Genomic DNA, 142,687 nt, shown 5'->3' on the forward strand with positions numbered 1-142,687 from the left:
AACTCTTAGGGAAGGGGACGCAGTGACAAGAGCAAAGAGGGATTTTAAGAAACTCAATCAAGCAGCAGGGAGCTGGATGAATTGTATTTCGACAGTTACCTACTTACTGTGGAGAATAATTAACTAAATCACACTGTTATTTTAATAGAGTTGTGTTTTTTTTTAGAAAGAAGAACTGTGACCAGCTAATGCTTAGTGTTCTGGGCTGTCAGCTCCTGGGGCCTAGGGGATGGGGCTGAATAGAGAGACGTGGCTTCCACAGGCCCCAACCTCCTCCTGGCCAGGCTGCGGAAATCTTTGGGGACAGGGCCCAGGGGGTCCTAACTGGCTTCCTTCTGAAGATGAGGCTTGGCTCTTAAGAGGATCCCATACATGAAGGCCCACATTCCTGCCTTGGACTCTGCAACCTCAGCGGGCAGGCAGGGGTCACATCACCCTTGACAGGGGATTCAAGATGCTGCCACCCCAGTAAGGTATATGATAACAATTAACTGTAGTAATAGGCCATCATGCTTATGCAATGATTTACAACCTACCAGCTGCTTTCACTGAAACCATTGCATTTAACCCTACAACAATCCCTGGTGTTAGGCTCTCTTCCCTCTGTGATGGATGTGGCTCAGAGAAGTTTGCCTATTTGCCTGGGGTCACACAGCAAACCAGCAGAGCTAGGACTTGAACCCAGGCCTCCTAGTGGTAGCCCAGAGTTCTGGCCATTGTGCTGTTAGTGATGGAGGAAATGCTGAGTTAGGGGGCTACTGACGAGGGCAGCAGTGCTCGGGGGAGTGGTGGGGAGTTCTGCTTTTCCTGGACACCTGGCCAGGGGGTCTTGCTAGATCCTCTTCATTTCCAAGGATAGTGTTTCCTCAGATAAAAGCAGTTTTGTAAAGCAACCTGGCCCTCCCCCTTCCTCCCTGTGGGATGGCAACTGAGCCTCAAGGGTAAGCATCCAATCAGGGGAGAGAGCCTGCAGCTTGAGGAGATCCCCTCTGCACCAAGCCCCATCACCCTGCTGCTGCTAAGTCACTTCAGTCATGTCTGACTCTTTGCGACGCCATGGACTATGGCCCACCAGGCTCTTCTGTCCATGGGATTCTCCGGGCAAGAATACTAGAGTGGGTTGCCATTTCCTCCTCCAGGGGATCTTCTGACCCAGGGATGGAACCCACATCTCTTATGCCTCCTGCACTGGCAGGCGGGTTCTTCACCACTAGCACCACCTGGGAAGCCCCCAGCCCACCGTCTTGGCGCCTTCGTTTCTTATGAGTGGGAACTCCTTCCTGCCATCTGCCTCCAGGTCTCCTGCTGCTTCAGCACATTCCCAGCAGAAGCAGAAATCTGTGGCTTCTTACATGTTACAATAATCTAGACCTTAGGTCTAGAACCAGAGATCTTTCCTGTCCCAGGGTCTCCAGTTTCTTCCTTGTGCTGTGATGACCAGCCAGCCTGGGAGCTCCTCTCCCTCAGACTGAGGGCTCCCTGAGGACAGGTGCTGTGCCTCCTCCCTCAGACTGGGAGTTGCCTAAGGGGCAGGCGCTGTGCCTCCACCCTCAGACTCAGACTGAGGGCTCATCAACATTCTCTCCTTAGTCCAACTCCAGGGCTGGGTAGACCCTGTGTGCACTTGGAGCGGAAAACTCTCTCAGCCCTCGGGTCAGGATTTTCTTCCTACGTAAGCATTTAGATTGTGCTGGGGCATTTAGTGGGGGGCTTCTCAGGTGGCTCTTTGGGTAAAAAACCCACCTACCAATGCAGGAGACACAGAGACCCAGGTTCGATCCCTGAATCAGGAAGATCCTCTGGAGAAGGAAATGGCAACCCACTTCAGTATTCTTGCCTGGAGAACCCTGTGGACAGAGGGGCCTGGCAGGCTATAGTCCATGGGGTTGAAAAGAGTGAGACACGACTGAAGCAAATTAGCATGCACGCACGGGGCGGCTAGGTCAAGAGTGAATGATGGGAGATGACCCCTCATCAAGAAGGGGGCTACTGAGTGACGTGACTATATGAGCGTGTGTACGTGTGCACAGCAGTGGGCTGACCCTGGGAGAGGACAGGGCTTGCAGGGGCTGAGAGGGCGCCTCTAGGCTCTTTCACTTCCTCTCTGCTTCACACCAGGTGCCCCAGGCATGGTGTTCTGGGTGCAGAAAGATTGCCTCTCCTGTTCTGGAGGTAGAAAGGGCTTCTCAGCCCCAACAGATCTCCCTGTTGGCCTGCCCCACCCCTACCAGCAAGTGCCTGCGTTCCCAGCTTGGCCATACTGGTATTGCAGGCAGGGGGACCCCTTCCAGGACCAGAGAGTGGGCTCTTGTCTAACCCTCAGAAATGAATTGTCTGAGGAGACACACGTGCTGACAGAGCAAGAGACTTTACTGGGAAGGGGGCGCCTGAGCAGAGAGCAGGAGGGTAAGGGACCTAGGAGAACTGCTCTGTTCCTAGTCCAGGGTTTTACGGTGATGGGATTAGTTTCTGGGTCTTCCCTGGCCAATCACTCTAACTCAGGGTCCTTCCTGGTGGCATACACGTTGCTCAGGGAAAATGGATGCCAGCAAGAATTCTGGGAGGGGGAAGGACACGTGACCTCTCCCTTTGACCTTTCCCAAATTCTTCCAGTTGGTGGTGGCTTGTTAGTTCTGCGTTTCTTACTAGGATCTCCTGTCGTAAAATAACTCACACAGATGGTTACTACGGTGCCTGATCAGGGCGGAGGTTGTAGTCAGTGTGTTCCCCCTAACAGTGGGGGCTCAAGGCCTTCTCCCTTGGAGGGGCTGGCTGAAAAGGAGTGTTGTACCTGTCCTGGGCTGTGCAGAGTTGGCGGTACAGTGGGGTGCGTGTTCTAATTCTGTGTGTGGACTTGAGACCATACATTTGCCTTCCTGGGTTCCTAAACTTGAAGCAGTGGCTTAAAGCCTTGCTCCTCAAAGCGAGGCTCACCGAGGGCAGCACCAGCATCGTGCAGGGCTGGTTAGAAACACAGAACCATGCGCCTCACCCTAGGCTAACTAGGTCAGCATCTGCATTTTATGGGGTCCCAAGTGATTCCTGTACACATTCAAACAGGCAAAGCCCTGGATTCTCTAGTCTTGGGGGGGGTGGGGGGAAGTGAAAGTGTTAGTCACTTTCATTTTCACAGCAAGACTCTTTGTAACACCATGGACTGTAGCCCTCCAGGCTCCTATCTCCATGGAATTCTCCAGGCAAGAATACTAGAGTGGGTTGCTGTGCCCTCCTCCAGGAGATCTTCCCAACCCAGGGATCGAACCTGGGTCTCCTGCATTGCAAGTGAATTCTTTATCGTCTGAGCCACCAGGGAAGCCCCCCTCTAATCTCAAGGTCCCTCCCAGCTCTGCTGATAGCAGTCCCTGGGAGCTGGCTTTAGAGATTATAATGAAGAAAACACCCAGACTTCTCCATCTGGCTTCAGAGAACTCTTATTTGGGGTGGGGAAAGGCCCTAAACTGAGAAGTATCAGTGGTCTGAACCCAGGCATGGGGCATGGTTTTGGAGTGGCAGAGAGATTCCTCTGACTCCCAAGATCCTAGAGGCAGGTGGTCCGCCCAGGGTGGCTGTGTTTTGGGGACCCTGCAGCCCCTCCCAGATACTCAAACTCTGCCTTTCCCGGGGGCAGCTTCTCCACCAGCCACTCCTGGCCCAGCTCCCGCTTCAGCAGCTCAGTGCAGACCGAGAGCCCTTTTGCCTGGCCGCCAGGAGACCCAGCATAACCAGAGGCTCTGCCCACCCCCCAGGCCAGCTCAGAGTGCTCCCACCTTCCTGTGACAGCAGGGTGTGTTTGCGAGGAGAGAGTCACTGTCTTTGAGGAGTGAAGACCCCTCAGCAGGTCCACGGGCATTCTTGCCCACAGCTGCAGCCTCTCTCTGTGCCACCAGCCTGGCTCGGCACCACTCAGCCCTCAGCTTGCTCCGGGAGACCAGGCTCCAGAGGAAGTCTGTGGGCTCCCAGGTTTGTTTCTGCTGCCTTGGAGGAACACAGCTCTCTATCACCCCTCCAGGCCACCTTTGTCCCCCTGTGTTATGTTTGCCTGTCCTTCCCACGGACCCGTGGGGGCCCGTGCTAAGTGCAGTGAGAGAGGAGCTCTAGCAGGAGCAGACAGCAGGCTGCAGGAGCAGAGGACTGGGAAGGCAGGTTCCCTTCCAGACCCCCATGAGATCCTCCATTTCCGCTCACCAGCCCCTGTAGTGAGCACACCGAGTCCCTGTGCATGCATCCGACCCGGTACTGGGCCACTTGGGCTGCAGGGACTTCCCCGGTGGTCCAGCGTCCATGACTTTACACTCTTGGACTTTGCGCATCAGACTCCACACTCCCAATGCAGGGGGCTCAGTTTGATCCCTGGTTGGGGAATTAGATCCCACATGCTGCAATGAAGATGGAAGATCCCACGTCCCACAGCTATGACCTGGGACAGTCAAATAAATAAATGAAAATAAATGAATACTAAAAAAAAAAAAAAAAAGAAGAAGAAGGGGCTGCAGCCAACCGGGAGGCAGGACAGACTGAAGAAGAAAGCTGGACATCAATAACAACTTAAATATGCATCTATAGTGTGATGCATATATGAAGTACGATAAACCCATCTTACAGTTATCTGTTGCTGGGTAATTAATCACCCCAAAAGTTAGTGGCTTAAGACAGCAATAATCAGTTATTTCTCCCACATATCTGCTATCTGGGCCGGGCTTAGCCAGGCAGCCGTGTGTTCTATGTGGCACCAGCTGGGACAACTCGGTTAAAGCTGGATAAATCACTTCAAAGTGACTTCTTCACCTGGCTGGCAAGTTGGTCCTGACTGCCAAGCAAGAGTTCAGCTGGGACTGTAGCCCTGGGGCCTCTGCTTCTCTCAGGAACCTCTTCATGGACTTCCTGATAGCACTGTGTCTGGTTCCGAAAGCCAGAATTCCAAGAGCACAAGGTGGAAATGTTTTTGACTAACCTCAGAGTGTTGAAGTGCTCAAGGCAGTCACAAAAGTTGGCCCAGGTTCCAGGGGACAGAACTCAGACTCCATTTATCAAAGTGAGCTTCTGAGATGAGAGATGGTGTTCCAGCCATCTTTGGTAAATACAATCTGCCACAACAGATAATGTGGAATGCCATGTAATCGTTTAGAGATTTTAATGTATATTATCAAATAAAAAAAGATATAAAAATGTATGAAAAAGAGGAAAGCATGTGCATATTTATGAGAAAAATACTGGAAAGATAGATGCTAAACTATAGTTCCCCCTCTGTGCTTTCTTCTTTGTGTTTGCTCTGATGATTTATCAATTTTTATTTATTTTTTTTGCAATTGGGCATGCATTATTTTCCTAATTAAAAAGAAACATAAACCATTTCTATGTTGAAAAACAAATGGCATTGATTTGCATTTCTCTGATAATGAGTGATGTTGAGCATCTTTTCATGTGTTTGTTAGCCATCTGTATGTCTTCTTTGGAGAAATGTCTATTTAGATCTTTGGCCCATTTTTTGATTGGGTCATTTGGGCATACACACTGAGGAAACCAGAAGAGAAAGAGACACGTGTACCCCAATGTTCATCGCAGCACTGTTTATAATAGCCAGGACATGGAAGCAACCTAGATGTCCATCAGCAGATGAATGGATGAGAAAGCTGTGGTACATATACACAATGGAGTATTACTCAGCCATTAAAAAGAATACATTTGAATCAGTTCTAATGAGGTGGATGAAACTGGAGCCTATTATACAGAGTGAAGTAAGCCAGAAGGAAAAACAGAAATACAGTATACTAACGCATATATATGGAATTTAGAAAGATGGTAACGATAACCCTGTATACGAGACAGCAAAAGAGACACTGATGTATAGAACAGTCTTATGGACTCTGTGGGAGAGGGAGAGGGTGGGAAGATTTGGGAGAATGGCATTGAAACATGTGAAATGTCATGTATGAAAAGAGATGCCAGTCCAGGTTCAGTGCACGATGCTGGATGCTTGGGGCTGGTGCGCTGGGACGGCCCAGGGGGATGGTATGGGGAGGGGGGAGGGAGGAGGGTTCAGGATGGGGAGCACGTGTATACCCGAAATTAAAAAAAAATAAATAAAATAAAAAATTAAAAAAAAAAAAAAAAGAAAAACAAATGGCAATATGAAAGTCACAATTAGGAAGTAAATGATAAGAAACAAGTGAAGGCTCCTACACAGGAGAGAGTGGGATTCTCTCACATCCAGCTTTCTGAAGCCCTTGATATTCTGAAGTGCACTGGGAATCTATGGGAGAGGGTTAGGGGATAAAGCATTTTTTGCTATTATTTAACCAAGAGAAAGAGAGTGTGTGTGTGTGTGCGTGCGCGCACATGAGACATTCGTAGGTGTTTTTGTGTGTCACTACATGCATATATGTTTTGCTGTGTACGTGGGGGTATGTATTGTACATGGGTTTTGATACGTATCTGTGTGCATGGTGTGTGTGCTTGTTGTATGTGCATGGTGTGTATGCTTGCTTATCTGGGTGAGTGTATGTTGTGAGTGTGCACGTGTTGTGGCATCTCAGGGGACCCATGATGCTCACATACACTTTGGGCAAAGCTGGTCCAGACAGAAGCTGAGCTCTGTGGAGGAAGAGGGCATTTCCCCTCACCTCCACACCACGTCCCCCTGTTTCTGCCTCTTCTTTTTCTCTCCCACTTGGTGCCCCTTCTTCATTCTGTCTGTCTCACTGGCAGCTCCCAGCCCCTCATCATGGCACAGATTGGGCATGCGGCTCTCTTTCCCTTCCGCACCTGCCCCTAACGCCTGCTCTTGAGCTCTTGACAAAAGTTGCAGGATCAGGATGGGGAAAGTGAGGGATGAAGAAGCTACGCAGGCAAGGCAGGAGTCGAGAGAGAGTCAGAGGTTCTCAGGAAGCTTGGTAAATAACATCTAAATCCTCTTGAAAGAGACATTTTATGCCTCTTTAACTACTTCGAGTGCATGGTTCAGGTACAGAGATGAGGCTCAATGACTTCCAGCCATTGTCACTTATTGTTACAGTGTGACTCTTTGTCCCAGACCCTCACAAACGCGCACACTCATCACACACTGGGATTGTGACCACTTCATTATGAACTCCGGGAGAAGCCTTAACACCAAGGGATTAGACCAAGCTTTCCGCCCCGCCCCCCCGCCAGAGAAATACACACAGAGAGACATATACAAGGAGGTTCCCAACAACACTGGAAAAGGCAAAAAAAAAAGGGGGGGGGGACAAATTAAATGTCCATGAACAGAAGAATAGATAAACTGTGGCATAATCCTGCAGTAGAATACTATAAGTATAAAAGGTGAATGAACAAGATCTACACACAGAACATGGATGGATATCACAGTACAATATTAAGAGAAGAATACTTAACAGAAGAATTGCACACAGTGTGATACCATTTATATATGAAAACATTAAAATATACCATGTATAGTTTGGACATGTATACATTTAAGTAAAAGTACTGATATTTTTAAAAGTCCGAGACAGATAACACACTCAGGTTAGTGGTTCCCTAGAGGTTACGAAAATATTTTCTCTGGGGGAATGAGATGGGTAGGGGAAGAAATAAAGGGGGAATAGATGAGCTGCTAATACTAATATTAACTGTGTTGCTAATATTAATAATCTATTTCTGAGTATAAAATTATCACAAAACTTAGCAGCTTAAAACCACATACATCTATTATCTCAGTTGGAAATGATCATGTGGATTTTCTACTTTGGTCTGTTAATATGATGGATTACATCGAACAATTTTTGAATGTAGAATCAGTCTGTCATTCCTGGAATAAACTCTGCTGGGTCATGGGGTATTCTTCTTAATATATATATTGTTGTATTCAAATTTTTAGTATCTTGTTTAAGATTTTTGCTTCTATGTTCATGAGGGATATTGGTCTGTAGTTTTCTTCTTCATCTGGCTTGTGCACAGGATAATGCTTACCTCGTAAAATGAGTTGGGGAATTTTCCCTTCTCTGTTTTCTGGCAGGGATTGTGTAGAATTGGTGTTATTTTTTCTTTAAATGTCTGTTAGAATTCACTAGAGAAATCATCCAGGCCAGGAGATTTTTTGGAGGTTTTTAAACTGCAAATCCATTTTTTTAATGGGAATGGGATTATTCTGGTTATTTTTTTTGGGTGCATTTTGATAGTTTGTGACTTTTAAGGACTTGATTTCTTTAATCTGCATATGGGGTCATCAAAGTTTTTCTGTAAAGGGGTAGATAGAAAATGTTCTCTGTCACAACCATTCATTTCTGTTGTTATAGTGTAAAAGCAACCATGCTGGCTAAGTCGCTTCAATCGTGTCCAATTCTTTGTGACCCTGTGGACTGTAGCCCACCAAGGCTCCTCTGTCCATGGGATTCTCCAGGCAAGAATACTGAAGTGCGTTGCCATGCCCTCCTCCAGGGGATCTTCCTGACCCAGGGATCGAACCCATGTCTCTTACGTCTCCTGCACTGGGAGGTGAGTTCTTTACCACTAGTGCCACCTGGGAAGCCTATAGACAATATATAAATGAATGAGCACGGCTGTGGTATTGGTTTCCTGAAAGTGAAAGTGTAGTCACTCAGTTGTATCCAAGTCTTTGCGACCCCATGGACTGTAACTCATCAGGCTCCTCTGTCCATGGAATTCTCTAGGCAAGAATACTGGAGTGGGTTGCTATTTCCTTCCCCAAGGGATCTTCCCAACCCAGGGATAGAACCTACCTCTTTTTCATTGCAGACAGAGTTGATGATTAAGTCTATATAATTGTATTTTAGCATTTCCTGGGGATGCTCAAAACAACAGAAGTTTATTCTCTCGCAGTTTGGGAGGTTAGAAGTCCAAAACCAAAGTGTTAGCAGGGCTATGCTCCCTCTAAAGACTCTAGGGAAGAATCCTCCCATGCTTCTGCAGCCCCAGAAGAATCACTGTGGCAGCATAACTCCCCTCTTAAGTTCAGTCTTCACCTGGCCTCCTTCCCTCTGTGTCCTCTGTATCTCTGCATCCAGATTTTCCACTCCTCTTCTGATGAAGACATCAGTCATGCTTGCTTTAGGGCCCATCCTCATCCTCATCCTCATCTTAACTAACTGCGTTTGTAAAACCTCTAGTTCCAAATAAGGTCACAGTCTGAGTTTCTAAGTAGACATGAATGGGGAGAGGGGTAATATTCAGAGCAGTAGAACCATGTTCCAAGAAAACTTTAGTTACAAAAATAGATGGTGAGACAGATTTGATCCATGGGCTTTGATTTGCTGACCTTTCACTAAGGTTGTTAAACTTAAGGACATAGAGATGTTTGCAGTATTTTCTTTTTAATATCTGTGAGGGGGGTAGTGACGTTCCTTATTTCATTTCTGATATTGGCAACTTGTGTCTTTTCTCTTTTTTCTTTGTCAGTCTAGCTACCAGATCAGATCAGATCAGTCGATCAGTCGTGTCCGACTCTGTGCGACCCCATGAATCGCAGCATACCAGGCCTCCCTGTCCATCACCAACTCCCGGAGTTCACCCAGACTCACGTCCATCGAGTCAGTGATGCCATCCAGCCATCTCCTCCTCTGTCGTCCCCTTCTCCTCCTGCCCCCAATCCCTCCCAGCATCAGAGTCTTTTCCAATGAGTCCACTCTTCCCATGAGGTGGCCAAAGTACTGGAGTTTCAGCTTTAGCATCATTCCTTCCAAAGAAATCCCAGGGCTGATCTCCTTCAGAATGGACTGGTTGGATCTCCTTGCAGTCCAAGGGACTCTCAAGAGTCCTCTCCAACACCACAGTTCAAAAGCATCAATTCTTCGGGGCTCAGCCTTCTTCACAGTCCAACTCTCACATCCGTATATGACCACAGGAAAAACCATAGCCTTGACTAGACGAACCTTTGTTGGCAAAGTAATGTCTCTGCTTTTGAATATGCTATCTAGGTTGGTCATAACTTTCCTTCCAAGGAGTAAGCGTCTTTTAATTTCATGGCTGCAGTCACCATCTGCAGTGATTTTGGAGCCCAGAAAAATAAAGTCTGACACTGTTTCCACTGTTTCCCCATCTATTTCCCATGAAGTGGTGGGGCCGGATGCCATGATCTTCGTTTTCTGAATGTTGAGCTTTAAGCCAACTTTTTCACTCTCCACTTTCACTTTCATCAAGAGGCTTTTGAGTTCCTCTTCACTTTCTGCCATAAGGGTGGTGTCATCTGCATATCTGAGGTTATTGATATTTCTCCCGGCAATCTTGATTCCAGCTTGTGTTTCTTCCAGTCCAGCGTTTCTCATGATGTACTCTGCATAGAAGTTAAATAAACAGGGTGACAATATACAGCCTTGATGAACTCCTTTTCCTATTTGGAACCAGTCTGTTGTTCCATGTTCAGTTCTAACTGTTGCTTCCTGACCTGCATACAAATTTCTCAGGAGGAAGATCAGGTGGTCTGGTATTCCCATCTCTTGAAGAATTTTCCGCAGTTTATTGTGATCCACACAGTCAAAGGCTTTGGCATAGTCAATAAAGCAAAATAGATACTGTAAAGAGCAATATTGCATAGGAACCTGGAATGTCAGGTCCATGAATCAAGGCAAATTGGAAGTGGTCAAACAAGAGATGGCAAGAGTGAATGTCGACATTCTAGGAATCAGCGAACTCAAATGGACTGGAATGGGTGAATTTAACTCAGATGACCATTATATCTACTACTGTGGGCAGGAATCCCTCAGAAGAAATGGAGTGGCCATCTTGGTCAACAAAAGAGTCTGAAATGCAGTACTTGGATGCAATCTCAAAAACGACAGAATGATCTCTGTTCGTTTCCAAGGCAAACCATTCAATATCAGGGTAATCCAAGTCTATGCCCCAACCACTAACGCTGAAGATGCTGAAGTTGAACGGTTCTCTGAAGACCTACAAACCTTTTAGAACTAACACCCAGAAAAGATGTCCTTTTCATTATAGGGGACTGGAATGCAAAAGTAGGAAGTCAAGAAACACCTGGAGTAACAGGCAAATTTGGCCTTGGAATACAGAATGAAGCAGGGCAAAGACTAATAGAGTTTTGCAAAGAAAATGCACTGGTCATAACAAACACCCTCTTCGAACAACACAAGAGAAGACTCTATACATGGACATCACCAGATGGTCAACACCGAAATCAGATTGATTATATTCTTTGCAGCCAAAGATGGAGAAGCTCTATACAGTCAGCAAAAACAAGACCAGGAGCTGACTGTGGCTCAGACCATGAACTCCTTATTGCCAAATTCAGTCTAGCTATAGGTTTATAAATTTTAGTGATCTTTTAAAAGTATTGGGTTTTAGTTTAATTGATTCTTTTCTATTTTCTTCCTGGTTTCAATTTCATTGATTTCTGTTCTGATCTTTATTATTTACTCTTTCTGCTTACTTTGAGTTTATTTTGTACTTTCCCACTCCACCCCAGTTTCTTAAGAAAAAAAGCTTAGATGATTGGTTTGAGACCTTTCTTCTTTATTAATATAAGTATTTAATAAATACATAAAAATAAATACATAAAATAATAACTTTTTCTCCAAGCATTTCTTCAACTGATACTACAGATTTTGGTATTTTTCACTTTCATGCAGTTCAAAATATTCTCTCTCTAAGATTTCCTCTCTGATTCATGAGTTACTTAGAAGTATGTTAATTTCAAAGGGTTTGGAGATATTTCAGTTACCTTTCTGTTATTGATTTTTAGTTTAATTCACTATGGTCAAAAAACATAGCTTGAATTCAACTTCTAAAAATTTGTTAACGCAAATGTTCAGCTTTTGTTATTGTCCCACAGATCCCTGAAATTCTGTTCATCTTTTATTCCAAGTCTTTTTTCTGTCTGATGTTCAAATTACATAACTGTCAGTCACCCAAGTTCATTCATTCTTTCCTCTGTCGTTTTCACACTGTATTGGACCCATTCAGTGAATTTTTAATTCAGTTTTTTTTTTTTTAGTTCTAAAATTTCTGTTTGGTTATTCTTTTTTATATCTTCTGTTTCTTTGCTGAGTCTTTCTAATTTTATATTTCAAGAGTGTTCACACTAACTTCTTGGAGCTGCTTTAAAATCTTTTTCTGATAATCCAACATCTGTGTCATCTTGGGATTGGCATTTGTTGCTTTTCTCTTTCTTTGTGAGTTAAGATTTTCTTTGTTCTTAACATGCCAAGCAATTTTGTTTTTTATCCTAGATATTCTGGGTCTTACTTACATCCTAAGAAGTGTGTTGGGGGCTTTTATTGTTAGCAGGTAATCAACCAAGTTAAGTTTAGGCTGCAAGTTCAGTTCTGTTCTGCCTCCTGTATGTTGTGGTTCCAATATCAGTTTAGTCCTTAAAATGTTTGCAGTGTTTTGAGGGACAGTCCCATGTGTGGCCAGTCTGAAGTTTAGGCAGTGACCTACAATGTTAGCTCAGTTCTCAAGGCCTGGATAAACTGTTTAGGATCAGATCCAAACATACACAGCCCAGAAGTGAGGCCTGGAATTCATACATACTGTTATGGGATTCCTCTCTTGAGCTCCCACTTCTCCATGATCCACCTGACACTTTCAAATCCCTGCAGCCTCCCTTCCCAGAGTTACAGACAGAAAAGAAATCTGGGGTGGGGGGGAGCAGGTCTGCCCTATTCTTGGATCACATGCTCTGGTGAGGGATAAGCTCAGAGAGGGACACCTGCTCTGCTGACTAAATCTCCATCACTGGGTAACCGTCACCACGGTCACCACAGTGTTGCCTGGGGGCTGTGGCCAGAAAAAGAAGGGGTGACATAAAAGCATCACAGGATGTCTCCTGCTCTTGGTAACCCATATGGGGTACCCTTTCCCACTCCCTGGCCCAGAAATAGAGGTTTCTCAATGGGATCTCTTTCTGTCCACACCCAATGAGCACTTCTGAGTTTCAGGCTGCTTTAAATCCAGGATGGGCATTATCAGACAGGCAAAACTTCTAATTCTTACTTAATCCACCTCAGTTTAGTTCAGTTCAGTCGCTCAGTCACGTCTGACTCTTTTACCACCATTTATTTTTTCGGATTCTCTGATACCTGCTCCATGACCAAGATTTATAGTTTTAGGCAGTGGGAGACAAGATAGGGGCATGCTTACTCCATCCCCTCAGAATTAGAACCCAAATTCTTATTTTTATAAAAGGGAAAACCCATCTCCTTTGGCTGATGTCTGAAATTCCACCATCAGAGAAGCCCATTACAATAGCAATCATTTTGCCAGTTTACCTCTAAGGACTATGTTACCTATACCCAACCTATATCCCACGACAACCCAAGGCACAATCTGCTGCAAGCACCCAGCTCTCTCCTCGTCCCCACTCAGGCCCTTCCTAACCTTTTCCTGTGTGCTCAAAGTGCGAGTTTGCCTCACATTGAGACAGAAGAGAAGAATTCTCCCCCTGCTAATGACTCACTGATTGACGGCTGGCAGGGCCCACATGGCAGGAGTGGTGGACCCAAGCCAGGACCTTGGAGAGCTCCCGCTACTCTCCTGGGGAGGAGGAAGGCAAAGCTGTAAACCTGGCTGAGCCTGTGAGGCAGGGCTTTCCACTCCATCATGGTTTAATCACCTGTTTACTTGTCTGTCGTTACAGCTGGAGAACTTCTTCAGAAGGGCCAGAGCCTTATTCTCCGTTTATCTCCACAGTCCAGCACTGTGCCTAGCATGTCAATAAAGAGATGATCAGTGGTTGTGTACATGAATGAATGAATGATGTTACAATCTTTCCCCTCGGTCCCCTTTCTTGCCTCTCAAGGGCTAAATTAGTTTACCATTTGTTGGGCATCCTCAATGTGCCATACATTTTACATTTAATATCTCATTTAATTTCACAATGGGGGAGGTGGTATCATTCTTTTTAACTAAAAACTTGGGCTTTCCAGGTGGTGCTTGTTGCTGCTGTTCAGTCACTCAGTCATGTCCAGCTCTTTGCAACCCCATGGACTGCAGCACGCCAGGCTTCCCTGTCCTTCACCATCTCCAGGAGCTTGCTCAAACTCATATCCATTGAGTCAGTGATGCCATCCAACCATCTGGTCCTCTGTCATCCCCTTCTCCTCCTTCCTATACAATCTTTCCCAGCATCAGGATCTTTTCTAATGAGTCGACTCTTCACATCGGGTGGCCAAAGTATTGGAGCTTCAGCATCAGTCCTTCCAATGAATATTCAGGATTGATTTCCTTTAGGATTGACTGGTTTGGTCTCCTTGCAGTCCAAGGGACTCTCAAGAGTCTTCTCCAACACCACATTTCAAAAGCATCAGTTCTTCAGTTCTCAGCCTTCTTTATGGTCCAACTCTCACATCCATACATGACTACTGGTTTTGACTAGACAGACCTTTGTCAGCAAAGTAATATCTCTGCTTTTTAATACACTGTCTAGGTTTGTTATAGCTTTCCTTCCAAGTAGCAAGCATCTTTTAATTTCATGGCTGCAGGTACCATCTGCAGTGATTTTGGAGCCCAAGAAAATAAAGTTTGTCACTGTTTCCATTGTTTCCCCATCTATTTGCCATGAAGTGATGGGATTAGATGCCATGATCTTAGTTTATTGAATGTTGAGTTTTAAGCTGGTCTTTTCACTTTCCTCTTTCACCTTCATCAAGAGGCTCTTTAGTTCCTCTTTGCTTTCTGCCATAAGGGTGGTAGCATTTGCATATCTGAGGTTATTGATATTTCTCCTGGCAATTTTGATTCCAGCATGTGCTTCATCCAGCCTGACATTTCACATGATGTACTTTGCATAGAAGTTAAATAAGCAGGGTGACAATATACAGCCTTGATGTACTCCTTTCCCAGTTTTGAACCAGTCCATTGTTCCACGTCTGGTTTTAACTGTTGCTTCTTGACCTGCACACAGGTTTCTCAGGAGGCAGGAAAGATGATCTGGTATTTCCATCTTTTGAAGAATTTTCCACAGTTTTTTGTGATCCACACAGTCAAAAGCTTTAGCATAATCAATGAAGCAGAAGTAGATGTTTTTCTGGAATTTTCTTGCTTTTTCTTTGATTCAGTGGATGTTGGCAATTTGATTTCTGGCTCCTCTGCCTTTTATAAGTCCAGTTTGAACATCTGTAAGTTCTCAGTTCACATACTATTGAAGCCTAGCTTGGAGAATTTTGAGCATTACCTTGCTAACATGTGAAATGAGTGCAATTGTGTGGTAGTTTGAGCATTCTTTGGCATTGCCTTTCTTTGGGATTGGAATGAAAACTGACCTTTTCCAGTCTTGTGGCCACTGCTGCATTTTCCAAATTTGCTGGTATATGGAGTGCAGCACTTTCACAGCATCATCTTTTAGGATTTGAAATAGCTCAGCTGGAGTTCCATCACCTCCACTAGGTTTTTTAATAGTGATGCTTCCTAAGGTCCACTTGACTTTGCACTCCAAGATGTCTGGCTCAAGGTGAGTAATCACATCATCGTGGTTATCTTGGTCATTAAGATCTTTTTGGTGCTAGTGGTAAAAAAATCTCCCTGCCAGTGCAGAAGATGTAAGAGACATGGGTTAGATCCCTGGGCTGGGAAGATCCCCTGGAGAAGGAAATGGCAACCCACTCCAGTATTCTTGCCTGGAGAATCCCATGGATAGAGGAGACTGGTGGTCTACAGTCCATAGCATCACAAAGAGTCATACAGGACTGAAGTGACTTAGCATGCACAAGTAGGTTAAGAAACATACTTGACTTAATCACTTAACAAGTAAAATGGAGAACCCAGGATTTGAACTGAGGGCTATTTGTTTCTGTTGTTCAGTATTCTTGGTCCTCCCTTTGCTTCCCCAATCTCAGCACCATCCCTGGGGCTTAGGTACCACCACCCCCATGCAAAGACTGTTAATTATCCCTCCAAATCCACTCTGCCCATCTTCCCAATTTTAGCTGGGCACTGGGGTCATGTAGAATAAAGGCCAAATTTTCCAGTCTCGTTGGCAGCTACACACGGTGAATACGTAAATAGAATTGATACATGTAGCTTTATGGAGTGTCCTCAAAGGGAAGGGGCACCCCCTTCCTTGTCCCTTTCTTCTTCCTGTTGACTGGAAAGTGGATATGACTCACTGCTGGTATTCAAGCAGCCATCTCATTCCATGGCACAGAAAGAAAGAAAGAAAGGGAAGTCGCTCAGTCGTGTCCGACTCTTTGTGACCCCATGGACTGTAGCCCACCAGGCTCCTCCGTCCATGGGATTTCCCAGTACTGGAGTGGGTTGCCATTGCCTTCTCTGGGGGATCTTCCCCATCCAGGAATTGAACCTGGGTCTCCCACACCGTAGGCAGACGCTTTACCATCTGAACCACCAGGAAGTCACATGGTGAATACGTAAGTAGAATTAATACATCTGCTAAAGATGACAAAGCAACAAGACAAAAAGGGCCTGGGGGTCAGCCCTGGACTGATACACTCAGACATCTTTTGTCCGAGAGAAATAAATATTCACTTTGACTTAGTCACTAATACTTGGAGTTTACTGTCAATTGGATCTAAATCCTATTGAATCCTCCCCCTTACCTGGATGACCACAAGAACCTTTAAATGCCATTCCCGCTTCTTTCATTGCAACCTAAGCTATTCTAGAAACCACCTCTTCTTTAAATACTACTTTTCTCAAGTCTTTCCCCAACTCATAAACTTTAAATGGCTTCCTATTCTCTATTGAAAAGAATTCCAAATTAATTAGCCTGACATTCAAGGTCCTACTAGTAACTGGATTCATCTTGTCTCATAGTCTTCACACATGCTTATCGTACTTACTGGTTTACTTGAGGTCTCCATCACATAACCGTCTTGCTCAGGGTATGACGGCTGCTGTAATAAATAACCCCCAAATCTCAGTGGGTTATCATAAGCAAGGTTACTTCCCACTCATGTCACAATCTGATGGGAGAGGAGCAGAGTTCTGTCCCACACATTCAGGGAGCCAGGCTCTGTCATCTGGTAACATCACCATCCTCAAGTCACAGTCTGTGTGGTTATCATGCAAGAGGAGGAGAGAGTGTGAAGGACCAAGCAGAAGAATTTATGGGAAGCCTAGAAACAGTGCTCATTGGTTTCATCTGTATTCTGTTATCCAGAGCTCAGTCACATGGGCCAACTGTACTGCAAGGGAGTCTGGGAAATATAGTGTTTCTGAGTACCCAAGAGAGAAATGGCACTGCCTAGTTGAGTACATAACATTGTCTCTGGCACACATGCCTTACTTTCCTTATCTCTGAGGCTTTGCATGTACCTTGGAGTGCTTTCCCTTCAGTCCCTGCCAAATCCTTCCCATTCTTGGAGGCCATACGTAATCTCTTCCTTGAAGCTCTCCCTGATTGCTTTCTTCCCTGAATTAACCATGGAATTGCCCCAAACAGGCAATTTGGCACAGGGGTAGTCTTGGCCCTCGGTTTGCTTTATCACTGATAGTTCAGACCAGCAGTTACAGGATGCCCAGAAGTCCAGAACATGATTTATATACATATGTTCAAAAACCGCTCCTTGGCAGTGAGCGTCATCAGAAATGACACATATTGAAGGCTGTTAGGGTGCAATAAGAAGAGCATGTAATCACTTCTTTGATTTTTTTTTGCAAAAGATATGTAACTTGAAATTGATTATGAGGAAACACATGGAACCTGAGGGACATTGTAGAAAACAACTGGCCTGTAATCTTTAAACATGTTGAAGTCAAGGAAAACTCAAAGAAGTGTTTTGGAGTGAAGGAAAATTCACATGACAGAAACATGACAACTGAACACAGTACATGACTCTTTATAGCAAAAAGACTGCATCTTTTTGCTATAAAACATATTAGAGGGACAGTTGTCAAAACCTGAACAGAGTGTCAGGCTCAGATAGTAGTAATGTATCAATTTTAATTTCCTGATTTTGATGGCTGTGTTGTGGCAATGCAAGAGAACTCTGTTGTATATAGGCCATACTAATGCATTTGGAAGTGGTTGGACAGCAGGTCTGCAACTTATTCTCAAATGATTCAGAAAACAAATAGTTCTTTGTAACATACTTCCAACCCTTCTGTGAGTTTGTGGTTGTGTCAAATTAAAAAATAAAATACTCGTTGGAGGAAAATGTCAATAAATCTCAAAGTATGGGAAAAAGATGTATTTCACAGGCAAGTCATGTCTGTGTCTCCTGGGCCCTGCCCTTGGGATTTCGACAATAATTATCACTGCTGTGGTGTGGGCTGTGAATGACCCACATGCCAACCACTCCCCCTTGTCCTTCTCTCAGAAGACCCCAATTTTCTTGGGGCTCAGCAGTGTGCTCAGGCTTGAGGGTGAGTCACTAGTCTAAGTCAAGTGTGACAGCCCACTCCTCTCTGTGAGACACTGCAGTTCCTGTTCCAGGCAATGACTTGCTAGGTCTTTCAGATCAACCTTCCTTTTAAAAACAACAAAAAGCACTGGGGAAAATATATTTTAAGAACCAAACTTAAATGCTTCCAAAAAGATGAAAAGACAGTGGGAAATACCAAGCTAATTTGGAGATGCAATCTCATAACCAGAGAGGTAGGCACCAATACTGCTTATCCTGAGGTTCTTTGTAGACACTACTCACTGGGCTTTGGTTTAGGGGAGGCTCCAGATGAAGAGCTCAGAAGTCAAGGTCTGCCACGCCCCAGGTAGGAGGAGCTTCCAGGAGGCTGGGGCTCCACCCCAAAGGGTGTACCCTTTACCCTGGGGAAAGATGCTAGGGACTGACTTTCCCATAATCCCTCACAGTTTGAGACAACTGTATGTGTGACTCAGTTCTCTAACCAATAAGACGCAGAGGAAATGTGTAGGACAACTTCTGGGAATGACTTTTCTTACCGATGAAAGAGAGGTTAAAGAGGGGAGTCTCCTTCTTCTCCCTCCTTTCCTGCAGCTCAGGATGCTGTCTTGGAAAGCTGTGATGTGGTGCTCTAGCAGCCGTCTTGTGACCGTCAGGTGGATATTATGAACACATTGAAGGTGGTAGAGCAGAGGGATCTGTGAAGAGCCCAGTTATTGACCATCCCTGGAACCACACACTTCCAGAGTTTTTGCTCTTTGAGAAAAACCATTTAAGGTCACTTTCAGTCTAATATTCTATTCCTTCTAATGGAAGTCATCTCTCTTACCTGAGAAAGCCAAGTACAAGCAATTGAATGGCAGCGGGGCTTGCCTGCTCTCAGCTCCATTTCTTACCCACCCTCAGGGCTTCAGGGACAGCCCCTTTGTGAATTCACTGGGTTCTCAGGAAGAACAGGAAGGTGGGAGAGTAAAAAACCAAATTCCTCACCATCCTAGGCTCAGGAAGTTAACAGTTGTTTATACTCAAATTTCATCTCAATTGCCACAGGGTTGCTAAAGTCAAAATTAAGAGGGGGATCCCAGTCCCAGTCTCTGCTCCACCTCCTTCAGGATTTGAATGCATTTCTAGGGCTCATTTGTTTGCTCTGTGAAGCGGGGAGGTTGATCCGTGCTCTACCTGTGGCTCAGGATTGACAGTAAGGTTGCCTGAGAAAACTCCTTATCCTTCTTAAGCCTTTTACTCCACGCATTTCATCTCTTTTACTTTAACCCACCTACACCCTGTGTTATTAATACTTAGTTTATAGACATGGAAACAGACACAACTTAGTGACTGTTGTTGTTCAGTCACTCAGTCGTGTCCAACTCTTTGCCACCCCATGGACTGCAGCATGCCAGGCTTCCTTGTCCTTCACTATCTCCCGGAGTTTGCTCAAACTCAGGTCCTTTGGGTTGGTGGTGCCATCCAATCATCTCTTACTCTCTTGCCCCTTCTCCTCTTGCCCTCTGTCTTTCCCAGCATCAAAGTCTTTCCCAATGGAGTTGGCTCTTTGCATCAGATGGCCAAAGTATTGGAGCGTCAGCTTCAACATCGACTGATGCTGAATGAATGTTCCAATGAATGTTCCAATGAATATTCAGAGTTGATTTCCTGTAGGAGTGACTGAGTTAACTTAGTGACTGAACAACAACAAAAACTTAAACACCCTTGAGGGAACTGAGTTAGAGCGAGCCTCAGAGCTTGGGCAGGAGGGAGGGTCAGGGAGACGGGGCAGGAGCTGAGAGGGAGTCAGTGGGTACAGCCACAAGGGAGAAGTAGAGCCTGAGGCTAAGCACCGAAACTCAGGGGCAAAGGGCTGGGCTGCCTTCCATCGCTGCTACTTATCAGGTAAGTGAATCAGGGCATTTTTAAATGTCCCTGTGCCTTAATTTTCTCACCTATAAAATGGGTTTGATAGTAGTAGTTATCTTATTGGTTTTAGCTGCAAAAATGTCCAGTACTTGATAATTGTTACTATCACAGCTCTCCCTTTCTCCTCCTGCAGCACTTGGGGTACCCCATAGAGCTCCTGGATGTGTCCCACCCCTCAAGGCCTTGGTCCTTCAGCTAAAGATGCCCACTGCCTCCCGGAACACTGCCACTTGGGCTTCCTCTAACCCCAGCTGTCCCCCTTCCTCCCCCTCTTCTATGTGGGAGAATGAGAGAGATAAGAACCAGCAGCTTCAATTAAAACCGAGTCGCTTGAACAATAATGGAAAAGTAATTGAGCTAAATTGAAATGTAATTGGAAAAGAAAAAAACAACACAATCATGGCTTAACATGGATTTAGAAACCAGGCTGGGGGCAGGGGCCTCTCTACTTTCTAGTCCCCAAATCTCCTTCTCTCTTCCCCATCTCTCAGGGGACCCTGTCACCTCTCAGCCCTGAGTCCGCACGAGCTCCTTTCTATCTTCCTGCAGCTTCTCTCTCTCCCCACCCTCAGCCCCAGACATCCTAGACAGTGCTTCTCAGTCGGGGCAATTTTGCACGCATACACTCCCCAAGGGACATTTGCCAATGTCTGGAGACATTTTTGACTGTCACAGTGGGTGGTGGGGCAGGGCCACTGGCACCTGGAGGTGGAGACCAAGGACACAGTGCTTAGGACCATCCCCTCCCCACCCCATCCCCCGTCCCAGCAAGGGATTATTCAGCCCCAGAAGCTAATGGTGCTGATGGTGAGAAACTCTGCCCTACTCTAGCTCTCCACCCTGCCTCAGCTCAGCCTTCAGCTAAGGGGCCTCTAGTTTCCTCTCCCATATTCAGCGTCAGGGAGGCCCCCTCCTTTTTATGTGTCAGAATTTTATGTAAATTCTAAGACCTTCACCCTCAACAGAGAGAAGGGCAGATGTCTTTACTTTGTGGGCACCACTTATCTCCCCACTAGGGGAATTCACCCTGACTTTCTTCCTCTCTTCCCACAGCTTTTCCCTCTGTCCCCTTCCTCTTCTTCGATCCCTTGCTCCAAACTCCCAAGCCCAGGGCCCATCAGGAGGCTGAGGAGTGGACAAGATGACCTCCCAAAGCTCTCTGCCATTCCCATCTCTCAAAAGAGCCCTCCAAGGCCAGTCCTTGGAGAGATCCATCATCACCTGTTAGGATGTGGGAGCCAGAAGTGCCCTTAAAGGTCATCCTGACAGGTAGAAAGAGAGGGCATGTTCCTGGCTGGGGCCAGCTGCCTCTGGACCCCCTGCCCCTCCCTGCTCCAGCCACTGTGCTACAGGAGTGAGGGGCACCCGTCCTCGGGACCCCTTCCCCTCTGTCCACATCTAATAGTGGATCTGCCACACGAAGAAGTAGGGCCTCCCGTACAACCCACCCTCACCCCCACCTCTCTGTCTCCTCCCAACTCTCTGTCTCCTCCCACCTCTCCATCCCCTCCATCACTCCATCTCCTCCATCTCTCCATCACCTCCCATCGCTCCATCCCCTCCCATCGCTCCATCCCCTCCCATCGCTCCATCTCCTCCATCCCCTCCCATCACTCCATCCCCTCCCATCTCTCCATCTCCTCCCAACTCTCCCCCTTCCCCGGCTATCTTCGGAGCTGGAGCTGGAGCCTGAATGTGTGACTCCAGTGGGAGGCGGTGGGTGGGGGCAGGAGGTGAGCTGGAGGTGCCAGTTTGGGCTCCCGATAAACTCAGAAGTCAGCCGGCGTGAAATGAAGAAATATGGCTCCCGGTAAATATTTATTTTCTATCAGAAATTAGCAAACCAAATGTAATTAAAAACAACTGCGTGTGTGCCTTCTCCACTCCCACCCCCAACCCCAAGCCTAGAAAATGACATCTTGGAGTAGTGAGTCATAAAAACCATGGCCTAATTAGCAGGCGGCACTGCTGCTAAGGCCGCCTCCCCCAGACTCCCCAGGCAGCAGCTGGTACACCCCCAGGCGCCAGACCATTCAAGCCTCTGCCAGTCCCCTCTCTCCTCTGCCGCTCATCCAGGTCTAAAGAGCTTAAACTCTGAGCAGGGCCCAGCAAGGGCAGAGGGAGAGCGAAACACACCTCTTATCAGTGAGTCTGATGGGGAAGGCAGGACCCCAACCCCACCTTCTCTACCTGGAAACCACCTCTTCCCAAGGAGGCGCTGGGGTTGCTCACTGAAAAAAAATAGCTTTGCAAAATTAACAGAACCCGTTTCCTTCATTTTCTAGCCACGTGACCTTGGACAAGTTCCCTTTAATTCTCTGAGCCTCAGTTTCTCCATTTGTAAAATGAGGGTTACGAGGCCTACCTTGCAGATTCATCAGATATACAGTGAGCCCCTACTATGTGCAGGACACATACAAAATGCATACAGAACAAACATGCAAAATCCCTGCTCTCAGGATTTACCTTCTGCAGAATGTGGTAAAGTGCGTAGCGCACAGTAGGTGCTCAGTAGTTGAGAATGTTCTCTCTCACAGCCTCCATCGATCATCAGGCTGACAGAGGAATCCTGGCAGTGTGGTCAGCACCTAAGCTGGGTAAGTTACCACCCCTTGTTGAGCACCTACTGTGTGCCTGTCACTGTGCTCGGCGCTGCGCCTCCAGTGTGGCTCAGCTAGTTAAAGGGCTCGCTCCCAAGTCTAATGCCTGCGCTGCCGCAGGATGGGCACCACTCGACTCCCAGCTGCCAGCACCTGCGGCTCTTTGCCTGTTCCCTCTCTCTGGAACAGCCCAAACCATCCCACTAAGCTCGCAAATGACACCTCCTCTGGGAAGCCTGGGTGGGGCAGGTTCCATCCCTGGGCCAGAAGGTCCCCCGAAGGAGGAAAATCCCAACGCACCCCAGGACTCTTGCCTGGAAAATCCCATGAACAGAGGAGCCTGAAGGGCTACAGTCCATGGGGTTGCAAGAGAGTCAATGAAGGAGACAGATAAACTATTTCACAGGTTGCCACACTGTGAGGGAAGGAGATAGCTGTGTCCCCATCATGACTGAGTGACTGAGCACAGGACAGCATTGGGAAGCATGTCCTGATTGCTGGAGCCTGCTCAACTCTGCCCCCTGGCATCGCTTCCTTCAGCTCTATGTAAACCCTGCTGACACGTGGCACAATCTGCCTGATATTAGGAGTTCTATCTCACATGTCCAACTTCAGCTCATCATACAGACTGAATTCGCCTTCCTCCCAGATCTGTGCCACCCAGAGTTTGAGGTTCAAGTTATGGCTGTCTCACTTAGCAGCCGTGTGTGAGCTGGGACAAGTTATTTAGCTTTACTGAGCTGAGCGCTGAAGAATTCATGCTTTTGAACTGTGGTGTTGGAGAAGACTCTTGAGAGTCCCTTGGACTGCAAGGAGATCCAACCAGTCCATTCTAAAGGAGATCAGCCCTGGGTGTTCTTTGGAAGGAATGATGCTAAAGCTGAAACTCCAGTACTTTGGCCACCTCATGCAAAGAGTTGACTCATTGGAAAAGACTCTGATGCTGGGAGGGATTGGGGGCAAGAGGAGAAGGGGACGACAGAGGATGAGATGGCTGGATGGCATCACCGACTCGATGGACGTGAGTTTGAGTGAACTCCGGGAGTTGGTGATGGACAGGGAGGCCTGGCGTGCTGCGATTCATGGGGTCACAAAGAGTCTGACATGACTGAGCAACTGAACTGAACTGAACTGAGCCTGGGTTTCCTCATCTGCATACCATGAGTGATAATAATAGGAACTTATTTTATGCTGGTTTCAATGAAGGAGACAGATAAACTATTTCACAGGTTGCCACACTGTGAGGGAAGGAGATAGCTGTGTCCCCAAAATTGAGTACTCTTTTATGGTCTTCCCAGCCTGCTCCCCTCTCCTGGGATTGGCATTCCTTCCCCATCTTCTAGGGGATACACTTCACTTGTCCAGCTCTGGGATCCAAGTACAGGGAGTGTATTATGCATCATCCTCCACCATTGGCCATAGATGACCAGGTGAGGAGTGAGCCAAAGCTGGGCCAATCAGAATTCTCCCCAGAAATTCTTCAAATTGAAGCCGGGAGAGGTTCCCTTCCTCCCTGATGGAGATGCTATGAGACAAAAGAGAGAAAGCCATAGTGCCTACCATGTAGAGGATCTAAGAGAATTCAGGCAGAGGGGTAGAAACCAGAGAGGAAATGAGAGAATGTGGTGTTAGCATTTGAGTCCTGGCATCCAGTTGTTTCCAAGGCTCTCCTGCCTGCTCGTCCCTCCCTTCCTTTGGTTATGAAAGGTATTCTGAATCCTTCCCCTAAGTCCCCCAGCCCCTCCTTTTTCCCCCCCTTAGTTCGGTCATTTAAGCTGGGTTTCTGTAGTTTGTTCCGCATGCGGTCCCAGCCAACACAGAACTCCCGGGAAACCATTGCTCCCGAATCTGCCGGAGAACAAAAGAGACAGGACTTTGTGAATGAAGACGGGGAGGGCCTCCGAGCCTCTCCTGAGAATGCTTCCTGTTTTCCTTCCTCACAAAGGATATAACAGAAAGAAACTGCAGCCCCAAAGAAGGCTGATTAGGGATCAATAAAAATTTCCCAATGCCATGAGCGTGAAGCTCAGAAGCTGGGGGTGTTTATTTATTCCCATGAGATGTTAAATTGGTGGAGGGCAGCCTGGGGGAGGAGCTGGACATGTAGAATTCTGGAACCTTGACCTCAAGTGGGGCTTCACTGTCCCTCTCTACCCACTGGCCACATCCAAGTGGCTGGGGGGCTCCTTGGAGGAGAGGGGGTGGGCAGGGGCCTCCATGGAGTCAGCCTAGGTGAGCCTGCTGTTTTCCTGTCTGGTATCGTTTCACTCCATTCTCCAGACTGCTTAAGGAAAATTGCCTTCCTAATTGGCTCTTCTCTCAAACAAGCTGTAATGAGGCTAAGCTTCATTCCAAGGGTGCTTAACCACCCTCTGCCATCATTGGATGCCATCTGTAGCCCCTGCTACAGTCACTGCCCAAATTAGAGGAGGCTGGGAGCAGGGGAGGAACACCAAATATTCCTGCCTGTGTTCGTACCAGAAGCCAGGCGCTGCTCTGGCCCTGAGAAAATCAAGGGACCAGGAGACTTGCCCTCAGGGGATTCCAGATTTATGGAGCTGAGCAGAAGGAGGAGACAGACTTGACTCAGAAAAGACCCAGTCTAGAGATGGGGGGATACAGCTCAACCCTCAGAAAGCCCCAGTATGAAGGGGAGATGAAACCCTGCCCTCAGGGAGTTTCAGACAGGGTTGGGGACACAGCCCTGACTCAGGTAGCCCCAGTTTGAGGGGAAACACAGCCTTGCTTTCAGGGAGACCCAATCTGACAGGAGATCCAGGTCTGCAGCAAGGAGTCCAGTCAGACGGAGAAAAGCATCCCTGCCCAACAAGTCCCTGTGAGCCCTCAGGGACCCATAGTCTGACAAGCGGACATAGACCAGCTCTCAAGAGCCCCAGTTAGAACAGACACACACATTCAGGTCCTTGGGGAGCCCCAGTCTGAGGGCAGACACAGCCCTGCCTTGGGGAGCCCCAGTATCAGTGAAGACACAGCCAGCTAGTGAGCACCGGTTTGAAGAGGGACCTAGCCCCGCTTTCAAGAAGACTCAGTGTGAGTGGGGACACAGCCCTGGTGACTCAGAGGATAAAGAATCTGCCTGCAATGTAGGAGGCCCGTGTTCAACCCCTGGGTCAGGAAGATCCCCGGAGGAGGGCATGGCAACCCACTCCAGTACTCTTCCCTGGAGAACCTCATGGACAGAGGAGTCTGGCAGGCTATAGTCCTTGGGGTCGCAAAGCGTCAGACACAACTGAGAGACTAACACTTTCACTTTCTTTCAGTCTGAGGGGAGACACGGACCTGTCCTTGAGGAGCCCCCATCTAGGGGGAGACACAGTCCTGCCCTCAGGGAGCCCCAGTCTGAAGGCAGAAGCAGAACTGTCCTTGGCAAGCCCCGGTCTGAGGGGAAGTCACATTCATGCCCTCCAGGAGCCCCCATCTGAAGAGGAGACAAGCATCGTCCTTGGACCTGGAAATGCTATTTTTTCCAGGATTACTAACCTGTTCAACAAATACTTATTGAGCATCTACCTTTGAGTCACGCTCCTTTTCCAGCACTGGATTGGAGAAATAAGTCTGAACCAAAAGAATAAAGGCCCTGCCCTCACAGAGCTTACATTCTATTAAGAATAAACACTGCCCATTTTCTCCCAACGTCCAGTTCCAAGTCTTTAGACCTGGGCCACTGCAGGCCACCTTGCAGGAGAGGCTGGTTGAATAAAAGAGGTTAAAACTGAACTCCTGTAAGAGAGAACCCAAAATGCAAATAGGAGAATCGTAGCTTCCTTGGCGGAGTTTGAGTGTCAGAGTGGTAAGAAGCTCTTCTCCAAAAGGGATGTGGAGACCCCGGCTCCTTCGAACCCCTCAGGGTGAAAAGCAGCCCAACTGTCCTATAGGCTTTTTAGTCTGGTGACCTCAGTCACTTCCTCCCGTGTCCCATGGAGAGCTTAGTCCCATGGTTCATGGATGCAAGGGAGGTTGAGAGCAATTGGCAGCTAAGCAGCCCATGTGCTGCTGGGCTACCATCCCCTCACCATGACTGGGGCAGAATGGTTTGAGTTGTCAGCTAGCAATCTAACTCCAGTGAGACTTCATCTTCCCTGCAATTCCACCAGGCAATCAGTTCCTGGGGCCAACAATCTCACCTACTTCACCTCCATACCTGGTACAGCACTGGGCTCTCAAAATACCTCTCAGTTCATAGGTTGATTCAGAAACAGGAAAGTGATATTATCAGGTATCTTCAGGGGTGTAGATATCAGACCACCTGACCTGCCTCTTGAGAAACCTGTATGCAGGTCAGGAAGAAACAGTTAGAACTGAACATGGAACAACAGACCGGTTCCAAATAGGAAAAGGAGTACGACAAGGCTGTATATTGTCACCCTGCTTATTTAACTTCTATGCAGAGTACATCATGAGAAACTGGGCTGGATGAAGCACAAGCTGGAATCAAGTTTGCTGGGAGAAATATCAATAACCTCAGATATGCAGATGACAGACACCACCCTTATGGCAGAAAATGAAGAGGAACTAAAAAGCCTCTTGATGAAAGTGAAAGAGGAGAGTGAAAAAGTTGGCTTAAAGCTCAGCATTCAGAAAACGAAGATCATGGCATCCTGTCCCATCACTTCATGGCAAATAGGTGGGGAAACAGTGGAAACAGTGTCTGACTGTGTTTTGGGGGGGCCCCAAAATCACTGCAGATGGTGATTGCAGCCATGGAATTAAAAGACGCTTACTCCTTGGAAGGAAAGTTATGACCAACCTAGACAGCATATTAAAAAGCAAAGACATTACTTTGCCAACAAAGGTCCATCTAGTCAAGGCTATGGTTTTTCCAGTAGTCATGTATGGATGTGAGAGTTGGAATATAAAGAAAGCTGAGCACCGAAGAATTGATGCTTTGAACTGTGGTGTTGGAGAAGACTCTTGAGAGTCCCTTGGACTGCAAGGAGATCCAACCAGTCCATCCTAAAGGAGATCAGTCCTGGGTGTTCATTGGAAGGACTGATGTTGAAGCTGAAACTCCAATACATTGGCCACTTGATGCGAAGAGCTGACTCATTTGAGAAGACCCTGACACTGGGAAAGATTGAGGGCAGGAGGAGAGGGGATGACAGAGGATGAGAGGGTTGGATGGCATCACCGACTCAATGGACTTGGGTTTGGGTGGACTCTGGGAGTTGGTGATGGACAGGGAGGCCTGGCGTGCTGTGTGGTTCATGGGGTCACAAAGAGTTGGACACGACTGAGCAACTGAACTGAACTGAACTGAACGGGTATGTAACACAATCAAGGGCTTAAAACAAGAAAATTTACTCTCAATCTGGGGGTGAGCAGTCTGGGCTGGGTTCTTGCCAGGGATCGCTCACATGGCTGCAGTCAGCTGTCTGAATGGGACAGAAGGCTTTCAGGTGAACTCACTTCCACGTGTCTTGAAGTTGGTGCTGCCCATCAGCTGGGCCTTGTCTCCAACATCTAGCAGGTTAGCTCAGCTACTTCTCGTGGCATTTTAGTGCAGCAAAAAGAGAAGAGAATGTGTGCAAGGTCCTTGAGGCCTAGGGTTGGTCATTGCCCATGACTTCTGCTGTGTTCTACTGGGTAAAGCCAGCCCAGAATCAAAGGCAGGGGAAGTAGTCTCCAACTCTTGATCAGAGGAGGTGCTAAGAATTTGTGGGTGGCTCATCAGTAAAGAATCCACCTGCATAGCAGGAGATGCGGGTTCAATCCCTGGGTTGGGATGATCCCCTGGAGAAGGAAATGGCAAACTATTCCAGTATTCTTACTCGGGAAATCCCACAATCAGAAGAGTCTGGAGGGCTACAGTCCATGGGGTCACAAAAGAGTTGGACAAAACTTAGTGACAAAACAACAGCAACAACAAAATACGGTTATCTGTTGCTGCATAACAAACCTCTCCAAAACTTTGTGGCCTAAAACAATGATGCTTATGAATCTTTGATTTGGGCAGGGTTTGGAAGAAACACAAGCTGGAATCAAGATTGCCAGGAGAAATATCAATAACCTCAGATATGCAGATGACACCACCCTTATGGCAGAAAGTGAAGAGGAACTCAAAAGCCTCTTGATGAAAGTGAAAGTGGAGAGTGAAAAAGTTGGCTTAAAGCTCAGAATTCAGAAAACGAAGATCATGGCATCCTGTCCCATCACTTCATGGCAAATAGTTGGGGAAATAGTAGAAACAGTGTCAAACTTTATTTTTTTGGGCTCTAAAATCACTGCAGATGGTGACTGCAGCCATGAAATTAAAAGATGCTTACTCCTTGGAAGAAAAGTTATGACCAACCTAGATAGCATATTCAAAAGCAGAGACATTACTTTGCCAACAAAGGTCCGTCTAGTCAAGGCTATGGTTTTTCCTGTGGTCATGTATGGATGTGAGAGTTGGACTGTGAAGAAGGCTGAGCGCTGAAGAATTGATGCTTTGAACTGTGGTGTTGGAGAAGACTCTTGAGAGTCCCTTGGACTGCAAGGAGATCCAAACAGTCCATTCTGAAGGAGATCAGCCCTGGGATTTCTTTGAAAGAAATGATGCTAAAGCTGAAACTCCAGTACTTTGGCCACCTCATGGGAAGAGTGGACTCATTGGAAAAGACTCTGATGCTGGGAGGGATTAGGGGCAGGAGGAGAAGGGGACGACAGAGGATGAGATGGCTGGATGGCATCACTGACTCGATGGACATGAGTCTGAGCGAACTCCGGGAGTTGGTGATGGACAGGGAGGCCTGGCGTGCTGCAATTCATGGGGTTGCAAAGAGTCAGACACGACTGAGCAACTGAACTGAACTGTGAGGACAGATCACCTCACTGCACCCAGCACTTCAGGCAGGGTGGCTTGAAGGATGGTGGTGAAGCGATCTGAAACCTACTCACTCACTCAGGGTGACTGAGTAGCTCTCAGCTGGGACCTCACCTGAGGCTGCTGTCCAGGACACTGATATGGGGTTTCTGCTGGCACTGTGCTTTCTCCCAGCGTGGAGATGAGTTCCCAGGGAGAGTATTAAGAGACAGACAGAATGAGAGTGGCAGACAGACAGACCCAGGCAGAGCTGTGTCGCATTCTCTTGGCAGAGGCAGTCATAGTCTGCCCAATTTGAAGACAAGAGACAATAGATTCACTTTTAATGAGGTGTGGTCAGGTTCTGGAAGAAGTATCGCTGAAGTCAATTTTGGAAAATACAATCTAGCACACATCCCTGACTCTTCATCCATTTACCAAAGTCCTGTGGCACCCAGGAGGGCCAAGCAAGAGTGTGGACCATGCACACAGTCTCTGCTTTCCAAAGGAAGTGAGTCACCTCGCTGCCCCAAGGGTGGGAGACTGACAGTCTGTCTTCAGAGGCATCAGGAGAGGACCCCAGGGAGATGCCAGTACTGATGCCTCTCACACCCAAGAACAAAGAGAGAGCACAAGTTTCAGCAGGCAGGATTCTCGTTAGAATCTCAGGAGGATTTTTCTAAGCACAGATTTGTTCTAAGGGACATGCTCTCACTTGCCATCGTCACTGTCCTCCCTTCCTTCGTTCCATATTCCTGGGCTCAGAAGGGGTAGCACACACGAGGGCAGGTGGACCAACACGTGGCCCCCAAATGTAATGTCATTGGTGCTCTTTGCCTTTTGGTTCAGACGCATGTCTGGGCAGGGCAGGTGCACACAGAAGTCTGTTGGATGTTGAATGTCTAGACTTGCCTAATTCTCCTACTAGATCCTGAGATCTGGGGCCTTGGCACATGGCACAGTGCTTTCTACAAAGTATGTGTTTATACATGTTTGATGAATGAATGAGCGAATGAATGAATGAGTGGAAAAATCAATAGGACTGCCAGTTGCCCACTAACATCTGTTCTCACTTTCTTTCACAGTAAAACAAAAATTATAATTTATTGCTAGACACACAGCAACCTAGAATACAGCATGCATTTCCCAGTCTCCTTTGCGGTTAGGAATGGCCAGAACTTTGAAGCTTGTTGCTGATGTTCAGTTGCCCAGTCACGTGACTCTTTGCGACCCCATGGACGGCAGCATGCCAGGGCTCCCTGTCCCTCACCATCTTCCAGAGTTTGCCCAAGTTCATGTTCATTGCACTGGGGATGCTATCCAGCCATCTCATTCTGTGACCCCCTATTCTTCTGCCCTCAATCTTTCTCAGCTTCAGGGACTTTTCCAGTGAGTCATCTGTTCACATCAGATGGATGTGAATACTGGAATTTCAGCTTCGGCATCAGTCCTTCCAGTGAATATTCAGGGCTGATCTCCCTGAAGATTGACTGGTTTGATCTCCTTGCTGTCCAAGGGACTTTCAGGAGTTTTCTCCAGCACCACAGTTTGAAAGCATCAATTCTTTGGCATTCTGTCTTCTTTACAGTCCAACTCTCACAACTGTATGTGACCACTGGGAAGACCCTAGCCTTGACTATATGGACCTTTGTCAGCAGAGTAATGTCTCTGCCTTTCGACACACTGTTTAAGTTTGCCATCACTTTCCTGCCAAGAAGCAATCATCTTCTGATTTCATGGCTGCAGTCACTTTCCGCAGTGATTTTGGAGCCCAGGAAGAGGAAATCTGTCACTATTTCCACCTTTTCCCCTTCTATTTGTCATGTAGTAATGGGGCCAGATGCCACGATCTTAGTTTTTTTTAATATTTACTCTTATGGTGGCTCTTTCACTCTCCTCCTTCACCCTCATCAAGAGGCTCTTTAGTTCCTCTTTGCTTTCTGCCATTACAGTGGTACCATCCGCATATCTGAGGTTGCTGATGTTTCTCCCATCTATCTTGATTCCAGCTTGTAACTCATCCAGCCCAGCATTTCTCATGATGTGCTCAGCGTATAGGTTACACAAACAGAGTGACAGCAGACAGCCCTGTTGTACTCCTTTTTTGACCTTGAACAAATCAGTTGTTCCATATAGGGTTCTAACTGTTGCTTCCTGATCAGCATGCATTTCCCAGTCTCCTTTCTGGTTAGGAATGGCCAGAACTTTGTAGCTAGTTCTGGCCAAAGAGATGTGAACAAAAATGTGAGGTATGTTAACTTCCAGAGAGAACTTTAAAAAAAAGAACCAGAGACTCTTGCCTTTCTCCTTTCCCTCAAGCTGAGATGTGATGTGGTGGGGACATCTTGGAGCATGTGGACAAGAGAACACCCCATGGCTGGTGAAGCAACAAGCTAGAAGGAACCTGGGTCCATGAATTCTCAGAGCTGCCACCCCAGCCCTTGACTACTTACACTCAGATTATTATGTGTGAGAGAAATAAATTCCTATTTAATGTAGCCATTGTAATGCGGGGTCTCTGTTAGAACATCTGAACCACTATCCTAATTAATTCAGCAAGAAGGTGAATACATGCATGAGTGAATTCATGAGTAAGTAAATGACCAACTGAATGAATGTCTAAATTGTTGTTGTTAGGCTTCCCTCATAGCTCAGTTGGTAAAGAATCCACCTGCGATGCAGGAGACCTGGTTCAATTCCTGGGTCGGGAAGATCTGATGGAGAAGGGATAGGCTACCCACTCCAGTATTCCAGGCTGGATAATTCCATGGATTATGCAGTCCGTGGGGTCACAAAGAGTCAGACACGACTGAGCGACTTTCACTTCACTTCATGGTGATAGCAAAATAATAATAATACTGGTATCTTATTGATAAAGCTTTAACCGTTATAACACTTGTTTATTTAACAAGTATGAAGGGGGAGTTTCATGAACAATTCCACAGCTCAAACAATAATTAAAGACCCCAGGCTCATTCTACCTTTCCACTCCACCGTCTTCAAAGAGTTGGGTTTTACCCTTCTACCTGTTGCCTTGTGGTCACCATATGGCTGCCACTGTTCTGGGCATCATGACCACACACAATCATGCCCATGAGCAGGAAGCAGGGCAAGGCCAGGGTGGTAAGCTGGGATGATTCTCCCAAATTTCCTTCTTTCAATAGGGAGGAAACCCTTTCCCAACAGCCCCCAGTGGACTTCCTCTTTTATCTTATTGGTCATATTTGTGTCAATAGGCCAGCTAGCTGAGAGGGAGGCTGAGAAATGAGTGCCTTGGTTTTTCAAACTCTATGATGGGAGGTTGGCAAAAGAATAAAGAGAGAGACTGTGGCATCTCTGGGGCTTCCCAGATGGTGCGGTGGTAAAGAATCCGCCTGTCAATGCAAGAGACACAGGAGACACGGGTTCAATCCCTGGGTCAAGAAGATCCCCTGGAGGAAGGCATGGCAACCCACTCCATATTCTTGCCTGGAGAATCCCCATGGACAGAGGAGCCTGGTGGGCTACAGTCCATAGAGTCGTAAAGAGTTGGACACGACTGAAGCGACTTAACATGCACGCAGCATCAATAACCAGCAAGGTCTGCCCCTCCCATCTGCCAGTGACTGAGAAGGTGAATGAACGAATAAATGAAAAAATACTGTATAGTAAAAAATGCTACTATGTCCTCCAGGTTCAGAATCTAAGCAGGGAGAAGCAGACAATGGAGAGAAAGGAATGGAAATTCTCCTGGGGCTTAGAGGCAAGAAGGAGGTCAGAGTTTCTGGAGGCAGAGCAGGTGGAGAGAAAAGTAGGCTCAGAATTGACTGGATGAGCCCAGAGTGGACAGGAAACCTGGTAGCTGGGCAGATGACCCACGGGACAACAGGGCAGAAAGAGCAATACACCCTGGCCTGGAGATGACTCAGTTCCTGGAAAAGGGAGCACGGCTCAGTCAAACCTAAGAACCCGGACAGAGCCTGGGGGATAGATAACAGTACTGGGTCTGGGATGTGGGCAGTGGGCCTCAGATTAAATGTGAGGAATCCATCCTCTGCCAACCCAGACATACAAAGAATCACTGATTTTGGCTATTAGTGATGACTTCGCACATCCAATTCTTTGCTGTTGTTTAGTCACTAAGTTGTGTCCAACTCTTTGTGACCCCATGGACTGTAGTCTACCGGGCTCCTCCATCTATGGGATTTTCCAGGCAAGAGTACTAGAGTTGGTTGCCATTTCTTTCTCCAAAGTATCTTCCCCACCCAGGGACTGAACCTGCATTTCCTGCATTACAGGCAGATTCTTCACTGCTGAACCACCAGGAAAGCCCAATTCTTTACCCTGCTGCTGCTGCTAAGTCACTTCAGTCATGTCCAACTCTGTGCAACCCCATAGACGGCAGCCCACCAGGCTCCCCCATCCCTGGGATCCTCCAGGCAAGAACACTGGAGTGGGTTGCCATTTCCTTCTCCAATGCATGAAAGTGAAAAGTGAAAGTGAAGTCGCTCAGTCATGTCCGATTCTTAGCAACCCCATGGACTGCAGCCTACCAGGCTCCTCTGCCCAAGGGATTTTCCAGGCAAGAGAAGTGGGTTGCCTTTGCCTTCTCCAATTCTTTACCCTAATAGCAAATGAACACTGGAAGTCAGAGATCTAGGAGAATAAGGAAATCACTCATCCAAATTCCTTCCATTTTACAGGTGGGAAGGTTGAGGCTCAGAGATAGGAACTAAAGAAAGTGCAAGGCAGAGCCCAGAAGAGAACCCAGACGCCAGGACCCCAGGCTCAGCCCCTCCCAGTGCATTACACCATTTTTCAAGGCAGAGCCACAGCCTCCAATCAGCGACTCAAGACAGACAGCCTGGGCTTCCCCAGCCCACTCTGAAATGTTGGCGCAGAGAAGCAAGCCCTCACCTCCATCCTGCCATGGCCTCCCCTCATCATCGCACAAGATGCCGAGGGCTGGTAGGGGACAATAGCTGGCCAAGAGGGAGTGCCCTGCCTGCAAAGTGCTGAGCTCCTGGTCACTAGAACAGCTCGAGCAGGGCTGAAGGGATATTGGAGGGATGACCCTGGCCAGCCATGGTGGGGGTGACCTGAGATTCTCTGCAGTGCTGAAATCCCCACACTGACTCGGTTCTCACAGCCAAGAGTGGCCAGGCCCTGCTCAGGTCTGGAGGCAGCAGACACCTCTGCCTGCCCTGGAGGCTGTTCCCATGGTGACTGGCAGGTAAGAGTGAGGCGAGAGGAGCAATGCAGGGAGGCCTCTAGAGGTGTGGCCCTGTGCCGAGCAGGCCCTGAAGGCAGGGTGCGCTTCAGGCCCACAGAGGAGGGGGCTCCACTTCCTCAGAGACTGGGGATCTGGACACAGGGACAGAGACCAGGACTCCTGCCCCAACCCCACCATCACTACTTCTCAGGCCAGAAGTCACCAGGATGCTGCGCCTACCTCCTGCCAGAGTCTCCAGCAGCCTCTGCGTGTGTGTGTGTGTGTGTGTGTGTGTGCGCGCGCGCACGTGCTCGTGCATATGTGTGGAGGGGGAGATGGGGGACTGACTCATCCGGAACCTTCTCTGTTTTTCAAGTTTTAGACAAATGCTGCGTGCGCACTAAGTCGCTTCAGTTGTGTCCGACTCTGTATGACCCTGTGGACTGTAGTCCGCCAGGCTCCTCTGTCCACGGGATTCTCCAGGCAAAGAATACTGGAGTGGGTGGCCATGCCCTCCTCCAGGGGATCTTCCTGACCCAGGGATCGAACCCGAGTCTCCTGCAGCTCCTGCACTGCAGGCAGATTCTTGACCACTGAGCCACTGAGGGAAGCCCTGTAGACAAAGGAAAGGGCCTCAGATTCCCATCTTAGGGGGATAGGAAATTGGTGATTTTCACTCCACCCTGCTCCTCCTCCATCTTGTCCCCATCTCTGGACCCAGGGTGAAGAGGTGAAGGAACATCTCTGAGACCCAGTTAGGCCCTACCTCCCACCCACTTGCACCCTCATTCCAGGATAGGATGTCCAGGGCTGGCCAATGACCTCCTGGAGAACTTCTGCATTCACTAGGCTGCCTCTACCACTACAGCAGAGAGGTTGGGCTGAAGAGGGCTTTTCTGATATCTCTGGGGAGCCACAGAAGGAGGATTTCCTTCCCCCATCTTAGTCCTGCCACCCTAGAAACCCTCCAGGGTCCACCTGCAGCCCCCTCCTGCTCTGGAGCCGTCCTCCCTGAGGGGCGTTCCTCTTTCCTCTTCTGTCTCTGGCTCAGTGCTACAGCGATCCTGACATCCACCACCCTGAGAAGACCCCCTGCTTCAGGGCCCACTCGGCCAGACCTGGTGGGTCCTGCTCACCTTCAGCCATGCCACTGGCACTCAGTAGGTGGCCCAGCCCTGAGCACGGAGCCCACCACCTGCCTGCTCAGTGCCCGCAAGGACTCCTGCCCGCCTCTTGGGGAGATGGGGCCCAGTTCAGAGACTGAGGGTGGGCCTGGCTAAGGGGGTCCCCAGTGTTGGGGAGGGGGACAGTGACAGACAGATGCTCAGTCCCAGCCCAAAGAGGACTCTGTGGTTCCCAATAACCACTATGGGGGAGACTCCTTTCCCTGCATTGCTCAGGAATACCACAACCCCCTCATTTCCTTCAATCCCAGAGCTGGAAGACTGTTCAAACTCAAACCTCCCCATTCTGTCCCCCAATTTACAGGGAAATGGAGGCCCAGATGGGGCTACCTTATTGCAGGTCACAACCCAGAACTGGGGCCCAGCATCCCTGTCCCTCCTCCTGGGGCTCTTTCCATTCCCTGGGCTCCGTCTCTCTCCACCTCTCCTCCGACCCTCTCTCTCCCTCCCCCGTGGAATCAGGACCCCTTCTCCCACCCTAGTCTTGACGCAGATGTCAGCAGAGGCCTGGATGATTCCAGTCAAGGGTCTGAGAGTTTCCAAGGAGCTTTATGCTGCTTGGGTCAGAAAGGAGTCTGCAAAGGAACCAAAGGCAGTTCTTGCCTGTTGCCTACAGGCTGGCCCTCCCACTTCCCTCCCAGTGGGGTGTGTTTGCCCACACACTCACCTTGGCTAGAGTGAGGGCTCAGCACATGGCCCTGCATTCATGAGAGAGAGGGGGATGCCAGCGCTGAACAGGGGCTGCCAATGCCGCAGCGTCCGAAACAGGACACGCACATGCACTCATCCATGTGCCAGCCCTATGCACACATGCACGGGGCTTGGGCACACCTCAAATGTTAGTGTTTGTTGCTGAAAGGAGTGTTATCCTTTCTCCTTGGGATTTCTCTTAGTCAAAACTCAGCTTAACATCCCACCTCTTCACTCCAAATCAACTCAGACCAATTCTTCTCCCTTTCCTCCCAACTGTGTGAGTGTTTTCATTTGAATAAACCAGCAGGAAAAAGATTTTTAAGGCCTAGGTTCAAAGCCCTTTCCCCATCTTTGTGATGTATAGTTATAAAAATAATGCTAATAATAGAAAGTGACCTTTATTTCTAATCTATAGTCCTTGATGACTTCTGGCTTTTCTTTTCTCGAGAAAATAGATTTTTTTTCTTGGCTATTAAAAATAATACATGTTCATGTAAAAGTATTCAGACAATAACAGAAAAGTCTAAAGATAAGAGTCAGAAGCATCTGAAATTTCACCACTGAGATAACAATAGATAACCCAGTGAATATTCTTCAGGAGTTGAAAAAAATGCACACACACACACAAGTACACATATATTTTTAAATAAAAAATGCCAGAGCAATAGGCGTGCTCTTTTCTGGTCTGCCTTTCTCTCTCAACAATATATTATAGACTTCTCTAAATGCCAGCAGCAACTCCCGCTGTGGGAACATTTGGCACTTTCAGCCTCTCTGACTCATCGTTTACTCTACTGCTCACCGTCTCAAAGTTGAGAGTGAATTGGTGGGTGTCCTGGGTGGGGGCAGTTGCTGGGAGTGGGTCTCTACTTAGCACAGCATGTGTAGACAGAACAGGGCTCTGCAAAGTGCTGAATCCATTCGGCTGAACTTGGGCCTCATGAGGCCTGAGAGAAATGGGAAACTCAAAACATGTTTAAAGAAGGACTTCCCTGGCAGTCCATTGTTCAAGACTCCACACTTCCAATGCAGGAAGAGTGGGTTCCATCCCTGGCTGGGGCACTAGCATCCCATATGCCATACAGAGTAGCCAAAAGCAAAAAAAAAATTTTTAAAGACCAAAAATACTAGAGAGACAGGGTAATGGATCCAGTTGTAGGATTTTTCACTGGGGGAGGAGGGTCCTGCCAAACTGAGCTCAGAGCAGGGACCCCTTCTGGGTCTGATGGGGCTATGTACTCAGGGAAGATGGATTTGGGAGCAGGCAGTTCAAGAAGCAGTCTGGAGGCATGGGTTGCGGTGAATTCAAGGAGAAGGGTTTCGAATTTTTTCTTGGACTTATTTATACACAACCTCTTTCTAAAAAGGTGTTATAGTAGCTTTCCACAAAGGACATATGCAAAAGGTCAGGCAGCTAGAAATAGAAAATCAGGCCCAGGGACAATTTCCATCTGAAGTGGAGGGCCACACAGGAAAAGGGCCATGCTTCTCCCAGCTCCTGGGGATGAGCTGAGAGAAAGCAGAGTGATCCCAAAGGGGAGGAAGACAAGGAGAGGATCTGGCTGACATGAACAAACACTGCTGCTGCTAAGTCACTTCAGTCGTGTCCGACTCTGAGCGACCCCATAGACGGCAGCCCACCAGGCTCCCCCATCCCTGGGATTCTCCAGGCAAGAACACTGGAGTGGGTTGCCATTTCCTTCTCCAATGCATGAAAGTGAAAAGTGAAAGTGAAGTCGCTCAGTTGTGCCTGACTCTTAGCGACCCCATGGACTGCAGCCCACCAGGCTCCTCCGTCCATGGGATTTTCCAGGCAAGAGTACTGGAGTGGGTTGCCATTGGCACCCAAGTAAAAAGTCTAGATTCTTCTCCAGGTTCTTCCCCTTTGTAACTATATGAGTTTGGGTAACCACAGCACCTTTATGAGCCTCAGTTTTCTCATCTGTAAACAGGAAAATGAAAATATCTGAGGGACTTCCCTGGTGGTCCAGTGACTTTTGCTTCCATGCAGGGGGTCCGGGTTTGATCCCTGGTCGGGAAACTAAGATCCCTCATGCTGCAGCTAAGACCTGGTGGGTGCAGCCAAGTAAATAAACACGTAAGAAGATAAATATCTGAGTCACTGGAAGTGCGTAACATAAGACTCTGTTCCTGGGTTATCTGTTGTTATCTCAGTTACCTGACTGGCTTGTATAATTTGCATTGAGATCTGCACTTGGATGGGATCAACTGCATGCTGCACATGCTTCATAACTGTGTTCTTGCTTCATAAGTGTGCCTCTGGGAACAGGCTGTCCTTAGAGGAGAAGTGAAGGAGGGAAGAACCATGAAAGTATGCTCATGGTGCCTGCCAGCTCCCTGCCCTCTGAAGTGGGTCCACCACAGCCCCCAAGCGGCCACGTTTTTTAATATTCATGGCCCCTTCCTCTAATCCAGCTGATTAGATCAGGGGTGTACTTCACCCAAGGGCAACCAATTAGCAGGTTGTCCAGTGAGATGAGTACAAATGGGCACAAAATAAGGAGCCAGTCCAGTGGGCTCTTTCTGTAGAGAAGCTGAGTCCATGAAGGCTGGGAGCTGTCCCTGGAAGGTGGTGAAGGAGACTTAGAGCTGGAGAGGTTGCGATACCTGCAAAGCGGTAGTCATGAAGGAGTCGACACTGTAAGTCAGGACAGAGGCATGTGGGTAAAAAGATGCAGATGCTGGGAAGTGGCAGAGTCATGCCAGGGTGGTTTTCGATTTCTGTTCTAACAAACCACCCCTAACCTCAGAGTTTTAAAACAACAGTTGTTTTATTTTATTCTACCCCATGACTCCGTGGGTCAGGAACTTGGGCAAGCTGGGGCTGGGCCACGTTCTTCTGTTCCCTGTGGCATCGACAGAGGTATTCAGTTCGTGGATGGGCTGGTCTGGAGGGTCCAAGGCAACTTCACTCTCATGTCGAGTGCTTTGCGGGAGATGGCTGGATGCCTCGACTGGTCTGAGATGGTCGACTGGTGCCCCTCACTCAGTCCCTCCGGGGTGTCAGTCTCGGGGGAGTTGGGTGTCCTACAAGGCAGTCCAGGGCTCCCAGAGAGAACATTCCAGGAGGCCTGAGCTGATGCTGCAAGGCATCTTCAACTCAGGGTGGCACATTCTACGGGCGACTCAAGTCACTAAGGCCAACCCAGATTTGAGGGGAAGGGAGCTGGGGTCCCCTTCCCAGTGGGTAGGGTAACAAAGGATTTGCAGCCATTCCCTGGTGGCTCTGATGGTAAAGAATCTGCCTGCAATGCAGGAGACCCAGGTTTGATCCCTGGGTTGGGAAGATCCCCTAGAGAAGGGAATGGTGATCCACTCCAGTATTCTTACCTGGAGGATCTCATGGCAGAGGAGTCTGGTAGGCTACAGTCCATGGGGTCACAAAGGGTCAGGCACACTGAGTGTCTAACAATGTCGCTTTCAATTTCACTTACCGTGCCAGGTGAGGAGTATATAATTTCCCAAAACTACCATGAATCCCGAATACCCATCTGGTTGAAGAAATCCACCCCACTAACAGCTCTTGTGTTCAGCTTTCTGAGTGTGTCTGTCCTCTCGGCTACACAGAGCCTCACAGTAACGCTCCTGAATGTGATTGGGCTTCAGCAAGTCTCTCTTCTTTGCACCCAATGAGCCAACCCCAAGCAGTGCTAGCCTCCAAGCTCTGGAAGAGAAATCCCAGGTGTGAGCTGATAAGGCTGGGGCATGGAGCCCACCATCTTGTCACTTTTCTGAGCCTCAGTTTCCCCATCTGAAACATGGAAATGAATCTCTCTGCTCTGTCTGCCTGTTACTACTGAGTAGCATGATCACCTCTCTTCCTGTCATTTGCTTTATTTCCTAGTATGTCATCTCATGACACATGTGCCCTTGATTTGGGGTCACTTCACAAACCTTCTCAGAAGAGTGAATTCTCCTTGTCCCTACCTGCCCCCGTGATCTTGGCAAGCCTGTTTCTCTCAAGGAAAGCATAGGATTTTTAGAATTCTGAGAGGTCTGGAAAAAAGGAAGTGAAGTGAAAGTCGCTTGGTCAGGTCCGACTCTCTGCAACCCTATGTACTATACCATCCTTGGAATTCTCCAGGCCAGAATACTGGAGTGGGTAGCCTTTCCCTTCTCCAGGGGATCTTCCCAACACAGGAATCGGACCCAGGTCTCCCACATTGCAGGCGGATTTTTTACCAGCTGAGCCACAAGGGAAGCCCGAAAAAAAGGAAAGGTTGGCACAAAATTATTTGAGGGACGAGGCAGTTAACTGGAGGTGAATAAGGGAGGCAGTCCCAGATAGAGTGCAGAGTGGGGCGTTGGGGCAGGACAGGAACACAGAGATTGGGGGTGGGGGAGGAGTGCCAGGCAGGGAAAGGGCAGCATTGGTACAGGTAGTGTGGCAACTTTATTTCTCTTTCTTTGGCTTCTTTCCCTTTCCTTGACCCTTCTAAGTTTTGGGTTTTGTTTTTTTTTTTTTTTTTTTGGCTGTGCTGGGTCTTTGTTGCTGCTGCTGCTGCTAAGTTGCTTCAGTCATGTCCAACTCTGTGTGACCCCATAGACGTCATCCCACCAGGCTCCCCCGTCCCTGGGATTCTCCAGGCAAGAATACTGGAGTGGGTTGCCATTTCCTTCTCCAATACATGAAAGTGAAAAGTGAAAGTGAAGTCGTCAGTCGTGTCCGACTCCTAGCGACCCCATGGACTGCTGTTGCTGAGCGCAGGCTTTCTCTGGTTGCAGCGAGCGGAGGCCACTCTTCCTCGCGATGCTCGGGCTTCTCACTGTGGTGTCTCCTCTTGTTACAGAGCACACAGGCTCCAGTAATTGTGGCTCGCAGGCTTAGTTGCCCTGCAGCATGTGGGATCTTAGTTTCCAGACCAGGGATCAAATCTGTGTCCCCTGAACTGGCAGGAGGACTCCCAACCCTGGACCACCAGGCAAGTTCTGAGTCTTCTAAGTTTTCTCACCCCTCCTGGTCTGTGCATATTCTGTTTCCTGCTTGGAAGATTCCCTCTGTCCCCAGATGCAAACTCCTATCCTTCTTTAGGTGTCTTCTAAGTGTCTCTTCTCCAGAGGAGTCTTCTCTGAAGCTCTAACCCAAATAACACCCGCCTCTTACCTTTTTTTCACAACACCAGTTCCCCGTCACAGCACTAATTGTGTTCATAAGGATACATTTTCCAGTATATTTAATGAGCTTATTGTCCATCTCCCCCACTAAACAGGAGCTCCCATAAAGGTAGCATTTGCCTAGCATTTGTGGAAGGAATTAATAAACAAGGGCACCCAAGTTAACTGGTTAACTAGAGACCAAGGAGCAGGCCCCCACTGTCCAGACCACAGAGCAGGATCCATGAAATCAGGTGCCAAAGGGAAGAAGGGGCCTAAGCAGGATCCCTGGCCTCCCACCCACACCTGCTCCAGGCCTGGCTCACCTGCCGCCAAACACACACAGCCTGACCCCAGAGGCTAGAACACTGCAGCTTTATTGATTGAAACAACCGCGTCCGCAACTAGAGGTTACATTTGGGGGTGGGGCTGGGGCATGGGGTGAACAGGGAACAAAATGGGGGCAGAGGCTGGGGTGGAGACAGAGAGCAAGGCAAAGGGGTGAGGACGGGGTCGTGTGACTGAAACAACCCCGCTCCGTTCCACCCGTGAATGAGGGTCTCCAGTTGTGCTTTTACCGTGGTGGTGGGGGTGGGCCTGGGCATGGAGGGGCTGGCTTTCTCCCGAGTCCTTGAGGCCTCAGGGCTGGGGCAGTCCCCTCCTTCTCCTGGGCTTTCTCTTGGGTTGGGGATAAAGGCCTTGGTGAGCTGCCTGCCCTGGGGCAGGAAGGGTGCTCAGAGGCCACCAGGGCAGACGGGCCAGCAGAGTTGGACTGAGATGATGATTACGTGGGTGGCTGGGGGTAGGGGGCGTGCCAGGAGGCACAGCATTCCCAGGGGGGCCCCTTGGAAATGAAGGCAGGAAACAGGAGGAGAGGGGGTGGTGGGGGGCAAGGTCCATCTTTCTGGACCTCAGCTTTCTCACCTGTTCAGTGGGGGCACTGGATTAAGTGGCTCCTAAGGTCCCTTCCAGCTCTAAGGGTCAAGGGATCCCCAGGAAAAGTGGGATCCTTCTGCCCCAACACACACCCTCACACATACACTCTTACATCCCCTCTCTCTCTCACACACACATACATCCTCTCGTAGGGGTACACAGCAGCACTGAGACAACAGAGAGGGGTACGAGCCTGCCTTTGGAATTGAGGCGGGCTTCCCTGAGCCCAGAAACTCAAGTGGTGACTCTCCAGGGCAGACTCGGCCATCCCATTCCTGAAGACAGACCCTGGAAGTACCCCCCTCTCCTCCTTGAGCTGTCCAGAGAAGAAAACACAAGGATTATCCTTTCTCCCCCAGGCTTCCCCCATCCTTAGGGGGAACGTCAACAGGACGAGGACACCAGGGCACACGGACCTTCATTCCCAGCCCAGGTTCACGTGAGGACAGAGAAGGGAGACAGAGCCCCTTTATGCGGGAGCCTGGGCGGGGCCGGGGGGGGGGATGGGGGGCAGGCAGCAGCTATAGCCAGTGTGGGCAGGGGTGGTGGCAGCCTTTGTGTGGCAGCCAGGCCTGACCTGGGGCAGGAGAGGCTGTGGCCTGGGATGTGAGGCCAGAATTAGGGCAGGGAGGCAGTCCTTTTCCCAGTGCAGGGCCCAGTAACAGCTGTAACATCTGCAGCAGCACCCAGAGACAGGGCTGTCTGACCAAGTTCCTCCTGGCTGCCTGGCAGGGCAGCGGCCACAGGTGTGACAGCCCCAGGGCTGCGGTGCCTGGCTTCTAAGGCTGGCTCCACCTCAGCTGGCTATGTGAGCTGGGCCAAGTCCTCCCCACCTGCCCTGGGCTTCACTGTCATTTGTCCCGTGAGGAGTTTGGGCCCCTGAGGCCCTTCCCAGCACTGATGGCCTGAGCCTGGGGCTTTCACTGAGCACAGAGGGGAAAGTGAATGAGAAAGAGGAGTCAGGCGTCCCAGAGAGAGCAGAGGCGGATGTCGTGTCCCAGCAGGACAGGGCTTGGTCAGCAGGCTTAGCTCCACACCCTGGGAGGCCGTCTGTGGTCCCAAGGGCAGGCCAGCCAAGCTGAGACTCCCTCTCTCCCACCCAGACCGCACCTGGCCCCAGGAGTCCCTCTATCCCCCAGACACCAACCTGGAGGGGCCAGGGGTGAAGGACCCCAACACCCTGAGGACAGATCCTGGACCCCCCATTTTAAGGCCACAAAATGCCTCAGCCACCCTGACCCAGAGGGCGAGACTGCCACTGGGGAGATGCACTGGATCCAGCCAGTCTGGTCTCCCCCAGGCTGGGGGTCCTCGTGGGCCGCTTACCAACACACGGATGCTGACACTCACTGGCACACAAAGACACACGACACAGGTGATGCTGGCACAGAGGTGCTGACTCACAAGTTCCACGGGGACACGTGCTGATACTTATTCCTTGCAGACCCTTCATACACATGCACACACACACACGCACACACACACACGCACACACACGCACACGCACAGAGGCTACCACACCCCTAGGTGCACACATCACACACTGCTCACATCAGCGCACACTAACACCCACATCCCCTACAGATCTGCTGGGACACGCAGACAGGTGAGGACCAAGGACCTCAGCGGCCCCCTCGGGCGCTCTGTGAGCCCAGGTCAAGCCACCCTCCAGTTAGGGTTCCCACGGTCCACCCCGACCTCCCTCTGGCAGTTCCCCATTTCTACCCCCGCTGCACTCTCTGTCCGTGTGACCCAGATGTTCCCTCTCTCCAAACAGACCTGAACTCAGGGGCCATGAGTGGGAGGTTCAGCTCAGCTGACATACACCAAGTCCCTTTTCTGTATTCAGCTCTACAGATGTGGAGGTGAGGGAGGGGGACCAGCTCCCCATCACGGAGCAATCAGAGCCGGGGACAGATGTATTCAAAGGTCATCCGAGGGCAGCAGACATGGGGCGCCACGGAACCCCAAGGAGCAAGTGCTCTGAATGTTCAGCACCCACCTCACCAGGGCACGGAGGAGGCAGCTGGCAGGGGATAGGTCAGTGGTCCCCACTCTCGGGTTCTCCTGAGGAGCTTTTAAACATTCCTGATGCCAGGCTGCACTCCAGTCCAATTAAACTCGCACTCTGGAGGGGGCCCTGAGCATTGGCGATTCCTAAAAGACCCTCTGATGACTCTATTCTGCAGCCAGGCCGGGAACCACCGATTTCTACAATCCATCCCGCTGGGCAAATCTGAGAGATTTCTGTAACAGGCCTACCTGTGCTGGGTATGAGGTGGGGATGGGTAGGGGAAGGGCTGGAAGGCTCAGAGGAGGAGCTCACAGTCTAGTTGGGGCAGCAGACCCTGCACAGATGGGACCATTAAACAACACCCAGAGACGCGATGGAAGCATGCTCTGGAAACCTGGAGACACTCATCTAGGACAGGCCTTGGTGGGGCCAGGAAGGCAGCCCTGCTGGTCGGGTATCAGGAGGCCCCACTCCAGCTCTGGCCTGGCCACCCACCCGCTGTTGGTGATGATGATAACTCAGGCCTGGCAGAGAAGAGATGGGCACGTTTGCTTTGGTTTCCTGCCTGCCTCCTGGCATTGCAGTGCTGCCTCTCATCTGCAGCTGTTCCCACCAAATGCTCCAGGAGGAGCCCCGTGATTCCTCCACCAAAGTGGCCTTCATTTCCACAGGGTCATCTGTAAGTTTTGTCTCCCGTCGGGGATAAAAGGTACAACTTCAGGTGGCGGCAGGGCTCTCGAGACTACACAATAGGGCTAAAGTGGCATACTTGGCCAACGCTCCAGAAACATTCCTTCATAATGACGGACGTGCTGACATCCGGAGGCACTCACGGAGTGGGGTGAGACCCAACCTCACATACAGATAACTGCACACACAGATGTATATTTGCACACACTCCTGCCAGAGATGTACCCACCACAGTGATACACAGACAACAGATGGGTCCACACGTGCTCACATGTGCACACACACGCACACACACGGCCACACGCACACATGCGTAACAGTCCACCCTGAAAAGGGCTGGGCCTCTTCTGTCCCATGGACAGCTGGAAGGGGGGCTCAGGGGTGACGGTGAGGGGGAGGTCTAGGTCCCCTCATGCCCATTTCAGCCCCCCAACTCAAGCAAGGGCATGGAGCCTCTTTTCAGTTTGGGGGCATGAGCCTCAACTCCCAGGGAATATGGTGACCAGCAACTGTCCCCTCAGGCCATCGACAAACCCTGCTCCTTCACTGACCCTGGGTAGAGAAGGAAGAGACAGCCAGACCCTGCTTTGCGGTGGAGGAGGACAGGGAAGCCCCCCACACACCCTGCCCAGAGCACCCGTTCACAGCAGGGATATAAGAAACAGAGAAGATTCACTCTACCTCTAAATCAGCGCCCGACATGCAGGCATGAAATCATAAAGGCGGGACTTCCCTGCTCCTCTCAAAGTCAAACCTCAGCCCAGAAAATGGCTTGGCCACCACCCCTCCCCTGGCTCCTGGGGATGCAGTGGGGGCTGGCGGGGGGAGGCTGAGGTTAGGCCCATGACCAGGGTGGGGGCTGTGCTCTCAGGAAGCCAGCTGCTTGTGGGGTGGGGGTGTAGTGGGAGGGGAAGGTGGGGAGGGGTCAGTCCTCAGACTGCCCAGGCCCAAGACCCTGCACTGGCTCCTTTCAAAGGGGGCACAGTGGTGGTGGTGGGGGAGGGCGTGGATATGACACCCCAGGAGTGAATGGGCCAGGCGCTGGGGGTGACCTGGTCTCTCCAGCATCTGGCCTTCACTCTGGGAACAGGGTTCCATGCAGCTAGTGCCTCATCTTTCGTGTCATCCACACAGCTCACAGAGTTCCTCAGGGCCCCTCCGACCCTGGCCTCCTCCATTCCAGGGAGTCCCAGAGTCCCGCCCAGGTCAGAGCTCCTATGCCCACTCCCCTTCTGGCTCCTGCTGGGGAAGCCACTGGGCTGAGCTGAGCCTGGAGTCGGGGCCAGACGAAGGGCAGAAACACGCTGCGGCTGCAGCCCTGACAAGGACCACGTGGCGCTGAGGTCCCTGGGGGGCGGGCGTCATTCAGGAGAGTCCCCTGTCTCTGCAGTAAAGAAGGTGCTGGCAGGTTGGATAGAAACTTGTGCTTTAATATATCTCTGTGTGTGTGTGTGGGTGTGTGGGTGTGTGCGTGTGTCGAACAACCGTCTCCGGGGCCTCAGTGTTGGGCCTTTGTCCTTGTTCTCTGCTCCTCCTCACGGCCGATGCCGGCCCCCTCCTGGGCAGGCGGCTCTGCCCCTGGGCACCCCGGCTGGCGTGGGGTCAGTCTTTGGTACGATGCGGACACTTTGGTGTGCCGGGGGGGCGGGGTGGGGGCGGGCCACGCAGCTCTCATCATCTCTGCAACGCCAAGAGGAAGGTGGCCACAGGCCCCCAGAGCTGTGGGAGGGGCTGGCGGGGGGCTCCACTGCCCGGCATCACCACCACTGTGATGGGAGAGAGAAGGGACACAGGCCGGGGCTCTGGTCAGCTCGGCAGGGCCAGGGAGGAGCAGGCGGGCAGGCAAGCCATGCGAGGGTCGTTCCTCTGCCCCGCTCTGTACACATAGACACACTTGCAAGATGTGAGGTGGGGTTAACTCTGCCTGCTGGGTCCAAATCCTGGCCTATGGCTCACTAAGGAAGACACAGAGCAATTCATTCGACCTCAGGGACCTCAGCTTCCTCATCTATAAAACGAGTCTAACAGGGAACTTTCCTGGTCACCCAGCAGATCAGACTCCACGCTTCCACCGCAGGAGGCAGGGGTTCGATCCCTGGTTGGGAAACTACGGATCCTACATGCCTTGTGGTGTGGCCAAAAACAGAAAAGAAAATGGGGAATGACAAAAATAAATAAAGTAAAAATAAAATAAAAATAAAATGAGTGGAAGAGCCACTCCAGAGGACTGTGGTGAGGAATGAATGAGACCATACATATACAGGTATCTGCACCTCGCCTGGAATGTAGTAATTTCTTGGTAACCTCGAACTGATATTATTGCAAACACTTGGGCCCCAGTGTGGGAAGGGGTACAGGTTCACACTTGGACACACACATATACATACAGAGAGACGTTCCCAGACACAGATGCTGCTACCGTAAGCTTAGTTCACAGGAGGGTCTGGTCGTCTCACTGTCCACGCAGCCCACAGCCTGAACCAGGGTGGGGCCCGAGGTGGGTACCAAACACACCAGTACCTGTTTCCACAGCTACCAACACATGCACCCCATCACCCCGCCACTTGGAACCCCAATTCAGGCACCAACAACACCTCCCCTGACAAAGGCGCCCCCCCACCCACTTTCTGCCCTGCACCTTTATTGGGATCCATCTGCTTCCTGGGACACTCCCCCTTCTTCAGGGTGACGTCATCTATGGCGATATCCCCCAGGTAGCCTGAGCCTCGGACACCCTCAAAAATAATCTGGAGTGGGATCAGAGAGCAGGGAGCATGGTGAGGGAGGTTCTGCTCCCAGCCTTTACCCTCTGTCTCCCAGGAAGGTCCCCCCATCCCTGCATGCTTCCCTCCTCAGCTCCCGGGAGCCTGCCCCAGGCCGGGAGAGCTGTAAGCAGAGGCAGGCCCGGGTGACTCACCTGGAAGGGCCCGCTCGGGTTGATGGGCACATGCGCCTGCTGCCACACGTTGCCCTTATTGCCGCTGAGGGACCAAGCATGCGTGTCCAGGGCCCCTTTGCTCCGGGACCGCACCAGGAGGTTGAGGGAGCCTGTGTCGGGCGTGAGGAGAGGTGGCAGTGAGTGGCCACTCTCTGCTTTCCCCATTCACCACCCTCGACTCCCTACCAGGGCCTGCAGCACTGCCCCCACTGGACGGGACCTTCTCCCCACTGCAGACTGGTGAGCATCCTGTCATCCCAGAGGGGACCTCAGCGTGGGACAGAGAGAGGACAGCGGCACGGCTTCCGTTCATCAAGACAATTGGCAAAGTTTCTCTCATGACTTCCCTTACTTCCTAATCAGTAATTCCCCCCCAACCCTGGAACACACCCACACACACCCTTCCTCCTCTAGGCAGGAGAGTTGTCCTAGGACACTGGGGCCCAAGTCTGAACACAAAGCAAGATTCCCAAAGCACACAGTGCACACACTTGGTGGTATATGATGCTACTGCATTGATTTCTGGAGGTAAGTGTGTGCTAAGTTGCTTCAGTTGTGTCTGATTCTTTGCAACCCCAAGGACTCCTCTGTCCATATAATGGTAGATACCAGTCATTATGCTATGCTGAGAACTGGGGAAAATTCTGAAAGAGATGGGAATACCAGACCACCTGACCTGCCTCTTGAGAAATCTGTATGCAGGTCAGGAAGCAACAGTTAGAACTGGACATGGAACAACAGACTGGTTCCAAATAGGAAAAGGAGTTCGTCAAGGCTGTATATTGTCACCCTGTTTATTTAACTTCTATGCAGAGTACATCATGAGAAACGCTGGACTGGAAGAAACACAAGCTGGAATCAAGATTGCCGGGAGAAATATCAATAACCTCAGATATGCAGATGACACCACCCTTATGGCAGAAAGTGAAGAGGAACTCAAAAGCCTCTTGATGAAAGTGAAAGTGGAGAGTGAAAAAGTTGGCTTAAAGCTCAACATTCAGAAAACGAAGATTATGGCATCCGGTCCCACCACTTCATGGGAAATAGATGGGGAAACAGTGGAAACAGTGTCAGACTTTATTTTTCTGGGCTCCAAAATCACTACAGATGGTGACTGCAGCCATGAAATTAAAGGACGCTTACTCCTTGGAAGGAAAGTTATGACCAACCTAGATAGCATATTCAAAAGCAGAGACATTACTTTGCCAACAAAGGCTCATCTAGTCAAGGCTATGGTTTTTCCTGTGGTCATGTATGGATGTGAGAGTTGGACTGTGAAGAAGGCTGAGCACCGAAGAATTGATGCTTTTGAACTGTGGTGTTGGAGAAGACTCTTGAGAGTCCCTTGAACTGTAAGGAGATCCAACCAGTCCATTCTGAAGGAGATCAGCCCTGGGTGTTCTTTGGAAGGAATGATGCTAAAGCTGAAACTCCAGTACTTTGGCCACCTCATGTGAAGAGTTGACTCATTGGAAAAGACTCTGATGCTGGGAGGGATTGGGGGCAGGAGGAGAAGGGGATGACAGAGGATGAGATGGCTGGATGGCATCACTGACTCGATGGATATGAGTCTGAGTGAACTCCGGGAGTTGGTGATGGATAGGGAGGCCTGGTGTGCTGCGATTCATAGGGTCGCAAAGAGTCGGACACGACTGAGCGACTGATCTGATCTGATCTGATCTGAGTTGCTTCAGTCATGTCTGACTCTCTGCAACCCCATGGACTGTAGCCCGCCAGGCTCCTCTGTCTGTGGGGATTCTCCAGGCAAGAATACTGGAATGGGTTGCCATTACCTTCTCCAGAGGATCTTCCCAACACAGCAATCGAACCCACGTCTCTTATGTCTCCTGGATTGGCAGGTGGGTTCTTTACCACTAGCACCACCAGTGAATCCCCTGATGGTACAGGAACCAAGTTTAAAAATTTAACACTTGAAGGGTGGCGGGTGGGTGAAATGGGTGAAGAAACTAAAAAGGGTTGAACTTCCAATTATAAAATAAGTCCTGGGGATGTAATGTAATGGTGACTACAGTTACTAATACTGTATTGCATATTTGAAAGTTGCCAAGAGAGTAGATCTTAAAAGTTCTCATCGTAAGGAAAAAATATTCTGGTGATGGATATTAACTAGACTTATTGTAGTAATTATTTTGCAATATACACAAATTTCAAATCATAATGTTGTACATCTGGAACTAATATAATGTCAATTATACCTCAATAAAAATGTAATACTTATGTTTTAAGAGGTGAATAAAGTGAGCGCTTCAAATCCACAACTTCTCTAATATTGATGCTTAGGACAAAGCTAAGAAAAAAGGAGGTGACTTAAAGAAAAGTATTAGTGTATGTGCTACATAGCTGTGGTAAAATGTGAAATTTTGAAGGTATTAACCTAGGGGGTGCTGAGCCCCTCTGCCCACAGACCCAGGGGCCTGGAATTGTGGAGGTGCTAACAGGCACTGGAAAAAGGAAGAGTGGATCCAGCCTTGGCAAGGAGCACCCAGACAAGGGGGTGCCCCTTCACTGGTGCTGCCAGCCTATCTCGAGCCCCCTGTGACATGAAGACCTGGCTTGGAGGGAAGGGGAATCAATCTTAGGTGGCACCTGGTGCCTGGCATTTCCATGGCACTGACCACAGACAATGCCACACCATCTGTGACACCAGATAGACAGACCCCCGGTGGGGGAGGGCCACCAAATGTTACCTGCCTGAGAGCAAAGGAGTTGGCTTGGACCAAGGAGAGTCAGCAAGACACAAGGTCTGGGGACAGCTGGTGCCTGGAGCTGCCAGGTGGGGTGGGAGGGGTGGGGAAAGGAGGGACCAGGACAGCAGGAAATGCCCACCCCACCCCAGCAGCAGGTCTGGGCCTGGGGGAGGAACACCCCAAAGATCCCAGGCCTGTGGGGACCCTTGCCAGCAGATGGGGCCCTCAGAGGGCTGCAGCCAGCACCCAGAGGGCTGGGAGGAGCCACACTGGCATAGGCAGGGCCCAAGCCCCAGTGCCTTTTGGGTTTCTCACCAGCCCCCAAGGGGAACTCCCTCTCTTCCCCCTTCTTGGAGATTTTTCTCCTATCCCAATCCCCGAATCCCCAGGGTCTAGCCTCAATCTTCAAACTTTTCCTTCCTCTTTCACCACCCTGTTCCAAGGACTCAAATGGGAGAACCCCACCTTTTCACTGCTCAAACCAAAACTGAAGTTCTGCCCCCTTCCCTGGTCATTCCACCAGCTCCAAGATCTCCCCTCTTCCTGACAGCCTTTCACAGGCTCAGCCAGAGCCCTAAGGGCGCCTGCTCACTATGTTCTTCTTTGTCACCTCCGGAGCTGAACTGAGCTACAGTCTGCAGCCTGGACATAGTCCAGCTTTGCAGACCCTGGGTTTTGCCAGGGTCTGTTCCCACTGCTTGAGATGCCCTCCCCTACTATGTTCCCCTGACCAAATCTTTTTGTGCTTCAAGGTCTTTCTGAAACACCACCTCTTCCAGGAATTCTTCCCAGGTTGGAGGTGGGAGCCCTCTGTGCTACTTGTGAATTCTGAGGCCTTAAACTGTAGCTCCCCTTGCCCAGAGCACTCCCCACTCTGTGGAGTGGTAGTTACTGGGATTCTCATCTTCTCTCATTTGATTCCACAGGGAAAGCTCCCATCAAACTGCTACCTGCTCTCAGTATTTGAATGCTCAATGAAGAACTTTCTATGACTGTCATCAGGACTGAAAAGGGACTTTCATAGCATCTCAGAGTTAGAAGTTACCTCAGGGGTCATCAAATCCAGGCTCCACTACCTCCCTTTCATTCACTCATTCACCTAATTGAGCAGGCTCTGTTCTGGACACCAGGGACACATCCATGAATAAGACAAAGAACCCTGCTTCCTGGAGCTTATGCTCGTTGGGTGGAAACCACAATAAAGAATATAATACAGGAAAGGGATGGAAAAGTGTTTTACGTGGGGCTGTCAGGGACCTCTCCAAGCAGACCTGAATGATGGGGGAAGAACATTTCAGGTCAGGGAAAACATCACAAGTAAAGGCCTCTAAGGCACGAAGGAACCTGCCTCAAATATAAAAGAAAAGCAAGGAGATCAGTGTGCTTGAGCTGAGTGGAGTCACGGGAGAGCAGCAGAAAATGAGATCAGAGAAGCAGGCAGGGGCGGACCAGGTGTGGGAGGCCTGGAGAAGACAGTGAGGGAAGAGGGCTGAGCGGGGGAGTAACATTACCTGGCACAGGGGTCCCCTCCACAGCACCCCTGCTAGACGCTCCTCCTACCCAGGGACAGAATAGCGGACTCCTTTGCTGGGCAGATCTGGTGCTTATAGCATCTTCCTCAGGTGGAATTCAGGTCTGCCTCCCAGGAGTTTTCAATGATTGGTGTTTGTCCCACCTACTGGGGGACACCTAGCAAGCTCTGGAACACAGACAGCTCCCTCAGGGCTTTCTCTGCTCCCAGGCACCCCAGCTCTTAAAGCTTAATCTCCCAGGGCCTTCCTGTATCCAACATGCTCTTCTTGCCAGCTGGGTTCCCCGTGCTTCTCCTGAGCTGAGGACAAAATGACCACCTGTCTTGGTTTGCCTGGGATGTGGGACTTCTAGTGCTAAAGGTAGGAAAGGCTGGGGCAAACCAGGATTGGTTTGAACTGGTTACTCTAGGTGGGCAATGTGGTCCCGCTCATCCCCACCCCCACCTATCTCACAGGAAGCTTCTCACAAAGTCCAGACTCAGTCACGAATGAACTGGCTTGTGCAGAGAGCCTGGAGGGCTCCAGCGGCTGCAGAAGGTCCCATCCCCCTTATTCTGGTTCATCAGTTTAGCCTGACCCATTGCTTCAGCTGTGGACACTTCACAATGAGCCTTTAGGTCTACACTTGGTTAAAGTCACTTCCCCTGCTGTGAAGCCAAGAAGAACAGTGAAGATTTCTGTGACCTCTTAGGGCATGATTGTCAAGAGGCACAGAACGCAGTATATAAAATGTGGGGAAAAAGGATACATGTGTACTGGCTTCTATACACATAAAGCATTTCTGGAAGTGTGCCGCCCCCCCTCAAATCTAGTACCTTGATTGCCTCTGGAGAGGCACTCTAGGTGGCAGGAGGACTGGGATGGGAAGGGGGCTCTCATTATGTACCTTTTGACTTGTGCAAAAGACATTACCTTTCCCGTAAATATGTAAACAAAGAAAATTAAAACTGTCACTTCCTCAGCAGTCTTCCATAATCAGGTCCCTAGAGTCAGTCAAGTCTCCCTGTTATCAGCTGCATTGACCCCCGTCCTGCTGTTGCAGACACACATCACAGTGGTCGCTAAATTCTACCTGGCGCAACGAGTTATTTCATGTCTGTCTCTCCCACTTGACTGGAGGTGCCAAGAGGATGAGGAACCTGTCCATCCTGTTCTCTGAAGTACCCGAAGCCAGGCACAGAGCAGGATGCCTGGAGGTGACGGTTGAACGGACAAGTTCACTGACTAATGTGACGCTCCTACCAGAGCCGTCTCTTCCCGAAGGGCACACTTCTTGGGTTCACGGTTGTGCATAGGAAGTAGGACTTCCCCTCACTGCTCACAAATCAGCTCCCTTCCAACCCTGTGTTTAGGGCTTGGGAGAGTCAGCAGAACTGGGCTGCTGTGTGATCTTGGGCATATGCTTAACCTCTCTGGTTTATATGGTAATACCTCACTCACTCAGTGGCTGTGAGTGTTAATGAGACCACAGATGCAGAGCATCCAGAAAGTCACCTGGCAGGCACTCAATATATGCAGCCTCTTAGCTGACTTCTCCATCCCCTCTAAGATTTCCACCTCATCCTGCTGAAGCCATTTTCTCTGCAGACTCAGGAAGACTTGATTATCTCAAGTCTTATCTTGATTATCTCAGACAAGCTGGTTCTCTGGACCTTCCTCTTGCCCAGATTCTGCTCACACTCTCTACAATCACACTCCCTGTGATCTGGCCGAGTTGGGAAGCCCAGGCCTTAGGCAGACCAGTCCCCAGCTTCTGGTGGACCCCTGCCCCCTCCCAGCAGCAGCACTCACTCGGGCAGGTTCCCTGGTCCTTCAACTCACCGATGTGCTTTCCATACATGTGATAGAAGAAGGAGACACAGTAGAACTTGGCGCTGGCGTTGTACAGGGGACTCACCAACCTCGCACGGTCCCCCAGCTCCCGGGGCCTTGACGTCTCAATGAACATGTAGTAGCCTTCAGAGAAGGGGAGATGTACCAACACTCTCCTCCTCAGCCTTCCCAGTCCCCTTTCCACCTGACTCCTTTCTGCCCTTCTATCACCTATCTGAATCCCAGGTGCCTCACACCACCCCAATCTGTCCTCCCTGCCTCAGCACAGCACAGGACTCTGGGCCAGGACTTGTGAGTTCTTAGCTTTCTGGCTGCTTCTCTTCTTCCCAGTCTAGTAGGTTAGGAGCGTGTCTCCCCTCAGACTGGGGCTCCCTGAGGGCAGGGCTGTGTCTCCCCTCAGACTGGCGCTCCCTGAGGCAGGGCTGTCTCTCCCCTCAGACTGGGGCTCCCAGAGGCAGGGTTGTGTGTCCCCTCAGACTGGGGCTCCCTGAGGGCAGGGCTGTGTCTCCCCTCAGACTGGCGCTCCCTGAGGCAGGGCTGTGTCTCCCCTCAGACTGGGGCTCCCAGAGGCAGGGTTGTGTGTCCCCTCAGACTGGGGCTCCCTGAGGGCAGGGCTGTGTCTCCCCTCAGACTGGCGCTCCCTGAGGCGGGCCTGTCTCCCCTCAGCCTGGGGTTCCCTGAGGGCAAGGCTGTGTCTCCCCTCAGAGTGGGGCTCTCAGAGGTAAGGCTGTGTCTCCCTTCCACTGGCGCTCCCTGAGGCACGGCTGTGTCTCCCCTCAGAGTGGGGCTCCCTGAGGAGGGGCTGTGTCTCCTCCCCTCAGATTGGGGCTCCTTGAGGCAGGGCTGCGTCTCCCCTCAGACTGGCGCTCCCTGAGGCAGGGCTGTGTCTCCCCTCAGAATCGGGCTCCCTGAGTAGCGGCTGCGTCTCCCCTCAGAGTGGCGCTCTCTGAGTCAGGGCTGTGTCTCCCCTAAGACTGGTGCTCCCTGAGGCAGGTCTGCGTCTCCCCTCAGACTGGTGCTCCCTGAGGCAGGTCTGTCTCCCCTCAGACTGGGGCTCCCTGAGGCAGGTTTGTGTCTCCCCGAGGCAGGGCTGTGTCTCCCCTAAGACTGGGGGTCCCTGAGTAGGGGCTGTGTCTCCCCTAAGACTGGCGCTCCCTGAGGCAGGGCAGTCTCCCCTCAGACTGGGGCTCCCTGAGGCAGGGCTGAGTCTCCCCTCAGACTGGCGCTCCCTGTGGCAGGGCTGCGTCTCCCCTCAGACTGGGGCTCCATGAGGAGGGGCTATGTCTTCCCTCAGAGTGGGGCTCCCTGAGGCGGGGCTGCATCTTCCCTAAGACTGGTGCTCCCTGAGGCAGGGCTGCGTCTCCCCTCAGACTGGGGCTTCCTGAGGAGGGGCTCTGTCTCCCCTAAGAATGGGGCTCCCTGAGTAGCGGCTGCGTCTCCCCTCAGACTGGGGCTCCGTAGGCCAGGGCTGTGTCTCCCCTCAGACTGGGGCTCCCTGAGGCAGGGCTGTGTTTCCCCTCAGACTGGCGCTCCCTGTGGCAGGGCTGTGTCTCCCCTCAGACTGGGGCTCCCTGAGGAGGGGCTGTGTCTCCCCTCAGACTGGCGCTCCCTGAGGCAAGGCTGTGTCTCCCCTCAGACTGGAGCTCCTTGAGTATGGGCTGTGTCTCCCCTCAGACTGCTGCTCCGTAGGCCACGGCTGTGTCTCCCTCAGACTGGGGCTCCCTGAGTCAGGGCTGTTTCTCCCCTCAGACTGGGGCTCCCTGAGGCAGGGCTGTGTCTCCTCTCAGATTGGCGCTCCCTGAGGCAAGGCTGTGTCTCCCCTCAGACTGGAGCTCCTTGAGTATGGGCTGTGTCTCCCCTCAGACTGCTGCTCCGTAGGCCAGGGCTGTGTCTCCCTCAGACTGGGGCTCCCTGAGGAGGGGCTGTGTCTCCCCTCAGACTGGGGCTCCCTGAGGAGGGGCTGTGTCTCCCCTCAGACTGGCGCTCCCTGAGGCAGGGCTGCGTCTCCCCTCAGACTGGGGCTCCCTGAGGAGGGGCTGTGTCTCCCCTCAGACTGGCGCTCCCTGAGGCAAGGCTGTGTCTCCCCTCAGACTGGAGCTCCTTGAGTATGGGCTGTGTCTCCCCTCAGACTGCTGCTCCGTAGGCCAGGGCTGTGTCTCCCTCAGACTGGGGCTCCCTGAGGAGGGGCTGTGTCTCCCCTCAGACTGGCGCTCCCTGAGGCAAGGCTGTGTCTCCCCTCAGACTGGAGCTCCTTGAGTATGGGCTGTGTCTCCCCTCAGACTGCTGCTCCGTAGGCCAGGGCTGTGTCTCCCCTCAGACTGGGGCTCCCTGAGGAGGGGCTGTGTCTCCCCTCAGACTGGGGCTCCCTGAGGCAGGGCTGTGTCTCCTCTCAGACTGGCGCTCCCTGAGGCAAGGCTGTGTCTCCGCTCAGACTGGAGCTCCTTGAGTATGGGCTGTGTCTCCCCTCAGACTGCTGCTCCGTAGGCCAGGGCTGTGTCTCCCCTCAGACTGGTGCTCCTTGTGGCAGGGCTGCGTCTCCCCTCAGACTGGGGCTCCCTGAGGAGGGGCTGTGTCTCCCCTCAGAGTGGGGCTCCCTGAGGCAGGGCTGCGTCTCCCCTCAGACTGGCGCTCCCTGAGGCAGGGCTGAGTCTCCCCTCAGACTGGTGCTCCCTGAGGCAGGGCTGTGCCTCCCCTCAGACTGGGGCTCCCTGAGGCAGGTCTGTGTCTCCCCTCAGATTGGGGCTCCCTGAGGCAGGGCTGTGTCTCCCCTAAGACTGGGGCTCCCTGAGTAGGGGCTGTGTCTCCCCTAAGACTGGCACTCCCTGATGCAGGGCTGTGCTCCCCTCAGACTGGGGCTCCCTGAGGGCAGGGCTGTGTCTCCCCTCAGACTGGCGCTCCCTGAGGCAGGGCTGTGTCTCCCCTCAGACTGGGGCTCCCAGAGGCAGGGTTGTGTGTCCCCTCAGACTGGGGCTCCCTGAGGGCAGGGCTGTGTCTCCCCTCAGACTGGCGCTCCCTGAGGCGGGCCTGTCTCCCCTCAGCCTGGGGTTCCCTGAGGGCAAGGCTGTGTCTCCCCTCAGAGTGGGGCTCTCAGAGGTAAGGCTGTGTCTCCCTTCCACTGGCGCTCCCTGAGGCACGGCTGTGTCTCCCCTCAGAGTGGGGCTCCCTGAGGAGGGGCTGTGTCTCCTCCCCTCAGATTGGGGCTCCTTGAGGCAGGGCTGCGTCTCCCCTCAGACTGGCGCTCCCTGAGGCAGGGCTGTGTCTCCCCTCAGAATCGGGCTCCCTGAGTAGCGGCTGCGTCTCCCCTCAGAGTGGCGCTCTCTGAGTCAGGGCTGTGTCTCCCCTAAGACTGGTGCTCCCTGAGGCAGGTCTGCGTCTCCCCTCAGACTGGTGCTCCCTGAGGCAGGTCTGTCTCCCCTCAGACTGGGGCTCCCTGAGGCAGGTTTGTGTCTCCCCGAGGCAGGGCTGTGTCTCCCCTAAGACTGGGGGTCCCTGAGTAGGGGCTGTGTCTCCCCTAAGACTGGCGCTCCCTGAGGCAGGGCAGTCTCCCCTCAGACTGGGGCTCCCTGAGGCAGGGCTGAGTCTCCCCTCAGACTGGCGCTCCCTGTGGCAGGGCTGCGTCTCCCCTCAGACTGGGGCTCCATGAGGAGGGGCTATGTCTTCCCTCAGAGTGGGGCTCCCTGAGGCGGGGCTGCATCTTCCCTAAGACTGGTGCTCCCTGAGGCAGGGCTGCGTCTCCCCTCAGACTGGGGCTTCCTGAGGAGGGGCTCTGTCTCCCCTAAGAATGGGGCTCCCTGAGTAGCGGCTGCGTCTCCCCTCAGACTGGGGCTCCGTAGGCCAGGGCTGTGTCTCCCCTCAGACTGGGGCTCCCTGAGGCAGGGCTGTGTTTCCCCTCAGACTGGCGCTCCCTGTGGCAGGGCTGTGTCTCCCCTCAGACTGGGGCTCCCTGAGGAGGGGCTGTGTCTCCCCTCAGACTGGCGCTCCCTGAGGCAAGGCTGTGTCTCCCCTCAGACTGGAGCTCCTTGAGTATGGGCTGTGTCTCCCCTCAGACTGCTGCTCCGTAGGCCACGGCTGTGTCTCCCTCAGACTGGGGCTCCCTGAGTCAGGGCTGTTTCTCCCCTCAGACTGGGGCTCCCTGAGGCAGGGCTGTGTCTCCTCTCAGATTGGCGCTCCCTGAGGCAAGGCTGTGTCTCCCCTCAGACTGGAGCTCCTTGAGTATGGGCTGTGTCTCCCCTCAGACTGCTGCTCCGTAGGCCAGGGCTGTGTCTCCCTCAGACTGGGGCTCCCTGAGGAGGGGCTGTGTCTCCCCTCAGACTGGGGCTCCCTGAGGAGGGGCTGTGTCTCCCCTCAGACTGGCGCTCCCTGAGGCAGGGCTGCGTCTCCCCTCAGACTGGGGCTCCCTGAGGAGGGGCTGTGTCTCCCCTCAGACTGGCGCTCCCTGAGGCAAGGCTGTGTCTCCCCTCAGACTGGAGCTCCTTGAGTATGGGCTGTGTCTCCCCTCAGACTGCTGCTCCGTAGGCCAGGGCTGTGTCTCCCTCAGACTGGGGCTCCCTGAGGAGGGGCTGTGTCTCCCCTCAGACTGGCGCTCCCTGAGGCAAGGCTGTGTCTCCCCTCAGACTGGAGCTCCTTGAGTATGGGCTGTGTCTCCCCTCAGACTGCTGCTCCGTAGGCCAGGGCTGTGTCTCCCCTCAGACTGGGGCTCCCTGAGGAGGGGCTGTGTCTCCCCTCAGACTGGGGCTCCCTGAGGCAGGGCTGTGTCTCCTCTCAGACTGGCGCTCCCTGAGGCAAGGCTGTGTCTCCGCTCAGACTGGAGCTCCTTGAGTATGGGCTGTGTCTCCCCTCAGACTGCTGCTCCGTAGGCCAGGGCTGTGTCTCCCCTCAGACTGGTGCTCCTTGTGGCAGGGCTGCGTCTCCCCTCAGACTGGGGCTCCCTGAGGAGGGGCTGTGTCTCCCCTCAGAGTGGGGCTCCCTGAGGCAGGGCTGCGTCTCCCCTCAGACTGGCGCTCCCTGAGGCAGGGCTGAGTCTCCCCTCAGACTGGTGCTCCCTGAGGCAGGGCTGTGCCTCCCCTCAGACTGGGGCTCCCTGAGGCAGGTCTGTGTCTCCCCTCAGATTGGGGCTCCCTGAGGCAGGGCTGTGTCTCCCCTAAGACTGGGGCTCCCTGAGTAGGGGCTGTGTCTCCCCTAAGACTGGCACTCCCTGATGCAGGGCTGTGCTCCCCTCATACTGGGGCTCCCTGAGGCAGGGCTGTGTCTCCCCTCAGACTGGCGCTCCCTGAGGCAGGGCTGTGTCTCCCCTCAGACTGGGGCTCCCCGGCACTAGACCCCTCCCTGAAGCATCCCTCCATTCGGAGCAGCAGGCCATCTCCTCACCCTCAGGAGTACCACTTATGTCAGTGGGGGGACCAGTGTTGGGGGAGCGCTTGGGGTTCTGGGTCAGAGCATTCTGCCGGGTCCAGTCAAAATTGTCTGTCAGGTCCTGGGTGTAGCCACAGATCTTCTCATCTTCAAAGTGGCAGGTGTTGTCTGCAGTCAGGGCAGGGTGGGGAGGGAGTAAGACAAAGAAGGTCAGCCTGCTCAGGTGCCCTCATCCAGATTTAACTTCCTGGTAACCCCTAGGCAGTTCCCAAACATCCAAGTAGTGGGCCCAGGATCCCAAGGCTCCAGAAACCAGGCAACAGGGCCCCTGACACATCTGTTCCTGGAACAGGACTTCTTAACCTTTTTGGTGCCACAAACCCTTCTGATGTCTAATGAAGTTAAGGACCCCATTGCAGATTATTTAGGTGCATAAAATGAAAAGCATAGGGTTACAAAGGAAATCATATTATGCTGAAATACGGTCATCAAAAAACAAATGCATGATATAATAATAAGTGGGCTTCTCTATTATCTAACTGAATCACAAGATCTAGTGTTAAGTCTAAGTACTGTAGTTTTGAAATACTAATGAATGGAAATGATGTTTACAGATAGCTGTAACAACTTTTAGGCGATGTAAAAACACTGGATTTCCACTGGTGACAAAGTCAATCAGGTAATGATTACACCATATTCCTACATGCATCATTGAAGGGGATGTTAAATTTCTGAAAGAAGTTAGGGAAAATAAAGAAGTACTTGTAGGCCCTTCCAGGTTGCAGTTTCATGGGCCCACCCTGATCATTTGGGGGGCAGTCAGTCCAGGGATCTCAGATTAAGGACCCCTGCCCCAGGGAACAGAGAAGGTGGATTAACCTGATCTTTCCATTTTTCTTCTGGGGACAGTGAATGGTGCTAAGTGAGGACAAAAGACCCTGAGTTAGAGATGTCCTCTTGACTCCACCCTCCCTTCAAGCCTTTAAGCCCCAAAATAAATCCCAGATGCAAATATCTCCAAGCCCAGCCCTGCTCCCTCCTGCTTCTCCTGCCAATGGCGGGCCTCCACGCTATTTTCTCTCTGGGTATCTCTTGGGGGTCCCTTCCCCCCTTCCAGGGGAAGCTTTGTGACCCTAAAGGTAAGGAGAAGTAGGCAGGGGTATCTCACCTGACAAATTTGGAGAGCTGATGGCTGAGAAAGCAAGCAGGAAAATCAAGTCAGAACCAAGGTGTGGGGCTGTGTAGAGGGTGCCTGGGCTTAGGACCAGGAAACAGGGTCCCCAGAGCAGGACTGGGGGCCAGAGGCACCTGGCCTGCAGTAACAGAGTAGGACACTGGAGATTGGGGAACCCCAAGCTCAGGAACCATGCGGGAAATATGAGGGGTCCCCTGAGCATGAGATGGGCCCACCTATCCCACCACCACCGCTGCCACCACCACCTACGCTCCGTGTAGTGGATGATGCGGGAGGCCATATCTCCAGCCCCAAAAGTGGTGTAGGGCGTGAGGCGGACCTCGTAGCTGTGGGGCACTCGGAGGTCGGTCAGGATGTACTCCAGCAGCTGCCCCTTCTCCACACGCCGTACCGGGATGGCCTTCACCAGGGCGTTGTGCTGATTCAACTGTAGATACAGGGAGTCCCAGATGCCCAACAGGCCATGCCCTCCACCTGAGCACCTGCCCAGACCCTGGTGTGACTGTGGGGGCAGCATTGAGGAGCAGAAAGAGCAAAGGTCTAACTAGGAAGCCAGGCCCTCAGTTTCCTCATCTGTAAGACAGAGCAGTCACCCCTTCCATGCCCCTCCTCCCAGGCTGTCTTGGGGCAATGGTAAAGAATTCACCTGCCAGTGCATGAGATATAAGAGATATTCAATCCCTGGGTTGGGAGGAAGAAATGGCAACCCACTCTAGTATTCTTGCCTGGAGAATCCCATGGACAGAGGAGCCTGGTGCGCTACAGTACATGGGGTTGCAAGAGTCAGACACGACTGAGCACACACACATGAACAAGTATTGAACAATTAATGTATACTAGGCACTGCTCCAAATGCGATGTGATTATTAACTTGTTTAATCCTCAAGATAACCGCCCTATCAGGTGGAATATTATAGCTACCCCCATTTTACAAATGAAGAAACTGAGGCCAAACAGATGTAGCCTGCCCAAATTAATACAGAACTGATGTTTAGCTTAGGCAGTCTGCCCTGGGGTCACACTCTTACCCTCCACCCAACTACCCCTTAGCTGGGTGGAACCGCATGGAACGAGACTGGACACGAGACCAGCAGGGTGGCTCTGGCCCTGCATCCTAGACATCCTGTGGGTGAGACTTAAGCTCCTGCTTTAAGCTTCTGATGTAAGAGGAGACTCTGTGTTTTGTGAGCAGAAATGCCTCTGCTCCCTTCCCCCACATGAACCCAGCAGACTCCTGCCTAATTCCCAGGGCCATGCACAGAGCACTGGTTCAGTGGGGATAAGTCCCTAGAGCCTCCCAGCTCCTGCTGCTGTGTCCAGAATACTGTGGCTCTGGCTCAGAAGAGCCTTCTATAAGAGGGTCAATGTGTCTTCAACCCCTTCCCCTGGCTTGACAAGCACTCCCAGGGCCAGCCTGCACCTGGGCCCCTGTCCCCCTCGGCCCACCTGGCGGACACTGAGTCTGTAGTTGAGCACGGGGTCAACAGCGTCAGGCTCCCTCTGGGTCCACTGCAGCACGTAGGAGTAGTTCTTGGACAGCTTGTGGCTGCGGGTGGGGTTGGGGGTGTCGAAGTAAAACTCCGGGCTGTAGGCTTTGGCTGAGAGGGTGGGGAGCGGGGCACGGGGCCATGAAGGGTGGGTGGTGGGGAGAGACACAGAGAGAGGAGGTATAGGAGAGGGAGACAGAAGAGGATGGGCAGAACAGAGAGCAGGATGGAGGGAGACAAAAACAAGGAATATTGTGAGGAGAGGAGGCGGTGGGAGAAGAGGAGATTGGGGAGAATGGGGTGGGAGGGAAGGTGGAAGAAGGAGGAAAGGGAGATTGGGAATCCAAGAGGTGGCGTTGGTGAGGATGGAGTGGAAAGACCAAGGAAAGGCCAGAAAAGAGAAATGTGGAGAGACACAGAGAAGAGATGTTAGAGAAGACACAGGGGAAGAGCAGTGGGGAGAAGACACCAAGAAAGGTCAAGGATTTTGAGGCAGAAGGAAGGGAAGAGAGATAGAGACCAAGAGGTGGGGAGACGAGGAAAGTGTGGGAGAACAGGAGAGAGGGGGGGAGGTGGGAAATGTCACAGGGGCCTCTGGCTGGCAGGGCTGGGTGGGGTGGGGAAGGACTGGGGAGGTGGCCAGTGACCTGTGGTCCTAGCCCCCACTGTTGGGTGAGGAGATCCAGAAAAGAGCTAAAGGGATACCAGGCCAGTCAGGGGCTGTGGGGAGAGCCAGGGTGCTGTAAAATGGGGGACAGGAACATCTGGGCTCTCTTCGGGGCGCTACTTCTGACAGGGAGCTGGCTTTCCCCATAGGAGGTGGAGATGGGGTGATTCGGCAATCCCATCAGCTCCTTTCCTTTACCCTCTGCTCTCACCATGACCTCCAGCCCTTTCTGCCCAGCTGCAGCCTCAAAGTGCCCTCTCGAATGACTTGAAGACATGGGACTGAAAGGGATTTTGGGGCGCCAAGAGGCCGGAACCTCTAGAGTGACAGTTCAGGAACTGTGTGCTGGCTGGCCTAGCACCACCCTCCATGTTCCAGAGAAGCTGTCGAGCGGGGGCGTCTTCTCCCATCCCCTCAAGCTACGGCTCAGGCCCCTCACACCAGGCCTGCAGTCAGGAACAGATTCCCTATATGCAGCTTCGGGGGCCAAGGACAAAGGAAGAGGGGCTTGAAGAGTGATGGCTGAGATGGGGCAGTACCCAGGGCTTGAGCGGGTGAGTCTAAACCTAATTGATGACCCAGCTGGAAAGATCGCGCTGCCTACTACCCGAACAAGTGTAAGCAGAGAGCTGGAAGGGGCGAAGCCTATGCCTCATACAGGCTGGGCGTGAGCGTGGTGAGAACCGGCAAGGGCTAGTACCCAAGGGCTCTGGAGGCGCAAAGCCTAGGCCTGGTGAAGGCTTTAACAGGAGTGGGGCTGTCAGAGGCCAGGTCTGAATGGGCCTTGAAACGGGAAGGCTAGAGTGGACGTGGGGAGTGGGGAGGGCTGCGAGAAGAGGTCCCGGTTAGATCCAAGAGGCCTGCTACACCTGGCATGGCCGGGCCCTGACAAGGCAGGGGGCCTAAACCCGGTGCACACACCGGGTGCACGTGAGCGGAAGGGGCGGAGCTCCAGGCCGGGAGTGGGCGGGGATGGAAGTGGGCGGGGTCTGGGCCCGGGTGGGCGGGGCTGCTGGGACGCTCACCCGAGACCTGGAAGAGGCAGGCGGCCGAGCCCACATCGTTGGAGACGCTGCACTCGTAGCTGCCACTGCTCTCGCGGGTGACGGCGTCGAGGCGTAGCTCGGAGTGGTCGGGGGCTTCGGCGGCGACGGGGACGGCGGGCGGCGGAGGCAGCAGCTGCCCCTTGAAGCGCCACACAGCCGAGGCGATGCGCTGGGGGCTGCCTCGAAGCAGCGAGCAGCGCAGGAGCACCGGCCGGCCCAACGCCTGGCGCACGTCCTGGGAGCCGGGCTCCACCTCCGGCGGGACTGGGGGCGGGGGCGGCGGTCAGCGGGGCCTCTCCCCACCGGGTAGGATCTGAAGAGCTGCCCCACGGGGAGGCGACGCATTCACCCCTACGCCCGCACCCCTCCCCAACCCCCCCAGCCTGGAAGGGTCTCAGGGCAGACACACACGGCGTACTCAACAGCCACACCTCCCGACCTGCAGATGCCTTCTCCTCCCCGCCTTAACTTCCAGCCGAGCTTCCCAGACGGGGCCTCTATTCGTGCCTCAAAGGGTCCCCTCACCCCGTGTGATGAAAAGCAACACAACGTCAGGGTTTAGAGCATGATCCCCGGAGCAAGATGGCTTAGGTTCAAAGCCCAGCTCTGCCTCTAAATAGCTGTGAGATCTTAGGAAAGTTTCTTAATGTCTGTGTGACCCAGTTTCCCTATTTGTAAAAATGGGTGAATAATAGAATCTATACACAGAGCTGTGAAAGACTAGATGAGTTAGTGCATTAAGATACTCAGAACAGTGCTTGACACATGGCAGGTTAACTCTCGGGCTTCCCTGGTGGCTCGGAGAATAAGAATCCGCCTTCAATACAGGAGACCTGGGTTCTATCCCTGGGTTGGGAAGATCCCCTGGAGGAGGGTGTGGCAACCCACTCCAGTATTCCTTCTTGGAGAATCCCTATGGACAGAGGAGCCTGGCGGGCTACAGTCCATGGGGTCGCAAAGAGTCGGACACGACTGAGCGACTAAGCACACAGCACAGGTTAACTCATCATCACACTGAGGCAGTGTGTTCCCTTGAAGGTCCTTCTTCCTTCAAACTCTCATTTCCACTTGTCAAAATCAGTTCTTTGCTCACTGTGTCCCCGGGAATGAAGATGGGGTACAAGTGCCGCAAGGGTCATGGGCCTCCATGTCCTACAGCGCGGGAGTCAAGGAGGGGTTGGGGTACCAGCAGTAAGTGAAGGGGTTTGGTCGGACATGGAGGGTGGGGGTGGAGGGGTGAAGGAGACCGGGAGGGACAACTCGGCGGTAGTCTGGGTGGGGCGGTGGGACTCACACTGGACGTTCAGCTGCACCTGGGCCTCGCGCTGGCGCACGTTGAAGCCATTATAGCGAGCGGTCTGGCAGCGGTAGGTCCCACTCATGTCGCGGCTCACGCGCTCCAGCCGCAGCTTCCCGTCTGGGGTTTCCTCCAGGGGCAGCCCCGATGGCAGCAACGTGGCCTCCTTGTCCACGCGGGACCACAGCACAGGCGGCCGAGGCTTGCCCCGCACTTCGCACTGCAGCTCAGCTGGCGAGCCCTCGCGCACAGTCACCACGGCCCTGCCCTTGGGCACGCTGATGGTGGGCGGCACTGCGGAGCAGGGGAGAGATAGCCAGGTTAGAGCTTCCCCCGATCCCACCCCTTACCCTCCCCCCACGTTCGAACCTCCCTTTCCCATCCCAGAGCTCCCACAGATCCTGCAGTTTCTCCAAAGTAGAACTCCTCTCCCCCAAACCCTCTCCACTTCCTGGGCCTCTACCTCTCAAGGTCTCCCAACCTAGAAAGAGTACTGAAGTCGTCCAGGCCAATTCCTTTTATCCCCTAACCCCAACATTACTAAGTTTGGGGGATTCCATTTTTTATTCATTTATTTGGGGGGTGGAGGGGTTCCACTTTTTAAATAGTTCTGCTGAATAGCTTCTCCCTTAATCCCCTCTCCAGCGCATCCGCCCTGCTCTAGTGAAAGCTTCCATCTTCTCTTTCTGGAGTGTTATCACAGATTCGTAGTCGGTCCCCTAGCATCCTCACCCTTCCTTCCAAAGTGATAGACTATCTGGGCTTTTGCAGGACACACAGCCGGAATGAAGACTACTTCCCAGCCTGCCATATGGCTGGCTGTGGTCATGTGACTAAATTCTGGCCAAGGCGGTGAGGAGAGGCTGTGCCTCTCTTCCTCCTTCCTGCAGGCTGGAATGCAGACTAATGGCTGTAGCTGGCACTGCCATTGTGGACAAAGTGGCACATGCTAAGGAGAACAGAATAGCAAGATGAGATGGAGCCTGGGGCTCTGAGGACTTGATGGAGCAGAACTACTATTCCAGCCTGGACTGCTCACTTTTACAAGAAGAAGAAGAAATACATATATAGCTCATTTAAAGCCACTATTATTTAGGCTTTTTCTGTCATTCACAGCCAAACCTAATCCAACTCAACACGTTGCCCAAATGAAGAGTCTTTAAAGACTTCCCGAGAGAGGATATTTGTATACATATAGCTGTGTATATACTGTGTATTCACTTTGCTGTGCAGCAGAAACTAACACAACATTGTAAAGCAATTATATTCCAATTAAAAAAAAAAAAGACTTCCATGGGTCCCATCTCATATCACATCAAAAAAGTTAAAATGTCTTCATTAAATATAAATTGTAAATAACTCTACAAGGCAAGTTGAGGTCCAGTTATCTAGTTGGCATAATTTATGCTCTGTAAGCATTTATACATCTATTGACTTTAATTCTGTAGTTTTCTTTTTGCATTTTGGAGCCAATTAATTTATTTTTCCAATTCTACTCCATTTCCATAGGTTCTTTAAAAGCTTCCATGCCCTAGGCATCAAGCTTATAGCCAAATGAAGGAAATGGCCCTGTACCCTCATTGATTTCCCTGTTTCTAAAACATCCCAGCTCTCAACCCTGTTATGTCCCACAAGCTAAAGGGCTGTCCCCCCTTTTTGAGGCCATACTGCCCTCAGGTTAAAACTCAAACCCCTTGGCTCTGAAACAAGGCCCTTACCTCTGTCAACCCTCAGCTTCATCTTCCCTTTCCCATCCTGAGTCCCAGCTGTGGGATCCACTTGTAAGGAACATACTTCCTGGATACAGCAAGTCTCCTATACCTTGGGGGCTCCCTGTCCCTCCTCTCCTGGGCTTGTTGCCTACACCTAGCAAATGCTCACATGGAACTTGGCTCCTCTAAGAAGTTGTCTCCCCTGACGACCCCAGGCAGCCTGGTCCTCATCTCATGTCCCCAGGATGCTCTGCAGACCCCACGTTTAGCTCCTGAGTCTTCTCTAAGGTTTGTTCTTCCTTTTCCTGCACCTTGCCTGACCCCTCCACAACAGGTCTATCTCTCTGGCTAGGCAGTGAGCTCTGAGAATGAGGCTGTGGTTCATGGCTCGGTTCCCCAGCTCCTCACCCAGGACATGGCTCAGGATTTAAGAAATGGATTTGTGGAATCCGTGGAGCCTAGTTCACTCCCTAAGCCCAGCTCAGGTCTGTCTCCTTCTGGAAGCCTTTCCTGACGCCTCCAGCCTCTGGCTCCTCCCTGTTCAAGTATCAGGATGGGAAGGGCCTCCAAGGCCATCTGGTCCAGTGTCTCATAGAGGAGAGACTGAGGCCCAGAGAGTCAAAGAGGTTTAGCCAAAGTCAGCCAGCAACTCAATGCAAGGTAGTGGGGGCTGGAGATGGGATTCCAGAGACTTTGTCCAGAGTCAGTCCCTCCAAACTCTTTTTCCAAGTGTAAACCTTTCAGGGGTGGCTGAGAGCAAGATCTGAAGTCAGGCTGCCTGGGTTTGAATCCCAGCTCCACCACCAACACTCCTCCAGTTGATGTGTTAAACTCTCTGAGCCTAAGTTTCTTCATCTCTAAAACCTGAAGATGTACCATCTACCCCACATAGTAAATCTTGAACGTGAATGAGATAAATACAAAATCATCAGAACATACAGTGAACACTCACTAAATGTTGGCTATTATTTCATTATTATTTTTTTTATTATTGGTATAAAGACCCAAATTCTCTGCAAAATCTGGCCCCTGCCAACCTCTCCACTCTCATCTGACTCCATTCTCCCAGCCACACTCTCCTTCTTTCAGGGCTCCAAATGGTTCATGGACTTTCCTGCCTCAGTGTCTTTGCACATGCTGATTCCTTGGCCTGCCTTTTTCTTCCACCCTCTTGCTCTCTTGTGCCTACTAAAATCCTGCCCCTCCCTCAGATCTAGATCAAAGCTATCTTAGGAAACTCTTTCCTGACTCTTATGCATCACAGTTTGCAGTGATATCTTTATTTGTGGGATGATCTGAAACACATTTGCTAGTAAGTCCAATGAGGGCAGAACCTGTTTTGCCTACCACTTTACTGCAGTGCCTAGCACAGTGCCTGGCATATAATGCATGTTTAATAAATGCATGCAGCATGAACAAATGGTGTCCTCCTCACTGCAGCCTCCCTTTCTCAAGCTGCTGCCCCCTCCCCTCTGTGGGGCTCTCCAGCCCCTTCCCATCCTCCCTGTTGCCCCACCTCCAGCTGCCCACCTGTCTCAGAGGAGATGTTGACCTCGACACTCAGGTCGGGCACAGGTGCCCCCGGGAAGGAAGCCACGCACAGGTAGGTGCCGTAGTCACTGAAGTGCAGGTCAATGAGCTCTAGGCTGCTGGTGACGGCAGGCAACTCGGGGTCATTGCGAGTCACCAGCAGCCTCTTGGACATGCGTGCTGGCTTGCCATTCTTGAACCACTGGTAGGTCACCTTCTCCTGGGGCACTGCGTCCACGTGGCATGACAGCTTCAGATCCTGGCCCAGCTGTATGTTCTCGCTCTCTTTGATCACATCTGGGGTGATCTGGAATGTGGCATTCTTCATGGCTATGGGTGGAAGGAGAGGAAAGGGTGGCTGGGGCTGGCCCAAAGCCAGGGTTCCCTGTCTCACCACCGCCATCCAGATGCGGCTCCTCGCCTCCAGCTGGCCTTCCTGGAGGTCGGGGTCTACAACCCCATTCCCAGGAGAAACCATCACGTTTTCTGCTTGGAAATTGTTCTGCTTGCTCAGATGTGTTTCCAAAAGTTCAAAAAAAGCTGGCTGTAGAAAAGTCAGTTTTAGTAATCAATACAGCCACAGTTGACCATACACTATGAGAGACCCTGTTCTAAACACCTAAAATGTGTTTCTTCATTTAGCCCACCCCACAGTCTGTGAGGGAGGCATTTTATTGTCCCTGCTTTACAAAGGAGAGAACTGAGGCTCAGACAGTTTAATCCACTTGCTCAAAGAAGTAAATAGCCAATTTATTTACACACACTTCAGTGTGCTCTGAATTCACACTCAGAGCCTATGTTGTTAGCTACTATGCTGCTTTATATTTATTGTTGTTTTAAACCTGGAATATACAAAATTCAAATTTTGGAAGGAAGCACTAGAATATACTACTGGTTATATGTAGAGAATGGGACTGAAGGGGACTGAGGGGAGACTTCTAACTTGCCCTTTTATGCTGTTTAGTTCTTTGCAACAGTTTGTGTCATTAAAAAAAAAAAAAAGACTAATACAATCATCTTATTGCAATTACATAAAAATACAGAGTTTAGAAAGAAAATGGTGTGGCCTCTTTTAGAAATCTGAATATTGTTTTATGTATGCCAAGAGATAGAATGCTTAATATTAGGTGCTCATTGGCAAGGACTCTATAACAGCCATAAATCAGGACTGGGCTGAGTGAAACAGGCTGTATGTCACCCCAAGAGGTGACCACAAGTATTTGATGTAAATTGCAATCTTATCAAGCCAGGTTAATTTTAAAGGTCAAATGGAATCAGGTGGAGAAAAACAATCTTCTGATGGGAGAAGTACCATCAAAGGGAAAAGTAGTCATTATATAACCACAGTTTGACTATTATCTTTCTCACTACTTAATCAGAATTAAGTAAAAAGTCATAGAGTGCCAGCTTCTTTTTTGTGAGGAGAATCAGGGAGAGACTGGTCAGTGAGAGATGAACAAAGAAGAGTGTTCATTTAATCAGAAGATTCTCAATTGAATTTGACAAAAGCTGTATTTTACTTTCAAATGCTAAAAAGCTGGAAACAAGCCTGGATCTTTAAAAAAAAAAAACTTTAAAAATAAATTTAAAAACAGTAACCTAAAGCTGTACAAGCAGAAGAATTTAAAGGTTTCTCCTTATAAGAAAAGCAGTAAAATCAAGATCTTATCAAGCAGCTAATGATCATTACTGAGGCTGAAATCTAGTTAGGAAAGTATCTGTACTTCTTTAGATTGTGCTCCAAGTTTTAATCATTTTTACATTTAGTAATCATCTTCATACTTACTGAAATGCTTTGCTAATAAAGATTTACATAGGAAGCATGTGCAAATGTGTTTTATTTTCACTTTGATTCTATTAATCTTGTAGAAACCGTTGTACAGGCAGGAAGTCAGGAAATTTCTGTTAGAGACTAGAATGTCCAAATTTAGCCTCAGGCAACCTCAGTTTCCCAATCTAAAAAAATTCAAAGTGATCAACAGCAGCCCTTCCCACATCTTGGCTTGCTGAGGTTATATTTGAAAATGTAGACTGTAAGCTGTAAATAAAACTATATATCATATTGTTAATTGGCTATACCCCAATAAAAAGTTAAAAAAAAAAAAACTTTATACAAATTTTAGTCCTGCCATCTGCTAGCAGACACCTGAATTACAGGGAAACTAAAGTGCCTGGAACCTTCTTCCTCAGCCTCTCCCTCCTACCAAGGAAAAGAAGACAGGCCCCTTTCCCCTTCCAGTTCCTGAGCAACAGGAACCCTGTCTGCTTCCCAAGTTCCCTCCCCCATGCCCCCCCACCCCCAAAGCCACGTACATCGCACCAGGAGGTTGACAGTCTTCTTGGCAGGGTTGCCCACATTGTTGGTAGCTGTGCAGTTGTAGTAGCCAGAGTCTCGGGCCTGCACTGAAGGGATGCTGAGGGTGCCACCCTGGGCCAGGGCACCCAGGGGCAGCGGGCCTGGCCCATGGGACCACTGCAGTTGGGGGAGGGGATCACCACCAGTCAGCAGACACTGTACCGTCACATTCTCCCCAGGGTTCACCACCAGAGTTTCGTTCACAGACAGCTTCAGGGCTGGTGGTGCTGGGAGGACAAGAATGGGGTCTCAGGGGACTGAGGCAGAGCTAGACGTGGGGGAGCAGAGGCAAGGAGAGAAGGCCTCTTGGCGGGGTGGGGGGAGGAGGAAGCAGGCAGGAGGGAGAGGGCACAGACTCGTGGTCAAGTGCCTGGAGTCCTGGCTGAGGACACAGCACAGGCGGGCAAGGGGCGGGGCAGGGAGGGGTCTGTACCCGTGGTGTTGGTGAGCTGGAAGCTGACAGCCTTGTCCGGGATGCCGCACACGTTGCGTACAGATACCTGGCAGCTGTAGCTGGCATAGTCCTGGGGCCGCAGGTTCTTCAGCTTCAGGACCTTGGTCTCCCCCTGGGCAGCGACCACTAGGGTGAGGGGCCTGCTTGGGTCTCCAGGGCTCTCACACACACTCACCAAGCACCAGAGGCTAAAGCAAATTCCTATTCACGACTGAGCCTGGAGTGGATGCCACACTCCCCATACCCTGGCCTTGCATGGGTCCAAGGGTGTCCTGGTACACAATGGCCAGGACTCAGCCTCGGTTTCCCCATTTGAGGAAATGGAAGGGTAAGGCAGGAATCCAGCTCTGTCTCACAATCCATACAAATACAGGGCTGGCCTTGCAGGCCATGGCCACACGTGGAGTCTTGACAGCTAGGAAAGCTGCCTCTGAAAGCTCTCCCCTGAAGGATGGCTTCATCACCATCTCCTGGGATGGCAGGAGACCCTTGGGGAGTGAGTCGTCTTTATCCCAACCCCTCCTGTGCCTGCCATGGGTTCCCAAGACCCTGCCAGCCAGCGACAGGTGGGGATGACTTGTCTGCCCCCCAGGGATGCTTTCCTAATTGGCGATGTTCTTAAAGGGCTCTCCTGTCATCACTGCACCCTGACCTTTCTGTCTTGGTTCTGTCTACCCCAGGCTGTCTGAAGCCCAATCAGAATGCTTGCTTCTGATGTCAGAAGAAAATTGTTGGAGTCAGGGCAGTCCCTGGAACTCCAGGTGGTGAGGCCTCAGCCCCCCTGCACCTCTCCTTTGGGAGGTACAGAAGGAAGAGTGTGGGGTAAGCCATGAGGAGAGCAAGCCAGCTGCCGCCCATTCTGACCTGGGTGTAGAGGGGCTCATAGATGTCAACCCCATTGTCCTGGCTGTGAGACAGGGTGTCGGAGCCCCGCTTCCAGATGAAGCGGGCAGGTGGGTTGGAGTTGACCGTACAGCGCAGGAACACCGTCTTCTCCTGGTAGAAGTTGCCTCTGACATCGCTCACTGTCTGGTGCACCGTCAGCACGGGCTCATCCAGGTCTGCAAGGGCACAGTCCCGGTGGAGTCAGAGCTGCATGACCCCTAGGTTGGGGGGGGGGTTGCCTTGAGCCCCTGGCAGCCCTCAGGGAAAGTTAAGCCACCCTCATGGGATGCTTCCAGAGAACTACATGCTCTGCCAGCCCTGCAAGTTTGACCAACCTGTCGGAGACAGGGGACTGAACTTGTGGGTGTCTCAGCTATCCCTCCCCAGGGACCTGCACTGGGGGGCGGTGGGGGCAGGGGGGCTGTCTTCACCTCCTATCACGGGATAGAGGAATAAGCTGAGACTGGAAATCAGGCCATGCCTGCCAGCTCCTTCCCGCTGCAAAAACTTGAGAAATGACCCTTGGCCCCAAGGCTTGGCAGACTCCCGGGTGGCTGATGGGGGATAAAAGAGAGGGCCTAGGGTTTCATTGCTCACCACTCTATCAGGTCCCATCTGGGGGGCAGGGGGTGTATTTAATAGGCAGGTTGATTGTAGGTACTAAGATGGTGGCAGATAGATCGTTGGGCCTGGCCCCACAGCTTCTGGGTACCTAGGTCAGCCTGAATGGGCACAGAGGTGGGTGGTAAGCAGGCAGATAGCCTCCTGGGGTCAAAGGGAATCCATGGAGGGCAGGATGGGATTGGAGGCTTCTCATTCAGCCAGCAGCGAGGACTGAGGGGTGCCTGGTCCTGCAAATGTTGGGTTAGGGAAGTTTTAGAGCTGCCCTGGGACAAAAGCAGAGATATGAGGTGTGGTGGGAAGGGCACTGGGCCATAGTCAAGAGACCTAGGCAGTCAGCAAGTCACAAGCCTTTGGTCTCAGTTTCTTCATCTGTGGAATGGGTATAATCCAACCTGTCCTGGCCTCCCTGACCACTTTACAGGGATGCTCTAAGGTTCATATTTGATTATGATGGGAATGGGTCTGCTGCTGCTGCTACTGCTAAGTCACTTCAGTCGTGTCCGACTCTGTGCGACCCCATAAACGGCAGCACACTAGGATCCCCGGTCCCTGAGATTCTCCAGGCAAGAATGCTGGAGTGGGTTGCCATTTCCTTCTCCAAAGCATGAAAGTGAAAAGTGAAAGTGAAGTCACTCAGTCGCGTCCAACTCTTAGCGACCCCATGGACTGCAGCCCACCAGGCTCCTCTGTCCATGGGATTCTCCAGGCAAGACTACTGGAGTGGGGTGCCATTACCTTCTCTGGGAATGGGTCAGGGTAGTGCAAATCGAAGGAACATCAAAAATGCCCTTCTCTAACCGGGCAGAGAGTCTCTACCATTGTTTTCCATGGAGGTGCCACGTCTCCACCCTCCTCCCCACTCCTTCTTCCCAGCCTGAGCCCCCAGGAGCAGGCCCCTGGCTGAGAGGGGACCCGACTCACACTGCACGTCCACCCGGATGGACTTGATGGCTGGTACGCCCACGCCGTTCTCAGCCTTGCAGTAGTAGCGGCCACCCTGCGTGCGCGCAATGCGCTCGATGCGAAGCGTCTCATTGAACACTGACGTCTCCTGGAACTTGTCCGAAGCGCTCCCAGCTGTCTTAGTCCAACGCACCTGGGCCAGCCAGGCAGGACACAATCGGACCCGGCGCGGGGGCTCCCCGCCCACTCCCATACTTTTCCACAAGTGTATGCAGGCTATACACAGGCCTGGGAAGCTAACCCAAACAGCCTCGAAGAAATGCACACTGGAGGTGGGACCTCTCAGTGAAGAGCCTGGGCAATCTTGGAGCAGATGGAGGAGGTTTTTATAAAGTTAGAATGTGCAATTGTTAAGAGAATCGATTTGTGGGCAAGTTACCCAACCTCTCCTGCCTTCCTTTCTGCATCTCTAAAATGGAAATATTACTCCTTTCCTGGGCTTATTGGGAAAACTAAACGAGTATATAGTTAGTGCCTGGAAGAGTAAGACTTTGATTAAATTTTTGTTATCCCATTTTTTTAGCTTAGTGGCATGGGTAGTTTACTCATCTCCTAGTTTCAGACTTCTCATGTATGAAAGAGGTCTATGTGGTAGCCAGCCTCTACCTTGGATGGCCCCCAGTGGTCTCCACCTCCTGATAGTCACACCTTTCTGTAGTTCTCTCCCATTTTGTACCAGGAATGGTCCATGTGACCAACAGAATTTGGCAGGGGTGATGGTGTGTCTCTGATACTCTCATCTCACCACCCTTACTCTACCCTGATAGACCCAGGGGTTACAAAACTTGGGGAAGACTACAGCAGCTTCTGAGCGCCGAAGAATTGATGCTTTTGAACTGTGGTGTTGGAGAAGACTCTTGAGAGTCCCTTGGACTGCAAGGAGATCTAACCAGTCCATTCTAAAGGAGATCAGCCCTGGGTGTTCTTTGGAAGGAATGATGCTGAAGCTGAAACTCCAGTACTTTGGCCACCTCACCTGAAGAGTTGACTCATTGGAAAAGACTCTGATGCTGGGAGGAATTGGGGGCAGGAGGAGAAGGGGACAACAGAGGATGAGATGGCTGGATGGCATCACTGACTCGATGGACGTGAGTTTGAGTGAACTCTGGGAGTTGGTGATGGACAGGGAGGCCTGGCGTGCTGCGATTCATGGGGTCACAAAGAGTCAGACACGACTGAGCAACTGAACTGAACAGCAGCTTCAGGCCATTCAGACGTTGATCAGAGGGTGTTTTGGAGAAAGAACAAGACCATGAAAAAGATTTTTTTCTTTTTGTACTTGACATTTTGCAGTTTTACCATGATTTACCTAGATGGGGTTTGTTTACAAACTGCTTAGGGCCTGGTTTATCCATCAAAGAATTTATAGCATTCTTCAGTTCTACAAAATTCTCAGCCTTTATCTCTTTAAAGATTGCTGCCTCTAAGTTTTATCTAGTTCTTCTAGAATGCCTTGATTTATGTTATAGCTTCTCATTCTCCCAACTTCCTTTTTACACTTGGCATCCCTGTCTTCTCCAGACTGCACTGTAGCTGATTTGGATCTATTGTCCAATTCACCAGTTTCTTCTTTAGCTACTTCTATGGCTTTGAGGTCAAATTTTTCTAAAGACTGTATCATTTTTTACTTCTAGGATTTCTGTTCGCTTTTTTCCATATCCTTAACTGACCAGTTTATAATCTCCTGTCTTGTGGATTCTATTCCTTCCATTATCTCTTTAAACATTTTAAACATATTTATTTTAAGGATTCCCTCCAGACTTCTCTATGATCTCTGTTTTCTCAGATGTGAGTTGTTCAATTATTTGGGGTCTATGGACTGGCTCTCCCAGCACTGCATTTTAAGATGTTTTAAAATTTCACCCCATGGGATTGTATTCAGGAGGAATTACTTCAAAAGTCCCACTTGGGCCCTGACATGCCTGTCTGGGGTGTAACTATATGGCTGCCTACACCCAAGATACATGGATTTACAGGTTCAAACCATTTTTTATATGTTTCTCAGCTTAAGATTACCTTACCACTTGGATAGTGCAAGATACAGACTGGATTAGGGTTATTCCCTCAAAGGTGACTCTGTTTGCACCCACACCCTGAAGCAAAAGTCTGCTCCCTGCTGTGACTCTGGGCTGTGGGGCAGAGATCTGGTCCCCATTCATAGGTGGTATCACTCGTATTAAGCTTCCAGTTTTAGGTAGAGGGTCCAGCTCCAGCTCTAGTTATAGATGAGCCTGTGGCCTCAGCTCATACCACCCATGTGTGTATTAATACTACTGTCTCTGAAGTGAGTATGTCCCTCCAAGGACCAGGTTCTTCAGCTTTTGCTCACTGCCATTGCTGTAGAGTTCTTCTTCCTTTTGGCCATAGACATTCCCTCTCTCTTGCTGTTAGTTGGCAGTAGAGAATTCCAGGAGCACTCATTCCCCCATGTGACCACAAAGCAGGTCATGAGATGGTACTTGCTCCACCCTGAGACTGTGGATGCTCCATGGCAATGGGAACTGCAGCTGTATCCTCAGGACCCATCATAGTACTTGGCACATAGCTGCTGCTGCTGCTGCTAAGTCACTTCAATTGTGTCCAACTCTGTGCGACCCCATAGATGGCAGCCCACCAGGCTCCCCTGTCCCTGGGATTCTCCAGGCAAGAATGCTGGAGTGGGTTGCCATTTCCTTCTCCAAAGCATGAAAGCGAAAAGTGAAAGTGAAGTCGCTTAGTCATGTCCGACTCTTAGCGACCTCATGGACTGCAGCCTACCAGGCTCCTCCGCCCATGGGATTTTCCAAGCAAGAGTACTGGAGTGGGTTGCCATTGCCTTCTCCTGGCACATAACAGGTGCTCAATATTTATTGCAAGGAAATGAGCAAAAAAAGGCACTGGAAGGCATTTCAGAAGAGGTAAAGAGCAGCAGCTAGGGGCCTCCCTGGCAGCCTAGTGGTTAAGACTCCATGCTTCCAGTACAGGGGCACAGGTTGCATCTCTGGTCAGGGAACTCAGATCCCACATGCCACACAGGGTACTCAAAAAAAGAGAGAGAGAAGGTGAGCAGTGGCTACAGCAAGAACGAACAGGGTATTTCTGGACAGGTTCACCGAAGACAGGGTGTGAGGAGGATGGCGGTGGGAGATCAGACAGGACTGTGGGAGGTCTTCCATTCCACCCTCAGGAGCCTGAACTGGGTCTGGTAGGTGATGTGGATCCATGTGGGCAGGGGAGTGATGTGAGGTAACAGGTCTGAGGGTGGTGACTCTGGGAACAGGGTGCAGGAATGGGTTGGGGGAGGGGATGGGAGGCCAGTCAGTCTACCGCCATAGTCCAAGGGACAGCACAGAAGGTCTGACCTCAAGGGGTAATGAGGAATAGAAGGAGATCCACTCAAGAGACATAAAAAGATAGGCCTCAGAGCCTGGCTGCAGGTGGAGACTGATATGGGGCTGAGTCAAATATGAGCCCAAGGGATTGAACCTAGGTAGCAGGAAGAACAATGAAACTATAAACAGGAATAGAAAACGGGTGCATGGACACACCGTCACACCCATGAATGACTCTTACATGCGATGCACAAGGGGGATACCCACAGGTGGTCGGTGCAGCCTTAGGGAGAGCTTGCTGCTGCTGCTGCTAAGTCGCTTCAGTCATGTCCAACTCTGTTTGACCCCATAGACGGCAGCCCACCAGGCTCCCCCGTCCCTGGGATCCTTCAGGCAAGAGCACTGGAGTGGGTTGCCATTTCCTTCTCCAATGCATGAAAGTGAAAAGTGAAAGTGAAGTCGCTCAGTTGTGCCTGACTCTTAGTGACCCCATGGGCTGCAGCCTACCAGGCTCCTCCCTCCATGGGATTTTCCAGGCAAGAGTAACTGGAGTGGGGTGCCATTGCCTTCTCTCTCTTAGGGTTAGGCTTTAGAGAGGACCACCCCTAAAGTCACACCTAGACGAGCAGCATCCTGAAGACTGGCAGCATTGCTTTCACTTCCAAACAAATCCTTAAGAAGAAGCAAGCAATGATGATAGTTTCAGACTAAAACCTTTGGGGATTTCTTGTCCATCTGATTGTCTTAAGGTCAAACCTACTAAAGCTGTCCCTGTTCCCAATACTATCCGCCCCCCGCCCCCCTGCAAAAAAGAACTTTGCAATCACTGTGCTTCCTAGGAGCCAACCAAAACCTTTCTGCTGCTTTTAAAGGTCACAGCAGCTCACTAGCAAATTCCACCGTCCCTTCAGCCCATCCTCCTACCTCTTCCGTCAGCTTTCAGTGATAACCAGCCAACACTTCCTGCCTGAACCATACAGTGGGTCTGGGACAAAATTCACACCTGGCTTTTCCAGATACCCATCTTCTGTGGGGTTTGCATACTGGAAACCTCCTGAAGTAGTGGTTGTATTATGTGTTTTTTGTTTGCTTGTTGTTGTTGTTTGCTTGCAATTGTGTTATATGTTGTTGGTAACTCCTGGGTCCCTCAATTGAAAGAGAAAGAGTGCTAAGCCATAGAGAACACTGGTTCTGGGTTCAAATTCTGCTTCCGCCCTCACAAGTGCTGGGTGACCTTGGGAGTTTACCCAACCTCTCTGATCCTTGATTTCCTTATCTTAAAATGGAGGCCCTAATGCCTTCCTCACAGCCTGGCTGTGAGGTTTCAAGGAGGAAACACTGGAGAAAGTACCTAGCACAGTGCTTGGCACACGGTCTGACTTCACACAGTGGCTGAAGGTTTATCTGCAGGAGCATTTGCTCAGCAGGTACAGGGAATGGAGTGGGATTGAACAGCTGACATTCAGTTGTCAGTGTTTCCAGGTGAGTAAGCCCATGGTCTAGCCCTTCCCCACAGAGTCTATTTTCCAGCCATTTCCCCAGCCCCAGGCTCCTGTCTTCTGCTGACCTGCTACCATCTGCCTCCAATCTCAGGTCCCACTGTCTCTTCTGATCCTGGAGTGGGGCAGGGAGTGAGGAGGCGAGGGCAGGGACACCCACAAGCCAGGGCGGGGGCTTACCTGGGGCCGAGGATGCCCAGTGACGAGGCACTGCAGCACGAGGGTGTCCCCCTCCCGGATGGTGTAGACGCGCTCGCTGATGTTGTCCTCTTTCACCACACACGCCTGGCCCGCGTGCATGATCTGAGCCTGGGCTGGAGCTGGCGGGAGATGGGGAGGTTTAGGTAGGAGACTCGGAGGCCAGAGGAGGTCCAAGGCTCCCTCCTGAGTGTGTCACCCAGAACTCCCCACCATATCCCTCAGAGGCCTCATCCCGTTGAGCTCCTCCTGGGGCCCCTAGGCCAGAACCAGAAGGGTCAAGGACTCAGGAAAGGGGCAATTCCTCCCCATCCCACTGCTCTTGCAAGAGATCTGTGCTCTTTGGGGCTTCCCTGGTGGTCCAGTGGCTAAGACTCTATGATCCCAATGCAGGGGACTGGGGTTTGATCCCTGGTCGGGAAACTGATCCCCCATGCCGCAGCTAAGAGTTCACGTGCTGCAATGAAGATGGAAGATCCTGTGTGCTGCAACTAAGACCCGGCGCAGTCAACAAATTACAATATTTTAAAAAAGAGAGAGAGAGGTGCTTTTCAACGAGCCAAGGATTGTGAGGAGGCTTGGTAATCTGTGCAAATTGGTTATCACTCAATGAGCATCATGTCTTAGACCCCAGTCGTGGAGGCTGCTCTCCACATCTGGCAGGTGCCTCCATTCCCAGCTTTGGTGTCCGCTGAGAGGCACGCAGAGCTCACCTGCCCCAAGGAATTGCCTTCAGACAGTGAGCACTGCCTGGACCAAACATGCCTAGGAGGTCACCCCTTGCCCAGCACCCCCCCCCACACACACACACACATACACACCAGTGACCTGATGGACATGATGCAAAGGCCCAGCTGTGTTGCCTCAAGTGGGGTGACTATGGTTCCGTTCATGCTCCAGAGCCCTTCTGCCCCCACCCCTGGGGACTGGCTGAGACTAAGTCAACAAAACCTCATTGTCACCCAGCTGTTTCTCTCATCCTCTTTCAATTTGTCCTGGGAGCACTTTCTCAGAAAATCATTTGCCTGAACTCACTCCCACCAACCACTCCAGGCTCAGGTCAGGTTTTAGTGAACCTGACCAAGATATCCCCCAGCCCCACAGACTGCACATCACTCCCCTCACCCAAGGCCTGTTATCGTTCCCTCATTGCTCGCGGAACCTATGCCAGCCCCCTCTCCAAGGGATAGAAGTCTTCACTGGGGGACCTGGAAGTTCTCCTAAGACTACATGTCCTCCTTGACCCTCTCACCATGCCTGGGGGCTGGGGTCTGGCCAGGGCTGGGGGACCAAAGCTAGAATATGGTTGGGGGACCAAAGGGAAAATGATGGGACCGGAGAAGTTCACAGTCCTCCTTTGGTGTCTCAACCCCACTGTCCTGAAAGCAAACCAGCCCCCAGCCCACCAGTACTTGGGCTCTGGGAAAGAGGGCAAGACCTCAAGTTCAAACATGTCTGCTCACAGACGAGGGTGGACGAGGTGGAGGTAGGAGAGCTAATCCAGGGTTTGAGGAACACAATAGGGTGAAAACTTGAGCCCTTGCCCCAAAGAGGCACAGGGAGATAAAACCTGTTCATACAATGTGTAACGTCCTCCAGCAAGCATTCCATGATTGACCTACATCCTCCCCGCTTCTGCATCCATCACTTTTCCAGCACAGCAACAAAGCATCAATCTGTGTGACTATCAAACTCAGGATTCTCATCTTTCCGCCTGCCCCACCGTGAGCTTACATTGGTATCCCCAGCCTTGAATACAGCAGGTACTCAGTGAACACTGAATGAATGAATGTATAGGAATATTCCACGGTGAAGGTGCTAAGCATTGTAAAAGAGGTAAAGAAATCCCTAGGAGGTCAGGGGAGAAAGATATCACTGCTGGAGGAAGAATCACAGAAGACTGTGGAAGAGGTAGCCTTTGAACCAGTCCTCAAGGAATAGGGGAACTTCCTGCAGGTTGACAGGGCAGTCTAATATTCCATATTATCCAGGGAAAAACACTAGTGACCTCTGGACCTTCATTTTCTCATCTCTAAGATGAGAGAATGCTACCAACCCTGACAACTCACAAGGGTGGAAATGATGATATGTGCATGCTAAGTTGCCTCAGTCGTGTCCGACTCTTTGCGACCCTGTGGACTGCAGCCAGGCTCCTCTGCCCATGGAATTCTCCAAGCAAGAATACTGGAGCGGGTTGCCATGCCCTCCTCCAGGGGGTCTTCCTGACCCAGGGATCAAACCCACATCTCTTACATCTCCTGCACTGGCAGGTGGGTTCTTTACCACCAGCTTCACCTGGGAAGCCCTCAGGAGTGATGATAACACAGGATAAATGAGAAGTGCTTAGTAGAACTCTGATGTGTTTTTACTGTAGTCACAAGTAGTACCTTAATTAACAGAGTCTCTCCAACCAACAGTGACAGGACAGTCATGAACTAATGACAGAGATAGGTCCACAGAGGCAGCCTGGCCACAGGTCAAGTAGCTAGCAGAGGGTGGGGGCAGGGGGAGGGGTGCAACCACTGGGAGTGATGTAGGTTGGGTTTAACCACGAGAGTCTCTGCAAATAGCAGCAGGTTCTGCAAACAGTGGCAGCTGCCACCAACCCAGGGTCTGAGTGTCCAGTCTGGCTGCCCCGGAGCAATGAACCTAGGCTGTGTGACCTGGGGCAAGTCAGACCTCAGGGACCTCAGTTTCCCCACCTGTAGGAGGTGCGTGTACTAGATAACTTCTGACATCTTTTTTCAAGTCACACTTTCTATGAATTTTATCAATAGCACGTAGTCCCTATGTAAGGTGCCCCCTGGAATCTGGGGAACAAGTCTGAAACTGTCACCCCCTGAAATGGAAATGCATCAGAAGAGATAGCCATCTGTGGCCAAGGTCCTCAGGAAATCTCATCAGGAAACAACCCACCAATGTATGATGTGTGTGCCAGTTGCTGGTAAGACCAGAGGCTGCCTGAATGTCTGCAAGCGGCTTGGGGTGCCTCTCAACAAGGAAGACATCAATTTAACAGGCTCCAGTGGAAGATAAGCTGTAATCTTGGACAACGTGGCTTGCCCATAGCCAGGCAGTGTTGTAATGACAGATGCTTTGGTGACTGATAAGGAATTCTGAAAGTGAGTTAGAGAGCTGAACTTTCTCAGAGCCTGGACAGCACAAGCTGGGAAAGATGGGGCCTGACCCGCAGACACAAGGCTTCTGACTACCTGACAGGTTCGCTTCCTCATTGGCCATGGGGCTATAAGTTGGCATCATGCATGATGACATCATTAAGATTACCCAACTTCCTTTAATGACATTAACCACTAAGACTATCCAACTCTCAAATGGTAGAACCTCTTTGGAAGAGATTTTGGCAGCGCCTACACAGGCTAAAGACTGCTGCAGAAGCTGAAGCTCCAATACTTTGGCCACCTGATACAAAGAGCCAACTCATTGGAAAAGACCCTCATGCTGGGAAAGACTGAGGGTGAGAGGAGAAGGGGGTGACAGAGGATGAGATGGTTGGATGGCATCACCAACTCAGTGACATGAGTCTGAGCCAGCTTTGGGAGATAGTGAAGGACAGGGAAGCCCGGTGTGCTGCCATTCATGGTGTTGCAATGAGTCAGATACAACAGAGCAACTGAACAAACAAAACTCAGGTTAAACAAGTATATACCCCATGACACAGGAATCCCATTTCTGGGTATGTACCCAATAGAAATTAGTGCCTATGACAACCAAAAAATCGGTCCAAGAATATTCACAACAGCTTTATTTATTACAACTAAAAACAAGAAACAACCCCCATGTCCATCAAGAGCAACAAGGGTAAATTAATTCTCACATATTCATACAATGGAATATTACACAGAAGTGAAAAAAGAATTATGGGTAGACACAACAATGCTGTTGAATCTCACAGCACAATTTGAGTGAAAAGAACTCAGACATAAAAGAGGAAACAGTGTATGGTTTCATCTATTTGAAATTCAGAACTAAAAAAAAACAATCTTAGAGTAACAGAGGTCTAAGCCATGGTTGCCCTTGGGTGGAGGTGAGGGATTATTTACTAAGAAGTTACAAGAGAAGCTTCTGGGGAGGAGATGGGATCCCATCGAATGAGACGGAAATATCCATAGTCCTAATCTGAGTGGCTATTATAAGGGTGGATGCACATGTAAAAAGGCACCAAGGTATTTGCTTAAGATTTTACTGTATCACTTTTATTAGATAAAGACAGAGCATCCACCCACCTCCCTTTGATGACATTGTCCACTGAGGTTATCCAGCTTCCTCAATCACCCTCTCCCTTTATTCTAAGCCCTTCTTGATGAGCCGCTTCCCATGACCGACTTCTTCCCAGTGTAGATGTTCCTTCTGGAGCAAGTGTTGGCTAGTTGCAAGGCACCCAGGAGCCTTGGGCTTCCCAGGTGGCGCTAGTGGTAAAGAACCAAATGCCAATGCAGGAGACATCAGAGACACGGGTTCCATCCCTGGGTCAGGAAGATCCCCTGGAGGAGGAAATGACAACCCACTCCAGTATTCTTGCCTGGAGAACCCCATGGGCAGAGGAACCGGGCAGGCTGTAGTCTATGGGGTCACAAAGCACAGGACACGGCTGAAGCGACTTAGCACATGCACACACACATAGGCCCCCTTGGCCTAGGCATTCCAATTTGCCCATCACCCCCACTGTTTCATTAACGTGAGTCAGCCTCCCCAACTCCTCTTACCCCCAGGATGGCTAGAACTATGTTTCTGACCCTAAACCAACAGAGATCCCACCAAGTTATAGTCCCCCCCAAAAGGGGTTGTGTCCCACTGAGTCTCAGCCTCTCACTCCACACACCCCCAGAAGGCACTGCCAGCAAACAGCATCTTCTCATTCCAAAGGCAACCAGGCCAGGGCCTGAGTCAAGAGGCACTGTGACATAATCCCTTCATTCAGTCTATCGAACGACAAATGCTTCCAGCCAGCCGCTGCGCTGGGTGCTCAAGAGACTGTCATGAAAAGCAAACAAGGACCAGCTCTGAAAGAGCACTCTTGGGGAGACGGACGGCAAAGAAGGAAACAGAAATGAACAGGATGGTTTCAGAGTGTGGTTATTGCTAGGATGACCCTGAAGCGGGGGGCGGGGTGGGGGGGTCGTGACAAGAGAAACTGGGCGGAGGAGGGGTCTGCTGGAGAGACATGGAAAGAGCAGACAATCTGGGGCTCATTTCTGGCTCTGCTACCCTCTAGCTGGGTGACACCGGGCAAGTTACTTCACCTCTCTAAGCCTCAGTCTCAGGAGCAAGAGATGGGAACAATAATGCCTTCTCCCAGGGCTGGTGTGAGACTTAAATACAATGTATGTAAAATACCTGACCAAACAGTATGTGTTTCTTTCTTTTTTTTTTTTAGTGCAACTGGTCTTAGTTGCAGCACTCAGGATCTTCCATCCTCGCTGTGGGATCCGGGATCTTTAGTTGGAGCATGTGAACTCTTGGTAGTGGCATGTGACTTCTAGTTCCCTGACCAGGGATCAAAGCTGGGGCCCCTTCACTGGGAGTGCACAGCCTTAGCCACCGGACCACCAGGGAAATCCCAAACAGTATATGTTCTGTCAAGAAGTGACAGGTCTTGAGATGATTAAACACGACCAAGAGATGGGGACAGGAGACCACCTTCTGTGGCCCACGCTACATCTCGGGGTGGAGGGACTCGAAGCAGACACTAAACCGTTAGGGATGTCTCACAAATTTGTTCCAAATTCATGTTGAGGGCTGTGAAGGACTTTAGAGAGGTCAGAAAACCAGAGGGGAGGAATGGAGCCCTTTTATACACTCAACTTTCAGAAAGACTTTCAGCAAGTTATCCAAGCCTTAGTTTTTCTCATTTGTAAAATGGGGTTGTTGTGGAAAGGAATAAGGAAGTAAATGTAGGTGAAGTGTTTAAAACTGTTTGGTTCACAGAAGCCCCCAAGCATGCCAGCCAGTGTTATTATTCTGTATGTGATCTGCACTCCTCACAAAACGCCATCTCCCCAGGGCCTGCAAGGGCTTTGCATGAAAGGACGTTGTCTTATCTACCACAGATAGTGAGGCCTGATACATTCCTGGGGTCCATTGTATATTTGCAGGCTCCTGGCCTTATTTCTAAGAGCCAGAAAGGGCATTATTTCTAAAGTCCTATTTAGCCTCCTTTGGTAGAGAAGGAGACTGAGGCCTGGAGAAGGGAGCCCTCTTTCCACTCATGGACACAGGCACTAGCAGAGCTGGGGCTCGAACTCAGGCTTTCTGTCTGCTAGCCTGGAACTCAGTTTGCTGCCCTCCATGGACTCCCCTGCTCCCCCCTTGTATCACCCTGTGGGGGACTGGTGGGGAGCCCTTTGCAATGCAGATTCCCAGGCCCTGTGCAGAACCATCAGCCTGACTCTTCAGAGTCCATATTTGTAACAAACTCCCTGGGAATTTCAGAGGTACTGCTGGATTTGTTTTCTCTCTGAGGGCACTTTGGTAGATAGAAACTAGGACAGGATTTTGGAACCATTTCCCTGCTTTTGGTCTAGGAGACTTTTGCTACAATATTTCACTCTTCTAAGTTTTATCAGCAAATCCCCCCAGGAAAAGAAAATACCTTGTCTCCCAACCTGGGTGTCACACGAGGCTCACAGAGCCCATCACCAGATAAGGATGCTGTGCCTTCTCTCTCCCTCTGAGTTGCAGCACAAAAGAGCACATACTCTTAAAGGCTCTGAAAAGGCCTGCAGTAAACACAGTGGCTGAGTGGTATAAAGAACCTGCCTGCAACGCAGGAGCTGCAGGAGATGCGGGTTCGATTCCTGGGTCTGGAAGATCCCCCGGAGGAGGGCATAACAACCCATTCCAGTATTCTTGCCTGGAGAATCCCATGGACAGAGGAGGCTGGCGGGCTACAGTCCACAGGGTCGCCAAATCGGACCCAACTGAAGCGACTGAGCACACAGGCACACATGCAAACACATCCACATAACTTGGTTTATTCCAGTGCTTTCCATTTGACCATAAAGCCCTTTCTTCACAGAGTATAATGGCTACGGAGTCAAGGAACATGCCCCTCCCCAGGCCCTTGGCTGAGAAGAGCCAAGTAGCATGAGGGCTGTCACCAATGGGGCCACGGGGTAAGGAGGACCGCTGAGCAGAAATGGCAAGTCCCTGGCAGGTGCTTCCAGCTCACTCCTTCCTTCCTCCAAAAGCATCACCCTAAGTCACAGGTGCGGTAGGGACTGACAGCACCAGGAGGCCCAGCAAGGAAGCCACCAATTCTCAAGGACTCATTTCACGGCAAATTCCAACTTGCCCCCTGGGCTCCTGAAGAGAATTCTCACTGCAACCTGGAAGGGGAATTTCATCAAAGATCCCCATCCCCCATGGGAGAATTTTCTCCCTGGATGTTAGCCAAGGGGGTCGGGGGTAGGGGGGGGCGGTGGGCAGATGCTGGCCAAGTGCAGGAGGAGTCAACAGCAGGATGGGGGGCCAAACAAGGCTGACAGACAGCAGTGGGAATGAAACCCCTTGATTAAAAGCCCCATCCATCGCTTTCCTTCAGCTTTCCTCGCCATCCTAAGTTTTATTTATTTATTCTTCCCAAACTTTAAACTGTTTATTTTGTATTGGGGTATAGCTGATTAACTGGAGAAGGCACTGGCAACCCACTCCAGTACTCTTGCCTGGAAAATCCCATGGATGGAGGAGCCTGGTGGGCTGCAGTCCATGGGGTCGTGAAGAGTCGGACACGACTGAGTGACTTCACTTTCACTTTTCACTTTCATGCATTGGAGAAGGAAATGGCAACCCACTCCAGTGTTCTTGCCTGGAGAATCCCAGGGACGGGGGAGCCTGGTGGGCTGCAGTCCATGGGGTCGCACAGAGTCGGACACGACTGAAGTGACTTAGCAGCAGCAGCAGCAGCAGCACAGCCGATTAACAGTGCTGTGTTAACAGTTTCAGGTGAACAGTGAAGGGACTCAGCCATACGTACACATGTATCCATTCTCCCCCAAACCCCTCTCCCATCCAGGCTGGCACATAACGTTGAGCAGAGTTCCATGTGCTATACAATAGGTCTCTGTGTAAATAAAAAATATTTACCCATTTTAAATATAGCAGTGTGTACATGATCTTCCCAAAGTCCCTAACTATCCCTTTTCCCCCAGCAACCAGAAGTTCATTTTCTACTGAGTGGAGTAACTCAGAGAAGGAAAAATATCATATGACATCCCTTATATGTGGAATCTAAATATGTATATATATATACATACATACACACACACACACACACACACACACACACACAAATGAACTTACCCATCCTAAATTTTAAAAGGTTAATCATGACCGAGTGGGAGCTGGTGTCCTATTCCCTACTCCTGATTTTCATGGAGAGTGTGTCTGCAGGCTGAAGGAAACTTCCAAACAGAGCACAGTGAGGGGAGGACAAGGAGAGAAAAGAAGTGGGAGCCACAGACTTCCCCACCTGAAGCTGGTTCCATCCGCCCCAGTTACTGGCTGGCAGGGCAAGTACCACCACCCTAACCACCTCTCAGATGCATCACCGAGTGTTCCAGGCCAGGCGATATGGAAACAGAATCTGTGCTCTGGTCCTGCCTTCTATCAGATCGTCATTCAACAAACCCTCATAAGTGTGAGGTGCTGAGCTGGGTGCTGGTGAGAGCTCCAACACCCAAATCCTGAACTGGGGAAGTGGACAGTCAAGAAGAGCTGCGATAAAGGCCTGCTGAGAGGCAGACAGGAAGCATGGAGGGAAGGACTGCTGTGGGCTGGGGCTATGTCTCAGGTGTCCCCCCATCACCATCAAATAACAATAACATCATAACATACACATAATAAGTTACTCTGGGCCAGCACTGTACTGAGTGTTTTATATCTAATTGTTTACTGCTCATAACAAGCCTATTATTGTTCCTATTAATCAGATGAGGAAGCTGAGCCTTAGCAAGGGTAAGTAACTTGCCCAAGGGCACCCTGCTGGTTTGGAGTCCATCGGACTCTCTGACATTTGTGCTAAGCCCTCCACATCTCCAGTTTCCAAGTGCCTGACACAGACCTGAGGACAGAGTCTCCATGTCACTGGGTGGGCTTGTCCCAGGGCGCATCCTTAGAAACTCTTCCTCCTTCATCCTCCCAGCTCCTGGTACCCACATGTTTATTGATCCCTTTTTGTACATAATGCAAATGGACACTTAATAATTTAGCAGAGTTAACAGTGCTGAAATATTAACAGGCTTTTCCCTTTTAATTAGCTGCTCCGAGAATGGCGGCCGGGGTCTGAAATGAGACTCTCAGGGTAGGCGCTTGGCTGGCTCCGCCTGGGCCTTGTGATGCTACGTGATGCCACGCACCTCTCCCATGGACCATGGGCCATAGAACAAGGACCTCTCAGGGAAATTAACCTTTCTGTGCACTCCACATTGAGGGTTCACCCTGCTCTCTGCACAGACCTGTATGCAGAGCTGGCCAAAGCCTGGCCTCTGGGCCACAGGCCTGGGGCCAGGCCAGCTGGTTTCTCAGGAGTGCTGGGGTCTAGGGGAGGCTCCAATTCCATGCTGGGAAAACCAGTTTGAAGCAGTACCATCTCCTCTGGCCTCACCTCAGTGCCTGTCATCTTGAAGGGAAGCATCATCTCCCCGGCCCTATCCACTGCTGGTCACTCCCCCAGGGCATTAGACATCAGTCCAGGATGCTTTCCTCTCCATCTTCCTTCTTGCTCCCTGACCTCCCAACCCTTCAAACACACACACATCGCCTGTTCATCTGCACTGATTCCTGGATCCCTTCTGTAACATTTCCTGAGCACCTAATGTCCTGCCCTCAGCTCTGGGATGTAGAGCCAATCAGGCATGGCCCCCTCCCCAAAGAACCTCTGCCCCCCGCTTGCTACAGACTCTATTAAAGTCTGCTCTCAGCAACTGGGCTTTTTTGCTTATCAAAACCAAATCCACGTTCAGCCGACCTCCCCTTTGGCTACAAAAATCCCTCCCAAACCCGACTGTATGTATCTCTGACCTCCGGGTCCAAGAGCACCATCACTGAGTGAAGAAAGGCAGCCACAGCTGAAAGATCAGGGCCCAGGCTGCCAGCCTATCACTACGACGGAGCGTGAAGACAAGCGCTGCTCTCACAGTCAGAGGCAGGGCCTGGTATGGCTTGCAGAGTCCGCTATGATGCATAAGGCCTGGATCTATTTTCAAGACCTGATGCTGTCTGCAGAGCTTGCTGCTTCTGGCAGAGCCAGGCGCTCCTGACAACACTCCTCTGCTGAAAGTGGTGGGCAGTCCAGCCACACCCCCATCCCTTGGAAGGTCTGGCACCACTGCACCTACATCCTGGCTCCATCAGAAGGCACACAGGTTTTGAGAGTGTCGGGCTCTGCTCAGAGTCTTCACTGAGTATCAATGGAAGTCTAGTCTGCACAAAACTAATGAACTCTGGATGTCAGGACAGGCCACTGGGAAAGCCCTCTAAGTGAGGGCTCTGAGATCCCCTGGGGGAACTATAAAAAGACGTTCTCTCTGTGGGCAGGGAGATCAATTCTCAACAACAAGGTGCCCTAGGGCAGTTCTGGGCTTCCCAGGTGTAAAGAACCCGCCTGCCAATGCAGGAGATGTAAGAGATGTAGGTTCGATCCCTGGATCAGGAAGATCCCCTGGAGGAGGGCATGGCAACACACTCCAGTATTGTTGCCTGGGAAGTCCCATGGACAGAAGAGCCTGGCAGGCTATAGTCCATGGGGTCACACAGAGCTGGACACGACTGAAGAGAGTGAACACGGCACAGCACACAGGGCAATTCTACCCAGTGTAGGCAGGACACTCGGGGAAGAGAGGGCAGAAAGGCCCACACTACAAGTCAGGCGTTGCTTGAGCCAAGGCTGTAAGTGCAAGTCTGAGGGGCTGCCCACAGCCTTGGGCAAGTTATTTAACTTCTCGAAGCCTCAGTCCCTTCATCTGAAATATGGGGATAACACTATATCTCAGCTCTGGCAGAAGTAACTTCTAGGTTGTGAGGATTAAACAAGACAATGTGGATACAGAGCATAACCACCGGTATCTAGTAACTGCTCAATAAATTTCAGTTCCCTTTCCATTTGATCATAGGGCCTGGGACCCTGTTCCAAGGGCCTGCAAGAGGAAAATGTAAAACTGAATGAAGAGTGGGGGGATGCCAAGAGCCATAATCCTGACAGACCAGAATATCAATGTGGACTGAGGACTTCCCTGGTGGTGCAGGGGATAAGAATCCGCCTGCCATTGCAGAGGACACGGGTTCGATCCCTGGTCTGGGAAGATTCTACGTGCCCAGGAGAAACTAAGCCTGCACACCACAGCTACTGAGCCTGTGTGCCTAGAGCCTGCGCTTCACAACAAGAGGAGTCACTGAATGAGAAGCCCACGTACCACAACCAAGAGCAGCCCACGGTCGTCGCACCTAGAGAAGACCCATGCAAAGCAACGAAGATCAAGTGCAGCCAAAAATGAATAAAATTATATTTTAAAAACGTGGACTGAAAGAGGTGATCACTGGGAGGAAGGCTCTTCCCAGGAGGATGGCGAGAAAGAGAGGCTACCACCCAACAGGGTAGAGGATGGTTTCAGGCCTCAGGACCTGAGCTTGACTAGCCCAGGGACATGGGACCAGTGGACATGGTGTTTCTTCAGGGGTCTCACTATTCAACGCCACCAAGGTTTGCAGTCCTGGAGACCCCATCACTGCAGTTCACTTGGCCTCGGGTCCTGGCACTGGGCCAAATTCTGGATATGACCACATTCCCACCTGACAAAACAAAGCTCTTGAACTGATTCCATGGGAGAGGCAAGGCTGGCGTAGACACAGGGGTTCTCCTTCAGGCTGTTGCAATAATTGCTGTGTGACTTGGGGCAAATCATTTAACTCTGTAGTCTCCAGCCCCAGCTTCCTGCCTGTAAAATGGGCATAAGAATCCTCCCTATTGGAAGTATTAAATACAATAAGAATGGAATCCACCAAGCACAGCACGTTGCCAGCACATGCTCTAGATGTACAGTGAGAAGGGAGCAGAATAAAACCAAACTCATACCTCTGAGTGTGTCCACCATCAGAAGGTTCCCCCTAGTCTGAGAGCTGCAGCTTCAGTCGTGGAGCCTGACAGGCCCCTGAGTGACCCTGTTCATTGGAGCCTGAGGCTCAGTCACCAGGGCTCTAGCATACCTGTGACCAGTACTAGGGACACATTCTGGACCAGCACATCCTGGGTGGGACCAGAGACGCACTGCCAGGTCCAGGCTCCCAAACCAGAACGCAGAGCTTGGGCCGCCCCTGGGTCAGGGTATGGAGGGAGCGGCAGCTCTGCTAAAGCAAAGAACCCCCAAAGCCCCCTCTGACCCAAAAAGCCCAGTGGCTTCCTCCCACCCCGCGAGCTGAGACCCAAGTCTGAAGCACAGGGCATGGCCTGCAGCCTGACACAGGCCTGGCTGTGGAAGCCGAGGGAGACAAGGGGGCTTGAGGCAGTGGACGGGGGCTGAAGTTGGCATCTGAGGCCCTGGAAGCTCAGAAAGGACGGGATGGTGGCGAGTGGAAACAAGTTCTTTCCAAACAACCTGCAAGAACAGGCTGGAAGCTCCACTCCAGCACTTGGCGTGACTAAACCCCCCAATTCACCATAGAAAACAGAAGCCAATGATATTAGATGCATCGCGTCTTATTAAGTGAGATGACATATCAGAAAGTGCCAGGTAAACTGTAAAGTTCTGTGCAGATCAGGTCTTATTATTATTAGGTGTTGAAAAGGCCCAAAGAAGCAGGCCATAAGGCACCTATGACACCAGTGAAAATAAATTAAAATGATAAAATCCACTATGGCTGGCCTCTGCACAAGCCCGGCTCAAACTTTTTGTAACACAGCCTGGCAGTGCAAAAGGAGAATCATAAAACTGTTCCTATCTTATGACCTATTAGACAATCTCACTTTGGGGAATAGGCCCCAAGGAAATAATTTAAAAGGAAAAAGTAATTCACATAAGGATATTCACGGCAGAGCTCTTTAGAAGAAGAAGAATTGGCATCTGCCCAAACGCCCAGCACTGGAGAAACAGTGACCAAACTCCAGCACATCGATGCAGGGGGTGCCCTGTGGCCATTAAGCTGACAGGTCTGAGGGCTCAGTCAATACCAGGAGACGTGTGCAGGAGATAAAGTCGTCCAAGAGTGCAGAGTGGACCGCTGTTTACTGCTATGTAAAAATATATTGACAGGAATGGGCAGGGAATTTAGAATGAATGGATCATGTTTGATAGTCATTGGATTCCTTTTCTTTCCCTATGAAGTTGTTTAAGTGGATAATAATAACAGTAACAACTCTGAACACAAAATCAATCTTGCAGCTCGAGAGCAGGTGGGGCGTTAGACCCCAGGACAGGAGGGCAGGGGAGGGAAAGACAGCGTTTCTGGACAGCTTACCATCTCCACTCTGCTGGGGGTAGCACTCTGAGCCCCACCCACCCACCCCAGGCCACTGTGGGTTCCTGGGCATCATCCTACCCGGCTTTGGGGTGAAATTATGGGTGTCACAACCTGACAGCTTGAAACCTCTTCATGCAGCCCTTGCAAAGTTCCTCTGGGCTTGATCTTCACCCCAGCTCAGGAGGAGGGAGGAGGATTAGCTCTAAAGGCTTAAAAACCACGGAGCAGAGATGCAAGGGCCTGATCAACTTTATGCCTCTCTCCACATCCGATGACATCAGGGGACAGCACTTAGTGCCCCTCAGCAACCCCAAGGCCTGGGAGCCAATCCTCACCCCCATCTTGAAAACACACCATCAGCCAGAAACCTGAGACTCAGGGCTACTGTGGTGGTCCGGTGGCAAGACTCTATGCTCCCAATGGAGGGGGCCCAGTTTGATCCCTGGTCAGGAGCTAGATCCCACATGCCACAACTAAAGATCCCACATGCCACAGTGAAGACTGAAGGTCCTGCCTGCTGCAAATAAGACCCAGCACAGCCAAATAGGTAAATTTAAAAAAATAAATAAATAAAGTTTAAAAAAAGGAAGAAACCTGGGAGTCATCCCTGACTTCTCTCCTCCCACACCCTGCATCCAAGCCACCAGCTCAGTCTTCAGAACTGATCCTGAACCCAACCCCTGAAATACCAACCTGGACTGAGCCACCACCACCATCCCCTGCCTGGATTTTTATAACAGAGAGGTTGACTCTGCTTCCTTCCTTGCCTGGTACATCTGTTCTCCACAAGCAGCCAGAGAGATCTCTTTATACTAAGTCTGATCCCATCTCTCCTCTGCTCAAACCCGACCAGGACTCCACTTCAGGTCAAAGCCACAGCATTTTCAGTAGCCTGCTATGCCCCACGTCTGCTCCCACCCACCCCTGTATCTTACTCCCCACTACTGCAGTCACACTGCTCTTTGCTGTTCTTCAAGCAGACCAAGCCCACTTGTGCCTCAGGACCTTTGCACTTGCAGCTGTTACTGGACTGCTCTTCCCTAGATTTCCAGAGCTACCCCATCACTTCCTTCAGCTCTTTTATGAGTGAGGTCTACCCTGACCACCCTTTTTAAGACAGTATTCCTGCCCCCACCGCCATCACTTTCGGTCCCCTTCCCTGCTTTGTGGGTTCTTCATATGACCCGTCAACACTGGCAGATTAGTCACTGTTCATTCTCTTGTGTCCCTTTCAAAGGACAACACCCCTGGGAGGGAAAGCAGGTTAAATTCCTGCTTTAACAATGGGATGAATAATCTTGTTTTTTTTTTTTCAGGAGTCAATTCCAGAAGCATAAAGTTTGGGAACATATTTTCTTTACATCAGGTATATTTATAAATCAAGAAATATAATACCTCCCCCCCCACCATGCTTAAGTATTCTGATTTTTTTTTTTTTCTTTCATCACGGAAGGGTTTCTCTCCTTTTTTGGCTAAAATTTTAGAAACCACATAAGTGGCATGCACCGTAGGATCTGATTATAATGCTGAGCCTCTGAACAACTTGTAAATGACTTGAAACCCAGTTGGTTGTGGGGGGAAAGTGAAGGACCTGTGGATGGGGGAGGCCAATTGGCCTAAAGTTCAATCACAGCCAGGAACAGAAAAGTCATTGCCATTAGGAGGCTCCTAGGGGCTAAGGACCGGAGAAGGCAATGGCAACCCACTCCAGTACTCTTGCCTGGAAAATCCCATGGATGGAGGAGCCTGGTAGGTTGCAGTCCATGGGGTCGCAAAGAGTCGGACACTACTGAGTGATTTCACTTTCACTTTTCACTTTCATGCATTGGAGAAGGCAATGGCAACCCACTCCAGTGTTCTTGCCTGGAGGATCCCAGGGACGGTGGAGCCTGGTGGGCTGCCGTCTATGGGGTTGCACAGAGTTGGACACAACTGAAGCGACTTAGCAGCAGCAGCAGCAGGGGCTAAGGACAGGGGGAGGGGGAAGCTGCCTTTTAGGAGGAAAGCAAGGTCTGGAATGGGCAGCCATGTGGGTGGCGGTAAAGGTACAAAACACAGCTGTCTCCCAAGGCACAGAGTAGCTCAGAGAGAACATCCTTGCTGTCAACATCCCCGAGAGGGAGATGGGAGGAGGGCTGGAATCCTGCCACTCTTTCTCTAGGGCCAGGGTCTCGCTCCCTCTTTCCCTCAGTGCTGTGTCACATGCCTGTATGTAGAACCGCACGTGTCCCCTCCCTGGTGGCAGATCCGTGACTCACCAAGCAGGCCTGAGCAGGCTGGGACGCTGCAGTCACTCACTTTGCAGGGCCTCCTCTGAACAGCCCAGGCACTGGGCTCAGAGTGGCTTTCCACACCTTTCCCCATTTCCTCTTCACCGCAGCCCCCTGAGGTGCATGCTGTCATCCTCATTGGCTTGTGCATGGGGGAAACTGAGGTGCTGTGTATAACTGCTGTGCCCAAGACCACACAGCCAGTGAGTGGTTGAGGCTGGACTTGAACCCAGTTCTACTGCAGAACCCTCTGCTATAAGCCTTCATGCCACACTGCGTCCCTACACTCCTACCTGAGCGAGCGAGATGATTATTCATTGACTTTGATATATTTAGTTGCATGCTTCTGAAATTAGACCTTGGTGGTGTCAGGAAGCCTGGCGAGTCATGTGCGACAGCTGACCTCAGAGCAGCGAGTCACTGACACCTCGGTGTGAAGAACTTCTCCACTTACTCTCCTCCCTGGGGCACTGAGGAATGAGGGAAAGAGACAGTGGAGGGTAGGGGTTGCGGGGGAGGCGGGGAACTGCAGGACCACTTGGCTGACCCTTCCCAGAATCCTCCTCTCTGGTTGCCATGGAGCCACCTCTGCAGAGGCCTGGACCCTGGTGGGGATGAGAAGGCAAGGTGCAGTGAAAGAAAGTGATCCAGAAGAAAGAAAGCTAGCCTGTTTGTGGAGTCCCATGGAAAAGCTGGGCGGGGGCAGTGGGGGGGAGCGCTGCAGAGACATCAGTCCTGAGGCCCTCAGTCATTAGGGCCACCCTCAGGAGGAAAGGAGACATCGTTCCCAGGAGAAACTGAAAACGCTGAGCAGGGATGGGTGAGGGAAGCGGCAGAAGAGTCCGCAAGATTGAGGAGAATGAGGGGCAGGAGGAAGCTGGGACCCTGCAAAAACTGGGTGCTTGCCAGTGCCCAGCAAGTAGTTGGTACTTAATAAATGTCAGCCAGAGCTATTGTTATCACAGGTGCTCAAAAGAGACTTCCTAGGTTGGGAAGTAGACCAGTGAGCTCCAGTCTACTCAGTCCAGGAATGAAACGTGAACACTGCTCAGGGCTCCCACAGTGAGGGGCTCTCCGCCCTGCCAGGGAACTCTCCAAGGTGCCAGCTCCCTTCTGAGCCTGAGCAGTTCTGTTCCTAGGAGGATGGCTGGGGAGGGCTTTAGGAGAATAAGAGTCCCCACCCCACCCCACCCTCCACCATTCAACCCAGCTGGGGCCACTGGGTCCATGCGCCCAGCCCAGCCCCCACCCTGGCACAGGCACAGCGGGTGAGCGCACGCCTGGCACAGGCCCCAGTGCCTGGGAGAGAGGCTCCAAGCTGGCGGCTTTGTATTTTGTGAAAATCGAATCCACAACTGAGCTCTCCAGCCGAGCAGGGCCTGCTGGGAAGGCTGGCGGGTCTCTCTTCCCGTCCCCCTTGCTGGGCCCCACCCTCCCCTCTGCAGCCCCCACCTGCTGGCACCATGGGGAGTACCAGCTGCCACCCCAGCTGCCACAGGGGTGCCAAGGGGGATGGCCCAGGGGCCCAACTCTGGCCACCATGCCAAGGCTTGCCCCGCCCCCACCCTGACGCCCCTCCTGCTTGGAATAAATTGAAATACAAATCAGAGGGAAATGCTTCCCTCTGTTTGAACAAATTGCTATGGATTCCTCCCTGTCTCAGGTCAGGGCTTGCGATGGGGGATATTTTCACTCGCCGACTGCTAATAGACTCAGGAGAAGCTGCTGGATCGATGGAGGCCGGGAAAATTAGCCAGGAGCTTCGGGCCAGCCTCGGCCTGTCCCTGCCCCCACTCCAGGCCTCCTAAGAAGGGATGGCAGGCAGTTATAACGCAGGCCAGACAGAGTGCTGGGCTGACGGCTCTAGGAGTCAAGGCAAGGACTAGGGGGGACAAGTCAAGGGGCTGCTGGGGGGACAGTGGGATAAAGGCGGATCCAGAGAATCCCCCAAAGAGGTCTGCAGTGCCCTCCACACACATACATACAGGACTCCCTGCACATAAACCCATGTTCTTGTGTGTATCGCCACACATACGCACACCTTCAGCACATGCATGTCCACGTATATTTATATATGCATGAAAAACACTGATGAAGTGTACATGCCCAGGGGTGAGAGGACTTGGGGAGTGCATTCCAGCTCCTGTTGAAGTTTCCAGTGAGAGCAGTTTACCTCCTGCCAATGGTTTTCCATACACAGATGGACAGACAGACAGACACACACACACACACACTGATCCCTACCAGCAACCACAGCTCTCCATCAATCACTCCTCTCACCCCTCAGCCTGGCTCTACAATTCTGCAAGGGGAGCCCAAAGGAGCCACTGCCTTCACTGGTCCCAGCTCCAATGAATGAGCGGAAAGAGACTAGGGGGTGCAGCCCACCCTCGCCTGGACAGCCCCACAGCCCCTGCTCTCAGCTCCCGAGAAAATGAGGGAGGCAATGAGCCAGACAGGGTGTCGGTGCTTCCGGCACTTTAGAGCTTCCCTCAGTGCTGAGCTCTCCCAGCACCGCCCAAGGCCACTGTGCCAGTGGGCAACTCCAGGGGCCACGGCTGTACAGGAAGCTGGGGAAAGGCAGGGGCGGAGGGGAGGACTTGCTTCAGCCTCTGAATGCCCCAGAAGGAGGTGGGGAGGCTTGATCTGGGGAAAGTCTCTTGTGTCTCCTGCCTGCTGCCCTTGGCATGTGAAGCTATGATACACACATACATACTCCTCTCAGTAACCTAGAGCCCAAACCTGACTTGGGAGATAGAAGTGGGAGAAAAGGCTGCATTCACTGGCAGGGAGAACTTGGAGTGACCTTTCACCTCTGACCACTGGTTTCAGTCTCTAAAAGCTGACCAGTTCAGCTAGGTGATCTCTACATTCATTACCTCTGACTTTCCACGATTTCTCAAGCTGGGCTGCCTGTTTGCTGTGTGATTTGAGAACTTCTCTTGCCCTCTCTCAGCCTCAGGTTTCTTTCCTGACAAACGATGACATATGTTCTAAGTTTCCTCCTGGCTCTGATTCTACAGGGCTGTGATTCTAGATCATCTCTTTGTGTTGTGTGCTTAGCACCTAGAACAGTGTCTGGCACACAGGAGGTGCTCAGTAAACATCTGATTAATTAATTAGTTAATCGCAGGTCCCCACTGGCAGTGAAAGACAGAGGGAAATTCACAACAGGACAAAGGTGTTGTTCTGATCCTGCTCCACAGGCCCCAGGACATCCAGGGAAGCAGGTGAGCCTGGCCCACAGGACGAGGTGTGATGCCTGGAGAGGGGAGTAGGCAGAATGCAATCAGCCTTCTTACCCACACTGAATCCTGCCTGCAGAAAAAAGAGGCAGTCTTCTAGTCTCAGAGATCATTCCTATCTCTTTCTTAGTCTTGAATTCAGCAGATGGGAAGCTAATGGTCATGCCTCTGGTAGCATGCCCAAAGGCCCTATAAGACTCTTGAGTTGCTGCCCAGTGACCCTCCACCCTGCCCTCCCCCGCTATAAGGTCCCCTCAATCCTTTAGGGAGAGTCTGGATTCTATCAGGAAGGTCTTGGGGAAATCGACGTGCTAGAGGTTCTGTTCCCAGGATCTTAGAAAGCAAATGAGCAGCTCACGGAGCTCATGGCCACAGGAGAGTGTTTTCAGACTGCATTTGGAGATGATTCATACAGAAGACAAGTTCTAAGAACAAAGAGTTCAGCAAAGCAGGCTGGATCTGAAAAAGCAAGACTGATGGCTCAGCCAGGAGGCAGTACAGGCTGTAGGTGCCCCCTGCCAACTGTTGTTGTCCAGTCTCTCAGTTGTGTCTGACACTTTGCTACCCCATGCACTGCAGCACACCAGGCTTCCCTGTCCTTCACCATCTCCCAGAGTTTGCTCAAACTCACGTCCATTGAGTCGGTGATGCCATCCAAGCATCTCGTCCTCTGTCACCCATATCCCCTCTTCTCCCGTATTCCCTCCCCTGACCATTGCAGCGCACGACGGCCAGCACCTGCTCCTCTCAGTGTGAGCTTCAGAGCTCACACTGCCAGCGTGTGCATGCGCAGTGGGCCGAGTACCAGGAAATTAACACCCCCTGGGGCAGCCCTCCCAACGACAGATGGAAATTAGTGTGTTCAGGCCCCAGCTCCCACATCCCCATGGTGGGATGACTCTTAAGTGTGTTTTACACAGTGTCCCAGAGGGCCCCAAAGGGACACGGTGGTGACTGGCTTGACAACGCACCTTCCATTGGTTGCTTTATGTCCCTGTCTCTCATCCCCATTCCTCTATCAGAGATTCCTGGGCTCATCTTCCAAATAAACCACCCGCACTTGGCTCCTTGTCTCAAGATCGCTTTTGGGGAACTGAAGCTAAGACTATGAGTCCAAACCAATTATGACCATCATGGTGTCCACTATTAAACCTCTCACATGGCTGTACCTAAGGCTCTCATGTTGCTTAAGACACACACACACGAACACACACCAAATACCCTACCACGCTCCCTTACCTCACCTGTCTCTTCCTTGGAAACCTCCTTTCCTGAATCCCAAGGCTTCAAGATTTAACTCATGTGATCAACCAACCTGGATCACTGGAAAAAGGCTTGAAAGATGCTTGGCACTCTCAGGGCAACCTTCTGGAAACAGTGACTGTGTTTCCATCAGCTAACATGAATAATGACTTTAAGATAGAACTTAGGCCATGTGACAGAGATGTGGGGCCTGGTGGAGATTGGTAGCAACCTCCAGCTCATCTACCAAGATGACTGCCTCCTCCACCCACAAGGAGCAGGGCCTCCTAGGGCCTCCCTGACACCTCATTAAAGGACTCTAACATCCAAACAGGAGGCCTGGACTCAGAGCGAGCCCCAGATCCTGTAGTCCCAAGGCAGTGAGGCCCAGGAATGACATGTAGTTTACAGGGATGAGGGGAGCTTTATTAGTGATGTGGGTATGAACTGGGCTTATAAATGCCATGCAGTCATGTCCTGGCTTTTCCTGAGCCTACAGAATAATAGAGAATAAGAAAGACCCAGCTGGAAAGTCCCTGGACATGACTTTTACCTTCTGTCTTGGCATCTAGTTGCTGTGTGACCTTGACCTCACCTCCTCTGGTCTCAGTCTCTTCCTGCACTGAATCTTTGACATTCCAGTGCCTCTGGGTCACTTAAGACCACTAGCTGGCAGCTGAGCTCTTGCCACACCCTCAAGCTCCATCTCCTGGCCTTCTCTGTGTCTACTGTGTGCCCTTATTCCAGGAAGGCAAGTAAAGCCAGGTCTTGCAACAGCAAAGACCTTCAGCTTGCCTTCTTTTTTTTTTTTTTTTAATTTTTTTAATTAATTTTATTTTATTTTTAAACTTTACATAATTGTATTAGTTTTGCCAAATATCAAAATGAATCCACCACAGGTATACATGTGTTCCCCATGGCTTCTGTCTTTTGCTGGAGATAAACTGGCCTCCCCAAGTGAAAGTCACTCAGTCGTGTCCAACTCTTTGCGGCCCCATGGGCTATACAGTCCGTGGAATTCTCCAGGCCAGAATACTGGAGTGGGTTGCCATTCTCTTCTCCAGGGGATCAAGGGCTCCCCGCATTTTACTGGAACACCAGAGCCAAACCCAGGTAGAGGAAGCCACCAGAATTGAACTCCCTCCTCACCTCTACCCTCCCGATGTCCCTCTCAGAGGTGGGAGAAGTACCTTCATTTAGAGTTTCTTAAGAATTACAGAGGGAAAGTCTCAGAGCCAAGGAGATATTCAAGTTCAGTTCAAAGACCTCAGCTCCTGAATCTTTCATATTTATTTATTTGACTGTGCTAGATCTTTAATTGCAGCATGTGGGATCTACTTCCCTAACCAGGGATCGAAACCAGGCCCCCTGCCTTAGAAGCATGGAATCCCAAGGGACTGGACCACCAAAGGAAGTCACCTGAAACTTTCTGATAAGATGTTATACTACAGCAAGTTGAAAGAAGGTTAGACAATCAGAAGAACTTTCCTACAAAGGACCAGGCATTGAGCAAACAGTGGTGGGGTGGCCCTGGCTCAGGTGGGTGTGGGGCCTACTGAGAGGCAGAAAGATGCGGTAGATCATAGCTTCTAGAAGAGTCCCTCCGTTTCTTGCCCCCTTGAATAAGAAGGGTCCACAGAGCTCTCCTGCAGCTGGGACTGAGAGGACCCACCTGCTAGAGGAGAGAGGTACCAACCAGGGGAAATGAACACCCTCACAGAAGGATAAATGAACAGTGCGTTGGGGTGAGGAGGAGGAGACAAGCACTAGCAGATGGGCAGCTGGGCCTCATAGGAATGTCGGGTGGGGGGCGCTAGCAAGCCTCCTCCTTGCCCTGGCTTCATCTTCTCTAAGGTTCCTTTTGGGCATCCTCAGAGCAGCAAGAGCCCCCCACCCGCCCACCCACCTGAACTAGGCTGGCAGGGTCCAGGGAGGTGGGGAGAGGAACAGATGTTCACATCCATCTAAATCTGCTCATTTCAAGAAACACCAGCTGATCCCGAGGTGGGGATTTGTGGTAAAGACTGCTCATTACGTACCCAGCTTTCATTCTCCCCTTCTATCTAAATAAACCCTGACATTCTCTTAGGTGAGAATCCATCTAAAAGGCTGTATTTCTCAGCCTCCCTCCCCCTAGAAGGGCCAGTAAGATGTAAGCAGACATCATTGGGAGGGGGCTCCTGGAAAAGCTGACTCAACTTTTCTGACTGGGTAAATGACTCGCCCTTGTAAGTGTTCCTTCCTTCTTCCTGTCTGGAATGTGTCATGACGGCTGAGCCCTAGCAGCCCTTTGGTGACTTTGAGGCAAAGTGCTCTAAGGCAAGGGTTCCCGAACTTTGCTGCACATCAGAATCACCTGGGGATTTTTTTTTAAATGCTGATCCCTGGTTCTCACTCCCAGACATTCTGATTTATTTGATATATGACCTAAACGCTTTTTTTTTTTTTTTAACATTTCCAGGTAATTCTAATATGCAGGAGGTTTGAGAAGCACCACTGTAAGGAGATCAGAAGAGCAGGATGAAAGGGACCTGGATCTCTAGTGAGCAAGGAGCCACCAGTACAGCCGTGCATAGCCTACTTCTAGACTTAAGAAAGTCGCTTTAATTTGTTTGAGACTCTGTAGTCAGTTCTTTGGTTCTGGCAACAAAATGTGACTCCTTTTTTTTTTTTTTGGCCTCACAGCACAGCATGTGGGATCTTAGTTCTCCAACCAGGTATCAAACCCGCTCCTCCTGTACTGGAAGGCAGAGTCTTAACCACTGGACCGCCAGGGAAGTCTTTAGAATGTGATTCCTAACTGGTATAGGACAAGAGAAGACTCTTGAGAGTCCCTTGGACTGCAAGAAGATCAAACTAGTCAATCCTAAAAGAAATCAATCCTGAATATTCATTGGAAAGACTGCTGCTGAAACTGAAGCTCCAATACTTTGGCCACTGAATAAGAAGAGCTGACTCATTGGAAAAGACCCTGATGCTGGGAAAGATTGAGGGCAGGAGGAGATGGAGATGACAGAGGATGAAATGGCTGGATGGCATCACCGACTCAATGGACATGAGTTTGAGCAAGCTCTGGGAGCTGGTATGCTGCAGTCCACGGGGCTGCAAAGAGTCAGACACAAATGAGTGACTCAACAACAACAACAATAGGACAGAGGGTCCTCATCAGCACCCCATCACCCACAGTACAATCTGGGGAACAAAACAATGGTCAGTTCTTGCCCTCAGGAAGGTCACACTCAGGCAAGCATGAGACTTGGCATTGGGCAGCCTTGAGTTCAAATCCTGACTCCACTACCTGCTAACTGCTGGGCCTTGGGCAAGTCCCTTGAGCTAAGCCTCAGCTTTTCCAACTGTAAGGTGAGGACGCTGGGAAAGACTCCATTCTCCTGCTGCACTGTGAGCTCCTGAGGGCAGGTGTCCTTCACTCCTGCAGCCACAGCGCCGACCGCCCCTCCAGATACTCAGCAGATACTCATTCAATATCCGCTTGCTTTACATTGAACTGCTGCAATGTGGTCCAGCTCTGAAATTTTCATTTTCTCTAAAATGAGAAGACAATGAACAAAAAGGCCACATTTCCAAAAGGTAACATAATTTGCCTATTGAAAATCACTGAAAATGACATTCCTGGAGCAGTTTCTTAGGGTCTCTCTAGGTTGGAGACTGGAAAATCCCTGGTCAGAGAAGGGCAAGAGAGTCCAGTCTCCTAGGCTCCTGACCTGGATGCTCCAGTTAGAACCACAAAACTAGAAAGTCCCGTGGTTCATCATTTAAAAAATAGTGAGGTTTTTTTTTTTTTTTTTTAAGACCTGAGTGTCCAGATGATCATGGTAAAAACAAAGCTTGGACGGTGACCTGGAAAACGCAGAGATGCCCTCAGAAAACTCAAGGGAGAAGGCATCTGCTTGGGCCTGACGCATTCAGATGCGCTGTCCACACCAGCTGTGCCCAGGAATCAACTGGAAGGCTCTTCTGACCACAGCTGCCTTGATGCCACCTGCGGAGTTTCTGATTCAGGTCTGGGGGCGGAGCCAGGCATCTGTTGTTGAAAAAGCTCTCCAGGTGGTTCTGACAGGCTGCCCGGGCTGAGAACCACTTCTCTGCACAGCTTCCAACCCTCCAGATCATCAAAGTCAATCTCGTCTGAGTGTCTGGGACTGGAAAGGAACCAAGAAGAGCCTGGGGTGGAATCTCCGAGGCCAGCCCAGCAGCAACTCCAGGCCCACACATGTCACCCTTTCCCCCACAGAGGTCACCTCCCCCTTCCACTGCAGCTCCAGCTTCTCATGGGCAGAAGGCCCAGCCTGGCGAGGGAAACTGGGGTTCCAGCCCTCCCTGGCCTGTGGCCTGCACCTCCTGCTTCCATACGCCGCCCACACCCGGGGCTCCCTACCATCTGCCCACCAGCCCTCTGCTCTCGTGAAACAGAGTCCTCATAGTGCGCCTCAGAGTTTACAAAGTGCTATCCCTCTCGGCTCCTCTGCAATCCCAAGAGGTGGGTGTGCCTGAACCAGCCTTCCAGATAAGGAAGCTGAGCTCAGAAAGGCAAGACGCCTGGGTCAGGGGCCCTCAGTGAGCTGCCCCCTGACCTGCCGACCCAAGTCGTCCCACCTGAGTCCACTCCTCTCTCCTGCCTACTCGTGCTGCTCAAACAGCAACCCGTGAGCCAGCCGCACCGGCATTCCCCAGGAGTTTGTTGGAAATGCATTATCTCTGCTCAGCCTCGGACCCACCGAATCAGAAATCCCCGGGGGGCTCCCACTGGCCCTCGAACACCCCACTCTATGCTTCAGCCGCCTCCCCACCAACCTCCCAGTCCCCAGATGGCCCTTACTCCAGCTCCTCTCCCATCTCAGATAGCCCTTTCTCCCCTGGACTCCATCCCTTCCCTGGCTTTCTGATTCCCGTCCTCTCTCGAGTCTCCTCCTACCTCCCTGGGGCCACCTGGTCTGTCTCCACCTTCTCCTCCCCGGCCCTCCAGGGCACTGGTCTTAGCCCAGTCTCCTCTCTCAGTCTATCCTGTCTTCGTTGGCCATTTTTTAGAAAATGTTTACTGGAGTGTAGTTGCTTTACAGTGTTGTGTTAGTTTCTGCTGGACACTTCCTTGGCAATTTCCTCCCACCTCGTGGTCTCAGCCCACATTGTTGTGTGGACATAAATCCAGATATGCGAGTCCATCTCTCAGAACAGCTGTCTCCCTCCTGAGCGAGCACCCCCAACCCACGTCCACCTGCTCCATCAACATCTCTCCCAGACATCCCAGTGCCAGAATCGCATGAAGTTCAAAACTGTACCGACACCGTCATTCAAATAAAGCTGTTCCCTGAGGGGATGTCCCTGGAAATCCAGTGGTTAAGACCACCTTCCAGTGCAGGGGGTACGGGTTCCATCCCTGGTAAGGAAGCTAAGATACCACATGCCTCGGGGCCAAAACACCAAAACATAAAACAGAAGCAATATTGTAACAAATTCAATGAAGACTTAAAAAAAAAAAAAAAGGAACTATTCACAGAGGACTTGCTAAGTGCCCAGCACAGTTGGGGCTTCCCAGGTATGGCTCATCACATGCTTATCACAAACCCATCTGACAAGCAGTAAAGCCACAGCTTTGAAAGCAGATGTAATTTCTCAGACTCCTGCAGCTGGTTCAAACCCGGATTCCTTACCAGAAGTCCTGTTGTTGAACTACTTTACTCCACTGCGCCAAACCTGTCTGACTTCCTGTGGTCTTTGTTCTATCTCATTGCCATTGTGTACCAAGCTTCCCAACTCCAAACAGTTCCTATCCCTTGTCCGAGCTCTGAAACACTGTCAGGACCTAGTGATGGGCAGTCTCACTTCTCGCCTTTTGTAACAGTCTCTACCGGATCCGTCCCCCACCCCCATCCCCAACCCCCTACAGTCTAGTCTCTACATGGTGGCCAGAGAGATTCTATTAAAAAGGTGTCAATTCATGTCCCTCCTCTGTTCAAAATCCTCCCAGGGCTCCCACTTCTCTCAGAATAAAACCCAAAGACCTTCTATAGCCTGCATGGCTGCAAACAGTCTGGCCCCATTAACTCTCTAATCCCACCTCCTACTCCCCATGGCTCACTCCACTGCAGCCATACCGGACTCCCCATTGTCACTAAACAGTCCAGGCATGTTTCTACCCCAGGGCCTTTGCACTGGCTATTCTCCTGTCTGGATCACACTTCCTACAGATGTCTGTGGGACTTCCTCCTTCGGGCATTTTCAGGTCTCTGCTCAGGGAGGGGAGACCCACTCCGGGAGCACCCCTACTCCTAATTAATGTATATGAACTTGAACTTGGCTGCTTTGCCCTTTTGTGTAGAATTCATCACCAGAGAATGCATTATATACTTATTCACTGACTTCTTTACTGCCTGTCTCCCTTCAACTTGAACTTCAACTCTAGGACAACAAGAGCGTGTTTCTTTCACCAAATTCACAGGTGCTCCACAAAGAGCCAAACTCAAATGTGTGTCAACTGGCAGCAGTTCTTATACTGACTCCTTCCTGTCCATTCTCACAGCCCCCACCCTGGATCAAGCTCTCATTACAACCTCGCCAGACAACTGCCAGATCTCCTGACCAGTCTTCCTCCTCTTAAGCTTAGCCTCCTCAAAACACACAGCTGCAGGGCTACCCAGCCTAATATGAGCTCCCTGGTCATATTACCCCATTCACCTGCTCAAGACCCTCCCGATACTATCTCCCAAACCCAAGAGTCCAGCCTACTGCCTCTAGGCACAGGTCTTATAATCAGCAAATCTGGGTTCAAGCCCAGCTCTGCCACTTGGACAAGTAAACCCACCCTTCTGATCCCTCAGTTTACTCTTTGATAAAATGGGCTGATGAATTACTCTCTCTTAAGGGATTGTAATAAGGATTAAAGCAGACAATACATATTCCTGATCTCATCCTGGGAAGTTAATGTTAGCAATTTTTATTACTTTTCCTTTACTGCTCCAACTTTCACTGCCCTGACTCCCTTTCAACTTACGTTCCAGCCCAAATGAATGACTCACTACTCCCCTCCGCCCCCAACACATACACATCCTCCTTGCCTCTGCCATAATAAGCCGTCCACCTGGGATGCCCTTCTGGCTCCTTACTTCTATTTGTCAAAGCCACCTCAAATGCCCCCTCCTCTAAAAGGCTTTGGAAGTAATTTCCTCTCCCTTGGAATTCCCACAGCCCTTTATCTGCCCTTGCCACATGGCATTTATCCAGATCTTCCAGGAACCACCATCTTGTATGTGATTCATCTCTCCTTCTCTTTGAGGGCAGAGCCTGCATCTTATTTATCTCAGTAGCCCTGTCGATGCTCAGAACAGGGCCTTAATCAGGGAGGTACTCAGTAATTTAATGGATAGTGAGAGGTACACCGGGCATTCCAGGTGGCACTAGTGGTTAAGAATCCACCTGCTGATGGATGAGAGAGAGATAGAGATGCAGGTTCGATCCCTGGGTGGGGAAGATCCCCTGGAGGAGGGCATGGCAACCCACTCCAGTGTTCTTACTCGGAAACCCCATGGACAGAGAACCCTGGCAGGCTACAGTCCACAGGGTCACAAAGAGTTGGACACGACTGAGCGACTGAGCACACAGGAGATGGACACCATGTTTTCCTACTTCCAAATCAGAAGGCCCACTGGGATTGAGTCTCCAAGCCACTTCCTACTAGCTGTATGACCTTGAGCAAATCCTTACATTCCTACAACCTTGGTTCCCTCATCTACTAAATGGGGACCATAGGACCCACTGTTCTGACCTCTCAGAATGTTATGGAACCAAAGCAGGCAGAGGTGTGAAAATGCTTGTTAATGCACGTGGCACTTACACACCTATAAGATGTTGTTGTTATAACCAACAATTCTCCCTAAAATATTCATTCCTAGGACTTCCCTGGTAGTCTAGTGGTTAAGAATCTGCCTTGCAATGCAGGGGACACAGGTTCCATCCCTGTCCAGGAAACTAAGATCCCACATGCCGTGAAGCAACTAAGCTCAAACGCTGCAACTACTGAGCACACGCACCACAACAGAAGATCCCACGTGCCACGACGAAGACCTGATGAGGCTAAATGGAAAAAAAGTGCAGTCCTCTTTGCACAAGAAGATGCCCGAAAGAATCATCATGGAATGCAGTGCAAGATGTCAAGTGAGTTTTACTTTCTTCCTTATACTTTTATGTTTTCTCTGATTGTTTTTGCAGAAAACACGTGTTACTCATAGGCATGGGGAAAGGGAGATTGCATTAAGAAAAAAAGGTTCACTCCTTTGAGTTAGGCATTGCTCTGGCCTTCCGTATCAGCATCTAAATGTAACAGGGGCCCTTTAACACCCAGTACCAGTGCCCAGCAGGGTCTTCTGACTGTGGGGAGGAAGATGCAGAAGAGGGGCCATACTCAGGTTCTCAGAGAGGCAGTTCTGCCACAGCATAAGCCCCTGCTCTGCACACAGCCCCAAGGGTCAGGAACCAACCCAGCCAAGCCCCACCAGGAAGCTCTCCTCCAACCCAGGGTGTCGGAAGTGTGGCTCTGACCAAAGGCAAATGCCCTGGATGCTAGGGTGGGAACACCAGAGCTAGTGGGGGCAGTCTGGAGCTTCAGAAGGCCCTACGGAGCCCCCATGGGCCAGAGGCTAAGTAATTAGAATAACTCTCATCCTACTGGGAGGCTTGAGGCCAAGGGAGCCCAGGAAAGGCAAGAAGCAATGTGATGGCCAAGCCCTCCCCCTGCTGGCCACATCTGGAGCGGCAGAGCCAGTGGCACAGGGCAGGGTCCCCGGGCCCCTGGGCCCTTCTCAGGCCCCAGAGTCCAGAGGTAGGTCAGAGTCCGGGAGGGCTCATCCAGGAATGAGAGACCCAAGGTCCCATCTCCCAGTTTCCATGTTTTTGCCTGATGGGGCATTCCTGGCCCAACCTCCGTGAACCCAGCCACCAGGAGATAACAGGTAAGAGTAGGGGAGAGGAAGATGAAAGGGAGCAGGGTCGGGGAGGATATGGGGGAGAGGAGGGCCTCACACTCCTGGCTGTCTCACTCCTCCCAGTCCTGCCCGTGCCTCCTGGGCAGCTGGGGAGAAGCAGTGGCCGCTACCACTGCCCGGATTTCCACTCCCGCCCCCAGGTATTGATTTCCTGCATCATTCATTTGCCGGCCTTGGCGGCTGTGATTAGCTCCCTCCATTCTCCCTGTGGAGCCCCCCGCCCCGTCCCTCCATGTTTCAGCAAAGCAGAGCTAATACCAGGCTCTAAATGAGGCTTTGCCACCCTGGCCCCAGCAGCTCACAGTCAGGTCTGGCCAATTACAAGGAGGCCCTCAGCATGTCCGCAGCCAGCCCCTCGAAGAGGTGCTTTCCCAGCTAATAAACAAACTCCTCCTCTCTAACCACCCCCATTTCCCAGAGCCCCCTTCCAGGCAGGAAGCACAGATTTGCAGCCTGCAGCATAGGGTGGGACGTCGTGTGGATCTTGACCTGAAGGGGGGACTCTCTTGCCTGAAATGAGGCCTAGGAGCCCTCAGACTAGTTGAGGGGCCAACTTAAACTTGGAGGGTGGGAGGTGGGGGTGCAGATAATGCTGACGAAGCAAACAAAACAGCCTGGATTTGTGAACACAAGGTCCTCTTTCTCCCTCATGTAGTTTCCACAATTGAGAAGGAAGAAGGGACAAGAGGCAGGGACCTTCTCAAGGATACTTAGAAAACCCCAAGCCTTCCGCTTGCCCTGGGAGGCCAGAGTTTTCATATGCTATGACTTCCTTCGCCAGCGGGCAGGCAGTTTCAAGGCATGGGGTAGAAATGTCAGTGAAAACTCCCACGGGTGCCCACACCCAGATCAACACCCAGAAGATGGCACTGGGAGACACATCTCCTCAAATTCCCTTTCCACACCCCTCAGAGGAGGGGAAAAACCTGACTTGGTGATAATTCTGTAAGCTATGTTGCTCTTGTCAAATTATTCAACATCTGTCTTCATGTTCCCACAAAAATTAGCATAGGATAGTAGTTTCTGATGACACCTTTAGTGAAATATTTTGACTTCCACCAGTAAGTTGCAAACAACCTGTCTTAAGGATAATGTCAATTCCCACTCCTGCATATTAAATAATCCAGGGGTTTGCTGTGTTTTTGAAAGGGAGAGGAGTCCCACTGACCTGCTGCTGGCTAGAAGTCCAGCAGCTATGGGAGGAAGAGAGGAAGCCAGAGTGGATGAGAGGGTGTTCTCTGATGCTAACCACACACAGGACACTTCTCCCCCATCACCTGGCTACTGTCTTTGCCCCAGAAGGAGGTCTCTGTGGCCAGCCCACCTCCCCCTGGCATGCCAGAAAGCAGATTACAAGATACACCCCGGAGCACAACAAACTGGCCCAGGAGATTGGGAGGCGGGAGGGAAGAGGAGACCAGCTCCAAATGCACCATCTGCTCCAGTACTCAGCTGCCGTAGCATCTGTGCTCCCAAGAGCAAAGCCACCTGACCAGACTGAGAGCACCTCCCCAACCCTATTGTGGACAGTGGACCTCAGAGCCAACAAGTGGACACTCTGAGGGAAGCTGGGCATAGAGCTCCAGGCACCTTCTTCCTACCAGCCTCAGCAGAGAGCCACAGCCCAGGCAAGATCCTGATGGCTTTACCTTCCATGTCCTGTTCTTCCTCCCTCTTCTCAGTTCAGCTTCCATGTTAATCTGCCACTCCCTTAGCCACACAGGCTGTGAAGATGCAGGGACTCCCTTGTCCAGGCACACTTTTATCTTTTGTGCCTTGAGTAAAAGCTTCTGCCTCCCCGCTCACTGCCATGGCAGCTAAGGTGCCCTCTGGCTGCCAGCCTAGGACTCCATGACTCACCCTAAGCAGAGACTCTCAAAGAGCCCCCACTACCCTGCTAAAAACCATCCTGGACAGACTTCTAGGGGAGAAAGAATTTCAAGAAGCATTTCCTCAACTTCCTCCCAACAATGGCCCTTCATTCACACAACAAATATTTGCCCGTGCCAGGCACAACGCTGGGTGCCTACATACAGTGATGGATGGGCATGAGTGACCATCTCTCACCCCCACACTCTTACTCTTTTCTCACCTGCTTTGGAGTGGGGGGCGGGGCGCAGAAGAACTAGCTCTCCATACTGTTTCTTAACCCAGACCCAGTGATAGAGTAGTTGTCCCTTCTGCTAGAGCTGGCCAAATTTCCAGCATCATAGCCTCTTGCCATCCTTCTCCTCACACTAGATCTTCCATTCTCTCCATCCACCCCGATTAAGGCTTTCCACCCTGCAATTCCCCAGAGGCTCCAGACTTCCTTGGAGGTAAACTTTCAAAGGGCAAGTGGAAAGAATGTCACCCAAGAGCTCCAGGTTTGCCCCAGTGCACCAAGCCCACCTTGATTTGCTCTGAGAGCAGCTAGAACCCAGGCACACGAGGGAGTGGAGAAAATACAGTGAAAGGGGGACTTATAAGGCAATAGCTAAATCCTGGCCCCAGAGTCCTATGAGTGAGGGTCCACAGAGACCACTGCCCCACCCCTTGCCCTCATGGCTGGGGTTTCCAGGCTAGGCTCACGAGAGCCTCTTCAAGATGGGTCTCATGCAGCCCTGGAGAAGGGTGAAGAAGCTAGAGGGGATGGAGGAGACGGACGGCCAGGAGATGAGCCTGCCAGATCTGCCCAAGGGCACGGAGAGGGAAGAGCAGCGCAGAGAACAGCAGCAGAGGCGGAGGGCTCCCCATCACTCTCCAGAGCTCCTGGGCGTGGTGAGAAGGCAGAGGCCTTGGCTGGTGCCTCCTGAGGTCACCTCTTAAGGAGGCAGTGAAGCTGTAGGGAAATCTCGAGGAGAAAAAAAGAAACAGGACCCGCTCAGTACACCCGGATATCTTCCCCTGCCCCAGGGAGGCCGAGGCCTCTGGAACCCGCTCAGTGGCCTCCTCTCCACAGCCCAGCCTTTCTCAGTCCCTGCTGCATTCTTCTCTCTTCTTTCCCTTTCTGGCCTATGTAAAGGGCCAGGCAGTAAGAAACACACAAACTAATTAAGAAGCAGAGTTTGGCCAGATGCCTGAGCCAGCCTCCCTGGGGAATTAAACCCAAGCTAGCTAGCTGTGTAGGGCCAGGAAGATGTCACCTCACAGATACCCGCCCCACCCCCCAGGATACCCCTCCCTCTTGCCAGGCATCCCAAGAAAGAGCCATTTAGCATCTGCACTTGAGGATGGCAACTGAGGGGACAATACCTCAGCTACCACCCCCTCCCCAGAACAGCTCAAACCCTCTCCTGATCCACCCTAAAGAAAGAGAATCATCCCCACCCCAGCTACACCGCATTAAAAAACTGACCCACACAGACCACCCTGCAGTCAGGAGAAGGCACGGTAAGGCCACCGGGCCCCAAAGACTTTTTGTGCTGCGGGTCAGGGCATTACCGGCTGTTAGAACTCAGACGGAGGGTTCCTGAGAGGGATGAGCCCTTGGGACACTGAATGGATGATGCCGGCTCGCAGGATCTTTCCCCCGGAAAACCCATGAGAGAGAAGGGAGAAGCGGGTAACCAGAGTTCCCTTGGCGCCTGAGAGCCGGGCGTGCGGACGCGGGAGCAAAGCTGCGTGGGCAGGAGGCAGAGTTTGGACACGTCACCTGACGGGCGCGTGCAGTGTTTGCTTTCCCGGGGACCGTGGCTGAATGTCTGTGTGCGCGCAGGGAAAAGGAAGGTGGAGCTGGGGTTTTGTAGCTGAGAACCGGGGACGGGAAGAACTAACCGGCTCAGAAGAGGTCCGAGAAGGGATCTTGGCATCTTGGGAGCCGGATCTAGGGGATGCCTGCATCCGCTTGGGCTGTCAAGAAGCGAAGCCCAGCGAGAGAGCTGGGAAGGCGAGCCCGCCGCCGGGCCGCGGAGCTGGCAACCAGGCTCGCCCGCAAGCCGCGCGCAACTCCAGATCGTGCAGCGCTTGGCTTCCACTCCAGAGGCCGAGTTAGGGTGGGACAAGATTTCGGTGCAAGTCGCTTTCTCAGTCCCCAGTGTGCGGTCTGTCAGGGTCTCCGAGGCCAACTGGATGCTCTTAAGGCTTCCGATTCATTCCCGCCCCAGGCAGGGTTTGGAAAAGTGTATACTACCTCCCCCTGGCATCCCCGGCTTAACGCCAGACCCTACGACCTGCCTCCGTGAGCTGAAGCAGCTAGCTCGATTTCCTCGCGCTCTGGAAAAGGGCGGGGACCCCGGCATCCACTCCAGAGTCCGATCCGGGGTACCCACCAAACCCGCGCAGCGCGCACTTTGCGCCTCTTGCAAAGTTTCCGCGCGGGGCTGAACCGGCTTTCAGCCGGACGCGGGCTCTTACCGTAGACTCCTTGTCCCCGGCAGTGGAAGGGGATCAGCGCCAGAAGTAGAAGGCAGGTCACCTCCATCTTCACGGCCCGTGCTTCATCCCCGCGAGGCGGCGCAGCCCGAGAGGCAGTGGGGGGCGCATCCGCCGGGGCCCCTCGGTGCCCCTTGCGTCTTCCCCTTCCCCGAGAGGCGACGGAGGGGGCGGCGGCGGAGACCAGGAGACTGAGGAGGCGGCGGCGGCGGCGGCAGCAATCCGGGTTTCTCCTCCGGCGGGGCCGCTGCCCGCGTGGGGACGCAGGGGGCGCTGGCCTGGCCCCGGGTGCCTCGGCGCGCCCGGCGCAGCAGCCAGCGCCCCGGCCCAAGGAGCCCGGCCGCCGAGCCTCTCCGGGTCCCCAGGGCTGTCCTCTCGGGGTTCTGGGTTCCAGGGACCCCTCCGCGGAGGCGGAGGCGCTTGGATCCAACAGGCCACCGACGACTGACAAACTTGTCGTTTCCCCGCCCAGGGGACGCCCCTCCGTGGAGCGGGGGCGGGGAGGCCGGGGCTCGGCTCGGGTTAATCCGCTATCTCCAGTTCTGCGGCCGGTGCTGGGGGCTCAATGGCCCGATCCAAGGGGGCCGGGCTAGGCGTCCTCTCGGAGGCGAAAAGCCCGGACTCTGGGCCTCCAGAGCCGGGGAGAAGCGCGCGGGCTGGGCTCAGCCGAGGGGCGAGAGCCACGGGTCCCCGGGTCCGCGAAGTTAGCCGAGCCGCGGAGGAACCCCGGGGAGGAATCGTGCCCCAGCACCCCGCGGGAATGAAGAGAACAATTCCATCCAAGAGAGGCCCCAGAACGCGGGGAAAGAAGGAAAGTTTGAGTCGTTTGAAAAATATTCGCGCTCTCGCCGAGGCCGGGGCTGCGGCGCTGGAGCCGCTCGCCGCCTCCGCTCGCCGCGCTCCGCTCCCGCCGTCTGGTCGCGGCGGTGGCGCTCCCGGGCTCGGAGCTCTAGGGAGAGCGGGGCTGCGCCGCGCCCCAAGTTGGTCGTCCCCGCCCCCGCCCGGCGGCCTCTGCCGGCGGGGGCCCAAAGCAGGCGGGGCCGGGCCGGGCCGGGCTCCCGGGCGCGGCGGCCGCGGGGCTCCGGGCCGTGGGAGCTCTCGGCTAGCTCGGCAACTTGGGCTTCGCTGTACTGCTTCCCCCCACACCCCGAGCTTTTCATTCCGCGCTCCCCCCCACCCCCCGCCTCCCCCGGTCTGCCCCCACCTCCTCCTTCCCCCCCCTCCCCTCCTCCCTCCTCCTCGCGGCTCCTCGTTCGGTCTCTCGCTCTCCCACCCTTTGTCGCTCGCTCTCCTGTTTGATTCCCCTCCAGTTAAAAAAAGGAGCCAATTAAAGGCAGCCCAGCTAGCCGGGCCCAGCCTCTGTCCAATTTCCTCGCCTCCCCCAGGACCAATTAGAGAAAACAAAACAAGGCTGGGGGAAGCGGACTGCCTTTCTGCCTCTCTCCCTCTCTCTCCCCCCACCCCTTTCTGCCCTTCCCCCCTTCTCTCCCTCTCTCCGCCCCCCCATCCCCCCAGCAGGAAAATGTCAGAAAGCAGAAATGGATCCATCTATCCCGAGGACAGTGGCGAAGGGACGTGGGTTTCGGCGCGGGCTCTGCAGCGCGCTTGCACTCGCTCTCCGCCAGCTCTCGCACACCCAGACCGAGCCGGGTGCACGGATCCCAGCCCTCTCGCTGGACAAGCACGGCCGTTCGCCCCGGGGACTCTAACCTAGCCCGCGGGGCACTGCACACTTTGTAAAATGTTTTGCACTTTTGGGGGGCGGGACCGAAGCGGGGGATCGAAGGCGAAGAACCAGGGCGCCCGCGGCTCTCAGGGTCCTGCAGGCGCGCGAGCCGGTCGCCCGCTGTGTGGGTCTGCAGGGCTGTCTGCGTGGCCCTGGAGTCCCTCCGCCCCCGGCCGAGCCCCGCCCCTTTCCAGGCAGCCGCTGCCTCTCCCCGCGTCCGGCGCGGGGGCCGCCGCGGGAGCCGCTGGCTGAGCCCCGGGGCGAACAGGGCGCGATCAGAGCTCCAGCCCTCGCCGCGCGCGGCCCACAGGTTGCCAACAGGTCTGTCCGCAGGACCCCGCAGCTGAAATTCCCCCAGGCTACCCCCGTTCTCCGCAGCTCGTCCTTCTCCCCGTCCTGCCTCCGCTCAGGACCTCATGCGCCCCCAAGCGCCCCAGGCGCGCCCTCTCTTCCGGCAGCCTAGCCAGGGGCCGGCTCCGGCTACGTGGTCCCCGCACTCCCGAACTCCACTACCTCAAACCCGCCCTCCGGGAGCAGGGGTGGGTAGAGCGCGCCTCCCAAACGCGGGCAGGGAGAGGCAAAGGCGAGCAAGCGAAGCGGGCGGCCTCCCCCGCACTCCGATCGCTTTCCCCTCCCCGAGTCTGGCTAATCTCACCTGCTCCACCTGTCGCCGTTATTTATCTCGGCGTGTGCGCAAGGGTTGTGTTAGGGCAACCCGTGGGAGCGCAGAAAACCGCAACTAGCAAGAGGTGAGATTACAAACCTTTCTCTTCCCCGACTCCCCGGACCTGTTTAACATCTTGGCTGTGATGGGGGTCCATGACTCGACGCATTTGTCAAAACTGAAAGAACATATACAAGACTTAATTTTTCAGCATGTAAATTAAAAAAAATTTTTTTTAAATAATTAAAGGATAAGTCACCCTCTTTCCCAGACCCATTTCCTGCTGGGTCTCTCCTCTCCTGCCTCTCACTGGAGTACCTGCCCCTGACTTCAGGGGTGTGACGGCAGGACTCAGGCCTCTGGGGAAATTCCAGGCAGCCTAGGAAGGGAGGGGCGGCTGTGCCCACCTCCGCGTTTCCTTCTGTCCATCTCAGGAAGTCTGAGACCACCGGAAGAATCCCCCCCCCCGCTATTTTATTGAAATACAGTTGATTTACAGTGTTGTGTTAATTTCTACTGGACAGCAAACTGGTTCAGTTACACATATATTCTTTTTCATAATCTTTCATGGGAAGAATCTTATTCTGCAGCCCACCTCCACTTGACTGAGCCTCCTTTGGCCTCTCCTTTTTTTCCTCTCCTTGCTTTCCTGTGGGTCTATGGCTGAATAAGGGAAGCCAGACCCACTTAGTGCTGGGCACCCAGCAGATGCCAGCTGAAGATCTGTTAAATGAACCAGTGAATGATTCCCATCATAGACCACAGACCACCGACCTAGGATACCCTCAATGCCGCCATCTTTTCTATTCCCCTCTATCCCCAACCAAAGAGAAAAATCCATTTTCTGCCCCCACAGACATACAGAGTTATCAGGTTCTGTATCTTGCCACCCACCTTCCCCACGCAGTCTGAAAGGAAGTGGTACCAACTGAGGGTGCGATGATAAGTACCTTCTTTTATTATCATCCTCTTCCCATTATTTGAAAATCGTCATCTCCTCCAGGAAGCTCTCAATGAGTGATCACAGTGATTCCTGCCCTCCTTGGCTTTGCCTATTTTAAGTTGGATGGGCACTTGTCCATGTCATGGTAAACTGCCTTACTATTTTTCAGTTAGCCAACCCCAAATAGCAGTTAATTGCTCCTTTTTGGCTTTGGGATGCATTATTGGTGGACAAGGAACCCCACTGACTCAGCTAACCATCTCTTGAGTTTACTGTCTCTGAACACCTACCCTGGCCTGGAGGAGAGAGAAGACTCATGACGGGGGAGGGACAAAAAGGAGGGGAGAGTAGAGGACCAAATTCTACCGCGGCTGGGATTGAACATTTGCTGTAGCTAATCCATTGTGAATACTCGGCAGCTAATTGTGTGCAGTGTAAATACCTTGACAGCCTGCTTGTCTGTGCCTATAAATTCAGTCATCTCCTCCCCTAGGTGTGCCTGTCTTTGCTGCCTCTGACAAAGTCCTGGGCCTGACAATGAGAAGCAAATAGGAGAAGGAAAGGAACAGTTGGCTTGGGAGCCATGGGTCCTGAGCTCCAGTCCTAACCTCTCTGGGCCTTAGTTTCCCCAGCTGAAAAGTGAGTAGGATCCACATTTCACAGAGTGGTTGAGAGAAACGAGTAATAATAGTAATGGCTGACACCACATGCCAAGCACCGTTCTAAGCCCTTCATGTGCATTAACTGTTTAATCCTCACAACAACTACGTGAGACAGGACTGTTATTCTCATAGAATGGCACAGAGAGATCTAGTGATTCACGCACCTGCTAAGTGGCTGAAGTGGACTCTACAGGCTTGCTCTTTCCTAGGTATTTAGTAAATATTTTCACAAGAAGTGTTCCTATTCTCTTCTGGAATAGAGAACAATCCTTCTGCGCCCCAGATCGGGCGCTTGAGGGTGGGGCATGAAAGCTAGACCACTGGACTCGAGGCAAACAGTGAAGGAGGCCACTGGGCACGAGTTGAGACTGAAGCCACCTGGAGGCCTGGTGGTCAACACCCACTGCCAGCCCTTGGGTTCCACTCATGACATTCTAAGAAAAACTCCATCATTTTGCCCTAGAGAAAGCCCAGCCTATGGGCTCCTGGAGGACTAAGTAGCTGCTGACTGAGGGCGTGCGTGAGAGGCTGGACAACCAGGAGCCCCAGACCTCTGTCAAGCAGCGCAACTTGGGGCTTTTGTTGTGAGAGTGCGTTACTAGAAAGTTCCCCCATCTCCCCCTGCCTCTCAATCATTCGATCATTGGCTTCTAGCAAGTCAGAGCCTGGAAGAAAAAAGCAGGAGAGACAGCGCAAGAGTCTTTGCAGGGAGAGAGCGTCATCACCTTGCAAGGGAAACCGTCTTGGAAAATCATGCAATGGGAGGTATTGATTCAATCTTAGGGGCAAGCCACTTTCTGGTCAGGTAGGAGAGGGCTGGCTGGGAGGGGCGAGGAATGAGGAGAGTTATGACCCTGCTGAAAGACCAGTTTATTAATTCCCGCTCTAACAAATAGCCAATTAATGGTTCCAGCTGCTAATTAGTAAGCAGTTAACTCCTGTTATAAATCGTGCTGCTCGAGACTAGTACTATTGCAATCCTGCAATGACATCCTTGGAAAGGAGGGACCATAGAGACTTTGGTCACCCACCAGGTCCTGTAGACCCCTCTACTCCCCTCCCCCAGACCCCCAGCAGGCTCTCTGCTCTTGGAGTGCAGGATTCAGAGCAGGGACCCTGTCCACTGTCCACATGTTCATTCATGTAAGATATATTTAATGGTTTTTGCTATGTGGCAGGCACTACAGATTCAACGTGAACAAAACAGGCAAGAACCCCTGCTCTCCTGGAAGTAACATTCTGGTGAAGAGACAGATGATATAGTCTGTCAATAGTATTTATTCTAATTTTTAAAGATTTTTTTGATGTGGGCCATTTTTTAAGTCTTCATTGAATTTGTTACAGCATTGCTTCTGTTTTATGTTTTGCTTTCTCCGCAACCAGCGATCAAGCCCACACACCAGTGGAAGGCAAAGTCTTAACCACTGGACTGCCAGAAAAGTCCCGATAGTATTTAGATAGTAAGGGAGATACTAAAGCTAGGAAGAGGAGTAGGAAATGTGAGAGCTGAAATGTTAGCGAGAGTGTCCGCAGAAGACCCCACTGACATCTGAAGACCTTAAAGGGGAGAGGGATCAAGCCGTGCCAGTGTCTGACAGAAGGGCATTGCAGGGAGGGGTGGGGGAAGACGTGCAAAGGCCGTGTGGTGACAGGGAGGATTTGGTTGGAGCTGAGTATGTGAAGGGAGAGTAGCAGGAGCGAGATCAGAGAGGTTTAAGGGGACAGATCATTCTAGTTTTGCATTCATTGCGGGATGTTGGATTTTAGTCTGAGCAAGATGGGAGCTATGGCAGGGTTATTAACAAAGGAGGGGCAGGATTTGATTGTAGTGTATCAGGCTTGCTCTGGCTCTGTGTGAGGAATTGATTGAAGTGGGGAGGGTTCCACAGCATCCCTAGCACCTGGCACTGTGCCTGGCACTTAAAGTGAAAGTGAAGTGAAATCGCTCAGTCGTGTCCAACTCTTTGCGACCCGTGGACTGTAGCCCACCAAGCTCCTCCGTCCATGGGATTCTCCAGGCAAGAATATTAGAGTGGGTTGGGTGCTCAATAAGTGCTTATCATATGAACCGGTCAATGAAAATTGATGAGGCTAGACTGTGAGACTAGGAACCATGATCACTTTTGAAAGGCTAATTTATTCAGATTCTCTTGTAAATTACTTATTTTAATAAGGGTGCCCTCATATTTTAATTGTCCAAGAAATTCTACATCCACTCTCCTTCTTGGTCCTTAAAATGTGAGGTGAGTTACGACTTGTGGCCCCCTCCATTTTACAGATGTGAAAACTGAGGCAAAGAGCCATTTACTGACTGGCTTAACAGTGTGTTACTAAAATACCAGTCCTAGAATGACGGGGTGGGGAGGTGCAAAAGAGACAGGAGTCTCTTCCCTTCTTTCTGGCCACTGTGTCATGACTGCACCCTGCCCCACTGTGAGATGATCCCTCTCTCATTTCCATGATGAGCTGATGTGCCCTGACTCTAGAGCCTTGTGAGCTGTGTCTGAGACCTGGATGCTACCATTTCCCAAGTGAGGGTCACCTGGGTCGTCCCAAGCTCCTTATGTCCACACTAACGTTAGAAGAGGGGACATTTTTGTTTAACTTTTTTGAGCTGACAGTTCAGTGGATCAAAAGTAATTTGGTTTGAAAACACATGGTCTTCCCACTCTGAGGAGGTGTAAGGAGCACTGATTTACCCAGCTCTGCTTCCCCAGCTGGCTGCTGGGTCTGGGAAGCAGGTGAATGGGGTGGAAAAGCCAGGTTCTCTTGAATATTCATTAATTCAATAAATATTTATTAAGTCAGGCATTGTGCCTACATCATACTGAGCATCCTGGTGGAGATGTCCAACAAGAAAAGACCCTCAGGGAGCCCCAGTGTGAGGGGAGACACAGCCCTGCCTCAGGGAGCCCCATCTGAGGGGAGACCCAGCCCTGACTCAGGGATCCCCAGTCTGAGGGGAGACACAGCCCTGCCCTCAGGCCCCTCACAGGCAGTGCGGAGACTGCTGCTACAGGTTCATAGATTCTGGTATAAAAAAGAAGCCAGGACATAGAAACAGCAACAGATAACTGTTGACCGCAATAAAGAACCCACACAGGGTAAGTGTGAATGGGATGGGGAACAAGGACAGCTTGGGCGTGGTTACTCTGACTTCCTGGCTCTACTGCAAGATTGTTACACGCGTCTAAGCCTGGTTGCCTGCAGCTTTCCGAGTTTAAACCCAGAGCAAAGGAAGCAGCTTGGTGCTTTATTTGGGTGTTTCTCCCAACAGAAATGTCTCTCTGGGCTCCTGGGAACCAGGCATGTTTGAAGATGAAACTGTGAAGCTGGCATGCACAAGTCAATGCCCCCTGGAAGGAAAACCCAGTCTCTCTGGGGACCAGGTCCCATCCCCACCTGACTCCGCTGGCCTCTCTAGGGAGACACACCTGGCTCAGGCAGCTGCAGAGGACCTGGAGACCAGCTCCTCCCTGGAAGGCCCCATCTGGCACTCCGGTCTCATGGATGTCACCCCCCACCCCAGGCTTAGAATGGCACGTGTGCTGTGAGCTCCAGGGCAGGATGGGGTATCCTGATACTGTGTGAATCACTCACAGCACCCAGTGCAGGACTGAGCAGATGGCAGCCATTCGTCTGCTCATTAAAATGAACTGAGGACTTACCCGGTGGTCCAGTGGTTAAGAATCCACTTGCCAATGCAGGGGACATGGGTTCGATTCCTGGTCCTGGAAGATTCCACATGCCGAGGGGCAACTAAGTCTGCATGCCAGTTACTGCTTCACAGTGTGAAGCCGGCGCACTCTAGAGCCTGTGCTCCGCAACAAGAGAAGCCACAATAAGTCCATGCACCGCAACTGGAGAGTAGCCACTGGTCGCCGCAACTAGAGAAAAGCCCACACACAGCAACGAAGGCTCAGTGCAGCCAAAACCAGATAAACACAATGAACTAGTTCTGGTTACCCTGACTGCCCAGAACAAAAGTAAGCCCTGGACAAGACCTGAATCTCCAGGATAAGGGAGACCCAAATGATCCAGACAAACAGCAAATATATAAGAAGAAATGTTTGAGTTATGGAGAGGCTGAAGGGAAGCGAATTCTTGGGGAAGGGAAGTAGGCAAGTGAGGGACAGGGCATTCTGGGAAAATCACTGTGCACACAAGTGCTGTGACCCTCCACTGCTGCCTCACTCCGGGATGCCCTCTAGGGGAGGAGGTGTGGGTCAGGTGAGTTTCCTGAAAGGGGGGTGGGGAGGTCTGCCAGGCTGGGGGTGGCTCTCCGTCCTTTGTCCCCAGGGCGCCAATGCAAGGCGTGTCAAATTTCACTGAGCTGGTTCTTTCTCACCTTCTCCAGCACAGCTCTTTCTCGGAAGCAGGATCAAATGTTCTCAAGCTTGAAAAGACAGGCTGGGATGTGAGGGGAAAGGAGGAAAGGGAGGAGAGGGGTGAAGGGAACTTATGGGAGGAGAGGGGGCCAAGGCTGGGCCTGGGGACTGGACCCGTGATTCTCCCAGGTCCCTTGCAGTTTAAGTTCTCCAGCAAAATTCTTTCTCCTTTAACCATCACCTCTTTTTGAGCCCTGCAAAGTGGTGGGGGAGATGGGGGCGAGGGGAGCAGGAAATCTGGACTGGAACAATTGCAGGCACCCACACAGACAGGACCGCTGTGTGGCATAAACTCCAGGGGGCGCCATTCACATAGAATACGGCAGGAACGGCGCCCACCCCCGCCCCCCGCCCCCAGCGTGCTACGTAGTGGCCCCTTTGCAGCTCCATCTGCTCTGACCCGACCCCAGGACAAGCTGATGTCATCTACTCTGTACTTCATCCCCCCGTCCCCCGCTCCCCGTCCTTCTCTTCCCATCCCACCCCAGCCCCCAGCCCCTCTGACCCCCAGCACGCCAGGCTTAGCCACCACCCCCCGCCCCCCACCACTCCGATGCGCTAGGGGATGGGAGGAGTCCCAGGACTGGTCCCACATGCCCCTTGTTCCAAATACACGACAAGCCCTGGGGACTCGCTGCCTCTTTGATTAACTCTGGATCTCCTCGGAGAACCCCCACGCCCACCGTCCCGGGGGACTTCAGGAGACACATCTGACCCCTGAGCGAGCGTGGAAAGAAGACCCCAAGGGGCCCTCCCACTCAGCCCTTTGAAGTCAATCTAGCCCCACCTCACACTGTTCATCCTTTAACCCAGGACTTCTCTGAAGGAGTATGTAGACAGTAGCATAGCCATGAAATGCTCAGCCTAAATGCCATTTGCCCTCACATCCGCCCAGTTTTAGGGGGATTTGAGGAACAGAGAGGTTCAGTCATTCCCCCAAGGTCACACAGCTAAAAAGTGGTAAAGCTGGTTTTCCAATCAGAGAATTTGATCCACAGACTGTAGAGTCTATACTCTTCTCCACTACTTGACGCTCCCTCTTACAGAGCTGCTAAACTGCTGCTAAGTCGCTTCAGCCGTGTGTCTGACTCTGTGCGACCCCATAGATGGCAGCCCACCAGGCTCCCCCGTCCCTGGGATTCTCCAGGCAAGAACACTGGAGTGGGTTGCCATTTCCTTCTCCAATGCATGAAAGTGAAAAGTGAAAGTGAAGTCGCTCAGTCGTGTCCGACTCTTAGCGACCCCATGGACTGCAGCCCACCAGGCTCCTCCGTCAGTGGAATTTTCCAGGCAAGAGTACTGGAGTTGGGTGCCACTGCCTTCTCCGCTCTTACAGAGAAGAGGGACCAAAAGCTGACATAATAGAGCTATGCTGGCCAAATACATAGCCAATGTATACTAGTATTTGAGTTTAAATAAAGTCAAATTTCAGATTCAGTTTCTCAGTCACACTAGCCAAGTTTCAAGTGCTCAACAGTCACACAGAGCCAGTGGCTACCCTTCTGCCCAATGCAGATATAGAACTCTTCTATCGTGGTAGGAGTTTTGTTGACAGCAATGCTCAGGAGTCCAATTTCACCCCATATCTACTGCTTACTGTCTGAGTAAATGTGAGGAAGTTGCTTAACCTCTCTGTGTCCAAAAAATGGTGATAAGAATAGTGCCAAGTTCATAGGACTGCTAAATTAGGGGGATTAAATGAGAAAATGCATATGAAGTGCTCCATACTGTGCCTGACACATGGTGAGCATTCTAAAAATTATTAGTTTTATTTTTAGGAATCCTAGTCCAGTCCTTCATTTAACTAAGTAGGTAACTAAGAACCAGAGAAACGAAGGAATTGATTCAAAGTCACACAGAAAATTTAATGCCGAAAGCTAGAGCTCCTGGTTCTTTTATCATGGCCTAATGACACCACTACAGTAGATGGAGGACTTTCACATATGATGCTCTCCAAAATACTGGGAGGTAGTTAAATGAGGTTTCATCAACCCCATTTTACAGATTAAGAAACTGAGGCACGAGAGGGTAAGGTGGCTTCTTCAGGGTCATGATGCTGTTTAGTAGCAGACTGGGGACTTACTACTTTTCAGCATTCTGCCCCCTGCTCTACTTTGCACTGTCTGTGCAGGTTGACATGTGAGTGTGTGTTTGTGTTTCTCATTTGTTTTCCATTCAGAGCTCAGGGACCTTTGCCACCTATCTATATTCTATAGATAGAGTATAAATTATATAAATAACATTAATATGGTCTCAATTATGTAAAAGCTGTTATACAGACTGAAGATGAGAAGAACAGATAGTTCATTTTAATGATTATTGTAGGTGATGGGATTATGAGTGATTTTTATTTCTGTCTTTGTATGCTTCTATTATCCCTATATCTCTGCAAGCAGTATGTTTATTTTTATAATCAGAAATAAGCAAATGTGATTTTCATATACTTTTTAAAAAATTAAGTTCCTCCAGTGTTTCCCCCATGGTCTCCAGTGCCCTCCAAGCAGTCAGGAGGCCTGACCAGGGGTTGGCTTTGCCTGGCCAGATCCACTAGCAGACGGGAGGCTGGTGGTGTGCCTCTCAGCTCAGTCGCCTTCATCCACAGGCCCACAGGTCCCTCTGCACTGGAGTGGCTTTGAATTTACTCAGCAACATCCACACGCAATAAATGTCATATCGTTTTATTTTTTCAAGTCAAATAAATTCAGCTCCCAAGCCTCCAATTGCCAGAGTGTTGAAAAATCTGCTTTAGTTATGTTTGAGGGGAGTCTCCAAGGTCATAGAAGAATCCGGGACCCAGGGAAGAGGCCTCAGGCCTTGTGGTTGCCATGGTAATTGACTCTTGTTGCCTTGGCTCCTGAACCCTAGGCCAGGCCTCAGTCAGCCAGCTGCCCTAGACGTGCTCTGAGAGGTCTCCACAGCAGCCCTCTAAGTGACCACAGAGGACCCTGGAGACCCTCAGGGCCTCCACACTTATCATCCAGCCTGCACAAATATCCCCATCTGGCACTGCAGGCCAGAGGGACACAAGGCCCCAAACAAAAGTCCCCAGATTTTTGTTCCTTCCTGGGCTGGAGAGGCCCTTCTCCCTCCTGGTCACTCACTTTTTCCTCATCCCTTATCTAGTCCACTCTCTTCGCTCCCCCTCAAGAGACTTCCACCTCCTACCCTAACTGGGTGGGGGTGTCCCTGCTGCATTGATAACAAAACCCAAAGCTCCTTGAGGCAAAAAAGCCTGGACTCAGTCTCTGACCTTGGTTCCTTTCTTGGGATGAAGGAGGTGGAAATGTCAGTCATTATTCCAAGCGAAATGGGAAAACAAAATAACATTTCAGTGTAGATCCTGGCTGACCTGTCCCTGCCAGGTCAGACTGAGAATAGAGGAGCATTCATGTGCCAGGGATGTGAAATGGAGTCCAGGAAGTCACACCTCCCCCTCACTGGGACCCAGGCTGGGAGAGGACATGACTAGGGGGAAGCCCAGAAACTGGAGTCAGAGAGACTTAAAGTGCTAGACCCAAAGTGGGTGCTCAGTAGATACTTCCTGTTGTGGACAGGTCCAGTGTGGGCACAGTCCTTCATGCCTCTGAGCCTCATCATCTTTATCAGTAAAATGGGCATCCATTTATTCGACAACTTTGTCATGATTACCAGACAGTGTTCCAGGCACAGAGGTTGTACCTGTGAACATAACAAAGTCCCTCCCTTTCATTTAGCTGGGAAGACAACATAACAGTGTTATGTCATATCAGGTCTAGAAGAGCCTATGGGTGCTCAGCCCATATCCTACTGTGCTAACTTCACTGCCCTCAGGCTGACTTCTGATTGCCTTTGCCCAAGGCCTTTGTGCCTGCCTCCACAGCAGCCAGAAGAGCCAGAAACTCTCAGCTCCGTGGGAGCAGCCCTACGACAGCGACTCACCGGGCTGTTGCATAAACACTGCGACTCCCTCCCCCTTTCGGGCAGAATGTCTCCAAGGTGTGTGTCCTGCATTGGCTCCCAGAGTTCTCCGTCGGGGCTGGGGCACAGGTCCCCACAGCTAATAATTACTGCAGCTTTTATTGGCTGTCTTCCCTCCCCTGTGTCATTTCCCCATCCTCCCATGGGTGTTTCCTGGAGTCATTGAATACTACTTGCCCTCAGATCCTTATCTTGGGATCTGCCTTCTGCCATCCAGTCCGAGACATCAGATTATGATTGATGCTAGCAAAACAAAATTCAAGTGGGACAAGGGGATGGAGAACAAGGAGAGGTGTCTCTTTGGACAGGGTAGTCAGGGACGGCCCCTCTGTGGAGGTAACATTCAGATCAAGGACCTGAGTGAACAGAGTGGGGATATCCAGCTGCAAGGGTGTTCCAGGCAGAGGGAACAGTGGGTACCAAAGCCCTTCGGTGAAAACAGCTGGGAGCATGGGGATGTTAATGACACCTGCCCAGTGGCTCACAGAGGAGGATTCCTTGTGGTTGAGGTGGTTGGTCTGTGTAAAGCCCTGGACACAGATGAACCATCAGGACTTTTTAAGGCCCCTCTCAGGAGCTGGCAAGCTCTCTTCAGGGAATTGCTCGGCCTCCTGGGCTGGCCGGATCCGCACCTCCCCCTCTGTGCTCACCCAGCCTCTCTGGCAGGGCTTGGTTTTTCCAATAACTCATTAGTGCGGCTTTTGTCATGACTGAAGAAACAAAAGCCCCAACAAGAAAACCATGTTCAACGGCATTATGGGTTATTTATGAGAGAAAGCAAAGCTGCTTCAGCACTGGGGGAGGCCTGGCGGGGCAGGGGGAAGGCAGGAGGTCCCTTCAGATGGGGAACTGGGGTACTTTGGATTTGCCTGGTGCTGGACACCAGCAGCCCTGCCCAGCACAGAACAACCTCTTCTCTCTTCTCACCTCCCCCTGCCAAAGCCACTGTGAGTCACTGCTGCCCGAGCAACTTGATTCCCATCCACCCACTCATCCAACTCTTCATCCATTTATTTATTTATGTATTCATCGATTCATTCATTCTTTCAAACATGCACCGAGGGCCTACTATGTGCCAGACACTAGCTGATGTCAACATCTCTGGAGCATAGTCATGAATCAGCAATCATGTCCTGGAACCAGCTCACACGAGCTCGCAGCTGAGTGTACACATCTCTTCTCAACTGCTCCTTCCCTAGTGTCATTGCTATAGCTTTGTCAGACACGGTGGGAGTATTTATATCACGAAAATTGGCGTGTAGTACAAGTCAGGGTCTTTCTCCTAGAGAGCTGGTTGTTAAACATTTACTAACCCACCACTGCAGCAGGCCTCAGTATCTTGGGCCACACAGAGCTGAACCCCAAGACCGTACAGCCTAAACCTGGGAAGGACATTGACCCAACGTCCAGTGTAACGGGCCCCCTTAGATTTGTTGGCCTCGGAGCCATACCGGACGCCTACACGGTAGTTTTTGCAACCCGGAGTACCTAGAACAGAGAATTAATTTCTATCACACGAGAGGAGAGGTAAGAAGGTATAATAAAGAAGGTGCCTTTGAGCTGAGCCTTTGGGGATAGGTGAGATGTCAGCTCGAATGAAGGTGTTCAGAATGGTGGGAGCAGTCTGAGCACAGGTTCAGAGGAAGGGCCAGGCAGAATGTGTTCACTCCACTTAAATAAAAATGCCATGGCAGGGAGTTGCTCCCACCTATTACCTTCCCAATCACATAGCAAAAGTGAACTGCTTTCCGGAAGGGAAAATTGATATTGCAAGCACTGAATTGTCAGGGAGAGGCTGCTGGTTGAACACTGGGTACTGAGGGATGAAGACACCCCTCCTCCTACCCCCTCCATTCCTTCTTAAGGAAGGGTCTGATCTACAGGAAAAAATGTGTACAGTGTGTGGAAGCGGCAGCCAGGAGGCCCCACCAGCCCACCCTCAACACCACCGCCATGTTACCACCTGTGTTCGCCGTGGTCTATAACCCCTCGGCTGGCCTCACTTTTACCACTGGCCCCGTCAGACAGACACACGTGCACAAGGTTGGCTTATAGACATCAGCCTGGATACACAAACAAAGCCAAGTGTCCCCAGTACTCCAGCTCTCTGCATTGTGCGTAAGAGGAAGCTTCTCAAAGATTTGACATTTGCCACCTCCTTACTCTGGGAGATAGCTGAGCCTCCCCCAGGTATGTACACACACATACGTGCAGAAGTAAGTATACATTCAGGACACTGAATATACTGTGTGCTGTGTATGCTTCCTTTGTTGATGCCAAACCATTAGACAGGCATGGAGGAGGCTCCAGTCCATTAGCCTTAACAATGCCCCCTGGACCCAGAGAGCCGTTGGCGGCCCACACCTGGCCCACAAATTCCTGGCCACCCTGCTGACCTCGCCCCACTTGTCTGACAAGGAACTGAACTTCCCACCAGTCCGAGGCAGCCTCCCGCTCATCGTCCCTGGTCTGCTGCCAACTGCGTTCTGGGAGGGGAAGCAGAGCTTGACTGTGCACTGCGTTTGTAGAACACTCCACAGTCCTCAAAACACAGATTCATGTTCTCTCATTTCATTGCGGGAACCCTGGGAGGTGGGGATGAGTGTCTCCAGTCTGCAGGTGAGGAAACTGAGGCTCCAAGTGATTTATCAAAGAGAAGGTAGAAAGAGACCTGAGGTGTTCTGATTCAGGCGTTCATCCCACAGGCGCTCGCTGAGTCCTAGACGCTGTGCTAACCCATGGAGACTGAAAAATGAGTACCAGGGGCTTCCCTCATGGTTTAGTGGTAAAGAATCTGCCTGCCAGTGCAGGAGACACAGGTTCAATCCCTGATCAGGGAAGATCCCACATGCTGAGGAGCATCTAGGCCCATGTGCCGCAACTATTGAGCCTGTGCTCTAGAGCCCGGGAGCCACAGCCACTGAGCCCACGTGCCTAGAGCCCGTGCTCCACAATGAGAGAAGCCACCAGTGAGAAGCCTGTGCGCGGCAACTAGAGAGTTGTCCCCATCTGCCACAATAGAGAAAAGCCCTCACAGCATGAAGACCCAGCACGACCAAAAACAAATAAATACGATTATTTTAGAAAATGAGCACCAATAACAATAACAATGGTCAATAATAATAATAACTAAACTTCCTGGAGCACATGAACTCCCTTATCTCATCTTTCACCACAGTCCTTGAGGAGGTTCCACATTTACCCACATCTTTCAGTGGGGGGCCCTCGGCATCGTTCCTGTGCTGAAGGGATTCACAGTGAGCTCTAGGTCCTCTCAAGGTCGGCCCAGGACCCTTGACTCCTCTACAATCACTGAGGCAGAGATTCTTGGGTAAGACGCAGGGATGTGTTGGGAATGCATTGTTGAAAAACATTCCCAGGGTGAGCAGTCTGAGCATTAAAGCATGGGCACCAGAGGGGCCCCTAGTGGACGCAATTGGCAAGGGAACTTTGGGGACAGGTTTGTCAGTGCTCCCTGGGCTCTTGCCCCCCCCGACCCCGCCCCGTCTTTATCGCGTTTGTGTGACCGCTGTGGGACTTCATCTATGCCCCTCCTCCACAGACAGGGTGATATGACGTCAGGGGTGCTGCCCTGGAGTCAGACTGCAGCTTCTTGCCTGTGGGCCTTGGACAAGCAAGGTTGTCCTTACCCACTTCAAGTCCCAACCCCCCTGTCTGTAAAACAAGGCTGGTAATAGTAATAATAATAGCAGTTTCTTCCAGAACGCTTACTTTGCAAGAGGCACTGTTCTGAACCTCTTCCATGTGTTAACTCACGTAATCTCCGAATGTCCCTGTGGCGTTGGCTGTTAGCCCCGGGCCCAGTGTGCTACATGCGATTAGTAATCGTTAGCTGTTATTAGCTGCATCTTCAGCCTCAGGCTCCCTGAGACTGCCCACCTCTCTGCTTAACTCTGACAACCTCATTCTTCCTCCTGCATTTCTTCTTTCAGCCAATGGCTCTCCATTTCCACATCACCCAGACAGACCCCTGGGACCAAACCTTCGCACCTCCTTCCCTCTTTAAATCCACATTCAAGTCCTGCAACTTCTGCCTCCTCCACATCTCTCTATCCATCCCCTGCATCCACTTCCTCCTCCCATCACCATCACCACTGCTTCTGCAGTTTGAGCCAGCTCGCTTCTCACCTGGATTATGCCAAAGGCTTCCCTGCTTCCAGCCTACGCACCCTGCAAACCATCATCCTGCTCTGCCGGAGATTTTCGAATTGCAAATCCACTTAAAATCCCTCTGTGACTCACCACAGACCCCAGGATCAAGTGCAGACTCCTTGAGCTTAGCTCACAGCTCTCTGAGGGACCAGGGTCTGACTTCCCACCCTCTGCTCCCCCCACATGCTGCAGCATGGCCCGTCCGCTCATGCCAATTCATTCCTCTGGCCCTTTGCACCTGCAGTTACCACAGTCTGGAGTGTCCTGCCCATCCTCCTTTGTCTAACGAGTTCCCCACATCCCTAGTGACTCAGGCAACATCTCTTCCCTGTAGTCTTCCTGGATCTCCACTAAGTTCTCCTCCACGCTCCTCAAGTAATACCTTTAATACTTGAAATTATAATGACTATATATGTGTGTTCAACAAACAGATATCACCTTGAGCAGATGGTTAAAATTAGCGTTGTCCCTGCAGTCAGATGGCCCCAGACCCACCACTTACTGATTAATTTCAGCTCCACCATTTATTAGCTGTGTGATTTTGGACAAGTTACTTAACTTCTCTGACTCTCAGCTTTCTTGGCTCCAATATGAAGTTAACCCACCATGTAAAGTAGTTGTGGGAACTGAAATATAGAAGGAAAAGTGTTTAGCACAGGGTCTGGTACAACCCAAGTTCTCAATAAATGGTTAACTATTCTCTATACAGGATGCAAGGCATCCTGGGAAAATGAGCTAAGAAGAAGGCAGACATATAAGATATGAAGTCCCAAATAAAGAAAGTTTAAAGGCAGCTCAGAAGAATAACAAATGTCTACAACAATCCACCTCTTGGCTGCATGAGGTCAACATATACTCTTCTTCCTTTCTTAAACTCATCCACAACCAGGACTACCACCAAAACTTGCTTCTAGATAACAGTATCATTATTCCTCACTAACAAAAACTTACCCTTTTATCCAACAGGGTTCAGTCCAAATTCATATCAGTAATTATATCTGGCTATCTGGGATGTCCATTCTCTTTCAAATTCCATCATTATCCCATGTTGATATTCTATAACCCATTGAACAAATTGCAGATATAACTATCAAAAAATCCCTGTGTACATATAATAGGGAATGGGGATGGGAGTTAAAAAAAGAAATTTTATTAAAATAAATCGATATATTCATCACAAAGAGGTGCAATATGGGTAAAACTATAGTTCTTGTTTCTGCATCTAATCACATGACCATAGTTGGTATTTACCACTCCATCCCATGTCCCTTTTGCCCTTCACAAACACCTCAGTTGGTCAGGGTCATTTATGTACTGGAACAGTCTTAATTTTTCATCTGAAGAAGGCTGAGCTCTTGATGGTGTTGCCTGTTTGGGGTCACTGTGGTCTTCCATTGACTTTAACGACTTGACCCAGAATTACCAGGAGATACCCCATATACCTCCTTGCCCATTTTTCCCCAGTGGTTATTAAGGTCAAGCACCCCAGTCAACACTATAATCCCCCTTTTAGCATGAGAAACCAAAAGGGCCTGATGAAAAACACACCTTCCAGTTCAATGAAACATTTTGTCGCCTGCTAGAAATACTCCTATTGCTTCTAAAGTAGCGAAGTCTGGGACTTCTCTCATGGTCCAGTGGATAGGAATCCACCTGTCCATGCAGGGGACATGGGTTGGATCCCTGGTCTGAGAAGATTCCACATGCCACGGGTCAGCTAAGCCTGTGCCCACAACTACACAGCTCACGCACTCTTGGGCCCCAGAGCCACAACTACTGAAGCCTGCACATTCTAGAGGCCATGCTCCACAACGAGAGAAGCCACGGCAGTGAGAAGCCCGGCCCCGTAAGAAGAGCAGTCCCCACTCGCCATATCTAGAGACAGCCGGGGCAAAGCAATGAAGACCCAGAACAGCCAAAATAAATAAATGAAGCAGTGAAGTCTGGACACATGAGGAACTTGCCCCAGTTCAGCAGGGGAGACAGAGAACTGGGGAGCCCCAGTTCAGCAGGGGAGCCAGCGAGGTGGGGAGTTCTTTTTACTGAGAGTCCAGTTCTCTCTTTAATGAACTTTTGGGCAACAAAATCCCATCCAAAGGCAGGCATGTCAAGAGTTCATGCTTCTTGGGTAAAGCCCACGTCCCTCAAGCCATGCTGTAGACCTAGTGTTACAGTGCAAGTGTCTTCACTGGATTTCTAGAAATTCTCTTTCTCAAATTCCAAGTCTCAAGAAAAGTCAGTCAAGAAAACTGAAAAATGGGAGAAAGTATTGTAATTCTGTTGTGAGAGTTAAAGCTTCATAATCAACATAGAGATGTGACTGCTTTGAAGGGATCAGCTGAAGATGTCAAGTTGAAAGCAAAAGCTGAAAACCCTGATACATGGTGTTGAAGGTTAAGGTCAGTGTCTCTGGGAACTGGGTCAAGAGCTCATAGGTAGGAATTTTACTGTCTAAACTGTCAGTCTTGCTTGTAGCTGTGGCTATTATGTCAGTGTATGTTGGGAGCCCTGTCTGCTGCCAATGGTGAGTCATTCTTACAGATAAAATAAATATTAATAAGTTTATATGTATAGTATATCTTATACAAATCCTCTGAGTGATATTCCAAGAAATAAGCTTTGGAAGCAAAATAAGCCCTTAAATTGGCAATTTGGTATGTGTTGTCCTGTTAACTTTGCTGGCATCTGAATGTTACATTCTTCAAGTACTACCCAGTCACGATCACTGACATTTTCCAGTGCTTGAATATTCGCTGTGGGAGAAATGCAAAGAGAAGAAAATAAGAATGTTGCAGAATTCCCAGACCCCAAATCAGAAGCTGATCTAAAATCTGTATGAGCAAAGGCAATATCAATTTTGGCGGCAAAAAGAAAATCAGGGAAAGCAGACAAAGCATTTTTGTTGTTAAACAAAAAATGAGCTTAGATGAAGCAATGTGAGTCCTAACCATCAAATTGAAGGCAATTTTGGACATTTGCTTGACAATTCCAACAATGTCAGCCCAAGAGTTTCTATTTTTCCTGTGTCTGGAATTTTTGTTACAAAATGAAGATCAGGTCAAGTGGTGCCTTGTGGGTTTAAATTTTTTTATTTTTATTTATTCATTTGTAAAGAGTATTACATTTGTTACAGTATTGTTTCTGTTTTATGTTTAGGTTTTTTGGCCACAACGCATGTGGGATCTTAGCTCCCCCACCAGGGATCCAACCCGCACCCCCTGCATTGGAGGGTGAAGTTTCAACCCCTGGACTGCCAGGGAAGTCCCTAAAAAATTTTAAGAATAAAATTTTTAAAATATTAAATACCTGTATCTTTCCATTTTTAATGACTTTAGACATTAATTTTGTGTTAATGCTCCTTTATGTTAATGTTTTCTCTTTCAAATATCTACATTAGGAGGCAGCAAATTTACATGTTATTGAAATACATAGTCTTGTCAAAATATGTTGATTCAGAGTATGGGAATACCTTGGAGATATTACAGGTTTGGTTTCAAATCACCACAATTAAGCAAATATTGCAATAAAGCAAGTCACAAATTATTTGGTTTCCCCAATGCATATGAAAGTAATGTTCTTACTATGCCATAGTCTATTAAATGTGCAATAAATATTAAATGTCTAAAAACAATGTATATACCTTAAGTTAAAATACTTTATTGCTAAAAAATGCCAACATCTTCTGAGCCTTCATCAATTCATAGTAGTATCATCAAAAGATCACTGATCACAGATCCCCATAACAAGTATAATAATGATGAAAAAGCTTGAAATACTGCAAGAATTGCCAAAATGTGACAGAGAAAGGAAGTGAACAAATGCTGTTGTAAAAATATCACTGATAGGCTTGCTCGACACAAGCTTGCCACAGATCTTCCTTCAATTTGTAAAAAAAAAAAATCAGTATTTGTGAACAGGACAAACCAACCAAGCAAAGCACAATAAAACAAGGTGTGCAGTAACAGTGTTACAGTAACAGTGAACCACCTGTTTATTTTATGTTTTTGGCTGTGCCACATGGCATGCAGGGTCTTCCGGGACCAGGGATCAAACCTGAGCCCCCTGCAGTGGGAGTGTGGAGTCTTTTGTTTTTTACTTTTAATTTTGTGTTGGGATATAGCCGATTAAAAATGTTGCGGTAGTTTCGGGTGAACAGCAGGGGACTCAACTGTACATATACATGTATCCATCCTCCCCTAGATTCCCTCACATAACATGGAACAGAGTTCCAGTAGGTCCTTGCTGGTTATCCATTTTAAGTATAGCAGTGTGTACATCCCATCCCAAACTCCCTAACTATCCCTTTCCTCTGGCAACCATAACTTCGCTTTCTAAGTCTGTGAGTCTCTTTCTGTTTTGTGAGTTCACCTGTGTCATTTCTTTTTAGCCTCCACACATAAGGGACCATACGATATTTCTCCTTCTCTGCCTGACTTACTTCACTCTGTATGGGGAGTGTAGAGTCTTAACCACTGGACCACCAGGGAAGTCCAGCGTTGTTTTTTGTTTTTCTGTTTTTAATAAAAGACCTCTGAAACTTTTAACACAACCCCATTACAGAAAAATGATTCATCATTTATTATTTATGGTCATTCACTTTTAAAAAACACACAAATATAGTATTATAGGAAGTAGAAAATACAGCATGATTTCAGGAATTTCCAAGGATTCTCAGGATTCCAATTCCAAATCCACCAAATTAGTAGCTGTCAGGAATTTGGGGATACTGCAGACCCGTGGACTCTCCCCTGGATGGGATCACTGGGTTTACCCAGCTGCAGGGGTTCTGGAGCAAGACTGAGAGGGCAGTTTAACCCCACACCAGTCCCGAGTAACCTCCAGGGCAGGATGTCAAGTCCACCAGCAGTGACCACCCCCTCAGCCTGCAGTGACCTCACACCCAGCACTCCAGCGCCCTCACTAAGCTTGAAACGATGCGAACCCTGGGTCAGCCTGTCTCTTCTCTGGTCCCCAGGAGAAGAGAAAAGTAACATTTACCTTCCTCCTGATTTTGTCCTTTTTAAATGTCAACAGGGGAGGGGAGGGCCCCATTCCTATTTCAGCTCCACATCAGAAGCCCAGCAGAGTCCCTCCCCCGACATCTTTTTATATGGGGTGGGGGAGGGGTGTGAGTCAGGATGCCCCCCTAGGATCCCTGGAAGATCAGGGTGCTTCAGGGGCCAGTAGGGCTTCCCCTATTCTGGGCACCTCTCCTTTGAGCTTCCTGGGATCCAGGAAATGCAGAAGGGGATGAAAGACATACAACGATGAGAGTGTCTGGCCCTTTGCCTCAGGGTGGACAGCGCTTCTATCTATTGATGCATCCTGAAGTCCTGAGATTTAATGGTTTAACACAGCGCATCTTTCAAATGTTCACAGCTCTGTGGGTCAGGAATTCAGACAGGTTACATCAGGACAGCTCATCTCCGACCCATGTGATGGTGTCTCCTGGGGCTGGACTGTCCATGGCCTCTTCACTCACGGGTCAAGCAGGGCTCAGAAGGCTGCGGGGTGCTTGAAGTGGCTCTACCAGGTCATTTATCTGAGTTCCTTGGTTTTCCTCAATGTAATCCCAGGGGCTCTCTCTCCCGTGGGACTTTTCCAAGGGACAGTCTTTCCTCAAAGGTGTGCGTGCTTAGTCACTCAGCAGAGCTTGACACTTTTTGACCCTTATGGACTGTAGCCCACCAGGCTCCTCTGTCCAAGGGATTTTTCAGGCAAGAATACTGGAGTGGGTTGCCATTTCATCCTCCAGGGGATCTTCCCAACCCAGAGATTGAACCTGCATCTCCTGTGTCTCCTGCATTGCAGGTGGATTCTTTATATACTGGCTGAACTTCGTATGTGGTGGTTTAGGTTCACGAAAGTTCAAAAGTGGAAGCTGTCAAGTAGTTGGGTGCTGGCAACTGGCCCTGCAGGAGGAAAAAGAAAAAGGAGACAAGTAAGTTGGGGGGAGGGGGCAAGAAGGATGGAGAGAGGGAGGGAAGGGGGAGGCGGAAGGAGGGAGGAAGGGGAGGGGAAAGAAGAAAAGAAGAAAGGCCCCTAATTTGTATATAGGATTTGCCAATTTCTATAGGGCAAATATTTTCATCAAGATTAATTTCAGGCTACCAACTTGATGTCAATCAGTTCATAAATTCCTGAAAATTTAACAATAAGCCCTTGCAAGCAGGTACGAGCCAGCTTCAGCACATCAGGACCATCAGGCCTTCTTAAGGTTTAGGCCCGGAATTGACCCAAATCAGTTCTACTGTATTCTATTGATTAAAGCACATCTCTGGCCAGCCCAGAATCAAATGTGGGAGGGGAGTACACGGGCCATGATTCCTGGAGGAGTGTTTCATTGGGAGCCACCACAGTAACAGATAACAAGGGACAATAATACTGATGACAGCTATTGTTATCTTGTGGCCATGGGTAACAGACGCTCGGGCCAAGCATCTTACACATATTACCTTTTTTCAATTTGATGAGGTAAGTGTTATTAACCCCACTTTAAAGGTGAAGACCCTGAGATCAGAGAGGGTGATATGAGTATGTAACTTCAGATCCTATTTGCCTCCACAGTGAGGCATCTCCTCTGCAGGAGGGTAGAGGCATTGCAGTACTTTTGCCTGGAAAATCCCATGAACGGAGGAGCCTGGTGGGCTGCAGTCCATGGGGTTGCTAGAGTCGGACACAACTGAGCGACTTCACTTTCACTTTTCACTTTCATGCATTGGAGAAGGAAATGGCAACCCACTCCAGTGTTCTTGCCTGGAGAATCCCAGGGTCGGGGAAGCCTAGTGGGCTGCCATCTATGGGGTTGCACAGAGTCGGACACGACTGAAGTGACTTAGCAGCAGCAGCAGCAGAGGCATTGCGGTTTGGGGTTGGCAGTGTGGAGTTCAAGAGTATTGGGAGAGACTTCCCTGGTGGTCCAGTGGTTAAGACTCCACATTCTCACTACTGAGGGCCCAGGTTTGATCCCTGGTCAGGGAACTAAATCCCGAATGCCACAATGAAGATCTTGTGTGCTTCAGCTAAGACCTGGCACAGCCAAATTAAAAAAAAAAATACTGGAGAGCACGGGAAATCAAATCTTATTAAATGAGCATTCATCAAATCTGGAAACGTGATGGGAAAGGACATGAATGAACATGAAGAGGAAGGGCGCACAGCCATCCAACACTTACAATGTGCAAGGGACACTGATAAGAATTTCATACCTGATCCCATGTGGGAGGCTCCATGGTTACCCCCATTTTACCTAGGAGGAAATTGGCCCAGAGGGTTACCTGCCTGGTGTGTTAATCTGCTCAGGTTGCCTAGGAGAATTCCATAGTCCGGGTGGTTAAAACACCAAAATTTATTTTCTCACAATTCTGGAGGCTGAAGTCTAGGATCAAGGTATCAGCTGGGCTGGTTTCTGGTTAGGAGGCCTCTCTTCCTGGCTTGCAGACAGCAGCCTTCACAGTGTAGACTCCCACGGACTTCCCTCTGTGCACTTGAGGAAAGAGGGAAAAAGAGAGAGAGAGAGACCTGGTGTCTCTTCCCCTGCTTATTAGGACACCAGTTCTATCAGATTAGGGCCCCACCCTTATGACCTCATGTAATCTTTAAAAAAATGTATCTGTTTATTTATTTGACTGGGTCTTAATTGCAGCATGTGGGATCTTTTAGCTGTTTCCATGCAGGATATTTAGTTGAGGCATAGTGGGATCTAGTTCCCTGACCAGGGATCAGACCCAGGCTCTCCTGTTTTGGGAGCTCAGAGTCTTAGCCACTGGACCACCAGGGAAGTCCCAGACCTCATTCAACCTTAAGTACCTCCTAAATGCCCTGTCTCCTAAGGATCCATGGCCCAGAAAAGGTTAAGAACTCCTGTTTAAAGGCAAGTAAGTAAGAGGGACTTCTTTGGCGGTCCAATGGTTAGGACTCCGGGCTTCCAATCCAGGGGACACAGGTTCAATCCCTGATCGGTGAACAAGAATTCCACATGCTACAGGGTGCAACCGAAAAATGAAAAAAGGCAAGTAAGAAGTGGCGCCCTGCTGGCGTGTGGTACCCAAAGAGGGGATACTGGCTGAGAAAAGACACGAGACTGGTTATAGTGAGCACCTGGGTGACAGGTGAGGGTTGAGGACCTAGTTCTTGTCCAGTAACGCCACCCTAGTGGTCCACATCTGTGTCAGGCATCGCAAACCTGACCCAGACCAAGGATTCCGACCTGGTGGGGCCAGCCGGGGAGCGGGGGGGATTGACTCTGAAGGCGAGCCAGTCCATCCTGAATCCCGTGACTGCAGCCCCCGCCCCGTGCCGCTCTTGGCCCCCTTTCCCCACCATGTGTGGGCAGGCTGGGCATCCCGGGAGCCAGGTGCCTGTTGCACCGAGAGGCAATTTATGAACCGTGGGTATTTTGTCTGTTTACTTGAAAGCACAAAAATTTGTCACTTGTGTGGGTAATTTGCTGCTAATTACGAGCTTACAATCTGCAGATAGGAAAATCAGGGCCAACGTGCGCTTCTTGAGGAAGAGGAAAATTACCCCAAGTAGTGTGTAATTATACACTTAGCCAGCACCACGCTCCCAGCCCTCGCCCTTCCCACAGCGGGGCTGACGGTGCAGGGTGAGTTTGCACACGTGCCCACTGGGGCTCCCTCCCCGGGAGGGGAGGGCCCTCCTGCTGCTACTGAGGCCCCAGGACACCCCAAGGCGGCTGGGACTCAGCCCTTCCCTCCTCCACCGAACAAAGAAAGGTGTGGGAAAAGGAGTCAGGCGCCCCCCTCAGGAAGCATCCAGTCTGAGAGGAGAGACACAGCCTCCGTCCTCAGGGGCTCCCAAGTCCACTGGAAAAGGCAGAGGCCAAGACCTCAGGAAGACTCCAGGCTGATGGAAGAGACATAGTTCCTGCCTACAGGGACCCACTCCGATTGGGGGGCACCGAGGCCTGTCCCGCCCCCCCAGGAACTGCTGCTCTGACATCAGGGCAGACGTTGCATCACGCCCATGCCATTGGGGGGCCTGTTTGAGCCGCACAGCGCTGACCGTTGCACAGGGAGTGTGCTTGCCCTGGGGACTTCTCTGATGAGGAAGGCATAGGCCCTGGCCTTGGGAGCCCCCAGTTTCATGGGGAGACACAGTTGCTGCACTCAGGAAGCCCTTGGTCTGATGGGAGAGACAAGCTCCTGCACGCTGGGTACCTCTCTATTTGATGGGGACACATAGCTTCAAATTTCTGATTTCCTGCTGTCTGAGCTTCTGTCTGTCCTTCTCCATATAAGAGGAACAATTTGACAGTGAGGCTGAGGTTAGCATGCTAATCACCCTGTCCTGCTGTGGAAGTCATGCCTCAGCCCGCAAAGCCTTCCCATAGGTACATCCAGCACCCTCTCCCCCAAAACCCTCACGCTTTTCAATTCCCTCCAGCCATCCCTGATGGTGAGTTGGGTGATCCTAGAAAATCCCTCTCCCTTCCTCTCTTCCTGATCCCTTTTATTTCCTGGCCTAAATCATTCATGACTTGTAATAAAGGCCTCCACTGCCCCTCCCAGGCCCCCGCAGAAAATATTATTTAACAGAAAGGTGACAGTTATGTAATTTAGTCTCTGTCTCCATTATTGATGAATTTGACCATGAAATATTTAGGCTCCTCCGTGTTCTGCTGCTCAGGGTCTGACAGTAACAGTGACACATTCTGGTTTATCCTCATGGAAGATGTGTCAATCAGGAATGCCCTGCCTCATAGACCCAGGGCTACACTCCGCTCAGCACAAACTGCAGCTCTCCACACTCAGGGCTCCACCCAGCACTGACATTAAAGCTTCTTTTGTCCCCCAGGGATCTGCTGTATCACCCCGCCACTGGCAAAGTCATCAGTCCACAGAGGGAGCTGTGAATTCAGTCTGAGATGGAAGAGAAGAGGGACAGAGGGAGGGGGGAGAGAAGAAGGCATTGTGTGTTAGCCGGCTCTGTTTTTACTCTTTTAATTCTCCCACCAACACCATACGGTAGGTATTATTACAGTTCATTTGCATTTGAGGAAACGGAGGCTCAGAGAGCTTAAGACATTTTCCTGAGGTCACCCAGCTAGCCTCTGGCAGAGCTGAAAGGTGACACTGATCTGCTTTGCAAGCCTCTGTTCTCTCGTCTCCACCAGGATGAAAACAGACTCTGCCAGAAGACAGATGGTGACAGAAGACACGACTTGGGCAACACAACACGTGCGTTCAGTGAGTCCCAGTCCTGGGCTCTTTCTGTTCCAGATCCTAGTTCTTGTCTGGGAATTCCAGATGGAGTGAGAAGACAGGCAAGGAGAAGAAAGGATTCTCATCCTCAGAGGATTTCCAGCCTGATGGGGGAGACAGTGTCCTTGAGGACTCAACATTATGAGCAGGAAGCCATAGTCGATTCTGCTGGCCCAGGTCGGGGTAGAGCTGCAACTGGGGAAACTGAGGCCTGGGCATCATCTTCCTGCCCTGGAAGCTGGAGAGAAGGACTTTGAGCCTTTTAACATGACACAGCCCTCCAGGCTGCCCTGTAACCCTCTGGGGATGCTGTGTCCCTGAAAATTCACTGAGAAGACCTTCTTCCTCCTGGCTCTGCAGGTTGACTGTCTGTCTGTCTGTCCCCAGATGCTGGTGATTGATGAGCAGTTCTGATGTGATGTTAAAATATGCATTAGGCTAATCGCATGCTAATTAAACAGACAAGGCCATTATGGCTGCTCAGGAGCCCATCTGTGCTCCAGGGTATCCCCGGGTGGCTGGCAGGGCTGGGGGCCTCAAGACACTGAGGATCCAGACTGCAAGGGGATGAATGAGGTGACCTTCAGAGGGAGCTGAAGGGTCATTAGGCTGAAGAGAGCTGGTGAGTGGAACTGGCAGGCGTTTCAATACAAGAGCTTTCTAACCACACGTTATTAAATAAGGGTAATGAGCTCCCTGTTGGTGGAGTTAAGCAAACAGATAAGTAAGGTTTCCTGCTGCATCTGGTGGAGAGAAGAATGAGTGAATTCTGTGATTGTTTCCATTTTCAAGATTTGGGCTTCTAGAATATAGGACAAGGCCCTTACCTTCCTAGGGAGAGTCGGGGAGGGGTGCCTAAACAGACAGCAAGGAAGAGTCTGGAGATCTGCTCCTCCCCCATCAAACAAGGACTCATAGTATGTGCCCTGGGGACCCCAGAGCTCTGGAAGGCGGGATGGGACCCATGGAGACACCCCCACTTCTCAGCCCCTTTGCTGTCCCTGCAGGAGACAGGTTTCTGCTGGGGTCTGGGGATGGGCTCAATTCATTTCATCGTCTGGTGACTTGTGTGTAAATATTTCATATCCCCATTGAATATTTTGGGATGATTATGAATTCTTGATGTGATAAGAACCTTGGTATGTATGAGATGCAGTCAGCCGCCAGGAGGGGAGGCACAAGGGAGGGCGAATCAGATAAATCATTACACGCTCTGAGCCTAGAGTGAACCAGCAAACACACCTCACTCCCCGGCTATGTGCCAACCACACATCACCCAATTTCCCACCTAGGTACCACGCACAGGCCAACCACACCCTAACACACGTCACACATTCCACCCACATACCACCACATGCCACCACATGCCAATTGCATGTCACCCATACTGCAACCACATGCATGCCATCTACTTTCTTTTTTTTCTTTAATGTTTATTTTATTTACTTGGCTGTACTGGGTCTTAGTTGCAGCACTCATGTTCTTTTAGTTGCAACGTGTGGAATCTTTTAGTTGGGGCATGTAGAATCTAGTTCCCTGACCAGGGATGGAACCCAGGTCCCCTGCATTGGGAGCTTGGAGTCTTGGCCATGGGCCACCAGGGAAGTCCTACCATCCACTTACTTTCCGATCCTGCTCATCCTCATTGCCATCATCACCATCTCCCATCCACCCAGTGATCATTCCCAGAAGTCCTCCATGGTTCAGCATCTTACATGAGGTCAGAAGGACAGGGATCATGACCTTGCAATAATTACAGCACAGACAGGGGAGACGTCAATTACAAGCCTGCTGCTGCTGCTGCTAAATCGCATCAGTCGTGTCCGACTCTTCGCGACCCATGGACTGCAGCCTACCAGGCTCCTCGGTCCATGAGATTTCCCAGGCAAGAGTACTGGAGTGGGTTGCCATTGCCTTCTCTGAATCACAAGCCTAAACAGTACCAAAACAATTCTTCAGTTCATTTCAATCGCTCAGTCATGTCCAACTCTTTGTAACCCCATGAACTGCAGCATGCCAGGCTTCCCTGTCCATCACCATCTCCCGGAGCTTGCTCAAACTCATGTCCATCGAGTCGTTGATACCATCCAACCATCTCATCCTCTGTCATTCCCTTCTCTTCCTGCCTTCAATCTTTCCCAGCATCAGGGTCTTTTCCAATAAGTCAGTTCTTTGCATCAGGTAGCCAAAGTATTGGAGCTTCAGCTTCAGCCTCAATCCTTCCAATGAATATTCAGGACTGATTTCCTGTGGATTGACCTGTTTGATCTCCTTGCAGAAACAACTCTTAGGCAGTGAAAAGTTCTCATTTTGCTTATGAAACAAAAAGTGTCTCATTTGGTAATTAAAACATCCAGTCCATTAAGGGGGGAAAAAGGGGGCGGGAGTGCAGATGAAACAAAACTGGCTATGTGCTGAGAACAGCTGAAGCTGAGCAATGGACCATAGGAGTCCATTAGAGAATTTTCTCCACTTGAGGATGCGTTTAAATTTTTCCATGATAAAGTCTTTTTAAAGTCCAGTTTACCTCTTTCCAGAGAGGCACATTCATACAAACTGGAAGGCTCTTCCTAGGCGCCACCCAAGGTGGCCAGCCCCCTGCTGTGAGAAGGGATGGACATGTTTCACTTGCTTCTAGTCTCTTTCCGCATGAGAGCCCCACTTCCTTCCCCCAAACACCAGACCACTCTGCCCCACCAAAGTCTGGGGATGAGGGGAGCAGGAAAGGTGTTACTTGCCTGGTACTGTCTTATACTCTAGTGGAGGTCTCCTAGGGCTCAGCTGCCTCCTCCTCACAAGGGGACCTTCATAGGTTCTTTAAAGACACCCCCCTGCTAGCTCACTGCTGGGCTTTCTCACCTGTCATTGTTCCTTGATGTGCATGTGGCACTCTCCAGCTGCCATTTCATCTGCCATCAGTCTCTGGGCATCTGCTGGTCCATTCCTCTGGAAAGACTACAGACCAATCCCAGTTGGCTCCCAGATGCCTTATGGGAAATTCTCAGCATCCTTTGCCCCTACAAATGTGGACTCATCGGCCATCAAAGCAGGTGGCCAGGCATAGCTACTGGTTCCCCATATGGTGTTCTCTCTGTGTCTGCATCCAAATTTCCCTCTATAAGGATACCAGTTATTGGATTTAGGGACTAGCATTGATCACATCTGCAGAGACCTTATTTCTGAATAAGATCACATTCATGGGTATCCCCAGTATATCTTTTTAGGAAACACAATTCCACCTACAACAACCATCCAGGAGGAGAGGCCTAGTGAGAGTTTGAGAATGTGGGCTTGGAGCTTGGAACTGACGTCTTCCAGGCTGGGGCCAAGAGGGAGGGAGGGTCTTATGTGCTGTCCTCCTAACCTCCTGCATG

General features: G+C 51.0%; 1 protein-coding gene across 3 annotated transcripts; it reads right to left on the minus strand.

The window, feature by feature from the left end:
• Positions 1 to 46,820: 46,820 nt before the first annotated feature.
• Positions 46,821 to 113,525, minus strand: MDGA1 (MAM domain containing glycosylphosphatidylinositol anchor 1). Of its 3 annotated transcripts, none has more exons than XR_015152688.1 (17): positions 112,557 to 113,490; positions 78,981 to 79,120; positions 73,949 to 74,123; positions 72,383 to 72,579; positions 71,498 to 71,630; positions 71,022 to 71,291; positions 68,709 to 69,038; positions 65,464 to 65,760; positions 64,149 to 64,433; positions 62,416 to 62,515; positions 61,219 to 61,396; positions 60,943 to 60,966; positions 59,790 to 59,942; positions 54,411 to 54,545; positions 48,329 to 48,459; positions 48,050 to 48,158; positions 46,821 to 47,177 (listed from the first exon to the last, which is right to left on the minus strand). XR_015152688.1 is itself a non-coding variant. In XM_086370626.1 (17 exons), exons 1-17 carry the CDS (start codon positions 112,621 to 112,623, stop codon positions 47,086 to 47,088), a joined length of 2,868 nt encoding a protein of 955 aa, XP_086226752.1. In that variant the 5' UTR covers positions 112,624 to 113,525; the 3' UTR covers positions 46,821 to 47,085. The 3 variants fall into 3 exon arrangements, 2 of the variants coding, with proteins under 2 accessions (XP_086226752.1, XP_086226753.1); XM_086370626.1 differs by having other exon boundaries at positions 62,416 to 62,567; positions 112,557 to 113,525; XM_086370627.1 differs by lacking the exon at positions 60,943 to 60,966 and having other exon boundaries at positions 62,416 to 62,567.
• Positions 113,526 to 142,687: the final 29,162 nt, after the last annotated feature.

This window comes from Bos grunniens, chromosome 23 (genome assembly GCF_055505025.1).
Source record: "Bos grunniens cultivar Pamir isolate PY7600 chromosome 23, Bosgru_T2T1.0, whole genome shotgun sequence".
NCBI lineage: Eukaryota > Metazoa > Chordata > Mammalia > Artiodactyla > Bovidae > Bos > Bos grunniens.

What these genes read in the sequence shown, in the direction of transcription:
- MDGA1 (XM_086370626.1), bottom strand. Translation starts at nt 112,623, where the DNA reads ATGGAGGTGACCTGCCTTCTACTTCTGGCGCTGATCCCCTTCCACTGC. An exon ending in CCAGCTCACCAACACCACGG is followed by an intron (nt 71,292 to 71,497) that starts GTACAGACCCCT and finishes TTGTCCTCCCAG; the next exon opens with CACCACCAGCCCTGAAGCTG. An exon ending in GGTGCAGCTGAACGTCCAGT is followed by an intron (nt 64,434 to 65,463) that starts GTGAGTCCCACC and finishes CCCCGCCCCCAG; the next exon opens with TCCCGCCGGAGGTGGAGCCC.